Raw genomic sequence first — 144,179 nt, forward strand, 5'->3', positions numbered from 1 at the left:
AAAAAACACAAAGCATACTGTCTCTGTGTACATTTTTTTTTCTCTTTTTCTCAGCATTATCTCTTTCCTGAATCATACTTGGCACGCCGCTTTTCCAGCAACATCTTGTCGTCTTGTCCATACACAACAACAGATAGACATGGGTCGTGTTTCTTTCATTGATTGGGCTTTAAACAGCAGCCAAAGCTACAGCTCCACTGGGAATATAGATAGTCATGTGATCTCGCTCGCTCTGTCTGCTGGAATAAGCACTGTAACTCTCCCGAGGCCAGCCAAGTCATTGATGCTACATTGGATCTATATCCAGAACAGAACACGGGAGGAGGAGGAGGAGGAGGAGGGTGGAATATAGCTGTGGGCTGTACAGAAATATGCTGAATCTTAATATGAATGGAGCAGTTCATGGCTGATCCGCGGTCGGAATTGTAATTAGACTGGAAAATCGTGTGAGTTTCACGTGTGTACACAAGTTGGTGTTTGATGAGAAAGGCATAGATAATACCCCCACCATAACACCTCTCATGGCTCAGGGACTTGGTCTGTCTTTCTGCTCACCAGGGGGCACCAGGTCTCCATTAGGATTTGAGGGGATGTGTCTAGACGTGCCCTCTCTAGGACCCCCTACCACCCCCCCCCGCCCCCCTCCCCTCGATGCACAGACAGGTGAAGGGCCCGGTCGTCGTGGTTACCTCTTGACCCTGGCCGACACCTGTCTGATCTGGTATGTATCAACCCAGCTGCTCGGCAAGAGAACGATTTGTCCAATGGCACAAGCTGGCTCCACTAAACACACCCACATGCACGCACACTCACACGTAGGCACGCACACACACACACACACACACACACACACACACACACACAAACACACAAACATGCACACGCACACACAAGCAAACACACACACACACGCAAACATGCACGCACACACACACACACACACACACACACACACACACACACACACACACACACACACACACACACACACACACACACACACACACACACACCAATCATTCCCAAGGTGTTACATTGGAGTTGAACAGTGTTTCCACTAAGCAGGTGGGGGCCAGGAAGGACAAAAGGTCATGTGTTGCTTACAATATGAGAGTACACACTGAACAAATTCCCTTATTTATTTGGGCTAAGGTTTTGCTTGCGGGTTTTGCAGAAACATTGAGAGTTACACAGTGCATCTGTAGCTCTCTACTGATGGGCTCTGAGGAACTGCAGTCAACAATGGGTTGCTTAAGGAGAAGAATATTTTTATCAGCAAATCCCCTGAAGTTCATATCAATTCAACACATGAAACGAGACAACTCTTCTATGTCTGTAGGCAAAGCTTTAAAACAGAATGTCAAGCTGTGACTACACTGGCTTTCTGTACCCAAACCCAGTGTTGGTTTTGGTTTGTTCCTTTGAGATGTTGATGATAATAAAACTATAAAATTATACTGCTATAACAATGCATCCATGTGTTTTTCTTACTGTTTATGTATCAAGGCAACAACGGAGATGCTGGTCCTTATTGTATTATCTACTATGGGAGGCTGTATTTATCTTTACATGCAAAAATATGGTAATTGGAGATGTGGAGCTGATGCGAATGTCATTACTTTGCAAGTATTTTATCACAAACCAAAGGTTTTGACAAAATCAAACTTTTGACCTGTAAAAATGGAGTTAAGGAATGATTTGGTACAGCAAACGAGACCGTAAGCAAAAACAACCCTATTTTAATAGTGTTATTATTAATGCATTTGCAGGGGTTTGATCTTTCCTGGGAACAATATCCGGCAGGCTGACAGGATCAGGCTGCGTTTCCTGAATGGTACTAAATCAAAGTTGTATCTGCTTCACCATCGTCATATTAGATATAACCATTATTAATTGTACAAAGTCACATATTAATACATAACGCGGCCCAAGTGTGGTCTCTCATAATAGACGTAATCACTCGCTCCTGCCGGCAGCGCATGCCCGCTGGTGGCGTTAAAACAACTACCGCTGTTATCCAAAGGTGCCGCTATAGATTCAAAGTTCCTCATAGCTACTGAAAGGGAAAACATTAGAGCTCAGCAATTAAACAGTTTGATGATGAATGTGTCAATGCAGCTAGAGGTTTGCTCTGTGGCTTGTTTCGATTCCTACGTTTGCTGATAGACACAATCAGCACATGTTGCTTTGGGCCTGACATGCTATAATGCAAGGTGAGTCATTTAAAAGCCCCTCGACACCAACAAGTTGCTTTAACTAATGGCTACTATCGAGCGAGTCACTTATCACTGCACGTCTTTGATAACTGCCAACCGCGGGCGTAATTAAAGGTTTGAGGGGTGGTCTGGAGCAATCTGCTGTAGATGTTTTTTGCTGCTCTTGTCATCCTAGAAGCCTCTAATGATCTGTCCGCGAGTGTGATTGATGAAGCACTTAGCGTCGAATCAGAGCACAAGGAACGCTGGCTGCTTGCTAAGCTGTTTGCAAACTAACAGCCACTCTGTATTTTGCGTGATACGAGTCTATTACAGAGGTGTCCTCGATTGGAATTAACGATCTCCCTGTAGACATTAGCAACATAACCTAACATTAGGAGGCGACTGACACGGCTCTGCTCTACACATAAACTCTAAACAACATAGGTCAGTGAATCGTCTCAAAGCTCAATATGCTGCAGGCGTTGGTTTCTCCATTTATTTATGTTGATTCATTAAAGGTGCAGTCAGCGATCATGGAGACTGCTTGTTGTCAAAATCCACTTTTTGGCAAAAATCATTGAATATCTCCTCAAGGTCCGCTATCTGTCCGTGCAGTGCAACATATCCAGTGTTAATCCATAGCCAGGCTCTGTAACACGCATGTTGCTGTTTGTTTACACACCAGTTTACAGTGTCTAGGCTGTGTATTAACACCTGTTTGTTTTCAGTGCACACACAGCATGGACAGGTATCAGATCAGGAGGATATATTCACTGATTTTGAAAACAAGCATCTCCAGAATCACTGACTACACCTTTAACACTGCAACATCTGCATTGTCTCTAGAGGCAATTAATGAAACGCTCAATGGTTTACTGTTTTGATGATGATATAGTCCTTTTTATTGGATTTCAGAGAACCTTATTACCAACTGATTAAGTATCTTTGTGTTTATCTCTCTATGAAATACACAGCTACTCCACACAGCTGTGCACACAGGTGTGACCATCTGGACCAGGCTCTGAGCTCTCATCACTATGAAGCTATTTCTAAAACATCTAAGATGGCTCCTTTTGCAGGATTAAAAAAAAAAAACTCTTTAATTTCGATAATTGCAGCCAAGACTTTCACCAAGCAGCGATGGGGCGTTTTTTTGGTTCCATTCTGCTGGCTCCGATACAAGAACGCCCGTGGGGTCTGATGCATGCCATATAGCCAACAATGCTGCACACAAAGAACCCACCCTCAGAAGCCTTTTTACATCTTGCTTGATCAGAAAAAGAACAATGAACATAAATCTAATGAGATCAGGGACCAAGAAGCCGACATTGCTTCCCAAAATACATGTTGGATTAGCACGTTATTAACACAAAAGGCTCAGAAACACAGGAACTGTTCAGATAAACCTGTTTTTTTCGCACATAATTGTAAAGGCTTCTAGTTTTATCCCTCCCTGTGTGATTACTTATTCATTTGTTTGTAGATTTATTTTTCATTGCCTCGGGTGCAGAGGGCATGTGTTTGATCTGCTCTCATGGCAGTCTTTACTAAAGGGGAAGGAAGGCTGCTGCTGTATTCAGGTCAAAGGGAGGAGAAAGAGACATGTCTGTTTATTTGCAGCTGCATTATAAAAGCCTCTGATTAATCCTTTGAGGCGCTGAAAAGAAAGAGATACGAAGAAAAAAAAATACGAAGGTGAGATCAGGGCTACAAATGCCAAGCGCATTGTAAAAACTGTCTGGCATAGGTATGTATGCATGCGTGGGTGTCAAGCAAAATGAAGCACAACTTGCCAGCTCACCTTTTGCTGCTCTGTTTGAAACAAACTAATTATGTTAACGATGCAGTACGTGATTTTCTCTGTCTTGAAGAAAGTCATCAAATCCAGCAACCAGACTTCTCATAATCAGATCAGATTACATAGGAAAATTGACTGTGTGGCTCGACCCTTAGCAATGTCAAAGAGAGGATCCACAACTGTTGTCCAGACTGAAATATTGAACTTTGACCTCTAGCGCCATCGGCTGGCCACCAAAGCATTTCACTCAGACCTGAGTGCATACCAAAATGACATTCCCATCAACGTATATTTTAGAAGGAAGTAAAAAAAGTTAAAGAGAAACTGTGTTTATATTTGTTCTCAAATCAGTAGCTTATTTTGTGAAATACTGTGAGCTGTTTTCATTTTCCTCCTGAAATAGAAAGTCTTTGGTCCAACTGCTCAGAGCTCATATGAAACCTACTAGCTGGGTAATGGCCTGCGTACATGGAAACATAAGGGTATAAGCACACCACAACTCCAAACATCCAATCACTGAGCTTAGAATCGCATACTCAAACTCAATTCAATTAAAAACATTCTCTTATGTATTCTGGGACAATTTTGGATGGTTGAGCAACTGTGTTTGTTATTCTCAACTGCAATAACAACACGTTATTAATTTGCTCTGATTTATGCCTCTGATGAACTTGTTCTCCATGGCAACAGTGGCTGAGGCTCATGGGTATTGTAGTATCGCTACATTAACCAGTGGGTCTCATGTTTCTATGTTACATTGGTTCAGGTTTTTTATTAAAAGACAATATGAAAATGGGAATACAGAATTGGGGAAAAACACCACAGGAGGCAGCAAAGCTCTTCCAAGTCGACTGACAAAGATTGGGAACCACTGTTATGCATTACCAAACACAGAAAGGCAGGAAAGCAACTCTGAAAACATTATATTTGTGGTTCTTTACTGGCTAAGTCCTTACAAAACATACATCTTTTTTTCAGTGTCACTTCACACTGATCTCCTTTTGACCGTATGTCTGAGCGCTGAAACTGCATATAGTTTGTGTCTGTTCTTGAGGCTCCAGTCACTTCTCTGCCACAGCCTCTTTTATCCCTCAATCCTCCCCAGCAGCTCCTTGTCTATTCAAATCAAGGGGCAGAGGGAAGAGTGCCAGAAGGCATTTCACTCCGAAATATGAAATCTACTCTCCTTTGGGTTTACAGAGCCCAGAGTCCCCGCTCTGATTCCAACAACAACAACAACAACAGTCGGAGTGCAAAGCCGTGGCAAAAAAAAAAAAAAAAAAAGCATAGCATTTCACTGCTGGCTGATAGCACGGCCCGGACCCACAGGAGCAAAGTGTCGCACCAATGTTATTTCCTGCCATAGCGAGGGAGGGGCACGAGGGACCAGACAAAAGCAAGAAGGTCTGTCTGAGCTTCTTTTGAAGTCTGTCAATCTTCTTTTTTTTTTGCTGTGCTGCTTGCTGCCGTTTCGTTCATTAATTATCTATTTTGTAATACTTGTTTTTAATGGCTGCTTGGCTGCGGCCCTTCAGGGGGCAAGGTGACATTTAGAATCTGCTAATTTTTTCAACGCCGCCCTTCATCAGTGTCTGGTTCTCAGGCTTTACGTGATCCCACTGAAAGGGTGCATACATGAGGCTCTTATTTTTAGAACATTAATTTATGTTACACAAATTAAATACGCTTCACAGGCGACTCTGGCAACTTACTATTGCTAATTCATTTCAAAGCGGCCCCGGTGTGTTGCTCCATTTCGCAGGCGAGTAGAGAGAGATCGGGAGATAATGGGTGTTCAAAGAGATAGCACAGACTTCAGAGGAGAGGATAACATCAGCTCTGTCCCCCTGAAGTCCTCTGTAAAGTTAACAACCCACCCCTTGGGCTGGTTGCTAATCCACTTGCCTGGTGGCAGCTGAGACAGGTAAATAAGGTGAACAGAAGGACAGGCAATAAAGAAAAAAAAGGGAATAAACAACCTTCTAAGCATTGAAAACGAGTCGCAAAACGAGGTTTTTGTGTTGAACACTGGCATCTGTTTATCCGACTTATTGAAAAATATGACTTGAACGCTGTGTGTTTACAGCACACAGAGGACTTCCAACAAGTTGTACGCAGACTCTTCAAATACCTGGAATTGTACCACTGCTTTTTCAGAACAAAGGATTATCCATGCAATATCCACAGTTAATACAAAATGAAAAGCTATTGTAGTGTCATGAAAGCACACAATCATCTGAGTTAGTACCGCAATGGCACCTGAAAGCAACCTGCATGAGGCGAGATACTTAGCCCCGTCTTATCAGACTACACCACAAAGTGGAGCTGCAACAAAGAAAACACTCTCGTCACGCTCCTGTGTGTGGCACACATTCATATTTGTTGCCAAAGTTAGATTTTTTTGAGTCAGTTGTGGTGTGAAATCTTCCCTGCCTGCTTGAAAAGAAAGAGTAAAAACATCACAGTGAAATACAAAATGTCTCCTTACCAGCGGTTGAGCCAGTGATGCATCTACAGCGAGCTGGACTCACTCAGACCTCTTGCCTTTCTGTCCCTTTGGTATCGTTTGACATCATAAAGTGTCACAGACCGGCCAGGCTGTGCTGTGTGCACTTTACTGATTTTACACTGCACCATTTTGGGGGGCTTTGAACTTCAAACAGTTTTATTACTTTTATATATTGAGGCCAAGGAGGGCTACTTATGTGTCACGTTGCACATTTTAGCATTAAAGGTCACCTCTTATGCTAAATGAATTTTTTCATGGTTTTTCAACATAAATATGAGTCCACGGTGTGTCTTAAATCTCCAAAAGTATGAGAAAACACAACCCTCCAGGCCCGATTCTAGACAGTTAGATTAGGGTGGGCCTGTAGAAATGTTAGGTGGGCACACTGGGCAGAGAGACCAAAGATGAAGAAATGTTTTTCCCTTGTAAGATCTCTGCGTCTGCTTTTTGGCACATTTACTGTGAATTGTGTAGAACACAATATGCAAATAAACTTTGAGTGTTGCTGTGTGGGAGATTTGATTCTTGCATGTTTTTTTTTTCAAAATGTTTATGAATATTTTTTTTTTACCCTTTTAAAGTGAAATGCATGAATCTGGTGCACTTTGAGAGGAAAATTAAGAGGCTAAATCTGAGGAATTTTGTGTGAACAGATAATTTGGAGACACTGGGTCGGATGAATTCGAAGCTATTGAAGAAAGACACATGGATTTTCCATAGAAACACAAATTATAATTTTGAACCTAAAAATGATCATAATATGTGACCGTTAATACATGCTATATGTAATGTATATGATGCATATATTAGTATTAACTTAAAGCAAGATTTTAGAGACCCCCCCTCCCCCCTTCCCCCATCTCCTTTGCTATGTACTTGTTTGACAACAACATGCTCAGTCTTCAGATAAATAACCGGTAGTAAAAACTAATCATTTAAGGTATTAACATGTGAATTGGCAGTGTTTATATGAGCATTCGATTGCCTTAGTGGCATAATAAAGTGAGTCTACACGCAGTCAATTCATTCACAGTCACCTGATTCGTTTACTACTCTGACCGCTCAGTGTTTGGTAGATTACCGTTCCAATCACGCTGCTGGTGCTGATTCTCACTTGGACTTAATGACAATGCTTTAAAATAATTTGCTCCAAATCCTTCATCAGTCAGAATACATTATGTAGTTTGACCTCCCCTGATGGAAAGTGAGGGGTCTGCATTATCACATAAACATGTTGTTCATTTACGCTCCTCTGCACATAGCTCGATGATTCAGAAACTGGGAGCATTTTGCCCACACATACACACACAATTTTAATGAGTTTCCCACCTCGGCCAGTGAGAGATGTGTGTGTGTGTGTGTGTGTGTGTGTGTGTATGTGTGTGAGTGGCGGCCGGGAATGAAGGGGGGTAGCTGGTCAACTTGAACACAGCCTTGTTAAAATGTCAATTAAAGAGAAACAAAGAAGGAAGGGCGGGAGGTTGGGGGGAGTTTGGGTTTCTCCTTGAAGCTGTTTTCGCTTGCAAGGCAGCAAGCAGCAGCCTTAGCAAATGAGTGCAAGGATTATTATTTACAGGCAAAAGCTCTGGCTCTGTGAAGGCAGAGAAGTCTGGGTCCAAAAGTGTGACTGTCTTTTCTGTTGAATTCGAACATCAAAACCAGCTGTCGCAATTTACAATTTCACACATGGTCTCCAATCTTCTCCAGTCCTCATGAGAAAAGAGTGTGTAAGAGTCTCAGAATCGCTGCACTGTGGCAGGTCTTTAAACGGTATATGGCTACGGAGAAAATATTAAACAAATATACACTTTAACTGTGTATACAGTGCTTTAACTTAAATCAGCCAGGGGCATACACACACACACACACACACACACACACACACACACTTTCCTATAGTATAAAGGATGACTTTGACAGAGCCAACAAACAAGCTGTACATATAAGTGTCCTCCTCCCATATACAGGTGATGTGTTAGGGATTTTTTTCTAAACGTTTTTTCACCCCATGTAATCTCGCAAACATATGTTTCTAACGATGCAGCAATAATTCTCAATTAAGTTAGCTGGGTAGCCATGTCTCTCCCCACAGAAATCAATATTTGAACCGTGCAGACAATCCGGGTCCCTTGAGGCCGAAACAAAAGTGAATTCATCCCAACTGTGCTGCTGTTTCCTTCTGCCAGCTGTCCACTGCCTGCTCTCTCATCCCCAGTGGTGTCAGGCTCCGGCACTGACACGTCCACAGAGCAGACAGAGACAAGCGGCTAACAGTCAGTCAGAGCTGATGTGAATGCTGGCCTGTGGATGTGTGCGGGGGAGGCAGCTCCTCTTTATGGGGCAATAGAGTGCACTGGCAAAACACTTTTGTTTATCACAGCATTGCGCGGTGCCCTGTCCTCTGTGAGAGTCTTAAGTTATTCCGCTTTGATGTTTTGATGAGATGAAAAACAGTCCCGGGCTTCTTCTGATCTAATGCTGACCCAATTTTAACATAGCAGACCATAAACAATCGCTCGGAAAAGGGTTCAGACACACTTCTTTAAAGCCAACTTCATCTGAACTTTTTACGACAAGGATGAAGGTTATCGCAAGACAATATCCTTGAAAATCCCATAGAACGGAAAATAAATTGAATCTTTTAAGATGCCCATCATCAATGCGTCAAGGTTTTGTATGTGTGTGTGTGTCAGCCGCTGAGTGGTGTTAAAGCTCGCAACAATCATAACAAAGAATGTAATACCTGTGATAACACACTTGCTGTGTACCTTTTCTCTTTTCCAAGTTGCTGTTGTTGCAACCTCTTCCTCTATTTACAGAGCCATGCTAGCACTGAGATTGCAGAAGGCATAGCGGTGTTTTGAGCTTACGGCAACATGCTGATGTATAGCAATACCATTGTTTCCCAACTGAATTAAGCATGTAAGGATGCTAACAATTGCTAATTAACAGTAAACACAAACTACAGTTGAGGCTGGTGAGAAAGTTATTAGTTTTGTGTATATTGGGTCAAAAGGTCAGATGTGATGGATGTACCAATTGTCATCCATCCAACAGCTGTCACGAGGTTTAGCTCAAAACCACAGATTTTACAAACTCATGGTGGCATCAAAAATCAAATGATCACCAATGTAATTAGAATATTTTACCTAGTTACCATGGTGTGTGTACAGAATGTCATGTCAATCCAACCATGTGTTGAGACAGTGTAGTCTACGCCAAGGTATCCAATGGACACACACATGTTGCCTGCCAAGAGCCACATGCAGTCTAAAGATATACTGTTTGAAAAACGTTTAGAACAAATCTTCAGTGTGAACATCAACAGTCAAATGCTGGCTACACTGAAATTCATATCCATTATAAAGAGTAACATGACACCAGGACCTGACCTAAAAACATATTTGGCTTTAGTACGGCGGTGTCCGTTGCTGCACATGGTCTGTAACCTGATTCATTAGTAATTCCATCATGTGATCCAAAGTTTTAAAAAAACAATTTTTTCTTTTACAGTATTTGTAATTTTGCTTACTTTAATGTTCCCTCCAAAGAGCACCTTAGAGAGAAGGTGAGAACTTTTTTCAATTAGATGAGGTGTATAAGGAATGTATAAGGAATATTTAAAAGGCTTTCCTGGCATGATGAAGCTGTACCATTCAGTCTATTAATGAAAAGGAGATAATTAATTCCCCCGTAATCACAAACTGAGATTTTGGCACACAATTTGAATTAATTGAATAGATTAGGACCTAACCTCTTTACCTTGGTGGGAAATGACTTGAAAAGAACGTTAATAAAGGAGGGTGGTGAAAAAAACCCTGCAGGAAATAGATTTGGTATCAGTGCTGAAGATGAGAATGTGCCCAGTGCAATTGAAATACTGATAATGACACGGAGAGAGCTACTTCAATGGCCTCTTCTATTGTAAGCAGTTTACTCTCCACTGGGACCACTGGAGATGTTTGAACTCATCCTCCTGTGAAGGGCTTTGGAATAAATGGCTGAATGAAATGGCATGAGAACTTCCACTTGTGCAGGCTGGTTATAAGGATTAAAGCTTCTCCTTTATTTATAAATCATAGAATGAGTTCACTGTGAAGAGCATCCCAAAGGGTCAGGGTTATGCAACACACTGCACACTCTGCTTGAGTTTTACTGAAATGTGAGTCCATGGGCACATAACTAACTCCTTATCCTCTTTCATTGGACATGATTGAGGGAGATATATATATTTGCAATTGTATTTACATAGATTGTTACATATATTTGTATAATATTAAAAGTTGTTATCCGTGAGATTTCAGAAATGTTTTGGTTTTGGCAACGCTCATGGTTACTGTGGTAACAGCACGTGCAGTTTAAACCTACAGAAAACACTGGTTGAGGAGAATATTTGTCAGAAATACAATTAAGTCCCAACTCAGTTTACAGTGCAGCCGAGCAAACACCTATTGTTTGTAGAAAGAAGTCAGTCAATAGAAAAGACCCCAGTAAAGTGATGTCATGCTTCAGATAGTGCATGCAGTTATTTCACTCAACATAAGGACACAGTATGGTTGCTGTACTGAGGAGGTGGAGGTTTGCAGCCTTGTACCTGTGTATTATGAGAATGAACAGAAAACAATGAGGCAGGTACGCTGTCTTCTGTGATAAAAGCATTCCCAGCTGGATTCTCCAAACACATTGTGCCAAAATAATGAGCAACACAAAAAGGAAAGTCAACTCCAAGTTGGACAGTTTGTCAGCACTGTTATTAAGTGCTACCACTCCACTACCACTCTCTGGTGAACCAGCGTGTTACTTTAGGTTAAACTGGAGTTAATATGAGAGTATGATTATTCCAATTAAATCTTGTGTCATCAAGGATAGAGTGTTGTTGTGTTGACAAGTTCTGCTCTGCTCAGTTTAGTGGGGTGACAGCTGAATAAACGGAGGGTGAAAACAAGATAACATTATTGCATATTGACTGAATGCATCTCCTCAAACTACTGTTGGTGAAGATATAGCGTCAGACTGCTGCCTGTACAGCCCGGAGTCCAACAACAGAAGAGGCGTCATGTTATATCATCATCAATGGACGTGCAGCTGAATATTTGTGTCCGCAGTTTACAATGGGCCATATTCAACATGGCAGCATGACGCCGGGCGTGAATGTTAATGACTTGAGTAAATATAGCTAGTGGCTCCCTTTTGTATTAGTGTCGTACCGTGCATCTGCTTGTCATTTAAGGTGGAGTCAGCGATTCTGAAGAACGCTTGTTGTCAAAATCAGTGAATATCTCCTCACGATCCACTAACTTTTCGTACTGTGTGTGTGTGTGCTGAAAATAATCCAGTGTTAATACAAAGGCTCCGTAACGTGGTAAACAAAGGAACCGACCATAGCAACATGCCCGTTTACAGAGCCTAGGCTGTGAATTAACGATGGGTTTTGCTTTTCAGGGCGCACACACAGTACGTAAAGGTACGGATCGCGAGGACATATTCACTCGAGTAATTCTGGGAAACAATACGAGGGACTTTGAAAGGTCAGTTCAGAGGTTATTAGTCCTGTTTCTTAACTTCTGATTTAATCTTATCATTGTATGTCTTTCATGTACGTGTTTTCTTTTTCATCCTTCAGGTAAGCAACACATGTCTTGGTGATAACAGGTATATTAAATTGTCTAGCCAAGATGATTTACTTTACTCTGTCTTGCAGCTGCACACCCTCCTTCCCTGTATACCTGTCTTCATCACCTTGATATGTCACACAGCTACTGGACAGCAATTAGCTCAAAGTGGCTCCTGAAGATTAGGTTCCACCTCTCCACACGGCAATCTTACACTTCCTCCGTGTAGTGACGATGGGCTGATAAATACATCACATCTGTCCTAGTCCCAGAACTACCTTTGATGTGTGTCTGGGTGTGTATATAAATACAGTGTGTGTGTGTGTGTGTGTGTGTGTGTGTGTGTGTGTGTGTGTGTGTGCACAAGCTTGCAGGTGCCTGTGTGCATGAGGCAGCATCTTGATTGGGGGTGTATGTATGACAGCCCTAGCAACACCTGGCCTCCCTAGCAGGATGCCGTGTTTCTAATAATGAGAGATATTGTCAGGGACACACGGGGTGCACCCAGCAGAGAGAGAGAGAGAGAGAGCGAGAGAGAGAGAGAGAGAGAGCTGGGTACAAAGACAACCACAGAGGCGCTATACCTAACCACACACACACCCATAAATCTGTTTTCCCCTCTTTCCCTACCGTTAACCACATGGGGAGGGGGGGACAGGACGTAACGAGAGGACAGTGTGACATTTTCTGTCAAGCCGAATAAGTGTTGACAGCTCCGAATATAAACAAATAAAAGAACTACGATGATGCAAATACGCCTGTTTGTTTCATTTTCTGTATAGCATAAGCTGTCACCGGGGCTGAGGTCTCGCTGGAGCGCCCACCTCTGCCCTGACTGGAAGCTAGCCATGAATCAAACCCTGCTCATTTGATTGACAGCTCATTAACCCTCCCCCCTTACCACATGGACAACAACCTTGGAAAAAAATGATCTGTAAAGTTGAGTTGTTTTTTTCCTTCAAGCTAGGCTGAGACAAAGAGAGAGAGATGGGCACGGAGGGAAGAACATACCGTATCTGCATGCTTTCACTTCTGGGCTAATTGTGCCGGCTTTTAAGTTCTGTAACTTTAATTTTTCTTGAGATAAGAGATAAGATTAATGAGTAGCCTCCCCCCTGACAGATTCTATATTTTCTTGTTAATAGGACCGTAAAAGGGATCATTGCCAATTTTTTTTCTTTTTCTTTGCAGCTTCCAACGGCCACTCTGTTATTCAAGGGCAAATCCTTGAGGGATAATTCTTGATGATTTATCCCTCACTCTGACTTGAGTAATTACTTTGAGTGTTCCTCGTGTGAAATGTGTCTGATGTAGCCATTCTTTTTCGGCCACAATACATTTCAGTGCTCTTCCCAGAAAAAAAAAAAAAAAAAACTAAGAGCTAAGAGCTACATTGAGACAGTGTCCGAGGCCATTTGTTCTGCTGCAGGGACGGCATGACTGGTGATCTGGTTAACCTGCGTCAGATATCAGGTGTTGTTGTGCCACTGAGAGATTCTCAAGGATGTGGCTGACGGTTTCAGGCTGCCAGTGAAATGATTTTATTTTGGGAGCGCACATTTATTTAATGAAAACTTGCTACGTTAATCTTGAGAAAAAAATATCACAAGCATCCAGGGGGGTACGTGAGAGCAAGCAACAACAAACTAGACTAAAGCTTTCAGACACAAATCACAAATACACACGCAAACACACACACACACACACACCATCGCAACCTTCATCCCCGCTGTTCAACGGTATCAGAGGAGTCTGGGAACTCCCTGTTCCCTGGAGAAGGCCCCAGCACCACCAACCACCCACCAACTATACCTTATCTCCCAAGTTCCCATCACCGGCGTAAAAGGAAGGTCTTTCATTCCAATCTTATCACTAGACCAGAGCACAGTGATGGAGGTGGGAGGGCCAATGATGGGGGAGGTAGGAGTGGAGAGCCCCCGTCGCGCAAGGCCACAGCCCCGCTTTTCCATGCCCCCCCCCCTCCCCATCTGATCAGCAGAATACAGAGAGCTATCCCACCTCACTCGCATGTGAGACATTCACAGGCAGAAAAGAGAGAGAGAGAGAGAGAGAGAGAGAGAGAGAGAGAGAGAGAGAGAGAGAGAGAGAGAGAGAGAGAGAGAGAGAGAGAGAGAGAGAGAGAGAGAGAATACAATAAAAACTCATGTCTCCCATCTGCAACCACAGCACAGCATGGGCACCACATGAGGTTAGATATAGGAAAGGCAGAGCCAGAGCTCCACATTTCCATTCTACATCAGCACCTCTGATGTGCAACTACTGTTTGTGTCTGGCTGGGCTCATTTCTCACACACTTCCATTGAAATAAACATTTCAGATACTGTTTATGTCGCAGCACTACAAGGAATACTGCTTGTGAATGTGTGTAACAGTGTATGATTGGGGGGGGGGGGACACTGGGAGGTACACCCCACTCCTAAAACGAAATATTGTTGACCTGGAGTGTTTCAGTGATGTTAGTTACATTTGAAAAGACATGAAAGACTCTTGTCTCATTTTTGATTATGTTCAAAAATGAAAATGTCTGCATAGAAAAGTTAGAAACATTCCTATGTGTGAAAACCTGCCGTTCTAGTGAGCAGTAGGCCTATAGGTAACACGTGTCCGTTGTAGACTTGTCTGTGTATCTTTGGTTCAATGAGAACATGTTTTTCTCGTCTGATTTGATTGGAAGTCTTGCAGTTAGTGTGCATAAAAACTCTAGGTCCTTTGGAACAAGCAATTCAATCAAGCAAATGTCCTCGTTATGAATGGAAATTATACAATTAAGAATGAGGACTAAACTAATCTGAAAAGTTGTATGTTCTCTGCACAGTGAATCTTAAGTAGCATATTCTTTCAAATATTCCCCAACCGGGTCCTTTTTATGGCAACATGTTCAATACAATGGTTACCAAAGACAGTTATTCTATACTCCAATAACATGATAGGCTGTGTGGTCACATGTGAGGTTAAGGCTTCACTCACACAGCAGCCGAGGGTGGTGAATATTCCAAAGCAATACACTACACTCAGTCAGATAAACATACAGTACATTTGAAAAATATCCACCAAATAGTTGTAGACAACGCATAGAGAACAACTGTAAACACTGAACATTTAATTGTACTTTTTAGTGTAAAAATATACTAAGTGTGTGTACATAAATCTGTCAACATGTCAGGTGTATGATAAATCAGACTATGGGAGGATCTGTCTAGCATTTGGATTACATTTGAATGGCAGCATATGAGTCGTAGTAGTCTATACTATATTTAAAAAACTACCAAACACCAACAACTGGATTACCAACTGGGCCTAGTGGGCGTCTGCCCGGGGGTCTCAGACTCTTGGAGGCCCCACGTTGTTTTTTCTTGTGGCAATTACTTTGTGCCTATTTGAAAGATTAAAAGCTCAGTGCAGCAGACAAGTCAAAGGCCCAGAGACGCAGACCAGGGGAGGCAGGGTTGAATGATAGGCGAACACTAAATATTTCATAAAACAGCGCCGCTTGATCTTTAATTGCCATATTAGTGCACTGTGATCAAAACCAAACAGCGGCACGCCACATTAAACAAAAGCTGGGGATGCGTGGCGAGTGTCAGTCAACCCCTGCAATAGTGCACCTTCACTCTCTGTCAACTCCCTGCTAAGCACTGGAATGGCTGCTTTACTCAGTGCAAGGCTTGTTACTATAATACAAGACTAGCTGTACCTGTGATGAAAGAGGAGTCGTCATTATTGATTTATTCAACAGAAATAAAAAAAAACTTACAAAGTGGAAAGAAAAAAATATGACTTTAGTCTCTGTTAACATAAGTCAATCTTCTCAATGTATTAAGGAAGCTGGTCCTTAAATGAATGTCTTCGTAGTTAGTATAGCTTAAAGCCATGGTGCATAACTTCTGTCGCCCCCCATGAGGAATTCTGAGTAATTACAACAACACTGTCGATGTATCTATATAAGGTAAGCCTTAATCACGCATTAATAGTATTGTATTGATTGTAAGGATTCAGATTCATGGTGGCACAGACTGCAGGACATGTTGTGTTGCTGATTTGTGTTGCATTTTCAACTCTGTTTCATCATCTCAAAAACAACGGGAAATAAATGACATAACTCAACCGAAACGGTTGGCACTGTATCGAATATGTCTTGGCCACAAAACAGACTGCAAAAAGGTAAAGACTTGAAAAAGGTTTTCACTCCACAGTGTAAATGGAAAGCTGGCTATAATAAATAACACATTCAAACATGAACCAGGGGCCTATTGCTCAACACCAAGATAAGGGATTAAGCCGTGATATTTCGGTTATCCTGGCTTGCTTTAACAATGATTTGGTGGCACAAAAGCACGAGGCACATACGTTACCATGGAGATGGAGATGTATATACATAAGCTAGCTTCATGCTTAGCATATTAACATTAGTGAAGAACAAATCTTTTCTTCAATATCATTGAAAAAAAAGAGGACATACTCAAACGTCCCAAAATGTTTGGTGAGCAGCGGGGTGAAAGAGGGAGAGAGAGAGGGGGAGAGGGAGAGAGAGAGCGAGACAGAGACAGAGTGGGGATTGGGAGAGAGAGAGTGGGAGAGGGAGAGGGAAAAATAGAGAGAGATGGGGGAGAGAGCGCACTGGGCCAACCCCACCGGGAGCAACCAGGGGACTCGGAGCCTTTTGAAGTGGTAATGTGCCCCGGACCTGAGGGAGGGTGGCCAAATTGAAATGTCTTTTTGACTACGGCAGACAGCCAGCGATGTCGTCTGATTGAGCCGCCTTCAGGGAGAGAGAGAGAGAGAGAGAGAGAGAGAGAGAGAGAGAGAGAGAGAGAGAGAGAGAGAGAGAGAGAGAGAGAGAGAGAGAGAGAGAGAGAGAGAGAGAGAGAGAGAGAGAAAGACAGAGAGAGAGAGAGAGAGAGAGAGAGAGGGGAACAGATTGAGACATAGGTTTAGAAAGTGGGAGCAGCAACACTGGATTCTGTATTTGATCTCACTTTAATTACCGTTACTGTGAAAAGAGCCACAACAGGCTCAATTCTAACACGGCAGTGAGTTCAAGGGTGCAGCTTTGGTGACATGAGATGAGTTGTCCTTTCTTGGGTATTTCATAGGTCTAATCTCTAGCTAAGTCTATTGATATGGTCTCATTTTCACATTATGTAAAATGTCCAACCTTGGATGGCGATGTCTCCAGGGTTGAATGGGAAAGAACATCCATTGCTATTGAAAAATAAAATGAAAAGAAACATTTGTAGCAACATAACATATTTTGCCTTCAATAATGGAATCAAGGCTTTTTTTCTACTGTTGATCTGTTTGTCAGTAACTCTTGTGTCAGATAGAGTTAATGCCCGCAGTCAAAGGGAAGAAGAAGAAGAAGAAGAAGAAGAGAGGATGGCGGGCGGTGTCGGCGCACAGCCTTGGATGATATGAGCACATGAATTAGAGTCTGGAGAACGCTTCGAGGTCAACGCCGCCCGGTTTCCATTACAGCCGTCTCTGGGCTGCAAATAGGTTTCTGCACATCGCAAGGGAGCGCACAAAGACAATTTACAAACACGCAAGCGTTCCAATTAAGCCCGCAGAAATTCATTTAAATGTAAAACGAGGTTGTGCACTCGAAATGTTCACGCCACACACTAAAGGGCGAAGGCAACGCCGGCTTTTATTGGCTCACATCTAGTTTTGTGTAGCTTAGCCGTTACAGTTGGAAGTTTCAACTGGAATAGCCCCCCTGAGGTCCGAATTCTTACTTGGAAGCTTGGAGAAACCTCGCCAACCCCCGAGTTCAACATAAAACATGGGTGCATAGCACATGGACAGCTGTGAACATTTTGTTAACATAGGGCCGGTTTCACAGACAAGGCCTAGTCTGAGACTAAAATGCCTGTTTGAGCTGGATTAATTCAAAGCTACTTGCACAGACTCAGTTTAAAATAGTCCTAGATTAAAGCTATTCTGGATTAAACAAAGCCAATTGCAAGACGGACGACTAGAGCTACTCTAGGTCTAAATTTGATCTTAAATTAAATTAAAGAGGCAGGTTTAACTTCAGTTTAGTGGTGTTTGTGAGAGAGCATGGACTATTTGGAATATCTAAATGAAGACCAACTCCCACTGCAGAGGCCAGCCAGAAGAGTACTTGTGGATAGGTCTTATCCAAAACATGTATTTGATGAATTTACATTTCGAGACCGCTTCAATATGGAAAATGCACTGGAAATAACAACTTTGCTTGAGTTTATTAAACGGATGCATTCAAATTGAAGATGTATTCAGCATAATAAAATGAGTGTCTAAAACAATTCTGTTTTCAAATGTGGTTGTTGTGATTTAAAATACTGACACACATGAATAACAAAATGACAAAACACAACATGAACACCTTTTTATTTTCTTCATATATCTTCACTGATTAGTAATCACAATTGTCTCAGAACTGTATCTTGTTTGAATCATAGCTCTCTCTTCCAACTTCATGTCCAATTCCACCTGTAGAATTTTCATTTTCATGTCATACTTCCTTCAGATATTGCATTTTCTGTTCATGGAATTCTCAGGCTATCTTTCATGCAACGTCATCTTTTTTTTCTTTTCTTGAAAGGTTGTGGCAAGCTCTTCTTTAAAGCGAGATTCATATTTTTCTACAGTCTATCAGTGCAGATATCATTAAATATAATGTCAAAATTATAAATGAGAAAGATGTGAAATACCGATAATAATGAAGATAACCTGAAGTTGGTGTATTGTTCTCTTAGTAACATTTTCATTAGTATTGAATTTGTTGCAAATTGCGGCCCAACTATTTATTTGCTCAGTCCCAGGAGTATGGCTTTTAGATTCAATAACCGGATGGTTTCAAACTATTTTTTTTAAGAGATTTTTGTCAAATTCATTAAAGTTTATTGACGGGACATTTTTAGCCTCTACCATTGTTTTTTTCTCACAAGCAATGGTGTTTCTGCTCCACTCTTTTATGATCACGGTTGGACCAGCAGCATGTGCTCATGGGCAGGTGTTTTCATTTAGGCTTACTTACCTTACTCCAGGACTTCATAGTCTCAGACTAACTAATGCTGGGCTTACACTACACGACTTTTCACGCGATTTTACAGTCGCAGACAATCTTCCAATGTCGGACTGAAATCACAGAAGTCGTGCTGGAGTTGTGGCGCGCGCACATAATCTCAGTCGTTTGGTGTAAGGCCAGGACACACCGGCCAGATAATCGCCGTCGTAGTGTCGGTAGGGGGTCGGGACACGAATCTGTTTGGTGTGTGCCGTGACGTCGGCCGACGTAGAGGTCGTCGGAACATGTTCAATCGGCGGCCGACTGTCTTTCATTTGGAGCAATTTGATTGGTGGAGGGCTAGCGAATCAGTGAAGCCCGGAAGTGAGGCGGGTAGCACAAACAGCTAACAACAGCTAGCCATCGTTTTAATGTGTTTGTTCGTTTCGTTTTGAGAGTACTCACGTGCATCGACCCTTGTTGACTGCTCGACACCATGCTCGACACTCTCTGCTAAAAATTGTGCTCTTATGGTCCATAAATATAAATACGTATGTCTATCTATGTTTATGCTCTAGAGAGCTGTCCCATCATTTCCGGCTTTCGTATTTTTTCGGGCCACAATACAGATTAGCGCCGCCTGCTGTTGTGGAGACATTACGTCCCGCGCAAGCGCAGAGCGTACGGAAAATAAGCAGTCGTCTCGGTGTGTTTTTTGGCCGCGACGGGAAGACTGGAGCTTCCTGAAACGGCGACTCCATTTTTTGGGTAGTCGGAACGAGTCGGACTGGTGTGTCCTGGCCTTAAGGTGGTCTTCCGACCCGATTTCAGCCAGTCTTCTTCCCGTCTTGACGTTCCGACATTATCAAACATGTATGATATTATAGTTAGTCTTAAGGGGTTGGCTCAAGCAAAATGACGTAAATACTGTCACACTCGCATGAATCAAGCACGACGCAGGAGGAGCGGCATTAGTAGCGACCTGTATCCGCCTGTGCAGGCACTTATTTCGGACACTTTTTCCTTGAAGCGTCGGCGGGAGAACCAGGCTGACAGCCGATCAACCTCAACACTTTACTGTCAAATACAGGGTTAGTAGTTAAAGTTATTGGGGGACGAGATCAACAAATAAAGATGGTCAAATAACTAAAGGAAGTCCCTCGCTCGGAATATTGAATTAACCTTTTTTTAATTAAATAATCACTATCGCGTTTGTGGAAATAATATTAATCTCAAAAGGAATCTAGTTGTAGTCTTGCAATATGAGACCCCCTGTCTTTTCAAAATCTCACTCTGTGACTGAAAACTAATGACTAGTTGTCTTCAGGTGTGAGTTAATTGTCTTTAGATGTAAGAGGGTTTCAGTCTTCAGTCTTTTAAAAGTCCTCGAGTGTAAACCCAGCATAAGCCAAATTTAAGCCATATCCATGAAAGTGACTTAAACGTCCCAGTTTAACTAGTCCACATTAAGGCCTACTCCTTGCTTAATCTAGGCCCTGTCTGTGAAACCGGCCCATAACATTTTAGCTCTCCTGGATTATTTGTGTTAAATCACCTGTGCACATGGTACTGCTCATGTTCTATCTGTAGATATGTTGCTTTGACATTTGAAGGCACAAAATACAGCCTAGAGAGTTATAATCAACTGGTATTGCTAACAATGGCTAACCCGAGGAGATTGATGCTTTCTTTGTTATGTCCCACTTGTGCTACTGGTAAGCAGTCAACTCAGATGACCCTCTGACTCCCAATGTAAATTAAACGCAGCATCTGATAGATCTGACCGTTTTGTAGCTTATTCAATGTTTTACTCAACTGCTTCTCATGCTGCTCTCTCACTCTCTGTTGGTGGCCGTCCTCTCTCAGTCTAAACACAGAGCAGATAAACAGAGCCATAATCACTTAGGAGAACATTTATCTTCAGCGTGCTTAAACTCAGGATGGGCCTATTGGTAGCCAGGTGGCCAGCATGGTGGCAGGACTCCCCAGAGGAGCTGGTTTATAGGTGCTTGTCTCACCTCCCCGTGGCCTTATTCTGTCAGCCCCCCTGCCTGGTGCAGACTGGCCCCTACATGAGGGGCCCGGGGAGCCTCCATCTGTTTTAACTGCATCTCCAGCATCCTGCACCAAAGCACATCACAACACAACAGTCAACACATAGATGGAGTGAGGGAGGGGCAGTTAAGAATCACTATCTGCTGGGAGAAGGAGAAGGATGAGGGAGGCTCACGGTCTTAACAGAGCCGTGCAACAATGCAGCATTTTCAGGTTTGGGAAGAATGCTGTAATAATAGCATCGACAACAGCTAATGAAAGCGTTCTTTGTATATCAATGACCTTGGACCATTGTGGTTCAGAGGGGAGATGAAGCCATTTATCTCTCATCGTCAAGGAGGTTACACTGTAGTGAATGCAACACTTTGTTGAACTGTTGTTGAACAATTCGTCATTTATTTCTGCAACATTTTGACCCGCACATAAATCATTTTGCAAATAAATGAAATAGCTCAGCTCACGTGCTTCTACTCTTGAGTAGGTTTTAAAAGACCCTTGTGTTCCCTCCGCACGCAGTCGTGGTTTTGTATATTTATGTATTACAATAAGGTTATTATAGATGATAAATGACCTGTTTTTTTTATTGCTAATTTATTGTTATTAAATTCTGTATATTATTGAATACAATTAATTTAATCCTTACAAGTTTGCCTCCCTATCCTTCGGTGTTTCCATGGTAACAATCAGTGACACCTGCTCTACCAGTGGCACGGATTGTTATAAAAAAGAGGAGAGGAAAAACATGTCCCATACTTTGTAGTTTTCTAACAATATTGTGGAGTGAGTGGTGTGAAAAAGGGGAAAAGCGTTTTTCAAGAGAGCCCCAGATGGAGATAAACCGCAGACATAACATCATCAGTCATTTCCATTCATCCATAGAAAGCATCCTGAGCCTGAGTTGGCAGCAGCATTAAGAAAGCCACCGCCTGGCAGCTCTGCCACAGCTCTGCGCGGAGATGGGATTTGTGTTTGCTGCTGGGAAGTTTTTTTTTGAATTATTAAACTGATAGCTGCATGCATTTTTTTCCACAGTCAATTGTTGTCAAGTGTTGAATTATTCCAGAAGGCAACAGCATTTTTCTGCCGAAGAGAACCAAGTCAGAGTGATTTGGCACGGTTGCTCCATGTCATGTTTGTGTGTATGAAAGAAAAAAAAAAAAAAAAAGGTTTAATTTACCCAGAATTCCTAGCAAATTTCCTACTACTTGAGATCTTGAGAGAACTAATAAGGGGCATTATGGAGGTGACATTCATGCCAATTAGCAAAGACACAGCTTTGACAGAGCACAACTAGAAAATATTTGCACACTCAATACAACACACACAAGTATTAAAACATCAATAAAAAGAATGTACTTGAATCATGATATCAGTAAAACATCCAAGGCAAAGATGCCTCTCTGGATCTCCATGGCTTCTATGATGGTGTATAAAAGCTAATCATTAATGTACATTTTCAATAGCAGGAGAGTGTGATAGAGCCTCAGGCCAAACGTATGGGTTTGGATTGGATTGATTTCCAAAACTTGGCTGTAGTATGTTATTCTTGTAATAAATCATTTTTTTGATCTGAGTTTCTTACAATCTGAAGGAAAAGTCTAGTACATAGCTCAGAGGCATTCACACAGAAACATACACACGTAACATAAGGAAGAATATCCAAAATCTCCATGCAGAGAGCTTGGAAAATTGGTAGCCCCATAGACAATGACAGTGCACCATTTACTCCACATTTACAACATAAATCTCACTTCACATTTATAGTGGAGTATTTTAAGTCGGGTATTTTATGGATTGTGTCAGAGCATTGTTATGCCCCGGTCTAGGGGAACCCAGAGACCCAACACATACGAAAATGCCCACTCCCCGATCCCCAAACCACCACGCACAGACCTTACAAAAGTAAAATAGATATACATTTATTTCAACTGAACAGTAAACAAAAGAGAGCAACAAAGCTTCAGAGTGAGTACTGCCAAAAACCTAATATGGAAAACAAAAAAACAAGCGAATCCCTAACCTTAACATGAAACAAACAAAGGAAACAAACTCTGGAAAAGAACTGGCAACTCACCCCTACCGGACACAACTGAATATAATAATTAACACATGACAAAATAATACAAGTGGTTCGGGGAAACCGCGAGTAGTAGTGGTGGTGGTGGTGGTGGTGGTGGTGGTGGTGGTGGTGGTGGTGCTGCTGCTGCTGCTGCTGCTGCTGCCGACCATGCCACCGGCTGAGTGAATCCGGCGGAGCTTTTGAATGCCCGGAGGCTGATAATGAGCCAATCAGCTTCTGCCACTTATGGAGCCAATCACTCGCACCTGCACCTGTGTAGAAAAGCTCATTCACACGCAGAGGTCTCACTCCTACTAACCACTCATGAAAACCAAAAGGAAAACAGCAAAGAACATAACAAAACTAACCATATACGGCCAGGGTCGTAACAGCATTGAAGCAGATCCTGTGTTGGTCCTCGGCTGTACTATCAGCATTTATGTCCTCACACCACCCAAGCCTCATATTGTCTGAGAGGGATGAGTGAGTGAGTGACATAATCTAAATCTTAATCATCAAACAGACCGTAAGCCCTTGTCTGCCCAGGTTTTTGAAACCCATATCTCCTGTCCCAGGTGTGAAGATTGGCGTGAGGCGTAAATGGACTGTGTTTCTAGGTTTATACAGGGCTGTCTATCCAAAGCCTCAGACACAAAGTGCTTTACAATTTCTACCACCAAGGCACCACGCAGGGTGCTGGCCCACCGCTGTGAGCAATTTAGGGTTCGGTGTTTTGCCAATAGAATGGGTCTTTTTTATACCTAGATAAGTAGAACGTTTGAGACACCTTTATATGGTGTGTGTGTGTGTGTGTGTGTGTGTGTGTGTGTGTGTGTGTGTGTGTGTGTGTGTGTGTGTGTGTGTGTGTGTGTGTGTGTGTGTAAACAAGCAGGTTTCAAGGTGGGGTCAATTCTGGAGAATGCTTGCCTTTCCTGCTTTCCATGATGACTTTTGTGTTGTTTTAACACAACTTTACAATGTAAAATGAGTTTACAAGAAAATCTGGAGATGCTGGGGATTCATTGAACCCAGGACCTCATACATGCAAAGCACACACTCTACCACTGACAGCCCCGTGGTAGATACACAGATGGAACTGCGTGCACATGTCAGTGTAGTGTTTTATCACACTTACAACAGTCAAGACAATGGCATCATGCACAAAGGGAATGTAAACTAAATGGGCCATCTGTGGCTAGCATAATGTCCATTTACAGAGCCTAGGCTGTGTATAAACACTGGATTTTTTTTCAGCTCACACAGACATCACTACGGTGTACTGGGCATACGATAAATTATTATCTGTGTATCATTTCTCTCTTGAGGGGATGTAGCTCAGTGGTAGAGCGCGTGCTTCGCATGTATGAGGTGCTGGGTTTAATCCCCAGCATCTCCAATACTTCTGGGAAATATTACTACAACCAAATCAATGCAATCATAGAAAGGAATGAACAGAGCAATACCACAGCAATGTTAACAATGCTGTTTCCAAGCAGCTGAATGGCTCAGTAACCTAAAACCAGCTTTACTATTCCCAGTCAGGGCAGAGCAAGTCCAGTGAGCATCTTTAAGTATGACCCTTAAGGTGCTCCCACACCAAACGCGTTGTGTCAAAAATGGTTCTATGCGCGTAACTTGCCGAGTCTCCCTCCCGATAATTTATTTCCCCCTAATCAGCCACGGCTGCGACCCGACCCGGCACAACAGCGTGCATGTCCTCACAAAAACAACAACAACACGGCCAAACAACTGTGCCAAAAGACAAATAAACAGTAACTGAACAGCACGAATAGCCTAGTATTAAAACAGCATTGCATATTCACGCCGCTCGGAAATGCACACAAACAGCAAGGCAGCAACATAACAAACACATTTACAGCAGCATTGTGTGCACGGCGGCACGAAATAAAGGCAAGTAGACAACATTACCCTACCTGGCCGTGACAGGGGGCCGTGACTGGCGTAGATATAAACACCGGTGCTTCGCTGTACTTGTCGTGAAAGTTCCCCGGTTATAGCCGTCATGTTCATAATATTGAGGCGCTAGTTAACTAATGCTATCCGGCGCAATCTTGGTTTATCGGCTTTTGCCAAGCCGCACATATTCACTAAATTAACCAGGAAGTCCTGGCTCACTTTCCACACGTCTTCTATTCCAGGGCGGCTGTCATACAGCACCGGCCGCCCCCAAATACATTTTCCTCCTCTGTGTTTCTCAGCCTCTGTGTTCTCCGACCGTGCCGATGTATGTGACGTTGGGTCATTCTCCAAGCTGATTGGCTAACGCGGCTAAGCGTCACGCGTAGGAGCGTAACAAGTTCAATATTTTGAACTCTGCGCGTAGGCGCGTTAGGTGCGTATATACGCGCCTTATGCTGCGTCCACACCAAACGCGTTTGGGGCGGAAGGGGCGGTCACTTTGCATACAAAGTCAATGTACAGACGCAAATAGATGCAAATTCTTGCACGGCGCAAATGATGCATTTGGCTCATTTGCGTGAGTTGAAAATATTCATCTCACGTGAGCATAACGGGCCTATGTGTTGCTTTAGCGCGTGTAACACATCTACGCGCCTATACCAATGGTTCCCTATGGAAACATTGCCGATTTTATACGCCTCTCGCGTGTAATGCGTTTGGTGTGGGCGCACCTTTACTGCTACATCCTGTTGTCAGTAGCTTTGGATAAAAAGGGTCCACTAAATGACATGTAATAACATGTATTATAACGCCTGTGATAATCTTATTATTCCTAACAGCAATTCCTGAGGGCCCCACTGCAAGCACTAATAGTTGTGGCAAATTGGTGCGGCATTGGCACGTGCTCAACCTGACTTTTAGTTTGTTATAAGCCGTAGTCAAATTATATCTTTGTGAAATCAGGTTGAAAGTCAATACACAAATGTGTGCCGATCCAACCAGTGACTTTCAGTGTGTAGAAAAGTGCATTTTTGAGCTGATGAAGGCATGAAAGGAAAAGGGCAGGCGATCACCAAAGACTTCTGGATTCCTCCTCTTGATACAAAATAAATATCTTAACCAGACAGCATGGCACGCCATCCTATAGTTGTCAAGACCATGCCTGTACAAAATGTCATGGCAATCCATAATAATTACTTGAGACAACTATAAATAAAACTGAAGACTACTAACTATGACAAGAGATATTTGACCAAAGTGGTGGATCAACCAACAGACGTACTAGCGCATTGCTGCCTGCTAGTACGGCTAATAATAACATCTTCACACCCTGGCCTCCATATGATAATGTGTAACTTTTTCTCTTTCCTACAGCTATATAAAACTGCGCAGCATGGCATTTTTCAAGTTGAGTTTTGTGCATACTGAGCGAGATAAGCCTCCGTTTGTTGCTAATGAGCAGAGCAGAATCCTCTACAATGGCCAATTCAGGCATAAGGACTACAACAGGTGTTTGCTATTGTTGTGTGATTCAGGAGCTATCACACCCTCATCCTGTCAAAGTGTCAAACTCCTTAAAGCACGGTGGGCCTCTGATATGTGTGTTGTGCTGAGTGAACTGGCTCCGTGCTCCGTGGCAGATGCAGTTTAGATGAACAAGCAGCTTCTGTTGCCTCCATTCTCTGTGTAGGGAGACGTTTCTGCTTAACTCTGCAAATTCCACCCCGCTCGAATGAAACACTGCAAGACAAAAAAAAAAACAGGCCTGAATTTTAAAAGCTGCATGTTAAAGTACAACTAATTAAAAGTGTTCCCCCGTGAGACGTGGAATAAAATGAGTCCGACATTTTGATGTGTGTGGGGGGAAGGGGAGGGGGGGGGGGTGCTGCAGTTGAGTACACACTTGCTCGACTTTGTTGGTTTTATTTTGAATTTTTTTTTTAGATATATGTCCATAGTAGTACAGAGGGAATGGTGCTATCCCTTGGAACTTACTGTAAGAGTGAGTACACTACATATGGATGACAGTGAACACAGGCTCTCCGGGATGACTGCTGCACGCTCCACCACCTGAGCACACAAATATGCCAGTGCTCAGCAGACCTTGATGAAATAGTTATGTGTTTATCTCACCAAAGGGGCACACACACACCGCTCTAGATACTGTCACTATCTGTTTGACTCCACTGCAGTCACTGTCTCTTCCGCTCATTGTACAGTCCTACCACATCATGCAAACCTTAACTTAATGTTATTCTGAGCACATTAAGACAGATATCTAACATTTACATTATACAAACAGCATTAGACCTGTGTGTGTGTGCTGCCAGCCAGGGCTTGAAACTGCTGCCACCAAGTGGAGCTTTGGAGGATTTGAGGAGCCTGACCTGCTGGTTAAGGTCTGAGCTTGTATATGTGGCAATAACAGATCATTATACTAGTTCATTCTAAATACTGAAAGTGAAGCCTCTCTCTTAAAGGTGGTGGCAGCGATTATGAATGCTTGTTGTCAAAATCACTTTTTTGTCAAAATCAGTGAAAATCTCCTCACGATCCATTTCCTGTCCTGTTTCTATGTATGCGCGCAGAAATCCAATGTTAAAACACAATCTAGGTTCTGTAAACAGGCATGTTGCTAGCTGTGGTGGGCCCCATTTGTTTATATGCCCTTTGTTTACATTCCAGTTAGAGGCTGTGTAGTCACACCAGATAATGTTTTTGTGATTTTGAAAACAAGCAGTGTCCAAAATTGCTGACTCCATCTTTAAAAGGAAAACATTGCATTGCATGAAACAGCTTATACAGTATATGAGTAAATAATGACATTTTCATTTAATTTTGTTTTATAGTGCCATGCATACAGCAATGCCCAGTCTCATGTGGGCTTACAAAACACCACAAATGAATAGAGCCCGGAATACCACATACCCATTTTTAAAAGAGAAGCCAAATGAAAAATGAAAACCAGTTCAAATATTTTTCCCCATTGAGGTTTTTTAAGACCTTCATGTCTACAGGACAATGCATAAATCCCTAACCACACAGGGACTGTGTAATTGCAAATGGTGGATAAATTTGAAAATAAATATTAATCAAATAGCTTGGCCTTCTCTTTTAAGCTGTGGAAATAAGGTTTACCAAGTCATCAAAATGATTGACAACCAAGTAATAATGGATCGGCTTTAGAGGGTTCCAGGTTCCATTCATTCACACACAGTCATACCAGTGGTGGTAAACTACTGTAGTAGCCACAGCTGCCCTGGGGCAGACTGACGGAAGCGTGGCTGCCATTCCGCGCCAACAGCCCCTCCGACCACCACCTCAAACATATAGCAGTCATACACATTCACATGAGGCAAGGTGGGTGAAGTGTCTTGTCCAAGGACACAACAACCATGACATAAGTGGCAGGGCGGGGATCGAACTGCCAACCCTTTGATCATTGGCCGACCCGCTCTACCACCTGAGCCACAGTCGCCCCCTAAATATGTTTATTTTCAATACAGAAATCCTCAAATGCATGCAACTTGAAAGACAATTGTGACACCTTCCAGAGTCAGACACAAGATGTCTTTTTCTCATGAATGTTTTTCATGGTGCAACTAAATATATTCAGCTTTTAGAAAGCATCTCTTGGCAATGCTTTTTTATGATATATGCAATAAGTGCTTGTTTATTTTGGCTTAAACAAGATAGATTTTTGAACCACTACTCTACAGTAGTGTGGTCCAGCCTACATGATAGAGTTTGGGCAGCCCATATTTAGGTTGGATTTGCCAGACGTGACACGCAACACACATCTTAGTAATATCAACTAACTCTTGTGGTGCCCATGGTCCGGCTCTTGATTTACTGATATGTACTGCTGTAATGTCATGTGACATGGCCTCACCTGGGCCGACATGATCATCTTAGATAGATCTCCCTTTACTCTGGTGATATACAACTGCTGACCTTAACGGTGCAAACTCAGAGGCTCAGAGAAAAGAGCACAGTTTCGTCTTCGGCTGGTTGCACTGGCCTTGACATGCCATAACACTCCCTACAATCCCCGGCCTGTGTGTGTGTGTGTGTGTGTGTGTGTGTGTGTGTGTGTGTGTGTGTGTGTGTGTGTGTGTGTGTGTGTGTGTGTGTGTGTGTGTGTGTGTGTGTGTGTGTGTGTGTCTCACTTCAACACACCCTGAGAGTCCTTGTCTGAAGACCTTGAGTGTTAAAAAGCACAGGGGCCCCTCTTCTGGGAGAGAGAATGGGAGCTAAAAAAGAAAACTGATAAAAAAAAAACCCTTGAACAGATAAGACATTTCTCCAACCGGCAGGAACGAGCCGTCCTGAACATTTTGCCTTGGTTCCCTCTGCTGTGCCTCTGACATCTGCAGCATGTGCCAGATAGCAGATAATGACTGCAACAAGTGCACTGTGTTAACCGTGGAGATTTGGACCATAACAGACAATGAACTCTGCATAGGCATCCAAGAGCTCTGCATATCAGTGTAGCGGAACACTTTTGTTTTTTGTTTTTTTGTTCCCCTCTCTCTCTCTATCCAGAGGCATCTGTGTGTGTGTGTGTGTGTGTGTGTGTGTGTGTGTGTGTGTCTGTGTGTGTGTGTGTGTGTGTGTGTGTGTGTGTGTGTGTGTGTGTGTGTGTGTGTGTGTGTCCACAGGTGTGTCGCCATGGCAGGAAACCAAGGAGGGAGGAGAAGTGCTGAGTGGGCACACACACACACACACACACACACACACACACACACACACACACACACACACACACACAACAGCTACTTTGTCTTCCTCAAACATCTTCAAGGTCCCTGTGGAGGCATAAATGGGCCAAGAGGGGTTGCCTTCCCCGGAGAGCCTCATCTGGACTTTAACTGGGTAAGTTGTCTTCCTGCCTCATTGCCTTTGGAAACTGATTCATTTTTAAAAAAGCTTGCTGGAAACTTGTGAATTGTTTTTTCAAGCATTGACTTATGCACTTGTCTTTTAACCGATAGAATAGAGCATTTTTGTTTCAGTCTATATTCAAGCAACCTCCAGCATTCGGACAGCTAAGTAATATTTGATTGGCTACCTCTGTTGTACATGCTGTTTTATATCTAAGCGGCTTTTTCTCAATCTGTCCTCCAGGCTCCAGTGTGCAGCGGCAGGTCGGGGGAGAGCTCTTTGCACTCGCTGTTCCTTTTTCCTATGCATATACCTTTTTCAGATGTAACTTTAAAGAGGCATAGGGCATGGGAAAATGGGGCTGCAGAGGTATTCAACTAGGCACTCGGCCATTTCATCATCCTCTCCGCATGACTGCTGACCCAAGGAGCACGAGAACACACATACACACACACACACACACACACACACACACACACACACACACACACACACACACACACACACACACACACACACACACAACTGGCTCTAGCCTGCCACGAAACCTGTACGGAGGAAGACTGCCATGCGATATTTTTTGACACACCGACCGCAGGGGGATTTTTGTGTCTCTGTGATTTTGTGTTCCGTGTCATATCATGACGTTGCATCAGGTACATTCATGACGACATTGTCTTTTTGGAAAGCTGTGTTATTGCCTATTTGTTCCATTATTGTTCCTTGTGTTTTCCTCTGAATGATTTGTCTGCTGTTGTTTTTGAATAAAGAGATATGTTGGCATGACATCCTGGCTTTGACATTTATGCATTGTGACTTTTTAAGACTGTGAGTAATGGGGACAGTGAAGAGCATGTCAGGCGTTGTTACATTCTTATTTTGACTTGGACATAAATGACTTAGGGGGTTGATACGCTACGCATCTTTTTATAGGTGTGACACTGATGGGCCATAGAGCCCAAACATTTTCTCAGTATCGCAACTTAAAACCCCATAAAACAAGATTTTTTTTACAAGCTCTATCATTTTGTTCATTTACTACCAAAAGTGTTTTACTAAAAATGTATTTACAGCCGACTAAAGCTTCAATTAGTTCTAATATGATTTTCAGTATTACATAATCATATTGTTTTACTCTCAATGAAGAGACCCAAATATAAAGGCAGTGGTGGAAGTACTATTCAGATCCTTAGCTGAAAGTACCAACAATGTCAAAATACTCAATTGACAAGTAATAGATCTGCATTTAAAAAGTTACTTCAGTAAAATCATAACAGTATACGCAGTGAACTGCACCAAAGCATCAAAAAATATAAGTATAATTACATGTCTGTGCATAAATAACATATTACCATTGTAGCTGTTCCAGGGTGGAGTTAGTTCTATGCACACTAGTGTAGTACAGTGGTTCCCAAATATGGAATATTTGCTTATCACACATCTTGGTGCCTCAGGTGGTTATTTAACTGAAGGCATCTGTCAGTGTCTCCTTGGAGGAAGACATTCAACTCATACACATCTGAAATGTGACAATGGGCCCAAGGAGACACTGCTATTGAGTGATTTAGCAACAACGTAAAAACAGTGTCCCCTAGTCTAATCTTTAGCATCGTATATTGTATACAAGTGTCAAGTGTTTGTGCGCATACAATTATAACCTTACCACATCTGTCACGTGAATGCAGTTGAGTTAAAAGTGCAATATTCCCTCTTCAATGTACAGGGGGAGAAGTATAACATGCCATAAAATGGAACTACTCATTATAGATATCTTATCATTAAGCCCATTTCCTGAGTTAGCCTGCTTGGTTACTTCCCTCCACTGCCAAAAGCATATCCAATTCAATTCAAATCACTTAATATGTCCCCAATGGGCAAATAAAAGAAATGTAGAATAGCATAAATACCCAAACAGACAAAACTCACATATATGACACAAACACAATTTGAAAAAAAAGGCATAAAAGTGCTCAAATTCCATGATGTGACTTCTGTGCGTTCTCATTGTATAATGTAATAACACTTTCATGATTGAGCCAACTCAATGGCCCCTAAACTTTACGTATACAGCAGTTGAAAAATAATTTCCCTGGAGGCCACACATTGTAAGCATAATGTCATCCCTTTAATCACCGGTGGAGGCTATTCAATCTGACTGAGTGAACTTGTAATCAAAACTTCCACCTGGTCAAGCCTTGGCTCCAGTCCGTCTGCTGCTGTCCGGGCCCGGCCTCACTGAGACTGATAGCAACTCTTCACCTAGCCACTCACCTCCTATAAAGGGATCAGTCAAACACATTGTCATTCAGGCCAGACACTCTTTGCCCTCTCACAATGGGATCATGTATTGATGCTCATGGTGCCATTAGTGCCAGGAACCATCCTAGATAAAGCTGAAGACTAAGGCCTTGCCCAGTCTTCTGCTTTGTATAGATGCGCTGCATAAATGTATGGTCCAGTAAGCCTTTAAATGAATATTGTTCTTCTCATTATAATAGTTACTGGTGCGTGGGATTGTAATCGTCTGCTTTGATAACTGTGCCTCCTGGTGGGAGGTGTTAGTATTTATTGTTTCTTTTAGTTTACTCTTATGTGCGGTGAGCAGGCCCTGCGATGTGATGGTGTGTGTGTGTGTGTGTGGGGTGGTCCTATTCGGAATCCTAGCTGAACAACAAGGCATATACAGCTGCTTTATGTCAGAGTGACTCAATCAGTTAGCCTACCTATTTAGCTGGTGTAACCTAATGACTTTAACGTGAGGCAATATACACCTTGGGGCAGACTTGAGGGCGCCGTCTCATAGGCGTCTCTCGACTAGGTGCGAATTGTTCAATCGGGACACAATGGAGCTCAATGGATCTCAATGATCAGGCATTTACCTCCGCCTTTGATGTCCCTTTGAAGATGCAAATCTACAACGGGCCGAGAGAGAGAGAGCGAGAGAGAGAGAGCGAGAGAGAGCTTGGTGCCATGCCACCAAATGAAAATATTTGCCTGCAGCAGCTGGAGGCATGAAGCATCGTTTCATCCGCCCTGAGTGACTGACCGCGGGGCACTGTGATCACCCTGGACCGGTCAAACCGAAGCATTCTTAGTGCTTATAAAACATGTCACCTGCTCGTCTTTGATCCTTCGAGGCTACAATTAATGCTATCTAAAGTGGGGAAAAGACAGGAAGAGCGAGAATACGTTATCACAATGTCGTAGCCTAATAACAGGGGCACAGTTTGTTACAGGTAGCCTACAGTTCACATTAATGTTGCGACAGATGGCGACACACTGAATGTCATGTGTTAGTCATGGTGGTGACGGTGTGGCTGTCCTTTCCGACTAAAGCTCATCGTCACCTGTATGTTGTCCCTTCACACTTTAAAAACAGACTAGATCTAATCGTTTATTTCAAAATGTGCAAATGTCTTCATTACTGGTGCGTCGTTTAATTAAAGTATTACTAATGTGATACTGATAATGTATAATGCTCACGTACCTCTTGTTTTTATATTGGTATTGTTAGATTTGTATTGTAAGGCTATTCCTTGTGGCATAAATCACATATTCTTTTAGACTTATAGGCCTATATTTCCTTGTCAATATTAAGTGGGTTTCTATTCTAAATTGGAGCAACTGTAACGAAACCAATTTCCCACGTAATCAATTCAGTGGGCTATTACTGATTCAATACGACAGAGATGACGAGGCAGTTTATTATTTCAATGTGTTTATTTTTGACACAAGACAAATACTTTCACATGATTTTAATTATACATATAAATAACATCACTATACTGTAGTGCTTCATCCATAAAAGGCAATTATATTAACCAATTTTAAAACCCTCTTTAAGAGAGAGCAATGGAAATATATCTATATTCTTGACATACATTTGGTGGTGGTGGTGGTGGTGGGGGGGGGGGGGGGTTGAGCGGGAAAGAGCAGGCAGTGTTCAGTAGAAGTGTGTAGGCATGAGTACATGGGGGCGGGGGCGGTGCTGGAGGAGAGCGGAGGCCGGCGGGGTCGCTCTGTGGAGCGGATGGGACTGAGCGTAGAGTGCGCTGCCTGAGGGGAGCTGTCCACTGAGGGCGTGGTGCTGAAACACTGTCAGCGGCGGCAGCAGAGAGGGCGGGACTGACAGTAAGCGGGGACGCAGATCGTGGACCTCCCGCTTCAGCTTCATCTACTGAGAGGTTTGCCATGTTGTTCATGGAGTGGTCTGTGTGATTGTGCCTGTGTGTGTGTGTGTGTGTGTGTGTGTGTGTGTGTGTGTGTGTGTGTGCGTGTGTGTGTGTGTGTGTGCGCGCGCGCGCGTGTGCGTGTGTGTGTGTGTGTGTGTGTGTGTGTGTGTGTGTGTGTGTGTGTGTGTGTGTGTGTGTGTGTTGGGGGGATTGGGTCTGTCTGTGTGGCTGCCCCTTGGGTGACTCTTTGGCCGCTATATAGGAGGGACACACGTCTTTATTTGCATACGCAAAGGGATCTCGACGGAACGATAGAAACTTGATGGTCGTTGTAATTGAGGATAATAGAGGCCGGGGCTGTGGCTTTTCTCACGTCCACGGCGCCAGTGAGTCTGAGTAGCAGTTACCTGGCAGCTCTTTGCACAAAGTCAATCGGGGACTATATCCGCCGCTGATCACAACATGTCAGAGATATGTGGACAGATTATAGAGCTATTCATAGCATTGGCTTTGATTCCCACTGTGCTATGTGCCACATGCACACTCAATTAAAGTGGTATCTGGTACATTATTTATTTTTTAATTAAAATGTATCTGCCCTGGCTGTCAACTCCGTGATTGGATTGTGTATGTTGCAGGTTGAAGCGCCCAGCTGTCTGAGCATCATGCAGCCCCGGTGAAGGATCCTTTATGATGGGACGCGGTGGGTGTGACCGCGAGAGTCCCAGAGTGAGAAAGTTCCGTTTGATCTCTGGTGATGAACTGTTTGAAATAAGACATTAGCTGAAGTGGCTCTGGGCCTCATCAGATGCCAATCCTGCAAGACTCCACAAGCAGAATGCGGTTAAACTTCAAATGTGCGATATCATCCGCTTTGTTTCCAACAGTTTTTCTTAGCTGCGCATTAATCTAATCAGATACTTTTTGTCCGTGAAAATAATATCCTGAGCCAAAGGACACCAGACACAAAGAGTTACATTACTCACACACCATTGTGTTAAACAATGTGATCATCTTTTGAGCACATTCCAAGAACAGTGATCATTGGCCCATTTCAGTTAACTATATATCACTCACTTTGCAAAATTGCACCTTAAATAACTTATAACTGCCCATTTCTCTTTTTATAATATTTTCATTGTACATTTGTATATAAATATCTATGGCCTATTTAACATTATTCAACTTGCCTCATAGTATTTTCATTGTTATGCTCCATCAGACCAAGGCAAATTCCTTGTGCAAATGTCCCTGGCAAAACAAAAACATGTCTCATTCTGATTCAAAATAAAAAATCATCCAAGTCAATTGTAGATAGCTACAGTCTTTGTACTTACGTTTGCTATCGTCTACCTAATCATATAATTGGGCTTTGATTCAGACTTCAAACCAGAAGTGAGATTGCTTTGGCCACACATACCCCCCCCCCCCTCAGACTCTGTGGAGCCGGGCCTGGGGCTCCTGCTGCTGTATGTGTAAACTCATCAATGAGCGTCTTAATTAGGACAAATTGTTAACCGTGATCTCTCTGTTAGCTGCCATTTGAAGCACAGAGGTGTGTGTGTGTGTGTGTGGGTGGGGGGCGGGGGTGGCGGGCACACACAAACAGCAGCATATGAAAGCAGAGCATATGGCCATGCTTTGCTGACAGGGAATTGGAAACACCCACACTGTCTAAATGTGTATCTTTTCTTTGTCATGTTGTCAACAGGAATGCACAGTCTTAAGTGGTTGTATTTCATGTGATTTGTTTAAGTTTAGGATTATTTGGCCCTCACCAACCAGCTAGGTGTATTATGGCAGAATCAAAGGACCAGATCCATACAATGAGCTGTGATAAGAACCTTTGGCCCCAAACAGACAACACCCATCATTTAAGATAAAAGAAGGGATAATCTATTCATGCTGAACTAATCCTGCAATAAAGATAACATCATCAGCGTTATCTTTAGAGGACCTCAAACAGCCAGGTCTGCAGCTAATGGCATCTTCAAAAGGAAAGTTATGCATAGGCTTTATATGACGCAAAGACAATGCCAGACGAGACCAGTGCTGCAGTATAGAAGATACAACTTTATTCAACGATAAATAGACTCTTCTTTAAAATTATGTACAACAATTAATATCAAATATAATATCAAAAAACTGTTCGATCACATATCAAATAAACTCTGGATTGCACTTTTTTAGTCATTAGATTACTTCTAAGTGTTTCAGGAGGGGGGAAAAGTCTGTGCTTGGTGTCAGTCTGTTCAGTAGAAACGTGGGTTGTGGATCATGCGTTGATGAGGGGGCATCTGCGGCTGTAGGAGCAGCTGATGTGGGACAGTGAGCGGGTAGAAGCCTGGCCGGGGTTGGGCGTAGTGCATGGGCTGCTGTCCTGTCATGCTGTGGTGGTGGTGGTACTGAACCGGTGCATTGTACTGGGGCATTGTCTGGAACACTTGGGGGGAAAGGTAGTCCTGCACCTCCCGCTTAAGCTTCATTCTCCTGTTCTGGAACCAGGTCCTCACCTTTTGAGAGAAAGGGGGAAAAAAAGTTAGTATCAGAGCAAAGAAAGTGCACACAAATGGACTCATGTTCATAATGTTATTAAACGTGCACTATGTAACTTGGGGGTGTGTGTCAGAGAAGTGAAAATATTCTCAAATCTGAATAGAAAGACTTTCCTCACTGGAATTATCCCTGGAACACTGTTTGAAGTTTGACAGCTACTTTAAAAGTTACTGTCGCATTGGTGTTGTTTACAGCAGAAGGGCCCACCGTTTTGTTTTCAAACGTATTTCATTACGTCTTATGTTTGGTTCCAGTTGTCTCACATTCATTTTGTTTTAATTTATTATGATATAATTAATCAATACTAAGAATTACATATCAGTACGTGTGGTAATCTAGCTGCAGACTCTGCACATGTAAACAAATCCCACTCCCGTGAAACTGCATAGTGCACCTTTAAACTGCTAGGTTTGCATCCTCTTCTTACCTGAGTCTCTGTGAGGTTAAGCTTCAGCGCCGTCTTGACTCTCTCGCCGGCGTCCAGGTATTTGTGCTTGTTGAAGATCTTCTCCAGCTTGCTGATCTGCTCCGGGGTGAACTTGGTGCGCACTCGCCTCTGTGCCGCGTCGTTCTCCGCCAGCTCGCTCCCCTCTTCCACGGAGGAGAGGCACTCCGAGGAGGCCGCCTCGCTCTCGTACCCGGAAGAATACCCGCTGACTTCTGAAACTGGAGAGAGGGACAGATTGGGTTAAGCGCGCTGCTATAATGCGTAAAGACTGGAGCTTTTTTATAAACGTTCTTAAAGGTTATTTCCTATAAAGCTGTAGGCTGTAGCTACTTACTTGGTGAGGCACAGATTGTTGTACGCAGAGGTGAGCTCGGGTTGGATTCCTCCTGATGCCCGCTGCTCTCCATGTGTTCCACTGCTTTCAAAGTGATTGGTTTTGGCTGCAGGTAACTCTTGCCAAAAGTAGGAGGACGCGGCTGTACCATGCAGGGGATATGGGGTCTGCAGGTCGGCGTGATATCCGTGCCAGCTGCGTGCTCCTCCTCGGTGTTGCGATGGCTCTGGGCCAGCCAGTCCACGGAAAAGTATTTCACCATGTTGCTGCAGCGACCTGTTAATCCGCCTAATGTCAGAGAGGGAGAGTGTGTGTCGTGGTGTGTCCTCTGGTCCGGGGGTCAGCTCTTTTATAGGGGCCCGGCACTGTTCCCATTTACATATGCAGAGGGCCATGTTAACGCCTGATCGATCCCAATGATTAGGGGTTAATGGCTCGTTATTGAAGTCTTTTCATATCCTGTGAATGTGTGAACGGACCCTGGCGCCGCCGAGTCTGTGAGAACCCGCCTGAGCTCATACATTTGTCCGCCCCGACTGAAACTGTGAGGGGGGGGGGGGGGGGGAATGAAGAAACAGCTGTATCTCCTGCAGAGGTGGAGACCCCGCGTATTACTTTCATGTATGCTGCTGCATACAGTAGCACCGGAGGAAAAGGTGTCACAATGCCGTATTAAACCTTGGCTCTTATTTCTAAACAATACAACTTAATGTGGTCCTGATCGAACATCTCTCAATAGTATAGACATCAAATCACATTAACAGTGAAATGAGAGCACACAGTAGAAAGAGAGAGATATTTGAAATCTGTCCCTTTCTCCTTCTCATTTCTGTAACTTTCTCTTCCTTTGACCTCTCTACTCCTATTTGATTACAGTGCGTCTAGATTGTATCCACGACTTTAAAGCAGAGTGGTAATACAAAGGAATGATAGCCGAAGTGATATTTGGCGGAATGATATTAATTCACGTTCAGGTTTTCAATTCTTCTGTGTTTTTACTTAGGCCTACATAAGTCTAATGAATGCAGGACTTGTAGCATATCATTTCTGTAGTAAATTATGTGAATATTTCTTCCACCACTGGATATTAGGACATACAGTTTATCTTTATTATTCAAAGAGCAGCTCCAAATTTGAGTTCTTATACAAGCGAGAGAAAAACAATTCGGTTCAGCCAAGATACTATCAAATGAGTATATGTAGACATTTAAAAGATATAGTTTCCAATTCCAATTTAGTTTCTCATCACAGTTGTGTCATTCGGCTTCTGAGATAGTGGGACCCCATTTGAATGTATACGCGTGAATCTGAGCTCCAAGCTTAATTACCTGTCTATTCAGATACAAGCATAAACAATATAGGTTTATAAGAGGCATGCCAGTGGTCACACGAACATGAGAATTTAAGATAAATAAAATAATGCCATGCGTAAAACCTTTTAAAGGTAGGCCTATGCGTTTCGTTACATCCTTTCCAAACACGAACGCATCTCTCAATATTGAAAACCCTCAGCTAGAAGTTCCAGTTGAACAGACGACAGAGCAATCAACCTGAATGGTTTCGTGTTGACACGTCGTTGATACCCCGGTGAGCGCTGGCGCCAGCGAGCCCAAGAGCCAGCGTTTGGCACAGGCGCTTCAAACATCGCAGATCAAAGGCATTACAGTAGCAACACAATTACGGCTGATTGTCGACCCGTTCAAATGTAAATATGCTAAAACAGCCCATAGAAAGATGAGGTAATCCCTAAATGGACTGCGTCACACACCATGCGCATTTCATCCATACCATAATAATAATCTATTAGGATAGAAGATCACAATTCACTCACTGAGATCTCCCATAAAAAAATGAGAAACATGCACTTTTTGAATCGAGACATTAGGGCTGGCTTTGAATGGTCATTCCTTCCCCACTGTCTGACAGTATCACATCCATTAGACCTGTGCCACATAAAACGTGAGACACTTTCCAGCAGACAGCGCCTGACTCGAGGGATTTACGGCCCTGCTTTGAGAGTTCTCCGCGTGCAGTCGCTCTGGGACAATGGCACTAAACTGATCGTTTAGTTATACGACAAAGCAGATAACAGGGGCCGGGCCTGGTTGTCTCCTTTTATCGGCGATCTGTCGCAGTGGAGGCAGGAGTCCCTTCAGCCGTTTGGGGCCTCTTTATCTCCGAGGCTTTGAAGATGCGCCCCGATCCCGTTAGATAACAATAAGAAGCGCCCGGGACGTCGCCGTTCACACTGCGCCTATTTCCGCATGTCGTCTGTCCCACAGGACAAGATGGAAGAAGTGACTGTATTCTAATGTCTTATGAAACACTATAGCGCCTGGATGAAGCAAACGAAACTCGTTAGAAAGTGGCACCCGAACCCATCTTTTATAACTCCGATAAAATCAATATGTTTTGGAGTTTTGTGCTGGTTTTATGTGAGCATTTTCAGGTTAAAAATGGAAATATGTATTGTCCTGCAGATTCCAGGTCAGTTGTGGCATAAGTCAGTCCTTCATTGAAGTAAAATAAGCTAAACCACACTGATGAAATACTTGAATGTTGGTCAAAGTAAAGACATTATACTGTAGCCTATGATCCCTGTCAGCATGGCATTATTTTGTATTCAATTATTGGATTTCGATCACGCATAGGCAGCATTTGGATGTTGTAGACGATTTAAGTACAGTACAACATTTGCTGTTTTGAATGTGGCAGTCATTGCATCTTTGATGATCAATGACAGTTTTATTAAAACCCTATTCTAGTCAAAAGGGTGCAACAGTCCCATTTTAAATGCAGAGGAAGTGTGAAATAGCATGACATGTAAAAACCCAACTAAAGTGAAAGTAGCTCCAAATTGTAGACTATAGTAGCCTACTTGAGTATATACTTACAATCCACAACTGTCCTGTGCCCTCTGTAACAGCTCAAAACCATGTTTCTAATTTGAGAATTCCTTATGAACATTATTTTTTAATTGATAGCACATTTTAGATGGCAGCAGTAACACTGAGGCATAACTTGTTTGTGTCTCTGTAGACGTCTGCTGTAAAACATGGTTGAACAAAATGGATGTTCAACTCTTACTGTATATCCGTGCTATATGCTGTATTCTGTGATTTTGAGGGATCGGTTCTGTTTAGGAAGTACTAGCCCCCCCCCCCCCCAACCCCTGAATCAAAAACAAGTACATTTCCATTTATGTTATGGGAGTTTGTCCATAAGATGTCCAACACATACAGATGCCATCAGTAGCTATGGTAAAATGACATTCATTTGTCTGTCCAAAAGTATATTTCTTCACGAACAGTATGTAAAACAGAGAAAACATGATAGTTTTTCTGAGATGGTGTAATAACAATGCTTTAGGATCCTTTTCGATATGCGGCCCTTCATCAAAATAAAAAAGTTCAATTTGAGGGAAAAAAGAAGGAGGCAACCTTGAATGTATACTCAGAATTCTGCGGGACCCCAAACATTGAGGAAATAACAGAATACATTGGATCAATTTGCCCGAAGTACAGTATGCATATGTCCAAATATAAGTACTGCATTAGAAGTGATGCAGCTGTTGCCTTGTGGTCAGGTTTTGTGTACATGGCTTAAAATATCATGCAGCCATTATAACACATGAAAATCCTCCTGGGATAATTAAGAGTAGGAAATGTCAGAAAGCACACCACTATAAGCTCACCATCAAGTCATTACCATTGGCTTTAAATCCTTCCAGGAGTAAGAGGACGAGCCTCAGCTCTTCCCACCAGTAGTGCTCTCTTACCTGCCAACCAGCACCGCTCTGTCACGGCCATTGTCTGACAATAATACGCTTGGGCAAGACAGGGCTTATAAAATCTCATTTATTTTGGCTAAATTAAGCAAATCTTCAGAGCACGTCACATTCCATCTCCACGGTGTGTTTCACGGCAGGAGACCGTGGCGGGCAGTGGGGGGAAATAGAAAAATAGACACTGACTGAACGGCATTCCTTAAAATAAATTTTTTTTTTGCACACTGACATCTCATTATGTTCTATCGTTTTCTCTGTAAGGGTATTGTCATGGCAGAAAAAAAGGCTTCCTCTAGCTTTCCCCTCCTTCACGACACGCCGTTGATAATGCATTTCGCCTATTTAATATTAGATAGTATGTTTTCCAATCTAGCCATATAAATATAATTTGTTAAAGTGTAATTGGTAACCAAATCTACAAGTCAAACACATTTCAGCAACATCAAATGGATTCAATTTGAATGTGTAAAATGGCTGGATTTACCTGCCAAGGGGGCACAGGGTAAAAAGAAAAGAGCTGCTACCTTCACTATCCCCTTTCTGTGCAAAATGTACAGTGTTCCTCTGCTGGAGTCACACACACACACACACACACACACACACACACACACACACACACACACACACACACACACACACACACACACACACACACACACACACACACACACACACACACACACACACACACACACACACACACACACACACACACACACACACACACCCAGGTCGACTATGTGGTGATCTGATTAAATATAACCTAATTTAGGAACATGTCCCCTGCAAGCGCAGTACCCGCTGAAATAATGAAAGTCGTAAAATTAGATCTTGAAACGAGACCCTTCTCCAGGACAAGGGCCTCGAGGTTAGGTAACAAGGCGCTGGTGCAAAGTTGGCTGACAGAGGGTTGCACATGCGTTATGCACAGCAATCCACATATGATTATATAAAACACATTAACAGCTACATTACAATGGGTCAATTCACAAATAATGAAAAAGAAATGTCCGTCCATAAGCTGTGGATAAATCATTGGAAATCAGAAACATCTAACATTACTCTTCTTCGTGGAGGAAAAATGCAAATATCAGAACAGATTTATAAGGGAAAGTATAGGAGGGATCAAAAGACTGTCTAATCTTAAAGCTATAATGTGTAACCTCTGTTTTTTTTTCAACTGAAACATTTCTTGGGCTCTTCTTGGGATTTTATATGAGCTCCTGCACCAGTGTTGGGGGGGTAACAACAGTTTGCAGTTGCTGCCATAATGAGAAATACAGGGAGAGTATTTTGGAGCTGATAGGCTTAATCAACTTTGTGTCAACTCGTTTTGGCGATGGCTTGAATGTTACCCAACATTTATTTACATGAAAAAGTTACGCATTGCAGCTTTAAGTTTGTCTGTGAATCTAAACAGATATTATTGATTTAAATGATGCTGCTGTTGAAAAAAAAACGACAGCAGGAAAAGTTATAGAGTCCACAAGGCTCTGCTGCCAGGGACAACAAAGTCATGTGAGGGTCGTGGCTGTGTGGGCATGGAGGCTGGGTCTGGGCCCCGGACATGTGTGTGTTGACCTGTTGGTTGGTGTGACATGTGACTGGGGCCCAGCAGAGCAGAGCAGGGCAGGGCTTCTTACTGGAAGGTGGCCTTCACCCTCCTCAGCGTGTCCTGGATGCTGCGTGCTTGGCGCTGGTTGCTGGCCTGCTGTTGGTTGGCATCGCTGTCCGAGGCCAAGAGGTGGATGTCGGAGGCGGCCAGCCAGGCCATGCGGTGCTGGATGTAGGCCTGCAGCTCCAGGTCTGGGCTGTAGGGGCACACAGCCTCCTGGAAGGCCTGGACCTGGCTCACTACCTTTCCTATGCTCCTTTAGGCCACAGGTCGTCGGTGTTGTTGGTTGGATGAGAGAATGGAAACATATGCAAAGGGGATATGGAAGAGATAGAGGAAAACAAGTGAAAAACATGAACATAGTTTTCTCAGTGTAGAGATACTTTAAAGGTGGGATCAGCGATTCATGGAGAGCGCTTGCTGTCAAAATGATTTTCTGTAAAAAAAAACATTGACTATCTCCTCCCAATACGCTATCTGTATCTGTGTGTGTGCTGAACATTGTGGTGTTAATACACAGCCTAGACTCTGTAACTGGAATGTAAACTACACCGTAGCTAAAATGCCTGTTTACAGAGCCTAGGCTAGGCTAAAACTGTTCTTTTTCCAGCTCATACACAGTACGGCCAGGTAGCGGATCGTGACAAGATATTCACTGATTTTGACAAAAAGTGATTTTGACAACAAGCATTCTCCAGAATCGCTGACTCTACCTTAATACAAAAGTAAACCAAACCAAAACATGTTGACAATTTTTTTTACATGAAGTGATATATTTGGCTCAGCGGCACCTCTTTTAATAAATCCAGAATCACACAATTACAAATGACTGAATCAACACATTAACACATGGATCTCTATCAGTTGTTTTAGGGAAAGCAGTAATTAAGTATTTATGAAACATTTAAGAACGTCGCATAATGTGAAATCTTTTTCCCCAACATACTGTCATAAGTGTGTTTAGCTCTCACCATACGGTTTGAATACATTTTAGATGACTAATTCTGTTTTCCATCACACCCTGTACATACTGTCTGAATACATCTGTGTTGAATAAAAGGCGACTAATTAAGCCAACGCTTGTTTTATATACAGTATACTGTATATTTTTTTGGAAAAATAATTAGTCTTTTAGCATATTATGCCTGAGCTTTCTTCCTAGCAGCATCCTCAGCCTTGTGTGTGTGTGTGTGACCTGGTTTTGGAGCTAGCAGGGATAACCCCAGGTCCACAGTAACCAGCTGTGTATCTGCTAGATCTCCTGACCCAAGCATCTGGCTACAGCCACTCTCCTCTCAGCATCTGGCCCAAAACCTCTTTTTCCAATCAAACACCATCCCACGGGCGCCATCTGCTGCAACACTGGCACCCCTACCCACAACCCAAATACAACAGCTGTGCCATTACCATCCAATCGCCTCTCGTTGTGACCTCAGCATCTGGTCAGCCATATTGGAGAGAGGGAGAAAGGACACAGGAAAATGTGTCCTCGTAGCAAGTTGGCCGACTTTGTAATAGACCAATACTTGTGGATGTGGGGAGTGAGTGAGCTAATTTCTCAGGTAATGACGCTAGCTGTTCATACATTGTATCACGGCAACAATTGGTATCTGGCTGTCAGTGTGTTTCCCTAGTATCACACTTCTAACTTAATCAAATGATTAGTGCAAAATCCCAGCATACAGTAGAATCCTGTCTGCAATGTTGGAGGGAAGGAGGGAGGGGATTTGGGACTTCCCATCATTGAATTTCATCCACTTTATGGCTGCGTTCCAATGCTCATACTTTCCTGCTATTTAGTATGCAAGAAAAGATTTTAAATTTTAGGATGTCCCAATAGCCTACATGTGCTCAAATGCCGTATGCTGAAAAATACCTGGATGCCCTACTAGAGCTGGGCGTAACTTGTGGAAATCAGTTTGGTTTTCTGGCGATTCTGACCCACAATCCACTCAAACGGAAGTTCGGTGACATCGATTGAGCATATGGGAATGAAAATAACCAGCGATGCATCGGATATATACAGTAGGCAAGAGGCAAGTTCAAGGTATTATGATGAAATAAATACGTAAAAGCATCCCCAATTGTTTGCCTATACTGCGTACAAACTACGCTATTTTTATGGTCAGCTGAATATAGAATAGCAAAAAGAAAAGAGTATGTGATTTTGAAAGCAGGGGTTTGTTTCGCAGCATTAAGGAAGTGCTCTGCAGGGACATTTTGCCATTTAACTTCATGTCTTCACCAGAAAGGCTAAAGTTTCATGTTGTGTAGGTGGATATCTGAATGTTTATGATCCCCTGGCATCTCACACAGATTTGATCAGTTTAACTACACCATGTACATCAGTGAGGACCGTCGCACAACCCTGGCTACTCCTGTTATGAGTTAATAGATGTGGTGATTGCTTAAGAATGCATTAGTACTTGTGTTTTTTTCTAATGCTTGCATATAAAAGTAAGATCTCATAAAAGAAAATCTAGTAATTAAATATGTATTCATCCACAACACAGATAGCAAACTGGGGACTCATTAGGTTTTTTATTGGAGTGACACTGCAGGATTTTTATGTGGACTTCTTTATATTGTCAGCTTTAAAGTTTAAGTTTAGGTTTCTGGGATCCGACCAAACCTTTTCGACGCTTGTTTGATGGAAGGTTCATCTTTCTACCAACACAAGTCTGCACGCTGTTCAATAAATCAGATATAAACGCCATCGGTACAGTGTTCCATGATGTTGTGGACTGATTATTTAAAGATTGATCAATATCCCAAAATGACCTCACTACTAACAAATGATTGAGTAAAATTCCCAAATAAAAGGTAACAATACTGAGTAGGGGAGAGTGGCCTAAGTTGTGCAGGTGGTCAAGTTGTGCCACCCCTTGTTTCTAGAAAACCATAGAAGAAATTGGAAATGTGACCACATATTTAAGAAGAGCCATCCATTAAACTCATCCTGTAAAGAAGGGAGAAACATGGAATAAGATATAAGCACATTTAAGCTAAAAAAAACTGTTTTTTGCCATTCAAAGTAAAATTTCCATGATCAAGGTTTTTTGATTACTGTGTCTGAACAATTATAGACACGTTTTAGTGCTTTAGTATGCTACACTTTGTGTCTATATAGTTAGCACGATGTCAGCCCTAAACTGCTGCATCATGCGTATTATCCAAAATTCTGGGGATGGGGTGAATTGTGCTAGAGGGCCTAGGTGAGTTATAAGTAAGTAAGTAAGTAAAATGTATTTAAAAAAGCACATTTATAACAGTTTGCACTGTCCAAAGTGCTTTACATAGTGCATTCAGTAGGTAAAAAATTAAGGTAAAATACCAATAACCAAAATAAAAGACATAAAGCCCAGACATCCACATATGAACAAAGATAGTAGTGCAGAGGTAAGATAGTTAATTGGGAGGAAAAACCAGGGTGTACAGATGGGTTTTGAGCCTTGATTTAAAGGCAGAAATGGAGAGGGAGTCGCATATGCCAGGTGGCAGTTGGTTCTACAAGGAGCAGCTAGTGCTACATTTCGGAGCAGCTAGTGCAAAGTACATTTCTTAGAGTTGTGCCATTGGCATGGCTGTATACGCTGGTCACCAAAAGAAATTGATTGTCTACAGTAGCTCAAAAGAGACTGACATCTCCATTCCACTTAACAACACCACTGACAAGAGTTCAGATGGCCAGAAAGATGATGATGGTGACTTTGTCATTGTTAGTGTAGTGCCAAATCGTTTCCCCATGGCGACAAAGACAGAGGCATCAGACTGGACTTTATCATCAGTGTTCCAAGTTTATTGCAGGAGTTTCCAGAAGACATACAGAGGATTTCATGGAGCATGGTAGCGTGAGCATGGGGGGCTTTCCCCCGAAGCTACTAGTACACGCTTAGACACAGTCTTATATCTGTGTGTGTGTGGGGGGGGGGGGGGTATCAGGTGTATTAATATCTGCAAATAGACATGTAGTCTCATCATCTGTGCAACAACAAGTCAAACACCCGTCCATCTATGGGTGTTTTCGTTCTTCCCCGTGACCTCAACCTTTAAGATATACACGCTCAGCAAACTCTGGTGAATACAGGCCATTTAAATCCACTACATTAGCTTTGCAGGCAAAACCACCAAGATCTGCTAGGCCTTGTTTAAGAAAATTGACCTTCACTCTTTGTAAAATATTTACTTTATTTACTTTAAATAAACCTTAAATAAGTGATTATCTAATGGATTTGTCTTGCATTACAGTTTATGAGATATATATCAATGGCACAATTTACCCCATGGTATTTTCTCCAATGGCACAACTTACACCACACCAGGGGCAAGTTGTGCCACAAGACAACTTTTTTTCCGAAAGCTATATTTCTTCAACAGTTTATTCCAGATCCAACGTTTTTATTGCCAGGGATGCACAACACCCTGAAATATATGTATATATTTGAGTTGGAGACTTTACTGTCAAGGCCTCACTTTAAAGTCACTTTGAGTAAAAAGTGGCACAACTTAGGCCACTCTCCCCTATACTTTTAATATTATCATTTAAAAATAAGACCAACAAAGCGAAATTAATGATCGTTTGTGAGACCGGGTGATTCAGAATCCATACATTTTCAAAACTTTGAAGAAAATCCCTCTAAGCGTTCATGAGAGAATGTGCTCAGAATACGCAAGGTTACAGTGACATTTATTTTTTAGAAGATTTTTTTATGACATTTTTGCTTCATTAGACAGATTAGGAGAGACATAGTTGAAATGGGGCAGAGAGGACATGCAGAAAACTGACCCGCACGGGATTTGAACCCGGGTCTGCTGCAGGGCCTTGGCCCAGGGGGGTGAAGCTCTACACACTGCGCCACAAGCGCCCCCCAGTTTGTGTCAAACTTGACAAAAATCCTTCAAACCGTTCTTGAAATATTGCTTTCATGGGGTACGGTGACCTTGTCATTTGACCTATGACCTCCAAAATCTAACTGGTTCACCCTTGAGTGAGAGTGGACATTTGTGCAAAGTTCTAAGAATAAATCCCTATCAAAACATTCATGATATATATCGCGTTCACAAGAATGGCCCTGATGGACAAACCGAAAACATAATAATAAGGCATCAGACTGATGCGGTTGTGTGCCCTCTCACCTGAGCTTGTTCCACTTGTAGGCTCCGGTGGTGAGCGTGAAGGCTCCTATCTCCAGCTGCTGGACGTGCATGGCCAGGATGTGGGCACATGGCAGGGTGGGCCTCCTCCTCGAGTGCTCCCCCCCCATCAAACACAGGTCGTCACTCTTCAGAAACACCTGAGGGGAGAGACAATTGTAAGCACGCTGAACAACAAAAGGTTTAACTGGACTAGAACATTTAGAAAACATGTCCAATTAAGCCAGAGTCTAAGGTGCTTGACGCCGGAACAAGCGTGTCTGACGGAGCGGCCGTAATATGACTGAGATGAGAAGATTTTTGACATTTCTGTTTCTTTTACATCTCATAGCCAAGAGAGCATGCATGCTTCCTGTTATTCTAGTTAAATAGAAAAGTTGGTAGGTGAATGGTGTGTGTGTGTGTGTGTGTGTGTTTGATGCATCAGGTTCCTTTGAGGGGAAACGTTCAGAAGCAGAGCCAGGCCCCCTCAGCACACAGGCGCGTTTGCTTGAAGCTGTTTTTCTATTGATCTGTTTGCCCCGCAGCACACAGCTTTCACAATATGTGACCTGCCTAGTCTTCAGTTTCAAACAACATACTGTATGTGTGTGCCTGTTCAAACACACTAACACACAGACACAATAGCACAAACATACACGCACACACACACACACACACACACACATTCACACACACACACAGACACACACACACACACGCACACGTACCTGCACGGCTCGTAGCTCCTCCAGGATCTCGCACACCTTGGAAGGCAGATGTTTCCAGGCCTGTTGGCAAAGAGAGAAGCAAGTTTTATTAAGCAGCTCCGAAATGAAAAAAAAAAAACTAATTATAGCCTGGCTTGGATGCAACACAGGACTCAATGAATATAACCCGCTGTCAAGATGGAAATATGGAAAATACACTTACACTTTCACTCAACACTGGCCACATTTCTCTCCCCGCTGCTCTCACACGTTCTACATCTCATTTGAATTGCATTCATTTCTAATTTCTCATTTGTGAAACTAATTAAACACCAAACCAATTCTATCAAAGCCGGGGGAAAAAAATGTTTCAGTTTCTGGGGCATTGGACTTATTACAGAAGCCCAGGATTTGGTGGGAGGAGTGGGGGGAGGTGTTTATGAGATGCCGCCTCACCGGTAATTGCCTGACAATCACATTCTCCAGACCTCCGAGGACCTGCATGGCCGTGGCAAAGTTCCTCCATTGGTAGCAGTGTTTTCCCACCCACAGGTATTTCGTCAGCAGAGCAGCTTGTGTCTGCGAGGGGGGAAAGAAGGCTCGGTCAAGAAATGAAATAAAAAAATGCTAAACAAGGCCAAATGCCAAACTTTACACAGTTGGGGACGGTGGAAGGTTGCAAAATGAAGCATGTACAAACAAATAAACTGTATGTGGTCGATGTTTCCAATGCGTACTCTTCAATGCAAGTTATGCTGCAAAATTCAAGGGCAAACATTGTGAACTGCAGAGGAGTAATGTAACTAAGGACATTATATACTCAAGCAGTGTATTTACAAGTTTGAGGCACTTCTTTTCATGCTACTTTATAGTTCTACTCCACTACTATTCAGTGGGTAAGATGGTACTTCTTACTCCACTACTTACATGTGATAACTTAAGTTACTAGTGCCTTTGCTCATTAGGATTTTTGCACACAACACATACAAATTTAATAAAAAGATTGTATATTACCCAACAGTATGTAGGGCTACAAGAACAGATGAAATATTAGTTGATTAAGCAAATAAAGTTGATTGACAAATTCAATTTGCTGTTGGCTATTTTGCAAAAAGTTATTTCTAATGCAACTATGTCAAAAACGTCCTGGTTCCCGCTTTTCAAAGTTGAGGATCTGCTGCTTTTCCTTTTGATGCTTTAATTTGTTGTCAAGCAAACAATCCATCTAAACATAAAACATATTTAAATCCACAATTGAAAACAAAATGTATGGTTGTCCCATAGAATGATCTCCATTAGTTTGTATCTGTCTATAACCCATTCAGCCATAGGACAGGAGAAGCAACATAAAGCACATATGGGGGAAAGAGTGTGACTGACAGGACAGTTTTTGTCTGATGAGAAATCACAGTCCAGGCTGTGACAGCGATGGTTGGCCTTTGATTTTTTTTCCATCTGACCCTGTTACTGTGAGGAGTTGCGTCTCCCTCTCACCTTGACAGAGTCACAGATGACTATTTCAGCAGAGATCCAGTTAGTGACGCTGTCAGCATATGTCAGCAGCTGCTGGAGGTAGCTGTCTGATGGAATCACTTCACATTCAAGCACACCACTGCCCTCTACTGGCGGGACGAGCACAGACACGTTTCTGGTGGAAAGGGAAAACACAGATGAAGGTAAAACCTATACCAGAAATCGTTACTGACACAATTATAAATTGATAAGTAATTAGAAGGTTCATTCATATCTCTTGGTGGTTTCAGGAGATTTGTTATTGTAATTGTTATTAGAGTTATGGTGGATGTCTTAAACATCAAGTAACACTTTTAAAAGGGGGTCAAATCATTTTGTCCAGAGTCAGATTTGGACCACGGACCACTATTTCCCCTGTAGCACAGATATGTATTATACTGTATGTACGTATATACACACACATAGACATAGACACAGACACAGACACAGACACAGACACACACACACACACACACACACACACACACACACACACACACACACACACACACACACACACACACACACAATAGCACACACACAATAACTGTGCAGATGTTTCAATATTTGAAAGTCTCACTAAATGACCCGAATCAAATCCTGTGGCCTTGAGAGTCAGCAGAATTCACAGTAGTTTGTCACCTATTGGTATGTAATATTCTGCATGTAAACATTGTGTAAAGCTGGACCACTGTACTCACTTGTTCTGGGTCGAGACCTTGTCCCTTAATCCTTGCATTCTGGAGTTGAGGAAATGCACTGGATGACTTTCTTGGAACATTTCCTGCGTTAAAACGGTATAACTTCAATTTACAACACATGCTGACTGTTTTTATCTGTCTAACTATGCTGTACATGAAGACATGTCTCCCTCTAGAGGTCAAAAGAGACAACTACATGAGTGCAGTGTAACTGAGTGAGTGAGTGAGTGATTGAGTGAGTGCGTGAGTGAGTGAGTGAGTGAGTGAGTGAGTGAGTGAGTGAGTGAGTGAGTGAGTGAGTGAGTGAGTGAGTGAGTGAGTGAGTGAGCGAGTGAGCGAGTGAGCGAGTGAGTGAGTGAGTGAGTGAGTGAGTGAGTGTGTGTGTTTGTGCGTATGTGTTTATGTGTGTGTGTGTGTGTGTGTGTGTGTGTGTGTGTGTGTGTGTGTGTGTGTGTGCGTGCGTGAGTGAGTTTGAGCGTATGTGTTTATGTGTGTGTGTGTGTGTGTGTGTGTGTTTGTGTGTGTGCATGCATGAGTTTGTGCATATGTGTGTGTGTGTGTGTGTGTGTGGGTGTGTGTGTGTGTGTGTGTGTGTGTGTGTGTGTGTGTGTGTGTGTGTACCTGCTGCAGGAGTGTGAGCTGCTGAGCTATGTGCTGTGCGCTGCATTCATTCTGGCTGAATGGCAGCCGCTCCTCGCTGTGCAGACACACGTTGGAGATGTCTTCCACCATGTTGCCATAGCAGGGCATAGGCAGAGCCGCGGCTATGGAGAAGGATTTCTCTCTGGGCAGGGATGCAGAGGGCTCCACCACTCTAGAGAACCTCCACTGAGAAGTTAATAAGAAAAGATACATTGTACACTCAATTTTGTGTATGGATCGATAGGTTATTTTTCCTACTCAACCGCCCCACAATGCATTGCGTCTTTTCAAACGACACAGAGGTTTTTTTTTTAACGGTCTGACGAACCTCGCATACACAATCGATTTTTAAGTATGTAGGAGGGAGGACGTTAGTAGGGCTTTTCGAACACAGCCAATGACAATACAATGAAAGAGGAATAAATGCTGTATTTTTTTGTATACAACATAAATGAGATCTACATTTATCTGGCACAGGTTAAACTTTGATATAGTGCCCTTCCGGCTTTGCCCACCGTAAATTGTTTTGTTAGTTCCGAGGTAAAATCAGACCCGTGCAAAGGCATTACAAATAAATATATATTAAAAAAAAATGTTTATAGCGATTGCTTTTAACAGGTTAGATATGATCATCAGAGGAAAAATGAGACCGTTTCATAAACATTTAAAAAGGGCAGAAGGAGAGTAATAGCAAAAGGCATAGGTATTATACTGACCTTTCTTCTAAGATCCTCAGTAGATGAATGCACACATGTAGAATCATCATGTTCGTCAAAGCTGACCAGGCTTCCCCTTCTTTGGCACCAAGTCACACATGGTGGACTGTGGAGCGCGGAGAGAAGGGCTTCCCCTCTGCTGTCCACAGGAATCACCTGTCCGGGAACACAAAGGAGGAAACTACAGAATGAAGTAGTCAATGCACGTGTCATGAAGAGAAAAATGGCGACGTGATCAGCCCCTGTTAAACTGCTTCACTTTTTATACATTATTGTAGGAGCAAAAATGAGTCCTCATCCTAAAATGTTATTGTTCATATTTACAGCATTCCTACGGATCAGATCTTTATTTTTGTGGGAAAATAATAAAGAGAAAATAAATTGAATGAACTTCCAAAGTGTAGTGTGTTATTGTTCATAAATACAGATACCTATAGAGATTAGCCTGTTGAGACCAGCCTGATCTCGCACAAGCTTCACATGTGTTTCTCTCCTACAGATCAGTCTGGCCTTCCTCCATTCTCCTTGGGGAATCAGAACCCACATTCTGACCTAACGTTCCTCCCATATATTGGAAGGCAGCTTCTGATTCGTTACTGTAGTCGTCAATCTAGCTTCATTGGACAAGCCTATTCTTCGATCAATGTTGGTGTCAAAGACTACATGAACCAATCAGGGGCTGCCTTCACACTAACGCACAGGGCCAGGCTCCTCCCCACTGAGATTGGAGAAAGTTTAGACTGATATGCAAGAGAGAAACAAATGTGAAGTCTGCGCAAGATCAGGCTTGTCTCACTATATACAGATACCATATATTTTATATTGAATACATACAGACACACACATAATACACATATACTGTATACACACGTACATACAAAATAATAATACATTTACAGACAATGCCAGAGTGGCAGTCACAGTGCAGTTAGAGCAGAGAACATGTGATTACCTCAGCGTTAAGGAAGTTCTCTAACGTCTCCACTAGGCTGGCCTTAGGCGTGAAGTCAACACGTCCACAGTCTGTTATCCAGAAGTGGAGCAGGTCCAGGCTGCGATGGAAGATCTTTTCACTCTCTCCGGACATATCTGGACCTTGTCTGGCACAGAGAAACAAACATGATGGTTGTAAAGTCAGTATCCATAACTGTGTGCTATCGTGCATTCATTGTGTCTTGTAGTTTACAGTAGAGGCTGGACTGGAGATTCTCATGGGTTTACTGGCCCCACAGTACCTTGAAGCACTGATGAATTTGTCCATTATGAACCGCAACAACTGCTCAGGAGTGCAGAAGAATCGGTAGGTGTACAGGAACTGCTGGATGTAGCCCTCCAAAGCAGCATTTCTGCAGCAAACGGAAAAAGAACAAAACCACCATTTTTTTTAACAACACTGCTCCATAACACGCATTGTCGAAGGTTCCACTGCAAACTGAGGCAACGCATGATTAACAGAGAATCAGCTGATGCCCCTGGGCCGTGCGTACTGGGTGCTCTGACTTTAAATGGCCTCTTTCAGTGTGAGGGAGCAGTTGCGTCATACCAAAAGTTCTCCCAAATGGCAACACTTTTGGTGCTAGTGGGCCTATGTGAGCTGCCAGACACATGGGAATACATGAAGATTCCCCTATGTAAAGGAGATAAGGCTTGGTTTCAGTGGTTGGGGCACATGACAAAGTACAATTGATAGCAATGTATATGATCTATACACCTTTTTAGAACACTTTCCACCAAGTTCGTCTAATAGTGTCATTGCTTACAGATCTGATTAGAACTATGGATGGTCATTGTAAATGCACTTGTTGTTTAAACTAAAGTTATAACCAACAACATGAATAGTCTCAAGAGAGAGAGAGAGAGAGAGAGAGAGAGAGAGAGAGAGAGCAGGAAAGAAGAGCAAAAGAGTGGGAGTAACCAATTTAAACCCAGATGCATTTGGTACTGTATGGAGGAATAATTGTGACAGACAATGCATTAACTGTACATGCTGTGGTAATGTTAATAGTACCGCTATGGGCGGTGTGTCTAACAACAGTAAATGTGTAGCTTTGAGTTTTGCACTGCACTCAGCTGCACAGGCGCATATAGTGTCAGAATACATTTCATTTGACAAAAAGACCAACAGCCCTGTCATTGATTATTTGAAGGTTTATTTAAGTATTATGTGTCCAAAGTGTGGCCTGTTATATCTTATTACTCCGAGCAACAGAGCTCTTCTTTATGCTTCTTTATCACCATAAACACACACACAATGTTGTTCATATTGAGGTCAATCCAGCTGCTGTAGTAATACTCACGGTCTCAAAAGCAGCAAGAAGGGTTATTTATAAAACAAAGAAACTACAACCCTTTGAGACACTATCCAAGTTCATATGACTTCATGACTTGACTTAAGAAAAGGCTAGCTAGCATATTCCCACTTTAAAACCTCATGGATAATACCTGGCGTAGAGGTAAGCCATGAAGCCCACAGGAGAGCCAGCTATCAGAGTGCTCTTCCCTTTGCTTGTGCCAAAGCTCAGAACGGACGTGTCATCGGAGGACTGGAGGTCCAGAGATCCAGGTCCACACACAGCCAACCCAGGCAGTAGGGAAACCTCCAAACCCCACTGCTCCACTCTGAGAATCTGCACGAATACAAGACATCATAGCAAAGGACAGCTGTCTGTTAGGACATGAAGGAGCAATATTGAAGAATTGTAGTGATTTGCCAGTCACCTCAAGGTATTTCTTCACACAGTCCAAGAAGACCACTTTGGATCTGAGTTCTTCAAACTGGGACTTGAGTTTGGACAGCATCACTTTGCTCTCTGAACCTGTGGGGACACATATATGCTGTTTTTTTTAACCTTTATTTATACAGGTATATCCCATTGAGACCGAAGCAGGAGACCTGTTTTCCTTTCCCACGTTACCATTCACACACACATTCATACACCGATAGCAGGCTAACTATCGACATTCACACAAGGCGAGGTGGGTTAAGTGTCTTGCCCAAGGACACAACAACTATGACACAGGTGGCAGGGCGGGGATCGAACCTCCAACCCTTTGATCATCGGCCAAACCCGCTCTACCAACTGAGCCACAGTCGCAGTCACAGTTTATATACGCCACTGGAAGCTTTGCATGCCACGTTGGTATATATGAGCAGTGTTATCAAGCAGGAGCCCAACCTTTGTTTTTTCTCTCTTGTTGAATCAGCTTCTGGTAGAAATTTCTTGTTTTCTTCAGATTCCTTGATTCAATGACCAGTTGCTGCTGCAGCTCCTGTTCATAGGAGATCAAAAAGAAATCACGCAGAAGAAGGCCCTAAAGTAACACCACATGCCTCTCACGGTAAGAAGCCCTTGGGTGTGTATCCCCCCCCCCACACACACACACACTATTCACCGTGGCAACAGAACGCAGCAGCCCTTTTAAAGTGAAACGAGAGAGAGAGAGAGAGAGAGAGTAATCGCAAGCAGCACGGCTCTTTAAGTTTGTTATTGGCTGCTGCTGAAGGGGCAGTGGTGTCATCAAAGTGTGCAAACACATAGACGAGTCATTAATATTCTTTTATGAAGGATAATAATTTCCTCTGCCAAGGGCTAAGCTCCACACATTAGTATTCAGATCCAGTTGGAAAAGAATAATATAGCAATTATCTTAAGGTCCCCATATATTTACACAAACACAGAAACACACACAGACAGACACACACAGACACACACACACACACACACACACACACACGTTTGTCCTATTTCACCCTAAGCCAGACTATCCCCACTTCATTACAGATAGGGAAATAATTCCTGCACCCAACCAGGTGAAGGGACCGAATGAAGGCTAAGTGAAACTGCTTTCAATAATAAGCGCCTGGATGAACCATAGAAAATGCATTAGGAATGGAAGTCTAGAATAAAATGCAATATTCAATGACACTATTAAATGATGAGCATTTATAATCTGCAGTTTATAAACACACAATTAAGCTCAAAGAATAATATGATGGAAATACAAACATTTAAATGTTCTTAAAAAAAAGAAAAAGATCCACTATTTATAAATAACATCCTTTGCAATTATACCCGGCTCCCCTCTACACACTGCAACATGAATTGAATAAAAGAACCCCATGCTTTATGACATATACGTTTCCTCGCTTCAGTAGTGCAATAGAATCTGATAAATAAATCAGTCGCATGTTGTCTGTCCAAAGACATTGGGGCTAAGGGTCAGCTAGCTCCACAGGTTGTAACCCACCCACCTGTGTTTTCACATCCAGACAGGGGGCTCCTCCTGTGTGCTGGCCCAGAGTCACTGCATACTGGATCACGTCCGGACCGAAACAGTCCTCTCCGTAGAAGGCCAGGGCCCAGGCCGGGCTGGAGCTCATGCCCAGGCCCGGCCCCTCTGCTCTGGATGCGGGCGACAGGAGCAGCAGCCTCTCTGAGTCTCTGTCCTCCATGTTCTCCGAGCACTCGGGGCCCGACAGACACTCTGCCTCAGATGGGCTCTCATCGCTGCCCCCTGCCGAATGATCCCCCCCCTCCTCATCCGCCAACCCCGCGTCCCAACCGTCCGTGCTCATGCCTATCACCAGTAGAGAGAGGAAGCAAGGGTGACAGAAGAGAGAGAGAGAGAGAGAGAGAGAGAGAGAGAGAGAGAGAGAGAGAGAGAGAGAGAGAGAGAGAGAGAGAGAGAGAGAGATTGAATCACATGGACAAAATAAGGAGAAAAAAAAGGAAAGATTACACAGACGAATCATCCAAGGGTGGTACTCGGGGTGTTTTTGTTCGAACCCTGTCATGGCTTGAACAATGCTTCCACTGTTTAACTGATGGGGTTAAATGTAATTTAAGCTCATATCTAAAATTACATTGTAGGAGCCTGAATGTGACCAAGAGCTCATGTGTAGCACACTATAGTAACAAAAGAAATGTAGATGCAAGGTGTGTGTGTGTGTGTGTGTGTGTGTGTGTGTGTGTGTGTGTGTGTGTGTGTGTGTATTTGTTCAAATATTTTTGAAAGAACCAATTTGAGTTTTAAACCTCAGGAGTGAGGACATTTTTGGAAAGTGAGGACATTTCGGCCAATTATCACCTGAGGGCTGGCCTATAAAGGGCTGTTTGAGGGTTAAGACTAGGTTTAAAGGTCCAGGTATGAATATGGTTGAGGTCAGGGTTAGTGTGCGGGTAGGGTTAGGCATGTAGTTTTGATGGTTAGGGTTAGGGTAAGTGGCTTGGGAACGCATTATGTCAATGAGTGTCCTCACAAGTATAGCCGTAACCACGTGTGTTTTGTTTGTGTGTGTGTGTGTGTGTGTGATGAATGCAACTGGCCAGGAATGAGGTCCAGTGGAGAAAACAATCTTTAGAGCTTGCTAGCACGGCTTGGACTCTTATGAATGTACTTTCGTCTTAAGAACAGCATCCAACAGTCACTCATGTTTTCAGTCAGCCGCTTAATAAGGTGAAAAACATCAACACATTATCGAGGCTTCGGGGCCAAATAAAAATATTTCCAATCCGAAAACCTGTATTAAATCTACTTATCAAATGTTTTTCATTGTACTCAGTCGAGCAGTGGTGGGATGAATAAGTATATCTACTGTAAATACAAATTGTGAGTATCTTTGCTTGTCGTAAGTGGAACTATAAAGGAGCATGGCATGGAAACACACCACTGCAGTTAGATTACAGTTGATAGAGGGATATTGTACATTTTACTGCAATATATTTTTGAACAGCTTCCAGTTACTAGCTATTTCAAACAATCACATTTCACATACAACACAACATATGACCAACAAATATGATGCAGTGTTAAACTGCCCATCAGTGTATTAAATAGTTAAATTAAGCTCCACATTGACCGACTACAATAGGGAAAATGCCACCTGAATTAATCATCAGTATTCATAATAAAGTCGTGTAGTGTGCACTTGTATTGGAGTATTTTCATATTGCCCTATGCTACTATAATATAATATCTAAAAATGGCTCCACACCTGCAGTGCAGTTAGAAAAACTGCTTTCAATAATTTCACCTTACAAAAGGATCAAGATAGAACCAGTAGTGTTTAGTTCTTAAATATCAGCATTCAAAGAAGTAGTTTTGCCACAAAGACGGCTTGTTTTTTAATCTACTCTAGGCTTGACAATGACATTTGTGCATTTTGAACTGGCTGTCAGAATTAATCTCAAAAGATGTATGACCATCATTTTTAAATGTATGATTACAGTTGGATGGGTCTGTATAAACAACAATAATATTCAGTATATTTCCTCCTTACCTTGACAGATACAGTGTTGACTCTTCTCCAATTTTAATGTGAAATCTTCCTGTGCCGCCTGGTTTCCTCCATGACAGGACCTAGCCTCTGTGCCTTCCCAAGGATCAACAGCTGCAGGGCTGGACGTGTGAATGTTACCGTTCACGTCCAGACAACCAGCCAGGCAAACTTCCTTCTTCCCTGCCCAGACCGTGGCTATCAAGGGTGGGGTAAGGGCTGCCCTTTTCACAGCCTTTGATGGAGGCTTCTCATTAGAGCCGCTGCAGGAGGCGCATTAGGAGAGTGAAAAAAAAACACACACACACACACACAAACACACACACACACACACACACACACAAACAATGGCTTCAAAGCTATTGTCAATGATCGCATATGCCAAGAACCTTTGCATTTAATTATATAGAAGATAATTGGAAGGAAACAGACATAACGGAATAGTCGACAAACAGTGAGAATGGGCCATCCTTTTCAGTAGAGAGGCTACAGTCCTTCCTCTATAACCTAAGCAAAACTGGAACAGTGCAAAACAATAATAATAGCCGGGCCCTGTGCATAAGGCCATTGCCAGAGTCTATCTGTCCATCTCTTTGTCTTCTTACCATAGCAGATTAAAGGCTCTCTCCACATATTGCCCTGAGCATGAGAGCATGGCAAACGCATGGATGAAAAGGTACCGGCGAGAACTGACAGGCTCCGTATCGTCTCTAGCTTACATTTAAATGAAGTGGAGAGGTGCAAAGCATAGAAATGGTTTGCCTTCAATCATGTATATATTCATACACTTAAGCCCCCCCACCCCACCCCACACACACACACACACACACAGGGCTACTTGTCAGCATATCAGTAACAATGCAGACAAGGCTTTACATGTATCTTCCACTTTGCCAGAAATTCTCCCCAGCACTTGCAAACATCATGGCAAACATACTGCAAAAGCTGGTACCATTGGGGCTGTTTCAGCTGCAGGCTGAAGTTTATATGTCATGTGCCTCTTGTATTAATGCTCTATTGGATGCAGTGTATGGGTGTGATATGTAAAGTGTGCAGAGGAGTAGAAGGTCAGGCTTAGTGAGGACTGGATCCTTATTTGTGCCTCTTCTTCAACACCCACACAAGAATTCATTTCAAATTGGACTTGAATAAGACAAATTTAGGCATAGAAGGAGGAATCATTGTCCAGGCTCATCATTTAGTGGATTCCATTCATCAGACAAACCTACCCACTGCAAAACAGTCATTTATTTTAAGGATTAAAACTACAAGGCCTACTATTAAGCCCACTAAAACATTTTTTTTTAGAATTGGGACTGTGGTTGTAATCAGAAGATGATACTGGAAATGCATCCACATTTTTTTCTGTGGAGTGTTGTAAAGAAGCTTTTCAATACTTTAAATGACTCAATGCACTGTATTGCTAGCCTGGTCCAACCAGACCATCGTACTTCATTTCATTTGTACAGAAGGTCTGGAAGTGCTGTAATTGGCAAACGTTCACTCACTTGGAGGCGGGTGTCTGTCGAAGTTTAAAACTATTGGATCTGCCCAGTGCCACTCTGGATTAGCCAACCAAACGCATCACGTTTGGTCATCACGTGTGTCATGAGCCGGCTTTTGATGGTGCGTTCCAGTTGGACAGGGAACTCGGAAATTTCCGACTTCACTACATATTGTAGTCTATGAATCTACTGGTACCTGGCAACAGTAACTTGTTAGAGCCTAACGTTTAGTTATTTGGACGAGAAAGGTTTTAGGCGTCCATACTTTCGCGAGCAGATGCACTGGAACACAGACAGGTCGGAACTCGGAACTACCAAGTCGGAAATCTCCTTCTTCCGAGTATATAGGAACGCAGCATTCAACTGAAACTGGAGCGTTCTCAGCCACTCGCTCTGTTCGCTGATTGGACGATCGTAGATTCTCCGGAGAATCTGGGAAATGCGCTGTACACCCAGACTGACTACTGAAGGGAAAATGAAATTTGTCCGGAAGTAGGCGGGCGGGCGGAGCCAGGCTACTGTATTGCCACTGTTCTAGCCAAATGCGCTGCGACTGAGTTAATATTCATTTTTGATGTGATAAGATAAGATAAGATAGTCTTTATTGTCATTGTACAGTCACCTATACAACGAAATTGGGATTGCCAACTGGAAGTGCATTACACACACAGAAAAAACAGACAAGCAATTTAAGTTAAAAACAGTATAAAAACAAGACACCGAAACAACAAAAGAAACAAGACAAGGACAGGCAATGTCATAATAAATAAATAAATCTAAAAGGCAGAAAGCATATTGCACTTGTGGAAAGTGAGGTAGCCTATGTGTATGTCTGTTTAATGTTTTATGAGAGTTAAGGGTCCTGATTGCCCAAGGAAAGAAGCTGTTTGCCAGTCTGTTGGTTCTGCTCTTCAGGCTCCTGTACCTCCTACCAGAGGGCGGTAGGCTGAGCATGTGGTGGCTGGGATGGAGGTGGTCACGGATGATCTTCTTTGCTCTTGAGAGGCATCGAGAACTGGCAATGTTATCTAAGGAGGGCAAAGGAGAGCCAATGGTCTTTTCAGCTGACCTTATCACCCTCTGAAGCCTTTTTCTTTCAGCCACTGTGCAGCCAGCATACCACACAGTGATGGAGAAGGCCAGCACACTCTCAATGGTTGAGCGGTAGAAAGTCACCAGCAGCTTCTCCTCCAGTCTGTTCCTCTTGAGTACCCTCAGAAAGTGGAGCCGTTGTTGGGCCTTCTTCACCACCGCTTTCGTGTTGGCTGACCAGGATATGTCCTCAGAGATGTGAGTTCCCAGGAACTTAAAGGTGGAGACTCTCTCCACACAGTCACCATTTATGTGGAGAGGAGTGGGGTCAGCTCTGTGTCTCCTGAAATCCATTATGACCTCCTTTGTTTTTGTGGTGTTAAGGGTCAGGTTGTTTGCAGCACACCACTCCACCAGCCGCTGCACCTCATCCCTGTAGGCCGACTCGTCTCCTCCGGTTATGAGCCCCACCACAGTCGTATCATCCGAAAATTTGACTATTGTGTTGGTGGGGTGGGTGGGAGTACAGTCATGTGTGTAGATGGCATACAGGAGTGGGCTCAGCACACAGCCTTGTGGAGAACCCAAGTGTGGACATATTATGTGAGACATGCCTACGCTGTTGCAGTGGCACTGTTTTGTAAGGAATGTCCTGGTGTCTTCAGGTTCTGGTAGACTGAGACTCAGTGAACTACATTCTCATTTTCATTGTATTGATTTTTTAATCTCTTAAAGAAGATATGAGATAACTGATTCATGTCTGAAACCAGGCTAATTATCAGGTGCTCTCTGTAATCCTCCACACGGATGGATATATAACCAATGATTGTTTTAGGGATGCAATGCAAAGCCTATCAACTCTCAATATCATCATATTATCTTTTACATGCCTAAATGTCAAAATAGTATGCAGTCATTTGTAGCATCTTCGCTCAATAAACAAATTGAATATAATTGTTGGCGATTAGTTTTCTCAGCCAATCGACTTATCAATTATTCAACCAATCATTTAAAGAGGACCTATTATACTACTTTACTGGTCTTAATTTCTTGTTTTACACTGCTATAGAGCAACCTGACACGAATCACATCACAAAAAACTATGTAGATTTCCGGGAAGCTCTTTCTCTTATTTTGGCGATCCAGCACATCCTGTCAACACTTGAGTGTGTGTGCTTCGGCAATCTCCGCTCCCTCCGCCTGTGATCGGCCATCTCCGCTCCCCTCCCCCCCTCCTGCAAACCCCACTCCGTTGTGATTGGTTACCTTCCTTCCGGAACACTTTCAGTGGCGGGAAGCGCGAGCATGGACCTATAAGGGCGCGAGGCAGACGCGAACAGGGAAGTGACAGCATTACCATACATGGAAACATCCGCGTGGTGACTTCACAAAGTTACATGCAACGTCACAAAGTTACGGAAGGGTAGACCGCTTTGAACACGTGACTTCTCGACTGGCTAGAATAGTGTTTAGTGCTCTGCACAGACACCCCAGACGGTCAGCAGGGAATACGTCGAAATGCATGTAAGTCATTATTTGATAATTTAGTATGGTTAAGCATGACTATGAATCATCATAACAACATTTATAGGTCATAAAAGTCAAAAAGCATCATAGGTCCGCTTTAAGTGTTCATGGTTAACACATGCTAAAGTAAGTCATGTCTTATGATGCTATGATGTTCAGCTACACTACTCAATGCTCAGCTTAAATGGGTCTGTCCTGCATCCTCCCCTGGCTCCCCATCTCAAACTGCTAGATGTTTTTTTTTGTGTGTTTTAAGTGCACTCGCGCTACCCTCCCACTTCTTTCAACAATAACAAAACATATTCATCATCCACAAATATCTCATGTTCCAGTCTATTTTGGGAACTTGGCATTTACGACCAAGAGTGTTGACCATGGAGTGGTTTCATCTGACTATACCAGTTTAATCAGGACAGCTCATATTTTTCCACAATACCTGGTCCTGTTCTGCTTCCAGAGAGGCTAATCAAAAACAGGGGTCTTAAAATAATAAATAAATAAAGTAACATCCATTAACTGATAGTATAAAGTGTTTATTATAAACTCAGCGTGAGATCGCTGATAAAAAATTAATTTGCCATAGCTTACTTCCTGCAAATGATCAGGGTTTTTTCATATGTTAAATAAGCATTAAGCGTTCTGTACCCTTGTATATGAAGTTTTAACCATTGATGTCATATTTCATCATGATGTACAGCTACAGGCACAGCTACCCATTTCAGCCTGCTCTCTTGAGCAGTTACTGAAGAGAGCAGTGGATCATAGCAACAAGCCTGGCTACATTGACAACATGTCCTTTGTTTGTCTGTAACTATTTTAATTAGACTATGTTCTGCTTCACCCATTTGATTTGAATGTTTTAATACTGTTGTCTCTTTGTCATCTTGTTGTATATTTGCATTGTGTTTGTTATTTTACTCAACGTCATTGTAAATGAGGGTCACCCCTCAATTGATCATTCGAGGATAAATAAAGGAAAAATGAAAAGTGGCACCCACGAAAGGGAAAGTGTTTGATGTCCTATACTCACAGTGTGGATGGGCTGTAGTTAACCAGGCAGTGCAACACCCCCAGCAGGTCTTCTTCCCAGTACAGAGCCCTGAACCGCTCCTTCACAACACTGGCAAACGTGTGGAACTGGAGGTCCTTCAAAGAGAAGATATACTCCCCTCGGAAAAGAGAGAAAATAATGGTTTTTTTTATATGAAAACGAGTTATCACTTTGTGGTTTCATCCAGCAATGCATGCAGTGAAGGATTGTTGGTGCTAACACTCAATTGGAACACTGCAGGTTCCAATTGAGAGTGTATGAAAACTAATAAACAAGCAAATAAAAACTGTTGAAGTAAGCTAAAGGTAATGCATTCAAGTTTACTAGTAAACTGAAGGTGAAAATAGTTTGGTAAAGGTGGTGGTTAAAACGTAGAAAATCTTGAAAAAAAATATAGTTCGCTAAATGCAATGATAAAAGGTTGAAGTAGTTAGCTAAGTGTAATACATACAGAAGTTTAAATAGTTAGCTTAGCGTAGCTAGCCAAATGAATAACATGTTGAACTAGTTAGATTGATGTTAATGGTTTAATCCTCCAGCTTCTGCAACGTCCATACTGTTCCACTAACACACATTTCTCTGTAGGCCTACCTGGCTGCTGCTGTGGACTTGAACTATGTTTTAATGTTCACTGCACATAGTAGGCCCTACACACTTATGTCACGCTCCACAACATTTAATAATGCCAGGGCAACAGAAGTAAACTAGACAGCTGCAGTGTAAGAGAGAACAGACATGCCTTTGTCTAAGAAAGTATGTCTGTATAATGTTCCTTTAGGCCTATCGTCGATTCAATACTTGAATAATATTTTATCTACTGTATAACCTTGCAATCTTCAACATGGCTGTGTAAAACAAATGAAGTGATAATGTAATACAATGATATAACAGCAAACTATAAATAAATACCCATCGCAATGTCCTTGTGTCCGTTGTCCAGACACTCATGTAGTGAAAACTCTCCCTTGAGCAGGTCAATCACCTCCTGTAAGGCGGGGTGGACTTCAGGGGACATGGACTCTGAAGGGGACTGGGTCTCACCTCCTGTTCCTGGATCAGTTTGTCCATGATAAGCGCTCTTGACACAGTGCTGCAGGGGGCTGTCTGAAGTGAAGCAACCTCCATTCAAATGAAATGATGATAGGCCACAACAATCCTGGGCATCAGTCCTCACGGGTACATGCGGGCAGTTCATAAATTGCCCATTGTCGCTCCCTGGAACTGGGATTAGCCCGCGCAAAGGCTGTGGTACAAGGGAGAGATTTATATCCAACCCGAGGACAGACTCTGGAGCCCTGACCTGCACGGGCACTATGGAGAGATGTCCCGTTGTGGGATCCTGACGGAAAAGGTAATTGTTGAAAACGCCACAACCGTTTAGGCCAGTGGACCATGACGGTGAAAGAGACACTTCAAGACAGGAACTATCGGGGAGAGAAGCAGCAGTGTTGGCCAGCATCTTGTCACTGGAGGTTGTGGGATGTTTTGTTACCACCGCCCGATTAAGAGGCAAATCCTGTGAGTGCAGATTGGGCTCAGCTGGTGTAGGATGTGGGCACTCAGGTTGTGAAATGAGAATGAGGCCCCTTTCCTCGATGTATTCGCTGCTTTTGGTGAATCCATCAACAGTCCTGAAAAAATAAATAAATAACAGTGGTTCAACATTTCGGGCAATACGAATATTCCCTTTCTTGTTGAGATTTATAAGAGAAGATTAATAGCACTTTCATATCTGCCTGTTACATGCGTAGTAACTTGTGTTACTAAGTGTATAAACAACAATTTGCGGTTTTAACAGGGGGGAAGGTTATGCGCTGGACTATTTCTTGGCCGGGGGTAATGACTTCAAAGAGTTGTGTTGTTTCAGTTGAGACCTTAGTAGCCCAAGCTCTTGTGACACACACTGTGTACTAGGGGTGGTGAAAAAAATCGATTAATGTAAAAATTGTGATTCCTATCTCAGTGATTTAAAAATAAATATACTGTATATACATGTAACCCTTTGAATAGTTGAAATTACTTTGGCCTGGAAAATTAATTTTTATAACTGCTTTTTGAAATATCCTACCCTTCAGCGGCAGCTCTAAGGCCTTGGCTCTCCTCATCTGGCTCCCCATCGTTGGTCAGGACAATGGGGGTGAAGTGTGTGGCAGTGGAAGTGAAGGCTTCTGGGAGTTGGAGTCCCTTGTCAACTGAATAGCTGTGGGGAACAGGGCCAGGCACAGGAGCCAGTCGGCTCTCAGTGGCCATGGGCACAAAGCCTACACACAGTTACAACAGTGCCAGATACAATATCAGCGATATTGTCTCATGCAATGCACATCGGTAAAGTGCTTGATGTTAGGAAGATATGCAGCTACGTATGGCACAATCACAGTTAAATGCCATGCTCCTTCCCTAACTGGTTTTGCTTTTGTCACGAGTATTACATTTACTATTTTATTTTAAAATAGAAAATGCCTATTTACAATGTAATGGTCTTCCTAGTATTTGGTACAATTGGTGCACAACTTACTGTACATTTCAAAGTAAACAAAATCGCATGAGGGTCAACCCATACTAAATTGAAGCTGTCCTACCGTTGTTGTTTTGTAGAGACTCATCAGATGAGCTTTGAGTTTCCGTTGCACTCAAATCGTCTGCGTCACTGGATTTCGTGGCCGGCTAAAAATAAATTGAACTCATTACAATAGAGAGAGAGAGATCTTGTTTTTCAATGTGAATCATCTTGACAAAAATGAAATAGAAAAAGTGACCCTGACAATAAGATTTAAATAATTTACAATAAATAATCAGAGAGAGAGAGAGATACACAGGTGTTAATTTATCCCTGGTGGAAAAACAAAGGAAAGTTTACCGGGTGAACTCTGCTGATGAGGTTGTTCCACACAGTCTCGGCATTTGTCCCTTGACGAGATAAGTTGTCACGACAGCTCTGGATCAGTTGAGCATACAAAAACAGGTCACAGGTGTGATAACAATAGAGGACACTTCACACTCTGTCACACACAATCACCAAATGATGTCAGAATGTATTCTGCACTGAAATAGCTGAAGTGTTTGATAAAAATAAACCATCCAGTATTCAGAAAGTTAACAGCTGCTTTTACAGTGACTGACAACTAGGGTTGCAAAATTTCAGGAATTTTCAAAGTTGGAAACTTTCCATGGGAATTAACGGGAATAAACGGGAATTAACGGGAATTTTGGGAATTAACGGGAATAAACGGGAATTTACTAAATTTGAAGCAAACCAAATGCACTAAATCCATCTAACTATGTTATTTCAGTCCTGGCAAACGTTCTAGACTGTAAAAAGCAGTTTTTTCAACTACACTTTATAATATTTATGAACATTTAACTTCAAATCAGATTTTTTTTAAAGCTTATTGAGACACCCAACTTGATGTCATATATTGCTTTTTACTAGACCAGGTTTACAGAGGCTTAAACAGTGATTTTAAATATAGTTGGGGAAAATATATTTTAGCATAATCTTGACTAAAACAACCAGATTTCTTGCAAGTACACTTGGCAAGTTGCACATAGCACTACTACAGGGGTACTGAGGCCACGCCCCCTACATGCACTGTGCATTCCTCAATCACATGGGGGGCAATTTACTTAATTTATTGAATGGGTTGGGTCAGACAGTAATATTTTACTCAACATTCATCTTTTTGTTGTTCAGTGAAATTATTGATTGTTCATAAAATAATCAAAACTTGATAAAGTTCTACTTACAAATAAATCTGTTCAAATGTAATGTTTTTTTATTGTATTAGTTTGCATGGATGTCTCACAATGACAAAACATAATGTTTATATGTTTAGATTAATGTGTGGATATAAAAAATAATAATTTAAATGACCGCCATTCAGTTAAGTCCTATAATTCCCAATTTTGAATATTCCCAAAATTCCCGAGCGAAAGTTACCGTGGAAAGTTTCAGGAAACTTTCCACCCCTTTGCAACCCTACTGACAACACAACACTCGAGGTAAATGATTGTATTCTTTAGAGGAGTCCTTCGTTGGCAAAATGATAAAGCACTTTTACAATTTGGATTCACTATATGTAAATCACAAGTGGTTTTCTTTGACAAAAGGATATGTCTACTTGTAAAATGACCTCCTCTCTACAGTTGATATCTGCGCATTGAAATGCAAATTTCAGAGCAGAACTTTTCTCTGTAAATATAAAGGAGAAGCCATTATAGCTTTTTAAAGACAAGGACACAATAGAGTTATTAGGACCCCAAATGAGTCCTTACTTTTAATGTGAAAGCCTATATATAGGAACTGATTAATAAACAATACCCTCCTCACACAAATGAACTACATTACATTTTAACATGCTGACATCAACCAGGCTTCATTTTTCAAAACACACAACCCGGTTTTTGTTTTGTCATAAAACCATCAATAAAGAATGCATAAAATATTAATCAAAGCCACTCTTAAAGTCATCAACTGTAATTTTTTCTTCTTTTAAATGTGACACAGTTGTGTTTAGCTACATTTGAATAGAAGCACTGCTATGGCTGTATTATAACAGGGAGCTGTGACATGCTAAAATAATAATATGAATTGTACTTTTTTAGCCATGACGATGGTGGGTCTCTCAATGGCCGTCCTCTTTGCCATCTCCAGCAGCAGTCTCTTCAGTCTGCGAGGCATTGCCAGCTTTTGATGAGGTGATAAACTGAACTTGGCCGTAGCCCAGAGAATAGCCGCGACCCCGTACACACACACCTGAGCCAAGAGAGAAAAAGAATAGAGGGAGGGGCAATGAGACAATATAGCAGACAATGTTAGTTCTTATGACATGGGTTTACAAGCAGTCCAGACAAGCAGACCTTCTCAGTCACAATTCCATGTTCTTGGTACTCAGGAGCAAGGTAGAATTCATCTCGGGATCCTGCAAACAACACAAGAGAGTCAGTTAATGAAGTCAACCAAAAGCCTTCAGACACATTATGCTTCAGCATCAAACTTAATTCTGACATCTGTTTCTTTAGTAAAAAATAAAAATAGCGTATTAGGGACACTGTGAAATAAAAGGAGCCTCAGGATGGAGCTATTTAAAAGAAATTAAGTTTGCTGCGACCATCACTGAGTTTGTTGTGACTTTACCCCGCAGCTACGACTGAAGAAAGCCTCTAAAAAGCGTGTCCGTTTAGCCTACAGTGTAAAGCACAAATACTCCACTCTTTCTTCAGTCGGAGCCGCAGCTTAAAGTGACAACACATTTAGAGTTGGTTGCAGTAAACTTTGAGTTTAATCTCAGAGAAGCGCCCAGTTAAATGTGAAAAATAACAAAAACATATATTTTTTTTATCCCTTTTTTTCATAGTTGCCCTAATACGCAGTAGTAGGACTACAGTACACACGTACCTATGTTCTTAGGTTTCAAGAAAAGTACTTCTCCCTCGCAGCCCACATGCACTGTGTCCAGGCATAAATAGGCTATAGTGGAAAAGAGAGACATCGGTTGCACAGAACAATTGTGGCCAACAAATTGGTTTCACGCAACAATGGGTTATTATAATCACCTGGAAAATCAATGTAAGTCTGCAGTGAGGACAGGCAGGTGTAACACAGAGCCCAAAGCTCATTCACCGTTAGCCTCCGTCCACAGCGAGTTAGTAACTCCCTTAGAGAGATCCACTGGACAGAAGAGAAAGACAAAACTAAGTTTGAAAAAAGAAAGGAGTTACAGAGGACTTTGGAGCTTCAGCCTATCCCTCAGTGGGCCTAATTAACTTACACTGGAGCAATAGGCATTACTTGACTTTTATCCACATCTAGTTTTGAATGTTCCGACTTTGATCAATTATTTGTCGTAAGGCAGTGTTCATTAGTCCAATTTGTCTCTAAAAATGTTACATAAGTCAGTTTAATCTTTTGAGTTCAGAGAAGCTGTAATGACAGAGAGACGTTACTGGGTATGTTTCAAATAAAGGCTATAAAATCAGGCTTTAATGGGCACAGTTCATTTTTGTTAATTAAAAACGCTAAGCAAAACCTCAGCATCATATCTCATGGCAAACAAAATAGTAAAGTGTATCCTGAAAAAAGTTAGCTTAACTTACTGACTGATATTAGCAATATGTTGCCTAGCTAACATTAGCTAATTTGCTTGCTCACTGCCTAGCGAGTTTAAATACTAAACAAATCCGTTAAGAAACAGCAGTTAGATTCAAGGCCAACAGAGCATTTCAGACAGAGGCTTGACAGAGGAGCTTTAGCAATGGCTCTGTGAGAATTATAAAGGGTTTCTTTGGACACTACATCATGAAAACAGTTTCTAGTGGAAAACGCAGATTACAATTTTGAACCTGAAAATGAGCATTATATGTGACCTTTCATTTATTTCTTGTCAAGCTCCTACTCATAGTATTTTAGAGAAGATACCATGTACAAATCTAACTGAATCCACCTGTTTAATTTCTGAACCAACTTACAGCACACACTGAAATAAACTTCACTCTTTCTTAACATAGGCCTACAGCTAACTCTATAGTGGACCTCGAGAGCAGTACCAGACGGGAGTACAAGAAAACAGTCAAAGAAGAACAGAGTTTGGGAGCCACTTGGCACTGACTACAGTACTAACCTCATCCTGAGATTCTTCATTGAGGCACAGCATGCTTTTGGTCATGTGGTTATTGGTAATGTAGAGGAGGCTGTGGTTCAATGAGCCCAGGTCCCCACAAGAGTCCTGCTCCATATCCAGCTCTTGGCAGGAGGTGCAGGAAGACACGGTGTCCTTGGTGCAGTCCTTAGATTCACATTCATGGAACCATGGACTATCTGTTTCTCCAGTGCACAGTTCGTCTGCAGCGCTGTCATTTCCCTGTGACATCTGATTGTCCACAGCCGAGCTCCCATAATCCTCTGATCTGCTGTGGGGGTAAGACTCACAGGACTGGCCCCGGTTGAGTCGCTGAAGTCGGTCACTCCACACAGGCACGCATCCCGTTCGTTCGTCGGCTCCTATCTCGGTGAGGTCGGACACATGGATGCTGATGTCTCCGTGAGGCGGAGGGGAGAGACAGGGGGGGTTGTTGGAGTCTGGGACAGAGCAGGAGCGGTTCAGAGCCCCCCTCACCCTGGCCGGCCTCTGCTGGGTCCCCCTCCTCACCGGGGAGCTGTTATAGGACCTGCAGTCCAACTCATCAGCCCTGATCCCGGAGTCTCCGTCCTCACTGCCGTCCCTATCCTCCGCCCAGAGAGAGGAATCCCAGCCCCGGCACACCTGCAAGGTTGAGTATTTAGTGTAGTCATTTGTTTCAACAGTTCTGAAAGCGTGCAATGACCTTCATTTGTACATAAATGGGTGTGAAAACAGGTGTTTCATGGTTTTTCAACTGTAATATGGGGCCCCGGTGTGACTAGGGACTCCCAAATTATTTCTATTTTTCTCCACCTCCACCTCTCTAGAAACCTGTGTTCCATAAACCCCAGTCAGATTTCTCTCCCTTTTTTATGGGTGACTTTGCGTGGGGTAAACAGTGGGAATGTCACACATGCTAGTATTACATTTTGGGACACTGTGCTCTTCTGTGCTGCTCATTGTTAGTTTGGGATCAGTCATTTTCCAATGTCTATACAAGCTCACTCTGTGTAAACTTGGTTAGTATAATAATTGCTACTTGCCATTCCTCAATGTAAATCTATGTGTCATGTATGCTAGCCAGAGCCGAAAAACATGTTGGCAGTGAAAAAAAAGTGCCACAAACATATTTAGCTCTGATTTCACTGGTTTCTATCAAGTTGCTTTATTTCTGTAAACTAAAAATATCCTCAGGGTTAATTATCCTGACATTGTGGCATCACTTGAACAAGCATTGATCTTGGGGTGGCAAGCGAGGGTAACTAGCACCAGTCTTGTTTGCTACTCATTCTGGTGTACTTCAATTGTATCCTTCTCCCCGGCAGCTTCTTCTTTAAAAATTTGTATATTTACACTCCTGTCAAATACCTGCTGTCTGGACAGACCATTTGCTTTAACAGAACTGTCAGCACACAGGTCTTTGCCATTATCATCTGAGCTCAGTCTTTTAAACAGACACCGGGGTTTGGGATGCTGCCATCTTGCCTCCCACGACCCTTCCTGTCCATCTGTGGGTACACAAAGAGAGCCATTAGTACCAGGAGAAGTAGCCGCAGAGACCCAACCGTGTGACAGTGTGTCCAAATAGAGATGATAAAACAACCTTGAAGGGCTGATACCGATTCAATGGAGAGCACCCGTCGCCCCACAGCAGACAGTTTGCGGCACACAGCTGCAGAGGAGGTATGAGAAAGCCTTGCTTCAGCCAGACAGAGCACGTCCTGTGGGAGTATGATACGTGCAGGTTTGCAAAATTCAAAATAAAACTGATATCATGATTGTTTTGCACCAATTAAAATACATTTCTGTTTTGTTTAAAAGAAAATTGCGTAGACATTTGGACGACAACTACAGCTGATTTCATTCCCTTTTAATTTGGAAATACGACAAGGACAGTACATTTGAAAAGGAATGTTTCCAACAAATAAACGTTGTCAGCCATTGCATCACATATTGTGCTGTATAGATGTTCACTGGATTATTGACCCATTTATTGTCATAGAGATAATGTATTAATTTCTTCACATAATGTGTGGGTTCCAGTGCATTACTTCACTTTAAACATTTTGGTTATTGTTGTTGTTGTTGTTATTTTTGTATATGCATGTATCTATGTAATGCAATAATAATTAATTGAGAGTTTATAGTATGCTTATGATCTAATTCAGATATTTTTCTTTTTTTTTCTTTTGTATTTGACTTTTTCCTTGCTGAAATGAGTGTTGTGACAGAGACACTCACACTGTGTGAGCTGCACAGACACAGCATTTCCACTTGGTGCTGCTCAAGAGCCCTGACTCACTATATGCAGTGTCACTTCAGTTCATCTAAGGAGAAAATAGACTTAAATGAATGCTACAGCCATAATTACTGTAAACACATTTAGTTATCCTCGAGGAGCCATGTGATAAGGACATTATCAGGCTTGGCCACAATCATGCTGCAGTGCAATTACCATCCATCTCCTTAGATCATTATGAGTCTTATATTACAATAATGTAATTCTCTATGGCTTTATCTCAACATGTTTTATATCCATCTTAGTTTTTTAGTTGAGGTATTTTAAGATGTCCTCAGTTGTTGGTAAAATAACGTGCATTTAACTGAAAGGGCAGTTATCATCAATACAATTATATTTTACTATTCTCATTGTCATTTACTCAATATATATGCCGTACTTTACCTGTAAGTCACAAATTTGATTTGAGATTGTATGGCTTTTTTAACTATCGTTAACAGATAACATCTCAACATTATTTTTTTTCTAATAACCTGAACCTAAAATCACAACTTCTAAAGCACTTACTTCAACTAAACTTTCCATAATCATTCTTAGCACTATTCTGTAAATACATATCTTAACTCTGATATTTGTTTTTTTAAAGAAAAGCAAATTTACCCATCATTCGTAGATATTGGCAATTGCCATTGATGATATCTAGAAGTTAAAAATGTTACCCTATATTACCCTATCTAAGTTGTGTTAAAACCAAGCAGCTTCCTCTTTTCTAGCAGTGAAAACAGTGTGTGTTGTACCTGCAGGAGCGGCCTTTCCTCAGGCTTCTCCTCCTGCATCTGCTCCAGCAGCCTCTGGATCTCTTCCCCCAGCTCTGCCTCCAGCTCTGGCTCGATGACAAAGGTCAGAGCGGCAGAAAGCGTGGAGCCCAGAGAGTAAACATGGCCCTGCAGGAGGAGAAAACACTATCATCATCTGGAACCAGCTGGGAATGCACCGTAAGTACTGAGATCTGATTCAAAGAAACATCACGAAAAAGGTTAACAAATACACAGGATCTTCTCACCATTTCGGGGACACATATTGTTATGCATTGTTCACATTTATTGACAGAGCTTTTGGTTTTACTTTGCTGCACTGACAGTGGATATTATGGTCAGCTCTGAGGCAGCGGCGGATTGGAACCAGGTGCTTCTGGGTTCTCGTCTCAGACTTAACGATCACTCTAAACAATTGCAGTGGACTGTACCCGTACTTATGTGGTGAATGCATGTGCAAGGCAGACCCTGGTGCGGTTCACCAAAAAATAATAATAAAGACTCTGCTCGAGGCCTTAACTCCTCGCTTTGCTCATGCCATTTCTTTGGCCATTGCCTGATATCTCGCTCAAGAAAAACACGAGTCAAGTGAAGAGGAGGTTGTGAGTTGTTTGTTTGTTTTTGCAATTAGAATTCACTGCTTATTTTGACATGTGGTTACATAAGTCTCGCTGTAAATGTATTGATGTTTTGGGGAGAAGGGTGACACCCCGTTTTCCCTTTTTTCCTACACAGGGAGCCTGAAGCGTTATAATCCTGTCACATCAGATGCATTGCTCTGTTTCAAAAAGATTTATCTCAGCACTGCGCCTATAGCCCAGTAGACACTGATGGATAGGGAAGTAACTTAAGATGAATATATAGGTCACAGAGATTCATTAAGTAATACCAAAAGAGCATAAACAATTTATTTTAAAAATGTATTAAACCCAAAGTAGTCACTAAGAATAATGTAAACGCACTGTATTAAAAAAGAACAAGTGCAGGAATTGCAGCAGAAGGGATGATACATAAACAGTAGACACATTCTGCACAGCTCTACTAATGGGGTTCATGTTTAAAGGAATACTAAACCTGGTGAGAACAGTGTTAGGACAGATGGCCACAAAAATATAAAAAAAAATATCCAAGTTGCATTAAAAACCAATTCTTGTCTCCTTGACTATGTGCCTCTGTGGCCAGACCACAATTCACTGACATTTGGCAGCGCTCACCTCAAACGTGCTGCCTGTGTTGTCGAACTCGGGAGGCACGAAGGAGCCTTCTGGATCATCTGCGGAAGAGGAACACAAACGTACCAGTTAGCTGCAGCATGAAGCATGTCTGAAAAAAGCATACAGTCATCAGCATATAGGACACAACGGGTGCACTTGTCGCTTGCTGTCAAAACTATGATGCATGGCCCTGTCATTTCTATACGGTAACCTACTTGCTAAGCCTTAATGAGATGCAGATCAGAGGAATATGTTTCCCGCATGCTAAACCACAGCAGTCCAGTGAGATAGTGCAGCTGTTTCCCCTTCATTTGCATAAGTCATGTGTCAGAGATAATCCCTGACAAACAAAGACTGGTGCTGTCGGTGAAGAGCGGGGCTGCATACTTCTTCTGAACTAGGCCACTGCTTGGACTGGATACAAGCAGGACACACACACACACATACATGACAACACACCACCACGAACATGCAGCCCCCTCAGCTGAACTTTGGATGAGAAAGGTAGAGAGGCCCATGGAGACAGAGGGGAGAGAGAGAGAGAGAGAGAGAGAGAGAGAGAGAGAGAGAGGTTATAGCCAGAGTTGGAGGAGGAGCAGAAGAAAGGAGGAAAGTGGGCCAAGACAGATCTGGTTTTGTCCACTGCAGGAATGGTGTCCCCTCCCCCAGGTGTAGAGGGGGAGAGTTTTTTCCTCTCCCCCTTTGAGCCCCTTTCCGTCTCCTCTTCTTTTTCCTTTTCTCTACTTTAACATCCTTTTTTTCATTTGGCTTTTCATCCCCTCTTCAACCCTTTAGCTTCCTTGTTTCTGTAGCTTTAAAAATAAATCCAATTTCCTCTTTTTCCATTCGACCCTTCCCCTCTCATTTTCTTTTCCTCGCCTCTTCTTTCCTCATTTGTTCATCCTCTTTTTCTATTTCCTTCCTTGTATTACACTTGAGCCCTGTTCTCCTCATACTTTTGTAGATAAAAACTGTAGATGGATGGATGGATGGATGGATGGATGGATGGTGGAGTAGACAGACAGACAGACAGACAGACAGGCAGGCAGACAGACAGACAGACAGACAGACAGACAGACAGACAGACAGACAGACAGACAGACAGACAGACAGACAGACAGACAGACAGACAGACAGACAGACAGACAGACAGACAGACAGACAGACAGACAGACAGACAGACAGACAGACAGACAGACAGACAGACAGACAGACAGACAGACAGACAGACAGACAGACAGACAGACAGACAGATTAGATAGATAGATAGATAGATAGATAGATAGATAGATAGATAGATAGATAGATAGATAGATAGATAGATAGATAGATAGATAGATAGATAGATAGATAGATAGATAGATAGATAGATAGATAGATAGATAGATAGATAGATAGATAGATAGATAGATAGATAGATAGATAGATAGATAGATAGATAGATAGATAGATAGATAGATAGATAGATAGATAGATAGATAGATAGATAGATAGATAGATAGATAGATAGATAGATAGATAGATAGATAGATAGATAGATAGATGGATAGATAGATTCACGATACAGTATATGGTGGTTTAGTGATTTTGCTGCAGAAGGACTTCAGAGTAAAGCCTCAGAAAGCTTCAAGTACCTGAACTGCCAGACAAGCTCTGTACACTATTGAAACAACATTGCCAATGTTTGTTAGACTTGCCAACAGGTGTGGTTCCCTTGGGGGTTGCTCTTTTTCCATTAGTGTTGTTTTCTTTTCCATTATCTCACCAACACCTTTTTCTTTTTCCATCTCCTCTCGTGTCAGAGACAGTTTAAAAACAACAACAACAACAACAAGGAGCAAAGGAGGGCAAGACCTCACTGTCGCGCAGGTCTGTAACTCAGGGAGACAGGCAGTGGTGATAAGAGAAGAAAAGAAAAGACAGCCGTCAAAGGGTGAGAGCTTGGTGAGTCATGTAACACATCATTTCAGCACAACGGGTAGCATGAGATGAGCAATGTGACTGATTCAACAAGCCTTTCAAACGGGGGTTGATGAGGTTCCCCGCAAAGCACAGCAGGCCCCGTATTTCTAAGAAATTGAACAGCTTTCGCAACACTAAACATGGTGGGAGAATCGGCTATTTTTCTCTTAGTCATCATCTTATGAAACCCATTGAAGGACATTCTGCATTCTCTGGCCTGGTACTTTGGTGATGCCAGCGCTGCCACATCACCCGCAGTCTCCTACAAATACCTCACTGACTGTTGCCACTGCAGTAAGCGATTAGCCCAAAATGAACCCTACACTACAGATGAGCCTTTGTAGCGACAGCTCCTCTCAATGAGATTCGTCATCCTGTTGCCCACCAAGGTCACTCTATTGTAGAGAGAGAGTCTGTTGGTGTGTGTGTGTGTGTGTGTGTGCGTGTGAGAGCGTGGGATTGGCTGTGGAGGTGTGCGTCAGCTGGAAATTTCATCACTACCGTACAAAGACTTCAAATGAATGGAATCATTAGGAAACTGGGCAGCAACTAGTGGCGAGAGCGTAGGGTTATGATGAATGAAAAATGTGCACGTGTCGAGAGTGAACAGCATGAACAGCACGACGCAGGATGGGGTACTGTTTCCACTGCTGCTGCTACCTGTATCCACGAGAGGAAACACAGCGGAAAGGATGCAACACAATCCAATAAAGTGTGACAACAAATGAGGCCGCCTGAGGATCCCAGCTGACAGATATCTTCAAAATGTCTCTATTACTGACTGAAGATGTGTGCAGAGGTAAATGGGTACAACACTTAAAAAGGGTGGCATGCTGGCTGGCTGGCTGTGTGTGTGTGTGTGTGTGTGTGTGTGTGTGTGTGTGTGTGTGTGTGTGTGTGTGTGTGTGTGTGTGTGTGTGTGTGTGTGCATGCTTGTGTGTGCGCGTGTGTGTGTGTGTGAGTATAAGTCGACTTCTGATATGCTAACCGAGCTGTTACCACAACAATGCCCCCCCCCCCCCAACAGTGTTTGTTGCTCTAATCAATGCTTATTAATTTCTGACATCTGGCATCAGGACATGGGACAAGTGTGTGGCACAGCAAGCGTATGCACACGTGCACAAGTGCTATAGTGTAGGTGATTGGATAGAGATTGATAGAGGAAGGATACGATAAAGGAAATGTGCAATTTCGGAGAGAAAGGAATGACAAAAAGAGAAGAGAGAAGAATAGAAGAGGTGATTATTCCTGATAGGATTTTTCTTTTTCATTCAACAGCACTGTGTAGGAGAGAGAGAGAGATGTGGTCCGTGCAAATCAGAGCAGACCTCTGCCAAAGCCTGACAGATCCAGTGAGACACTGATTGAGTATTTTCAATCAGGAATTTGCTAATTGAAACTGATGCAGATTAGGGCAACACATCACTGAAGAGAATAAAGATGCCCTCTCTCTGAGTCAAACAGAGCTTAGACTGCAGTTAAGGACAACACGTATTTAAAACTGCAATGCTGTTCTGATATAGTATGAATGTTTCCTTCTCAAATTCAGTTGAGAGAAGATTAAGCCAGTCAGTATGGTATCCCATTTAGTTAGTAGTTTTTTTATTTTCTATTTGACTTTTTTTTAAACACTTAAGTCCTTGTTATTAATTTGCTGTACCGCAGTGTCAAATCCGTGTGTACTTCTGCACATTTTGCTAAACAAAAAAAAAACGATTCTAATCTCATCTGAAGATTAACAATAATAAAGAATATCTTAAAGAGTGTAAATCCAGCCATTGGTTACATTGATCAGCCCAAGGCTTGGCTTGAAGGCAACACCAAATAACATGCCAAGAAAAGTGTCCATAAATAGTGTTTAAATCAAAAAATGCAAAAAACATTTCCTGGAAGCAGTTGAATTAATACACAGTGCACTGATAAAATGGAGCGTCCATCCATCCATGCTGTAGTGTAGACTCACCACTGAGCTGCTCCATGAAGCAGACGTTCCCGTGGGCGTTGAAGGCCAGCGTGTCGGGTGTGATGCAGAGGGTGTGGAAGAGGCTGGATGGTCTGATGCTCTGCAGTGCCACAGCGCACTCTGCACACACCGACCACACCTCCTCCTCACACAGGCAGCGGTCCCGCAAAGACAGGATGTCAGCCAGAGACACGTTCTCCTGTACACAGTGATATACAGTATACTTTATTGTCATGGCATTGATTAAAACAATACAACAGCACTTAGTTCAGCAAACAGGTAGCAGCATCGTAATCGTTTTAAAAATATTATATATAATATGTTTGTTCCAGCGGAATTTTGATAGTTTGTTCAAAGTTTTTAGAAGCAGGCCTGACCTTACACATATATAGAAACTAAAAACTCCCAATGACTCTTGGCAGAGAGAATATTATACATTTTAACGTCAGGCAATAGAGTTTTCCTTCCATTTCATCAGCACTTGAAGGCACCATCAAAAGGAGAGTTTAAAAAAAAAAAAAGGTCCCAGCAGCATTTCAGTCAGGTAACTCATGTGGAAAGGATTCATTAAAATGTAAATACAGAGCGACTGCTATTAAGGCTCTGACCTGGTCACTCCCTGCAGCACAGAGAGGATGCTGGAGAGTGAGACACAAAGGTCTACCTAAACCCTGGAGAAACTACATCCTACACAGGTGGATGTTGGTATGGAGATGGGTTCAACACAGTGAGTATGCAATGTTGGAGCATCAGCTTGGGAGATAAAACACAGGGCCTTGGTCCAATTAAACAGATGGCGAGATGAGGTAATATCTTGTATATACGGTCTATGGGTAAGATACAGAACAGGTAACCTAATGGAACCTTTAAGCAAGGCAATGGTGCCTTTTTGGAGTTTTCTTGTAAATAAACAAAAGTTGTGTGTGCATGTGTTTTAAGTCACTCACCAAACACATTTAAGTGTATCCCTGAGGTCTAATGAACAGGTTCAATTGTTTCCTTGCCTAATAAAACATGTGCAAAGCCAATTCAATGTTATACATCCAGCATTGTTTACATGCACATTAACTAGCAAGCAGTCTTCTTCCTCTCTACCTATGCTGGTAAATTTCTGCTTATCTTGGCGCATTACTGCCACCTGTGGAGGAGTGGAATAGTGTGATGACATAACATCACAAACATCTGGTGAATACACATTTGCATTGCATTGTGATCTACGTCCTTTGCAATGGTCAAACACATTGGCATCAAACTTTGAATTGCCTGGCAGGCAGCTACTGGCCAGGTTCCAAACACAATATTCTGTTCAGCAACAGTTCCAAAACTATATACACTCTAGGGCTGATTAACTAACCTTTCCTTTATCACTGTTCCTATCATACTGCTCTGTATGTTTAGTAAGGCTGCTTCCTTTTGGGTTCACAAAGTATATAAAAAAATATGAAGTCAGGTGTACATCACTGTGACAAATCACTGTTGTTTGGGCACAGCTTGCTGAACGGTGAATGTAAAATAAAAATGCTTTTTGGCTCTGATTTTGCAGCCTTGCCACAGAATATAATAACCATTGATATAAAAGGATGGGGAAGGGGGGGGAGGGAATTGAGTTAGAAAACAAATAAAAAGTCAATTTCAAGGCTGTATTAAACAATAAATCCTAATACATGTTGGATAGCTACAGAGAATGTGTGTCACAGGCCGGTAAGAGCAGATATATAAAAGAGAGGGCTATCTCTGTATATAAACTGTATTTCAAATGTTACCTCACGTCCATTGTCTCACAGTATATATATATATATATATATATATCATCAAATGACTTGAATGCCTGCAGAATGCACAGAATTTATGCAATTTGTTTTTACAGAACGTAATTTTTTGCAGGTTGATTCTTATGAGGGGAACGAAGGGCTGACAGGATGGAAACACATTCAAAGTCCTAAAAACTATAGTCTGCTACTTTAGATACTTAGCTGGCCCTTTCTTGTGTTTTACTTAAAAATGTAAAAGTGATTGCAAACTATAGGCTTTTCTTGGGACGGTTATCCCTTTTTCAAGACAACCTGTGAAAAGCTCTGCTATAAGAGACAGCATAAACGGTAATCTAATGATTAGCTGAAGGCATCACACGATACCTTTAAGTTGGATTCAATTCAGCACCTTGAACAGTGCATGGCCCCCGATTCTGACACAAGCAGAATCAGTCATTTCTCTCAGTCATAAACACAACATACATGACATGACATGCTGCACAGAAAACACACAGTCTTTTTGTGCCGTGACTCTACACACCCACATGTACACCCCTACATCATCTGTGATTCACTGTTACTAAATGGCTCCAATTTATTCTGGCAGTGATCTCAGAGATTCCATGTAGCACACACAGCACAATACTGCAGCCATGATTATTACAGGGCCTTCTGTTCTGGTCTGCGAGCTGACACAAAAGCCGGCTTTGAGTCGGACCGAGGGGTGGAAGTGGAGAATCACAAAGCTGCAACTGTCAAACACCATATTCCAGTGCTTCCATTACCAGCGACTTTTTCCTTCCATGATATTATTTATAACACAACAGAGTTTTTTTGTTTTTTTTAACTGTGAAAGACAAAAAAGACTTAAACCATTGATTCTGAAGAACGCCAAAATCACTTCATCTCAAAATCAGTGACTATCTCCTCACTATCAGCTATATATACTTACTGTGTGTGTGCGCTGAAAATAATAATCCAGTGTTGATAGACAGCAAAGGCTATATGGTGCTTACGACGGTGGCCCCCCTTTGTTACACTTTGTTTACATACCAGTTTACTGCGCCTAGGCTGTGTATTAACACTGATTTATTTTCTCCCAGCACACAGACAGTATAGGGACAGGTAGCACAGATCGTGTGGACATATTCACTGATTTAAACTAAAGTTGATTTATGACAACAAACTTTCTCTAGAACCGCTGACTGCACCTTTAATGCACCATTTCAGATATTCAACAACTGCATTATCTGTGTGACTGACTGCAGGAGAAATGTCTATGATTGCTTCACAAATCTATTATACAGTAGTAGGTTCAGGAGAGTTGAGAGAACTGTTGGTATAGAGCACAATTACAGGGCAGAGAAGTACCAATTGAAGCAGCAGCAGCAGCAGTAGCAATGGCCCCATATTTATAGACAGTTTCCCATGAGAACAGTGCAGTCTCTCTCACCCCCCTCAAGTTAAATATGCTGTGTCCTACATAAGTTTGCCTCTGAGCTCCCAGGTTCAGATGAGACATGGTGCTGTATGTCTGAGGAGAGCCGTACAAGAATGGATTGAGGTTTGTTTGACGTTTTCAAAAAGAGTGACTGTTTTTTTGTGGTTAAAGATATTAACCGACAATCAAAACATGCATTGTAGGCTATTCAATACGTCACTACTACTTTATACTTAGACTCCACGACTATAGTTTCAAAGGCTAGATGTTGCACAGACATTGCTTCATGTGTATGAGAGCTGCATGGAGTTCCCATTCAAATTAATATTTTAAAATTTGATGAGCATGTAAAAAAAATCCGATTACAATTAATGTGCTTGCTTGTGGTTTGGGGCACTTTAAAAAAAACGATAGAATAGTACTTTCACCTTTAGATACACTGTCCTGCTTTCACTTCTGTGCTTTTTGCTTGAGTAGATTTATTTTAGATTGTTGCTACTTTTACTCAAATGAAGGATCTGAATACTGATGGGTTACAGTGAAAGTTGATAGCAGTCTATTGGTAGGTCACACACACACACACACACACACACACACACACACACACACACACACACACACACACACACACACACACACACACACACACAAACAAACATATTTGTGTATAAATAAATATGAAGACAGTTTCATTGCCATCTGGTGCAAAATTCGACAAGATCTGACAGCCAGTTCTTATAGTCTAAAAACCCATGTCCTTAAAAAACCTTTGGATGTGACTTACAACTCAGTACAACAGTTTGAATATGTGTTTTTAATAAATATGAAAATGCTCTCAGTGGTCTATTTATGAATATCATGTGATCTAACCAACTTGAACTCAATATGACAGGTTGAGGAAGATCTGCAAGTATAGGCTACATTGGAGACACCAGTTAAAAGCTGTTTTTTTCTTCTGTAAACTGAAACATGTTCCCTTTAATGCAAGCTTACACAACCCAATGAATAATCTGTTTACACACATTTTAGAATCGTACAGTCTTCCTATGGAGCGCCCTGTCTCACCTCATCCTCCAGTAGCGGAGGCAGATGCTCCAGATCATAATAGTCGTCTCTCTCCTCAGTTTCCCCACAGCGTATGACAGCCACTGCATCGCTATCTGAAGAAGTCTCCATTGCAGTAACTTTGATTTCCCTTCGAGTATAGCGAAGCGAATTTCAGCACCAGTCAACCACAGTGCAGTGTTTCCCAGCCGAGACAGATGGCATGCCCGGGCTCACTCTGAGTCTCAGAACGGTGGGGTCGACTAGTTGTTGCTGCAGTCTAACAGTCAGGCATTCATTCAGTCACTGGTCACTGCGGGACAAAAACAAAACGCCGGAGATGAGCAGCAATGCGCCGTCTCGAGCGCGCTATGGACGGGATGAGGTGGTGTTGGTGGTAGTGGGGAGAGGGGATGCTGGCCAGTGAACCAGGCTGTCATAACTACTACACTACCTCCACGCAAACATGGCGACACGCTTTAGGCGGTCATGTGCATCCTCCCCTAGTCCCCCAGTGCTGGCAAAGGCGAGAGAGCTGCTGCCTGCCTGCCTGCTACAGTTGGCTTCACGCCTCCGTGCACAGTCTGTGTGACTCATTTTCACCACTTGGTCCTGATTAAATACTGTTAATTTATATTGGCTGCAAATGTATTTATTATTTGCAAGTGGGAATTGGGAAGTATATTCACTCAAGTAGGCTATTGAGTACAATACTGGGTGCTAGTGATCCCTTTACTCTATACACAATTTTCAGCTTTAGTTCATTTGGCAGAGTAGGTTGGCACTTTCCCCTCTCTGCCTTCTTTCTCTGGCACCATTTATGTAACCATCAAAAACAATGAAAGGTTAAAGGACTCTGCCATAAATCATGTTGTTGTATTGTACACAAATGTTTTGTAAAATAAGATGAATGATATGGGGTTGGTTGCCACAATGTTAAAATGTAATAGTTACAAAAATGTAGATAACAAATGTTCAATCATTTAAAGCAAACAAGAAACAGAAAACATGAACAAGTAAACAAAATGGTCCCATTTTTAAAACCAAACAACTGTTTCAAGTATCATATCAGATAGCATATCCTAGTCCACAATAGGTCACAACCATAGTCCCTCATACATAACTTAGGACCCAGGTCTACATACACAAACACACACACACATACAAGTGCAGGTATAAAGAAAGTGGACATTTTGATAGGATTGTGCCAACCCCGGTCTCCCCTTATATTTATGCATAAAGAATATGACAAGCTTATAGTGTTATAAATTAAACCACCCAACAGCATGTACAAGTTTATAGTTATTTAACAATGTCACCGTGTCGGCATTTCTGATTTGTAAAATAAACACATCTTTTCTTTCACGGCAGACATTTGTAACGAATAGCATAGACAATGGCTTAGTTCCAAATGAAGTGTCAAGTAAAGTGTCTAACAGTTCGATGTCCAAACCCCACTGGAATACTAAACGTGTTTTGGTCATCCTGTGTGAAAGTTAGTTGTTTGTCCACTGACAATACTAAACCGTATCTATCAATTTGGAGTTAAAGATACGGTACCCTGTTGGTTTGTGTCTGGGGACTTCCTTATGGACCTTTTGACTTGTCACAGGAAGCACAGGGGGAAATCATTTCCTCATGGATGGCCCAGCTCCAACAAGTGTGCCAGCTATAGCCAGGACCTTAATGTAACACAATCCTGTTACAGTATCCATTGGACCTGTGCTATTCCTGCTGGCACCAGTCAAATTGTCTGCTGTCAACAAGGTCCATTATACAAACTACAAGTCCGATACATTAGAGTTTTTTCTAAAAGTCCAACCTTCTCAGTTGATGAAGAGAACAATTTTCGAAGATATTTTCCACCATAGAATTTGAGACCCTGGAAGCATGCTGGCAGCGTTTAACTGTGGACTGGATGTGCACAAACACAATTGTGTTATTGTTGTTGCGGCAGAAATATAGCTAATCAACGGTCAGGCAGTGATCTATTAAAACTACACAGTTTTCTTTACTTCACTTATGTTTGTTTAGGTTGTGTAGACTCTCTCACTTTTGCCATACACCAGAAATGAAACATAGTCCTGAGCTTTTAAACTTGATGACCTACTTTGGAGGCAAAAGTTTTTACCTACTATAAATGGTCCATGGCTGAGCAACACCACCCCGACAATATCTGGTAACATAGAGTCGATTTAGTTTATTTCCCTGGCATGTTATAAAGCATGTCAACTCTTTTCATATAACTGAATCAGTCCAACTCTGGTACACTTGTTCCAGATCAATTGCAAACATCCTAATTGCCTAGTCCATTTTGAATATCACCCAGTGTTGCGTGGTCCTAGTGATGATGGAAAGCCTGTGTGTGTGCCAGCTGAGCCCAGGGTGTTCAGGGAATGAGATTGTTATTATGCCGTTGATGCCCCGTGGCTGCTAAGCGGCGATAGAGAGGCGTCTCTGGCCGCGATCTGATTTGTCGACTGCTATTAGCCGTGCTGTCATGTCCAGATGATAGAAGGAAACGCTTTTACTTTCAGCAGCTATAGGCAATTAATGTGATCATACTTTACATACTCTGGCATGTCCCCGTCAATGACTTACTGCTTGTGAACAAGGCCGTCTGTTTGATCTTCATTGGTATGGTACAATAGCCGACGGATAGATACATTGAAAGGTACTTCATCTTCAAAAGGATTAGCTCCCACAGTGTAAAGGCTCTGAATCATTCATTGTGAGGCAGCACTTGGCGAGGATGAGCCTGGCAGTAAAACCTGAATACATCTAATGGTGTTAAAGGTCACATATTATGCTCCCTTTCAGGTTCAAAATTGTAATTTGGATTTCTATTGAAAACTGATTTCATGGCGTAGTGTCCTAAAGACCCTTTATAATGTATTTCTCACCGTGCCATTGCTAAATCTCCTCTTTTCAGCATCTGTCTGAAATGTTGCGTTTTAGAGCCTGTCACTTTAAGCCCCGCCTTCCAAAAAGCCCATTCTGCTCTGATTGACCCTGCATCTAACTGTTGGTTTGAATCTACACTAAACTAATTACTGGACTTATGATGAAACAGCTCCCAAGACAGATGGATGGATAACAGCCAACTCATATTTGTTCAGAAAAAGAAAAAAAACGCAGTCACATTGTCTTCCTTGCTGACACATTAAAAGTAAAAAAAATAAATAACTGCACAGTTTTTTCATGGCACAAGATCATTTTACTTTTCTAGTGGGTTATGGGCAACAACAAACAGATCTTTATTTTTTATCACAATAAAATCCTGTTCCATACAGCAGAGTAGTTCAATTCATAAATAATGTTGCCCAAGTAAAAGTGTTTTCCCCCTGGTACATAAAAAAAGAATGTGCCACAGAAAATAACCTTTTCACAGACTCAAAACACCCACACAATTAGAAAAAACGAGGGCCATGTGACCTATGTGTGTGACCCATAATTGGGATCCTGTGTGTATCCTGGCTGTCCTATGCACTCCGGATCGCATTGTTACAGAGCAGAACCGTGATCTAGCTGAAAGGTCAGGCGCGTGGAGTTGTCAGCCTTCAGGGAATAGTGATGGCAGAGGTTCCTAATAGAAGAAAAATATATAAAAATAAAGTTGTGAGTTGTGTCAAAAGTTCCCCGAGTCGACAGTTCCAGTATGATGCTTTTCAAAGTGTAGCTCGGAGTTGTGTCTCAGTGGGGGGAGCTCCTGTGAGAATATCTGACATAGATAAGGCAGAAAAGGCTTTGGGATGTGGAGCTATGCAGGGAGTCCACTGAACCATGTTTAAATGAGCAAGAGAAAAGTCTGGAACCACATGTATCCACAGCTAGTAGTGTGAAGTAGGCCCATTGAGGTAACACTTTACAATAAGGGTACATTAATTAATGGTTAGTTAATGCTTAATAAGGTTTAACTAACCATTAGTTAACTGTTAACTAATGTGTCTAGTAAGCATTTACTAATGGTATTCATGTTAACTAAGGTATTAATTACTACATTATGTAATGCTTATAAATATCCTATATTAACCTTAGTTAACCCATTAATTAAGCATGAACCAACAGTTGATTAATATAATAATAAGCATTAATTAACTGCTAACAAATGTCATTTTTGTAACATTACTTAAGCATAATTAACCATTTATTAATGCTCTGTGACCCTTATTGTAAAGTGGGAACCATTTATCCATTAAGTAACACTTAATAAATGCACACCAGTGCTGAATAGGCAATACTGAAGCATAATCAACCATAATAGGCATTACTTAAGTGTATTTAACCATTTATTAATGGACTTTGTGACCCTTATTGTAAAGTGTGAACCATTTCTCATGAATTAACACCTAATAAAGGCATACTAGTGCTGATTAAGCATCACTTGAGCATAATTAACCATTTCTCAATGTTATGTGACCCTTATTGTAAAGTGGGAACCATTCATCACTTGTTACACTTAATAAATGCAAAATAGTGCTGAATAAGGATTACCTAAGTACAATCCATCAATCAACAATGCTCTTTGTGACCCGTGTACATTCTCTACAATAACAATATTAAACATACTAAAATATTTCCAACTGGAAATCAATTCATGACAACAATCTGTTATCAACACAATTCAGTCACAATTTAAAAAAGAGAGAATTTTATTTTATTTAGAATCTTTAGTTTTATTTGGAAACACGGCTCTCACATTTGACATGAATACCGTCAAAGAACTCCAAAATAGTTTCTTCAACAAATTATATCCAGTTTAATGATTTTCTCTGACAGTAACAAACAGGAGGAAATGGATTACTAACAGCAATGGTGAAACACACTGACTCAACAGTTAGGTTTAACAGGTAAATATTTATTTTCTACTCTCTCTTCCTTGAAGTGTATATCATTGTTGCAACATAAACAAAAATAAAATGCACAAATCTGCTGCTAAAATCAATGGTGGCTGGCTAAAAATCGGCTAAATCACTACTTTTGTCTACTCTTGTCTCAGGTCAAAGACTTAATCCACTTAATGAGTAAGATTTAATTTGGCCGCTGTGCTGTGCGAGAACAGACAAAAGCTTCATGCTGAGCCACAGAAAACCCATGGCTCTGTAAAACTTAACTGCCCAAATAGATACAGTATAAACACGTTATGTTGTAAGAAGAAAGTGATAGTGTTTTGAAGTGACCCTTTAATTCTCAAAAAAAAATTTAAAATCAGAAAAAGTAAATACATTATATCATATGTAGGGGAGAACGGGGGAATCTGAGGCATCGGGTAATGTGAGCCAACCCCTGTATCTAGGCAACGGAAATTTTTGGTCATGTGAGATATATGTTTTCAAGCCCCTCTCATTTCCCCATGGCCCTGAAAGAGAGGACCTCATGGTGCTGTGGTAAGCATGTTTTTTCACCAAAAGAGGTATTTTGCATGTAAAAGTAAATTTTCTTGCTGTCAACTTAATCAACTGTTGTGCCAAAGCAAATGTATTCACGTAGAACAACTTCTATCATACGTGTTGATGAACTACCAACATATAAAAACCATGTGATGATATTAGCTAAAGATTAGCCTGAAAGGCTAAGAGAGGTAGTTTTTTCTCAAATTGTGGTGGTGGTGTAAAGTGAGCCAAATGCTGTGGGGGAAAGTGAGGCACTGTCTCACTTTCCCCCACCATGAGGCACAAGTTAAGTTTAGTCTTAAACATATTTTAATTATATATTACATGCCATATGTTTTATTTTAATGTCATACACATTGTAGAAAAGCCATCATGCCAAGGAAATACACCAGGAAGACGACCTGGGGCAACCACATGGAAAGAGCACCTTCTTATCTTTCCCTGTAACCTTCAGGGCTGGAATGTAGAGTAGGCCTAGTTGTAGAGTATGACAGGCTGATGTTATAATCCAGTTGGGTCTTCTCCTGTGTTCTGAGTCCCAGGCTGTTCTTGCTGGTTCTGATTTTCCTATGCTTTGACCCCCAGACACTAGCTGGCTCTAAGGGTCCTGTGTTCTGACCCCCAGACTGTGTTCTAATCTAACTGGTTCTATCTTTCATTTGAATCTTATTAAAACCTTTTGAATTATAATATGTTGTATTTGATTTTGTTCAGAGTTACTTTCAAGTGTTTAGAAAATTTGCTTTGCTTAATTGACCAAACCCCATCATTATTTTACTAGTCTGACATTAGTTCTGGGATGTGTGGCTAGCTTTCAGGATTCTATCTGTTACAATATGTGTTGTTATGGTAGTTTCAGAGTGGAAAAAGTGAGTGGATCAGTTTACCCCCAGCTGGTTCACTTTACCCCCTTGATTTTTCTGGTCTGTCTCAGTTTACCCCACAGCTGGGGTAAAGTGAGCCACATGACAACTTTTTTTAAAACAATCATATTTTGACTGCCCTTTGTCTTGAAAAAAATCTGCTAATGTCCATTTCTAGGAAACATCCTGAATTAATGGGAAATGTGTACATTTGAGTGATACATAATTTTAGCTCGCTTAGAGGGGAGCAAATGTAAAAAGTGGCTCAGATTACCCCGTTCTCCCCTATATATAACACTTATGGATCTGAGATGATGCTAGATAACTCGCTGCTTGAAGACCGCAGTGCATTAATGTGGTGACGTATAGGGACGAGCGAGGGGACTGCTAACTGCAGTAACTGACAGGAAGTTAGCTAAAAGAACCATTCCGCTTACAGCACCTTTAAAGTAACATTTAAAAAAAAGATGCTTGTTCTCGCCGTGACTCTGCAATGATGATGACACAACGCAGGAAATCAGGTTGTAATGATTATTTTTAATTCAGTAATGTGGTTAAAATATCTCTTCCATTCAAGGTTAATAGGTCAAATCATATTAAAGAGTAAAGTATTCTGATTTTCACTGATTAACTCATAGCAGAAAGGGTGCAGTCGACTTAGGGACAGATTGTGTGAAACTACAACTCCCACATGCCCCACAGAGAGGACAGGAGGGCGGCGCAGAGTGCCACTGTCAGAGGGAGCTGAATAGAAGTGGCTCCGTTGCACAGAGTTGTATTACAACAGGTGAAACTGCTGGTGTAGCCAGCACTGAAGATGGTGCTGGTCTGCGTCTTACACAGGTCGAAGTCCAGGCAGCCGCGGGTGTGCAGGGTGACCACGCCAGTAGCATTGAACTCTGGAGGGGAATTGGAAACAGAGAGTCAAAACAGACATGAAATTCAAGCTGAGCCAATTTGTATCATTTTGATGGGGTCATCTCCTATGTTGCCTCTGCCCCTCGGCTGGTTTGTAAACTATGTAAAGTTTCAAGTACACCACATTTAGTTCATTTCTCAAAGGAAGGTTTATTGGTTTCATTTTATGACACATTTTCTCTATGTTGTAGTAGTTACATTTCAGCCTGTCTAGTGTATGTACAGTATTGTAGAGGTTTTCCTTACGTGCTTCTCCAGTGTAGCAGCTCTGAGTTGCATAGTTACATGTTACGTCACTTCCGAACAGGCACTTCCCAAATACTCCTACAGGGCACTGATGACAGGTCAGGCATTGTGCTGTCCAATGAAAAGAGGGAAGAAAAAAAATAATTTGTTTTATCAGATTGAGTTATCAGTAACTCACTCAACAACATTGTCTTCTTGTGTTCCGACTTCAAAATAAGAAGTGAATACCTAAATAGTTGTCTTAATCATAAGTATTGCTGCGTTTTAGATCCAATGGCACCCTTTAAAGACAAGAACAAATTATGAAAACTCTAAATTTTTGCGTTTCCACCATACTAACTCGTCTTATAGGAACCTACAGGTGTTGTCTGTAGGATGCAATGTGAGTTCTTCAAGCTGACTCCATCTGATGGCTAAAAGCCTGATGAGCAAACTTCTGTCTTCTTTCTAATTCTCATATTTATACCTTTCCTTTCATTTCTAGAGACCTTTTGCATTGATGTATTTCAGGCAAATAAATAGATACATATGGTTTTACGTTGCGGTTATATACATACACTTGTACCAGACTGCATTTCATTAGGCTATGGCGCATTAAAATGGCCTAAGGCTAAATCATGAATCGATGATCCTTTGTTTTGTCCAGTCTCTAAATGAGCCTGTACTGTTTATTTTGACCACACTACTTCTCCAACTACAGTGTAACAATGTGCTTAACAAAGACATTCCACAACAGGAAGAATGATAAAGAATAAAATGCATTTGTACATACATTCTCCTAATCCACCCAACATTATTGTCAACATACCTGCAGCAATGAAGGCACAAAGGACGGTCACGGCTTTCAAAAGGTTATTCATCCTCCTTGGGGTTTACTAGGTCAAAATCAAACGTGTTCGTCTTCTACAGTCTTAATACCTGTCTCGAGTGAGCTCCAGGTAAGGCAAATGACAAGTCTTCAAGTTACACTCAATGATAGCACAATGCCCAAGAATGAGGTCCATCAGGTTTTGCGTTCCAGCAAGATAAAGAGGGGGAGGTTTTCTGGTCGTTACCCAAACATTCCCAGTCTAGAAAGTCACAGACACAACCAACTTTTATTATTTGCTCACTTAAATGATGAATGTACATGAAGGACGTTCATGTAGGTTGAAGTTCCCTTGGTTGGGAGTTGAAGAGGCATTGTTCAAATGTGAGCGTTTACTGCATCTTCATACTCTTACAACCTAATCAAACAGGTTACAACAACGTGAATAGTGTGTTGGTGGTTCATCACTTATAGACTACACCCAGCCATAATAAAGGTTCTATTTATTCTTGTTTTATATTGTGCTCCAAATTGCCGTTGGGGCGGCGCCCACAGCTAGCAGTGAGATGGAGCCTCATGGACTTGCATGTTGAAGGCCGAAGAGGAGACCAGCAGCGACAGAAAATAATAATTTTACGTCCCAAGTCAATGTGTCACTGGTGGAAGGTGCCATATGTACATCATAAAAAGTTGAAACACCTGAAATTCTATCTATTTGTCCATCAATCACCAATTAATAATGAATGATTGAGAAATATCAGTGGTGAAAGACATGCAAAAGGGCTTCTCTCATCCTTTCTTCTTAATATGAGCAGGGCCACCCATAAGGGGTAGAAAGTGGGAAGGCTTTCTAGGGCCCAGCCACTTGGGGGGCCCATGTTCTTTGGAAGCCAAGAACTTAACTAAGCTAAACTTTGTTTTTAGATTTTTAGATATTTATGTCAATATCTATTCAAAGTTGGGTGTTTACACAGAGCCGCGGCTCCGCTTACGGCCATTTAAAAAGCAGTAGAAAAGCAGTAATGTTCAAAATGTTTCAGATTGAGCACAGCGGAGTGTAACTGTTTCAAACATAATCCATCCTATAAACTCTTTGTGTGCCAAATGGTGACAAGATTGGGTTTTGATATTAAACAGTTTTGGCTGGATTATATTTCCTGAGTTGTTCCACATGTACCTGCTACTTGTGTCTGGGTGTGGCTGTGAAAAGTATTTGGAGCCCATGAAAAAACAGGTTGGGTACCTTTTGTAGTTCTTCTACATTCTTATAAACAGGACAGGCTAGTTACTCTGTCATTGTCCTGAGTCTACAAATAGGTTTAAAGTATCTCTCCCCATAAAGTAAATTTTTGTGATAAAGAATTTCCCTTTGGGGACAATAACTTCTAAAGGCTTTGACATAAGTCTTCAGGATGACCCGGCCAGCCAGGTCTGACCAGTTTTTCAGAAACCTGGCCAATCGACCAACCAGCCGGGTCCTACCACAATGAAGCTGACGAGCAGCATCATCCTGTTTTAATTATTGCCGTAACCACCAAGGTCCTGCTTTCTGTATTAATTCTAAAGATAAAAAATAAAAATAGACCTAAAAAGTTCTTAATGCAAAGAAAGACACAAGACACAAAGAAGTTGGAAATAATTGAAGGAACAGATTTGAGTTCAAAGATTAAGAACTTTTTTTGTAATGATTTTAGTGCTTTTGCAGTGATGAGAGCAGAATGAACTAAGCCTAAATGTTGCAACCAAACATAGGCCAACTTTATAGTTTTGAGGGTAGATTGGTTTGGTTATTCATGTAGAGAAGCGCCTTTTTTAATTGTTGTGTGAAGAATGTGTTGTTGATGTGTTTTTTACGTGTTATTTATTTCAACAATACCACCAAAAGATTTTAAATGATTTAATGTCATGTGCAGAAATACAAAATAGTGCAATATTTGGTGCAGTCAATTAGTGTAAATGTATCTTACCAGAAACTAGTAGCATAGAAAACGTGCAAATTGTGAAAAAACTGTTTGCTTTAGTGAATACTAAAGAAGAACAATGTCTCTGTGTGAACTGATTATTTTGTAGAGATCTGTTGATCTGTTAAACAATTGTGTGAGTGGGAATCAAAATAAATTGGTAGGTATGCTGGGCTAAGTCAGAAATGTGCTACTATTGTAACATAATAATGAGCCCTTGCTCTCCCAACTGTCCCTGCAAGTCCCTGGTTGATAAGATAGTTATTCTCTCTACAAATACATGTATTTGTTTATTGAGGGATGAGCGCACTCACACTCATTGTTGATAGGAGTAATGGGTAAGGGGGGCCCATTGACTGGAGGTTTTTAGGGGCCCAGCCATTTGTGTGGGCAGGCCTGTGTGTGTGTGTCTATCACTATGAGTAGGGGAGAACGGGGGAATCTGAGGCATCGGGTAATGTGAGCCACCCCCTGTATCTAGGCAACGGTAAACATTTGTGGTCATGCGAGATATATGTTTTCAAGCCCCTCTCATTTCCCCATGGCCCTGAAAGAGTGGACCTCATGGTGCTGTGGTAAGCATGTTTTTTTCACCAAAAGAGGTATTTTGCATGTAAAAGTACATTTTCTTGCTGTCAACTTAATCAACTGTTGTGCCAAAGCAAATGTATTCACATAGAAAAACTTCTATCATACGTGTTGATGAACTACCAATATATGAAACCATGTGATGCTGATAACTGAAGATTAGCCTGAAATGCTAAGAGAGGTTAGCCTGGAAATCCAGACCCTGATATCTTGAACGATAGAGGGTCTGGCCACGATCAATAGTAATTTCCAACTCAAGGGGCGGCTCCTACTCGTGCATTTCAAATGCCACTGCACGCAGTTGGATAGCACTACAACCAATCAGAGCGATGCACAAGGTGACGTAAGCCCCTTTCGTTTAGCGAACAGCTGTTAAACTGTTAAATTAAACGTTTGCCGTTGTCGGTCGGCAAAACAGAACATTCCACTTACTTGCTAATGAAAGATTTGAGTGCCGTCTTCCAAATCGTTAAGGGTCGAGGCCAAAGCAGTCTCAAACTCACACAACATATCCGCAGCCATCTTTGATGTTTACTATCACGGCTTTGACGTCGCATGCACGTCACTGTTGTCATCCGGTTACGTCCTCCCCAGAATACCATATAAAGGGCTCTGGCGCGCCCATATTAGATAGAACCAATTGAAACCATAGCCAGATTTCTGGTTTTCTTGATAAAGCTTCAACGGAGCGTGTCCAGACCAACACGCGCAGCAAATTTAATTTGCCAGCGCCTAGTGGCAGGTCTGGGAATGCCAGGCTAAAGAGAGGTAGTTTTTTCTCAAATTGTGGTGGTGGGGTAAAGTGAGCCAAATGCTGTGGGGGAAAGTGAGCCACTGTCTCACTTTCCCCCACCATGAGGCACAAGTTAAGTTTAGTCTTAAACATATTTTAATGTAATATTACATGACATATGTTTTATTTTAATGTCATACACATTGTAGAAAAGCCATCATGCCAAGGAAATACACCAGGAAGACGACCTGGGGCAACCACACAGAAAGAGCACCTTCTCGTCTTTCCCTGTAACCTTCAGGGCTGGAATGTAGAGTAGGCCTAGTTGTAGAGTATGACAGGCTGATGTTATAATCCAGTTGGGTCTTCTCCTGTGTTCTGAGTCCCAGGCTGTTCTCGCTGGTTCTGATTTTCCTATGCTTTGACCCCCAGACACTAGCTGGCTCTAAGGGTCCTGTGTTCTGACCCCCAGACTGTGTTCTAATCTAACTAGTTCTATCTTTCATTTGAATCTTATTAAAACCTTTTGAATTGTAATATGTTGTATTTGATTTTGTTCAGAGTTACTTTCAAGTGTTTAGAAAATTTGCTTTGCTTAATTGACCAAACCCCATCATTCTTTTACTAGTCCGACATTAGTTCTGGAATGTGTGGCTAGCTTTCAGGATTCTTACTGTTACAATATGTGTTGTTATGGTAGTTTCAGAGTGGAAAAAGTAAGTAGATCAGTTTACCCCACAGCTGGGGTAAAGTGTTAGGATTTTAATTTTTTAAACATTAATGATGTTATAGTCCCCATCATTAATTTGCATTTACTCTTATATAATCAACTAACAATCATACAATTATAATGTGATCTAAATGTTCTCATTTCAGTACAGAGCAGGGAGTGGAGAAGGGAGGGAAGGTTCGTGCCTTAGAAGAAAGTTTGGAGAATGGTACAAACCTGACTCATCTCAACTTTTATAGATAAGAAGTAATATCCAAGGTTAGGAACATAGTTTTACTTTTCAGGAGAAGACAACGAGAAGAGGATGGACTCCGAAAACTGCCTGACAAAGAGATCAACCAATCAATAGACATTTTCAAGATATGTTAAGAGACTCTGCTGTAGAGAGAGAGCTCACTTTTTTTGTCCTGTCAGAAACTGCCTGCATCACCTGTCCTGTGATCTCACTTAATTAAACAACAACTGAGAACTTTGAACCTTTTTCCAGTCATCTTTTATCTTTTTTCTTCCATGTATCCGAATAAATGAACACGAGATATTATAGTTTTTAATAAAGTGAGCCACATGACAACTTTTTTTTAAACAATCATATTTTCACTGCCCTTTGTCTTGAAAAAAATCTGCTAATGCCCATTTCTAGGAAACATCCTGAATTAATGGGAGATTTGTAAATTTGAGTGATTTAGCTCGCTTAGAGGGGAGCACATGTAAAAAGATTACCCCGTTCTCCCCTACTCTTGAGTTGCTCCTCCATTCCCTCCTTGGCTTTAGAGCAGACACACAACAGTTGAAGCCGATGTACCGATAAGTTGTACCTCTTTCAGTTGTCCTGGTAGGATTTTGTTGTAGTGAGCAGTGACTTGAAGTCGTAGCTTTACACTTTCACTCACAAAGGTGTATCCCCGCCCTCTTGCATTTCTGCTCTCAACTTCTCTCATTGCAAATGTGTGTCAAGGGTTCAGACATCCACTGAGAGAGACGTGTCTGACACAAGCTATGACACCTGTCTTCCCCGGTACCTTGTAAAAACAAAACAAACAAGAAGAAGAACAAACACACAAACACACACACACACACACACACACACACACACACACACACGGCACACAGCACTGGCAGTAAAGCCAGCCTTGTAACTCGACAAAAATGAACTAGATTTAAACACGACAAAAATTCAAAGGAAACTAATGGAAACAGCCTTGATTGCTGTAGTTAATGCATGAGTGTGAAAGCTGTTCCCATGGACAGGACTCTGACCTGTGGAGGAGATGCTCTTTATGTCACCTCTGGAACAGTGGATGGAGCTGAAGGTGCAGTACAATATGGAAACATTTGATTGAGCTTTAGTTCTAGCACACACCTACAAGTGTGTATCGCCATTTGATATGTGCTAGGTCTTTAGAGACCCTGGAGAACCATTTATAATAAGAAACATGTATGCAATATTAATTTTTTCTACAAACACTTTTTAATGCCAACAGTGTTGTTTTATATATTTTAACGCAGCCTGTTTTTTTGTTTTTTGTTTCTTTGCCTAGATATTGTACTGGGTTATACTGTGAATGCCCAATGACTGGCACTTATCTAATTAAATAAGTCAGTAGGTCTAATAATCACACACTCCTGTCCTCATTGCAACATGGCAGTGTTTATATGTTTGGTCACAGTCCCGTTTTTCTATCAAGCTTTTTTAAATCAAGAGTCAGAACTCACAAATATCATAAAACAATATTACCCGCTAACCCCATAATAACTCTTTATTCAAACACATCATATAGTGCCTGAGGTAAAAATGGCACTCATTCTTGAATCATTAGTCAGTCCGAGGATATAAGTATCTCCTAAGTCCGTCACCAAAACATCCATAAGGAGGGAAGAGCTCCTTATGATTGCAGAATATCATATGCAGAAAAATTCACGTTATTAGGTTTTCTTCCGTGTCAATGTAGTTCAGTGAAAGTTGTATGTACAAATGAAGGTGCATGGCAAACGGGAACTACTTATAGCATATTCAGCATACTTTAATTGGTGCCAATGTGCCGAAGTGTAAAGAAAAATAGACTAAATCCAGCCAACTCGCTGACTCCATGGCTGTGTTCGGAAAGCCATACTACCTATACACCTACTCATACTCATTTTGACTTCAATTTGAGTATGTGACGGCAGGGTATGCGAGAAATTCCCGGAAGAGTACTAACTTCCGGGAAGATTTTGGGTATGGATCGATCATGGGATCGATTGGATACTTTTCCTACTCAACCGCCCCACAATGCACTGGGTCAATTCTACCAGCACAGGAAAATGAAATATTTTCAAGCAAGTTGCTAGGCAACGACATTGTTTGGGGTCCACGATCTGACAATTGTACGTGCAGTCGTTCATAAACTCTTACAATAGATAAGAGATGAAGATAAATACCAACAACATTAGAGTTACTAAGTGAAATGAGTGATGCCAGTCTGATAGTGGAGAGAGATCAGAACTGAAGGCTGTGTTCCACACACCGCAGCTCGCCCAGCTCAACTGATGAGCCGGACAGAGAGCGTCGGAGGGATCCTCCGCCTCAAAACATAAACATGTGAAAAGATTAATGAATAATCAATAGAGCTTCCCTAAAAATAAGTGTGCCATGTTACTGTTTATTTAGGATTATAGGCCAAAAAAGTGCCAAGAACACACCGAGCCGACTACTGACTTCCCGTACGCTCTGCGCTTGCGCGGGACGTAATGTCTCCATAACAACAGGCGGCGCTAATCTGTATTGTGGCCCAAAAAAATACAGAAGCCGGAAATGATGGGACAGCTCTCTAGACCATAAACATAGATAGAAATATGTATTTATATTTATGGATCATAAAGGGCACCATTTTTAGCAGAGAGTGTCGAGCATGGTGTCGAGCAGTCAACAAGGGTTAATGCATGTGAGTACTCGCTGAACGAAACAAACAAACACATTAAAACAATGGCTAACTGTTGTTAGCTGTTTGTGCTACCCGCCTCACTTCCGGGCTTCACTGATTCGCTAACCTTCCACCAATCAAATTGCTCCAACTGAAAGACTGCCCGCAAGAAGCCCTACGACATCTACGACGACCGACGTCACGGCACACACCAAACAGATTAGTGTCCCCGCCCCTTCCAGACTCTCCGACGGCGATTATCGGGCCGGTGTGTCCGGGCCTAAAAGGCCTAAAAGGCCCGGACACACCGGCCCGATGATCGCCTACTTAGATTAGGCCTACTTAGATTATAAAACAAGCGGTCTAAAGCACAGATGATGAACACAGGACTGTAAAAATCTAGTTCAATATCTAACCTGTGGAGGGCGGTAATACGCTAAACAGCGTCTAAACGGCCTGAATCTTATAAGAAGAAGAAGAAATTATTTACTGCTTGAGTAGCCTATACTTCACTGAAAACGTTTCGACGCACCTCGCATACACAATCGATCTTTGAGTAGACAGTATGTAGTATATAGATGTTGAGTATGTAGGATGTAGGACGCTAATATGGCTTTCCGAACACAGCCCATGGCAACATTGTTGCCTACTTCCTGTTGACAAGGAAGTGGCCTAAAGTGGACCAACCATAGGATAATATATTTTCTCCATGTTTCTTTAATTCTACCCTATTATATATTTCCTTTACTTGACTTTTCCTTCTTTCTTCTTTGATTTCTACATGTGATTTGGTACTGTGGTTCATTGTTTCTGCATTTTCCCCATTAGCATATTGCTGCATTTCTGTGTTATCTGTGATGTCTTTCCCATGTCAGCAGCTTGCACTTTGCAGTCTTGAGAATATTGGTCCGAGGTTGATTTCAGAGACTCAATATTACAATTATGATTACAATATTTTCATCGTTGACAGAGATCTAACATAATCATTAAAAACTTGTTAAAAAGAGCAAGCAAATTAGTATATCAGACAAAACCATATTACTGCAATGCGTGGCAATAAAGTCAAACATAATGACAAATGTTCCTACAGTAATGTTGATTACTGAATGCATTACAATTCTGCCATAGCTATATGCAAACAGCTTTGTATGCATGCGGATTGGAGTTGATGCCAAGAGCGTCCTTCAGCATTTTTGATTTTGTGTGTGTGTGTGTGTGTGTGTGTATTTTTGTGTGTGTGTGTGTGTGTGTGTGTGTGTGTGTGTGTGTGTGTGTGTGTGTGTGTGTGTGTGTGCTAGGGAGCAATCGGGCTGGGAAAAAAAAGAGGGAATAGGGAACACAAATACATATTCATCAGGCCTTGCAGACAAAACAATACAGTGGCAAAATCTTCGCAACGAGTTTGGAATGCATAGCTGCAGTAAGACGTACAGTAGGGGGCAGATTTATGAAGTCAGCCCATGGATGTGTCACATGATAACACTCCACAGGAAAACACAGAGAGAGAGAGAGAGAGAGAGAGAGAGAGAGAGAGAGAGAGAGAGAGAGAGAGAGAGAGAGAGGGGGAGAGAGAGAGAGGATCCCTGCATATGTTTGCATTTGGCTGGCGGGGGCTGGGGTTCACCAGGGGACCCCGATTTTGCACCTCCCTCTGAACACTTAATTACTTCAGCTGGCACATTTTTTACTCAATAAAAGTCGACAAATTAGGCCTGTCTGAGTATAATCTGGATCAGGCCACATAAAGGGGCCTGGATCAATGGCCAAGAGAACATTATGTGCATGGCAGATGTGTCTTGCAATTACTCGTCCATACATGTTGACATTTTAAATTGACCCATGTATTGACCTCGACTGTTGGCTTCATCTGTTTTTCCTTTTTTTCTTGTGTGACAAATGCAATAGAAAGGTCAAAAAGGAACCCCGCCTATGCTATGATTGAACCTGTCTGTTGACCTCTGCGTCAGACTCTCAGATGCTGTGTAAATAAAGTTTATATTCACTGGGGTCATGACTGGGGTCCACTGCACTGCCTCAAGTTACACATGTTAACCACTAGATGGCATTCCTGTATAGGGAGCAGAACAAGAGCAGAAAGGGAAAACCAAAGGCAGGGTTGGCTAATCAGATGTTACAATGCGTTCGCAAAGGTGACAGTTGATGCCAGTGCCAGAGCGACGTTACGTTACATCAACGTCTGTTTGTATACAAGGTGTTTCTTCCTTATATAGCATCTATTTTAGTGAGCAGCTTGATTTCTCTCTCATTTAGAGGATAAACCTGTGGAGATCTCCGAAGGCTTCTCCAATTCAAAACTCACATTTGCACATTTGGCCACTAGTTTAAAGACCCTAACAGTCAAGTGTACAAAAGCAATCTGAGATTCCCAGAGCTCATCTGCTGAAAACAAATCCATCAAGACTGAGAAGCATTTATTTATATTTTTTTTACATCATTTTGATTTCCTTTCGGATTTGTGTTTGTTTTTTAGACTGTATCAGATCAGGGATGTCAGGAAATTAGAGGAGAGAGAGATGGGTAGTGGATGCACACTGGGGAGGTTTCAGGTCATGGCTGGTGCCACAAGGGAGGTGTCACATACTCTCTCCATTATTCATGTTTGAGTTATTTACCGGACTTTGCAATTGATATTTTCTGCAAATTAGATTTTCCAAAATGAGGGGTCTAAATAGTTTAAGGCCTTTGCTCTGGACACACTTGGACACGCCAATCTCATTATCATAGTCAGCCGTAAGGGAAATGATCAAATAACTAAGACAACAACAAAGAAAGGAGATTAAAAGAAGAAATATTAAGAGAAAGACTAAGGAGTCGTATAATACAAATATAGATAGAATAATACATTGAAATGCGTTAAAATAGTTTCCTCAATTGATTGAAATTTAAAGGGATCAACTGGTTGAAAAGAATATACATTTATTTTTACAGCAGATTTAAATAATTTAAACAATATCCTTTATTCATAGTATCTTTCTCTGCCATTTCATTTATTTTTATTTATTTTTATTTCTTCACCACATTGTCGGAAATTACTTTGGCCCGAAAGTAGTCTCAGCAGGCTTACCAAAACCTCCAAATTCACAATAGTGTAACATTGTATACACTATGTCATGTTTGATTTCAAGCAGCCCCTTTGCATAGCTGTTATAGTATTGTTAACTTAAATCATTGCAGTTCCCTTTACAAACTTTTTCAAATACATCTTCCTTTAAGAGGATAGACTTTCTTTTATTGAGTGGTTGCACACCCGTTAGTGGTGGCTTTATGGGATTTAACACACAGCCATAACAAACAGCTACTGTGGCGTAATCTCCTGGCTTCACTCCTCCCCATCCTCTCGATTCCCACGTCCTTTGCCCACCATGCCGTGCCCAGCTGTGTCCCTGCTCTCTCTCCCACTGAAGGAGGGATAGAGGAGGGGGGAGGGATCTGGCCGGCTTGGGCCCTCCCCTGGCTGCCTGGCTTTAGTGTTGGAGCCTTGATGTTTTTAGACTGCAGACTCTGCCTCTTAGGCCCCCATATAATCCAGTGGCTTGTTGCTATTCAAACCATCCTATGATTCTCTGCTCCCTTCCAGTTGTAACGTGTTGCGTCACCATTAGAAGGATGAAGCTATAAATAACAAAGAAAGGCTTGCGGGGGAGGGAGGGGGAGAGAGACAGGGCTATCAGCCACATAGAACAACGCAGATTGGCAGCTCTACTGGCTCCATCAGCAACCCCAACACTGCAGCTTTGAGTTACGGAGCGCAGTAATGTTCACACTTAACTGACTTAGTCTTTGGCATGCATCACAATATAATAGTCGCAACAGGATTTGATGCATTCAGAAAAATTCAGCACACCAGCAGGGGGCCCAATGGCTGTGACACCAAAACAAGTTACAGGGAATATGCAGACATGTCACTCACCACCGAGACCTCAGAGTGTTGTTTTTTTTTATTATCTGGAATGAGCTACCAAGAATTGTCACTTCATAGACGGAGAACCAGGTGCGGCTGTGTTGACAGTGTAAGCCACTGTGAGATAAGCAGAACGCGGGGTTGAGTTTGGTAAACTACGATGGGGCTTTCTGTTCATTACTTTCATGTGCTTTGACGAGTGATGCAAGTCTTCAGAGGGGGGAGCTGAGAGATAGTGATTGGCTGCGAGGCAACCTCTACAGAGGCAAAAAACACAGAGCATGACAACCCAAGTAAACCAACGGAGTGCTGTTTTTGTTTTCCAATGTCTGCAGCTCCAGTGTGCTGCATTAGCATATATCCTATCCTTTTGCCCGCCAAGCAACCAACTACAATGCAAGTCTGTGTAAGGAAAAGCAGGCTATTTTGCCCAAGTGAATAATGACAACGCAACATGATTCAAAGGCATGTACATCACTATCATTTGTAACTTTGGCTGCACCTTCACTAATGTTTCCCTGGTCGTTGTTTTTGGTTGTGGTTATTTGTGTGCACTTACTTGTTGTCTTGTACATTATTACCAATAACATAAAAATTTTAATAATCTGTCTCTTGATACACTGTTTGTGTATATAGCTGCTCTAATCAATGTTTCTTATACAACAGATACAATAACAATGGGTACTGCTGAAATTGGGGACCCATAGTGACAAATCCACGGAGAGCAGGGGTGGATTATTGTCATGGTTTGAGGCAGCTGTTTACTCTTCGCTGAATGTCATTGAGCACCTGGCACGTTGGAGAGGCAGATGGAGACCCAAACAGAACTAAATCAAGACGGAACATTTGATAAGACTTTAGTCAGGTGTCCACTAACACAACTCCATATTTGCTAATGTTGGACAATTGGACAGGTGTAAGTGACCACTTTCACCACAGCAAGTGTTACAGTCACTGGTGCTTTCTATTGCAATAGTAGTGAAGGCACAGGGTGTTATGATCCTGCCTGGGCCTCTAGCCCTTGTGTGTTTTTTCCCCCTTTCCCCTGTCTGTCTGGTCTGATTGCAGGGGTGGAGTCAGGTGTGTAGGAGTCAGGCACCAGCATCCACAGCTGCCACCAATCAACAATCTACTGTTCTACAAATACCCGGTTCAACCGTCCAGACAATGCCAGGTTGTAGTCTCTGTTTTACCCAGTCAGTCATTCTCCAGCCATCTTGATTTTTGACAGTTTCCATTGTATTTTTTCCGTCGCCTAATTTCTGTCTCTTTTTGCCTCAGTTCTTCCGGCCTGACTCCTGCCACCAGCTCCAGCCCTCGTCAGCCAGCTCTCCACCCCAGACCCCCCTGCCTGCCTGCCAGCTCTTGCTCGTCTCCCTGGACTTTCCCCTTTGCTCTCCCCCTGGAGCCCCGTGCTAGCCAGCTCCCACCGGATCACGGTCCAAACCCCCAGCTTTTCCAGCAAATAAAACATCTTAAACTGGTATTGTCTCCGCGCCTGTGTCCTCTCTGCCCAGCCATAACACAGGGGTTGCTAAGAGCATTAGAGATGGCTAGTGTTCTGCTAAGCCTCGACAGTGAGTCAGCATAAAACAATGCCTGGACCTTGACACTGGAAATGGAATTCAGCCATTAGTAATTGTATTATATAAACCTTTTTCTACAGAGGAATGTCCAATAGGGCGACTGTGGCTCAGGTGGTAGAGCGGGTCGGCCAGTGATCGAATGGTTGGAGGTTTGATTCCCACCCTTGTGGGTCACTTGTGTCATGGTTGTTGTGAAATTGGGCAAGACACTTCACCCACCTTGCCTCGTGTGAATTTCGATAGTTGGCCTGCTATCGGTGTATGAATGTGTGTGTGAATGGTAACGTGTAAATGGGAACAGGTCTCCCTTGCAAAAGAGTCTCTGCTCTCAATGGAATTTACCTGTATAAATAAAGGTTAAGAAAAAAAAAACTGAGGCATGTCCAAATGTCAATTTAGAGAAAGGCCTGTGTACAATTATCCACTAAAGGTAGGATGGCATTCAAAAATGGTGTAATAAGAAGTGTTTTACTTTCATGTTGTAAATAAAATAGGTTTGGAAATATATAGTCTTTATACATATATAAAGTATAGCTTTGTGTTAAACATTAAAACGGTATATGCAATTCATCATAACATTTAGATGCATCATATATTAATAGTATATTTATTTTTGCCTATGGCTGGCTCAGATAGTGCCATACAAAGGTCAATATTTCCCTCTGACATTTAGTGGGCTGGAATTTAAAAAGCCTCATAAAATGGAAAGTATCTAAAACATTGTGAGTTAGTATCGAACTCTGTAAATATTAAGAACTTGGAAAAATTGTTGGGAAATTCGTGCAAAAGAGCCCAAAAGTCCTCACTATTTGTACCTAGAATGAGTGGAGCTTAAAAAAAAGAAGCCAGATCCTACATTTCCCTAGCCTGGCATTCCCAGACCTGCCACTAGGCGCTGGCAAATTAAATTTGCTGCGCGTGTTGGTCTGGACACGCTCCGTTGAAGTTTTATCAAGAAGACCAGAAATCTGGCTATGGTTTCAATTGGTTATATCTAATATGGGCGCGCCAGAGCCCTTTATATGGTACTCTGGGGAGGACGTAACCGGATGGCGACAGTGACGTGCATGCGACGTCGAAGCCGTGATAGTAAACATCAAAGATGGCTGCGGATATGTTGTGTGAGTTTGAGACTGCTTTGGCCTCGACCCTTAACGATTTGGAAGACGGCACTCAAATCTTTCATTAGCAAGTAAGTGGAATGTTCTGTTTTGCCGACCGATAACGGCAAACGTTTAATTTAACAGTTTAACTCTGTTCGCTAAACGAAAGGGGCTTACGTCACCTTGTGCATCGCTCTGATTGGTTGTAGTGCTATCCAACTGCGTGCAGTGGCATTTGAAATGCACGAGTAGGAGCCGCCCCTTGAGTTGGAAATTACTATTGATCGTGGCCAGACCCTCTATCGTTCAAGATATCAGGGTCTGGATTTCCAGGCTAACATTTCCCCATAATACACCCCAAATGTGTTTAACATTAGACCCTCTCAGCCTCATAAATGTACACATATTTTCAAACTCCCAGTCTGTAACATAGGCAAATGTGTAAAACTGTGGAGCATGCGCAGAACACCTAGGCCAATTAAGGTCCAATTGACCGTATACATCGAGTATCTCCACTCCCAATCCCATTATCAGGATGTGTTTGGATTTAGTACGATCTCAGTGGGACTCACATGTTTACATGTATTTTAAAAGTCTGGTTTCAGTCAGAATAACACAACAAATTGATTTTTAAAACATGTATACGCGCATTGTGTCTCATGTGTCTTAATGTGTGTTCCAACACAGCAGTAGCCTCATACACCCACCCACCCACACCCCCCTCCCCACCCCACACACACACACACACACATACACCTATCATGGACACACATACACATTACACAGCCCATAAGAAATGGAACTTCCAAAAAAACAAGTGATGATATCTAATAAGAAGTTTTGCCCACCTCTTTGTGTATTCCCTTCCCCTTTGATCTCTCCAACCCATCTTCCTCGTCTCCCTTTCTTCCCAAAAGCCTCGAGCTATCCATCCTAATCCCCCCCCCCCCCCCCCCCCCACACACACACACACATACACCACCTTGTCTGCCAGTCCCGAGCATGTTGCTTAAGTCAAGGACAGCATTAGCATGATGATCACAACCTTCTATCGGGAGTCTGGAGCTGGCTTTGTTATTAGCGGTGGAGAGAGAACTGCTAAACATGCCTGTAAAGAGAGAGAGAGGGAGCGATAGAGAGAGCTAGAGATAGAGAGATAGAGAGAGTGTAGGAAAGCATGTAGAGACAGGCTGACTCGGCCTTCAGGATATTGAAGATGATGCATGATTACGTAAGACAAAGGCAAACATGTGTCGACATTAAAGGAAAACCATAATCAATTTGCGTGGTCAAATGGATTATGTTGTTCGGAATAGATGTGCAGACTTTCCAAGAAAGCCCTCTGTTCCAGTCTGTCAACGGAAGACAAAAGGCGTTTTCCACAAGCGTCAAGAGATGGGCCCTCAGAAGAGATTCAAACAGCATGTGTTGCACCGGAACATAGTGTACACACAGCTCCTCCATCATTAATATGAAAGCCCTCAGTGAAATCAAATCAAACTGAATGAATTCATGCTTGTTATTCCAGATCTGATTGCTCATGGATGCCCGTAGGTGGGAGAGGGGGGGGGGGGGGGAGAAAGTGGGACAACAAAAACAATTGCATCAAAGCAATAGGGCGTAACTACTTCATATAAACACATGCCGGTTATATTCAAGCCATCGCCAAATGACTTGACACAAATTTATTTTAAACCTACAGCTCCACAAAATTCTGTCTGTATTTCTCAGTATGGCAGCGTTTACAAACTGATGTCGCCCCCCGACACTGGCGAAGGAGCTGAGAAAAAACCCCAGGACGCGCCAAAGAAACGTTACAGTTGTTGAGTCTAATGCTAAGAAACATACAGCAGAAGGAATACAATCTATGCACGATCACTGAAGGCTTACCTCATGTAGGTGCGCTGACAGTGTTGTTGTAATTACTTTGAATTCCTCAGGGGGGGGGGGGGGGGGGGCGACATAAGTTACGCACTATAGCTTTAACTCATCATATCATCACAGAGGCACACACTCACTCCATATGATCATGCTCTCTATTTACAAACCTATTTTCTTTACAGCGGAGACATTAAAACACAACTAATTGCATCATAAACAGGCATCTGTGTTACTAAAATCGGATTAATTTTTAATGAAACAGATGCCATCCTGGGCCAACTTCTCTCCACCTCGCCAGCCACCGCGGCCCCTCAGTCCAAGAAGCACATGGCGAGGCATCGTCTTGTTTTACTGACTCCCTGTGGTACGCTGAACAGCACACTTTCTGCTTTATTGGTTCAAAGGCTTCTCCCCCCCCCACCAACCTCCTGGTAATTAAAGCCATCATAGCCTTATACTAATTATCTATGTAATCACCACTGCAGCTCATTTGGCGCTACAGCTACTACTCTGTTTTCTAAAGATACGTCCATGACTCACCTTTTTTTTATTTCCCTGACACCCTGCAGTATACTCGTGTTCAGTCTGGCTCTTCTATACAGCAGACGCACGAGGAAGAGATGGGCTCTGACATTGCACATGGCTTTCAGTCAGACAAAACTAATCTGATCGTCGGGATGTGGGGAGGATGTGTGTGTGTGTGTGTGTGTGTGTGTGTGTGTGTGTGGGGGTGGGGGGGGTGTAAGTGTGCGTGTGTGGCCTTGTAAAAAAAAAGAAAAAAAACTCCAGCTGCATATTAAATGTGCCGAGGCGTTTCATGGCCTGTCAAACCTGGGTGTGTGATTCACGACACTTGAAAGACACACCATCTCATTTCCTGGGTGATGTGTGCGCAGATGTGGACGCCTTGTGCATGTATGTGGACAAGATGTGTGCATGCACAACACAGACACAGACACAGACACACATAGACACACACACACACACACAATCCCACAGTGGCAGTCAAGCCTGCTATCATTTGAATCCCTCCCCTGTGGTGGCTCCTAGAGGCATCTCAATCTCCATCACGCTGTCAAAAGAAATAAACACATAACGGGGAGAAGTGAGAAATAAAAACAGGCTTTTTTCTTTTGCTCCCGTTCATCATCATAACAGTTAAATGCACTCTCTCTGCTCATGCGGCACACAGGGCGGGCAACACCCACACACACACACACACACACACACACACACACACACACACACACACACACACACACACACACACACACACACACACACACACACACACACACACACACACACACACACACACACACACACACACACGCTTAAGCCAAAGACGCTATCATCCGTTGCATGGTGAAAAAATACATTTATTGGAATCTGTGTCAATGTAGAAAAAAGTGAAAACTGGCTTGAGGTTTTTGTCACAGTACCACAGGTGAATGTCCCAGCAGCCGTCTGGTGAGCCGAACCTAAGTCAGCAAAGCTTGTTTAGGGCAGCAACATCTGCTACGGATGACAACATAGAAGTTGGCCTACTGTGGCCTAGGATGATACCACACACATTGTGTCACAGACTCTGACAAGCTCAGGCTGCTCCAAAAGACACACCGTCAGCAAATACACATGTTGTACAGCGATTAGCCTAGACCAAATGTTCTCTCAGCTTAATGTAGCTTTTAGCAGGAGAGGCTGTTTTTTTTTCAAATGTTTTGTTGTGATACTGTTACAAATCCCTTTCCAATAACAATAAAGCCGGGGCCACTGACTGCCATCAAGTAAGGTGGCTCAAAGCAGCCTGTGTCGTTTCATCAATTGTGGGGCAACTGTCTTAGAACTCATAAGCTTGGCCCATCATATCTCATTTTGTTCCAAATAACTTCAGTGGCCCCTGCGCAAAGCTATGAGATTGGTGCATCATCTTTGATGTCAACCAGGGCCTCCTTTCACTATTCAAAGCCTGCCGTCCAAATAAAGGGAGTATCATCATTAATATTTCTCTTTTTTTTTTCTACCACAGAAGCAGCTTTTATAAATAAAAAAAAAATCTGTCTGAATGAACATTTATATCAAAGACATACTGTTAAGTGACAACTTATATTCTGGCAGACCAAACCTTATGATGGATAGTTCATGTCTATCTCTGATATGACAGGATACGGCTCACAACACATGGCGAGTCTGCATACTTTATGGAGTGAAATAAAATTGCAACAGAAGAAAAAAAAGGCATTTGAAAACAAAAAAAAAGGACATTTCTAAACTCAGATACTGAGCATTAACATTGAGGGGTCAGTTTTTTTTACCCCCCATACAACTTTCTGTACATATAGACTTATTTAATTCTTAAATATCTTAAATCTCATATAAAATAATTCATCAGGAACTGATTCTATATACACAGAGAAGAGTGCCCACGATGGATAAAGAGATTGTGTGTGTGCATGCCGAGGTGGTTTCACAGGAGCAGGGGTTTTTAACTGTGAGACTATATGAGCTGCTTGGGTCTGTACTATTATTTTTTTTGTTTTAATGTTTGTCTTTTTCTGATGAAATGTGAAGCTGGTTTGGTCTTGAGTATTGAACTCAATACCACCACTGATAAAACAAGTGCTTCTCCATCCATACAAAGCGTCTTTTGACTTCTCCCTTGAGTGACAATTCCTCAAAGAGAATGTGGCCTTCATGGTAACAAAAAGAAAGAAAGAAAGAAAAAAAGATCCCTACTTCAACCTTGGCCTCACCTGACACAAGTTATCTACTAAAGCAGAGCCAAGAGCATTAACGATTTTCCAAGGACTGTACTGTAGGATAAACCTCATGTTAACATCTTGTTCAATAGAGATTTCCAGTACCAAATACTAACAATACTGCATTTGTAAGGAACAAGGATTAAGTTGCGAGTGTGACAGACATTCTGCATGGCAAAGCTGTGGCAGTCAAATGGGGTCGAGGCAAATAATCTGTTGGGTGGCTGGATGAGCGTTCATTTACACTGTTCAAACACAGCCCATGGCTACAAACAACTAAACATGCATGCTTTGGGGCTTTAAAACAAATGACATATAAATGGCATTGCATCGGCTCTACAGTGTGCCATGTTGTATTCTGTGGTCTTCAGCTTAAAACTGGTTGAGGTTGGCAAAGGGGTTTTGTTATTAGGAAGAAATAATACTACTTCCCAAAGCAGCTTGTTGTTTCTGTTATAATCTCATTCACACTTTTAATTTCCTAAAATGTCTGAGTGTTTGATTTTACAAAGAATCATATGCTGATATTATGTTAGAGAGCGTGTGTGTGTGTGTGTGTGTGTGTGTGTGTGTGTGTGTTGAGCTGAAGATAATTTAAAAAAAAAACTGCACACTGGTTTTGGCAATGAACTCGCTGTATGGACCTGGTTCTAAATGTGGCACAGTGTTCATCAACATGGATCCAATGGAATCCATGGCACCAACCTCTTTCATTTCACAATGGCCCATGCTGTTGCTGTCCACGGCTGCCGTTATTTACTTCTCCCCAGAAAATAATGAAACACAACTGTGAAGAACTTGTACAGACAGCACGATCAATACCAACCAGATAAGAGTATGCTTCATTTCACTTCTCGTTGACTGTTGCTTTGCGTTTTTCCCAACATCACTGGCATCCAAACATCTCTGGCAAAGCGACGGTTTTCTTTGTATATCACTTAGAAAATATCTAGCAGATATTCACAGTTGCTGGACTGAATGTCAAAGAAAAAATACCCACGGAGTCTAAAATTGCTGGTTTAGTTTTCTAAAACATAAATGCCAAGAGTTCCTGGAGGTTCACTGTCATCAAGGACTATTTGATGGATTCAGATTCCTTGCCGCGTGTTGCCTTGCCGCGAGCACTAACACACATATTCATACACACAACCATTCATTTTCTTGTATATATATATATATAGAGAGAGAGAGATCTGTAATAGTATGGAACAATGGAAATACCTTCAATTACATTTGACGGAATATGATGTGACACAAATTTCACAAATTCTCAAATTCTGATTGGCAGAAGATATTCTATTCTCATTTGACATGAGATCTGATTTCTGTACAGTAAAACGGCACACATAAAAACATGAGGACATTCAAATAAAAATATCCCACGCTGATTGTGATGTTTAAAATGTTATTCAATTCATTATTCTTTTTTTTTAATTCTAGAAAGGGAGGCAAGTGGTTTAACTTTTGGGTGGGACAAGGCAGAGGGGGGGTTGCTGCCTCTCTCCCACATTACACAGTAGTTTCGTTCTTCCAAGGTCCGGTGCGTATATTCCCCGTGCTGTCTGAGGCGTACAGGAGTCCTTCGTGCAGGCCCCCCTTTAGGATCCCGTTCTGATTGGGCGGGGGGTTCTGGGGGTAGGATTGTCTGCGCGGGGCATTGTGCATCTCCAGGTGATGATGCGTCGCTGCTATCGGCTCCTGCTCCGCCACTTTGCCGCAGCCGCACAAGAAAATGCCCGTGTCGCCGCCTGTCTCTGCCGGGCACAGGGAGGGGAACAGGTCCGCCTTGGAGCAGCAGATATGCCTGTGGCAGGGATTATGGCAGGCCAGGGCCTCATGCGCGGCAGCAGCAGCGTGGCACGTGTGATGCCCGTCGTGGTGGCACTCTTGGGCCAGGTGCGGACAGATGTGGGCGTGGCGCTCGTGTGTGCTGTGCGGGCTGTCCGTGTGTGAGCTGTGCACGCTGCCTCCGTCTGCGCTGGAGGGGATGTGATAGGCGTACTCCCTCTCACAAGCACCGGTCGTGGCCCGCCTACCCAAGGGCCGGCTCTTAGTCCTGGTGCTGCTGCTCTTTAGACAGGGGTGCAGCTGTATGCCCGGCCGGTAGCCCTCGGGGTCGGCGTGCAGCAGGACGTGTGTGGCGGCGTGTGGCTCCTCCTCCATCAGCTGCTGGCTGTGCAGCGCCGCGCAGCACGGCGTCACCGGCCCCAGACAGGCCACATGGTTCTGTGTGGACGGGAGGGCAGCGTGTTTACAGAGGCCCAGGCTGCCGTGACTGCAGCTCATCAAGGCGTTGCCCTGACACTCAGAGGAGTCGTGGTGGCAGTGGCTGTGACCGTGGCCGTGCCCGGGCGTATCTCCGTTCACGTTGACTTTGGGCCTCTGCACCTGTGCGGCTCCCTGGGCATTTCCGTTGGCATTTGCGCGTCTCCCGGGGCAACATGAGCACCAGCAGTGCCACACGTCGTCGCGCTTGGCACAGTGATGGATGAGCACGAAGAGGCCGAGCGTGACGGAGAAGGCACCGTAGAGGCAGCTGAAGATCATGTCCAGGAAGTGGCCCTGTGTCACGGCCAGCGCCCCAAAGCTCCACGTGGCCAGGAAGAGGAAGAGGGTGAAGGCGGCCGTCCGGAGCTGGGCCTTGAAGGAGTGCTCGTTGGCCAGCAGCGCGGGGTTGATGGGGATGCCGGGGCAGCCTGCGGGGCAGCCTCCAGCACCATGTGGGGCCTGTAGCGCTCCGGGCTCTGCCGCCCCCTGCTGGTGGCAGTGTGCCGGCACGTCGATGGCAGCCAGTCTCTGCTGCTCCTCGGGCAGCTGCTTAAGCTCGTATTTCTTCTCTGGACGGCGCCGCAGCTGGACGAAGGTACAGAGGAAGTAGACGCACGTCACCAGGACGATGAAGGCCACAGGGCCGAAGAAGGCTCCCAGGCTGGGCTCCCACGCCATCCAGCAGCTGCAACAAACACACAAGAGAATAGAAATTAATATTTAGATTTATGCTCACATATTATTTTTACTCATCAGCAGAACTGAAACACTCAACGATAAAGAGTCTAGAAATGTTTCCAGAAATCAAGGACTTACTAAGGCGCTTGCTCCCCGCTGCCATAGTTGTCTATATTCACAGCTGCCGTGACGCCGCAGATGACCAGGGGCACTCCACCACCGACTAAATAAAACCTGTGAGGTGACAGAGGGACAAACAGAAGGCAGAGAGAATCAGAGTATGAGAATGTTTGCAGTGAAAGTGGAATCTACAAATCCAATAAGTCACATCTGGATTAAAAGAGCACACAGAGAGTAGTTTTAGAGAAAGAAGATAACCAAAACTAAAAGATCCAAACAGATAAAGTGACATATGTTTTACTTTTCAGCTCATCACTGTGTTTGTGATATCACACTCCATGGGTGATATCACACCCACCGTTAGTTTTCTTTGCTGCAAACCTAAAGTGTAAATTTTACAGCAAACAAATCTGTTTGCTGTCGTTCTAAGCATGATTAACGCGTCGGCACGCATTACTGATATTTAAGGCATATGCCGTTCATAACAGCTCATGGGAAGTGAAGAGAAACCTGGATTTGAGCAGAAGGTGACAGTGAATTTAGATTCTACGTTTACTCAGCATTAGGCATTCGACAAACAGATGTCAACATGAATAAACAACATGTTGAAAGCCATAAACCATTTCATTCCATCATTCTAGGTTTGACCTTGTAGTTATTTTGGATTAGTTTGCCTGGTTGGTTTACAGCGGATCTACCCTTTCTCAACTGAAACAGAGATCCCCTCCAACAATGATAACAATTTTTATGAAATATAATCTCTGAAATATAATATTAGTTTTTATTTGACATCAGAGGAAATGAGAGCAGTGGCGCTACACTGTACCGTAGTAGAGGCCATATCTAATGAGTTTGGTGGGTGTTTATCTAATTGATAACACAAATAGATGTTAGCATCAGCTGAATGATTGACCGATCACGTTGTATGTTGTCTGTGCAGTAAAAAGGAAAAAGGCTGTTCTTGGTTTATGTTGGGGGAAAAATAAACCTTTTTAGGGTTTAGTTTTTAGGGAAACTCACTGCAGCACTGAGCGTCAGACCCGGGGCTGAAGGGAGTTTCTTACATTGGAAGCTTATCTGTTATGTGGTACTGACAAGTGAGTGGCATCTAGAATGCTTCATAGAGGCAGAGCTGAGTGTCTTTATACTTTCCAACTACACACTGCACTCTTCATTGCGGCTCAGCATACAATGCATTCCTTCAGAGCGTTTGTTGTCAGCGTCCTCAAACAAATGAACAAGGCAACTCCGCAAGATGCAATTAAACACATGCACAGTGCAGACAGTGTAACAGAATGTGACATATCGTTAGCAGCAGCCTGTGAACAAATGACAATACCGAGGGCGGAACGTTGTGAAGAGAAAATAACATGTTGCCGTTTTTCTCTGCCATGTTGTAAACATTAACACCATGGTAACCACCTCGGGGATCGCCCATGTTGGAAGTTCTCAAGTTAGGGAGTCTGATGTCCGCTTGGGATGATTCAGCTCTCACCCGCCGTCAAGTAGTTATCTTGAAATATCTGAGCAATGCATTGCATCACAATTCAAAGCCCTGGAAGAAGGCTGCAGCATGTGCAGAACTCAGCTTGCCTCAAGCCCTGGTAGCACATCACCCCCACCCTCATCTACCTTCACTTTCTCCCGGTTTAGTCCCGCACCGCATCCCCTTACAACATCCTTCTCCGCATCTGCAGACCTCTCCATGCCATTGCTCCTCAGTACCTGTCAGACCTCCTCCACCACCATTTTGTTGATGGGTTCCACGCTTGTGTGTTGTTACAGTGAGGTATCAACCTTCATTGTGCTGACACTGTAGAATTCTTCTCACAACACACTCTTTAAACAGTAGATGTGGATCGGCAAAATGCACATGCATGCACCACAAGACTAGGGCAGGCCGTCCAGGGCTGTATGAATGAAACTGCAAGTCCACGCCTGCATAGGGCCCTTAAGGGTCTTGCCAAAGGACCCTCACTGGACTTGCCCTGTCCTGACAGGGAATGGAACTCCTGTAGTCAGTGGTGTAAACCTTCTGAGCTATCCAGCCTGTGGTCTCTTGGGGACAGAGCTTTCAGTGTGGCAGCCCCCACCCTCTGGAACTCTCTCCGCAATGCTGCATCTTTGAAAAAAAAAAAAAAAACTTCACCTGTTCACTAAGACCTATGGAAGTCTATTTCTTCCATCATTCCAGGCAATCATTGCTATGATTGCTTTTCGTAATTGTCTTATGTATTTCTCTTTCTCACGATGTGTAGAGTGTCCTTGGGTCTTGGGCGCTATAAAAAATGCGTTACTATTTGTTATTGTTATTATCATTATAACAGATACTGTATCATGAGCCTTATGAGTTCACTGCAGAAATAAAGCTAATCCCCCTGCGGCTCCCCCCTCTGCACTGTCCTTGTCCTCTCTCTGTCTGCTGCACTGTCATCCACTTTCCTCCATAACACTATGCTATTTCCTCTTCGTTCCTGTTCAATCCCAACCTCTGTCACTGCTCTAACCTTTCCACCACTCCATCTTCATCCTCTGTTTCCTGCCTTCTATCGTCTCTCTCGCTCTCTCTTTATCCTCCCTCTCTCTCTCTCTCTCGCTCTCTCTCACCCAATCTATCCACCGCCACACAGCGCCCGTCCCAAAATTCAATTACAATCAAGATGTTTGTCTGAGCTGGTGGGTGAAGGTGGGTTGTGTGGGGAGGGCTGGCTGCATGGCTTTAACGGCCTGTCACTGTCTGTGCGAGTGGAGCGGTTCCCCCGGGGGACTCTCCTTCAACAGAAAGCCATTTACACACCCGTCAGCCAGATAAGCATAAATGAGAAGAACTAGTGGATGCTAAAGCACCGGGCCACTTTATAACCCTCATTGCCTTTTTCTCTTCTTCATACCTCTCTAGAAAAGCCCGATTGTGTTTCTTAAAGGTTCACGGCCAGTAAAACACATGTAACCTACATGCAAAAAAGTGTACAGCATGTGCGATTGAATTGCAGTCTACATGTTGCCCTGTTTTCATGCATAAAGTTGCTACTTTACGTACAAATTATTGCCAGTGCACTCACTCCTGAGCGAACACAGACACAAATACTTGCCCACACACATGCCCTGCCCATATAATACTCTTGGGTTGGTGGTCCTTCTATTACAAAAAGCCTTTCAAACTCAGACAAAATGGCTGTGTATGCATAGATGTGCTTTTGAGTGAGTTTGGGAACAGCAATCATCTGATATAAATAGACCCTGAAGTGCCTCTTAGCCAGCAGCTACACAGTGACTCCCCTCTACCCCCCTCTTCCCTTGCACTGTCCTCTATTCTGTGACTCTAAACTGTCTTCTCTTTGGACCGGAGCCAGGATATACATAGCACAGCTTGGGGCAACTGATGGTCGTATAGGTGAAGCACAGAGCATATGCTGATGGGTTAGGTTGGACTCAATGTATGAACTTGCTTTAAACAAGAATCATGCACGTCTGGATGCCAATATGTTTTTTTGACAAGAGTTAAACAAGAACATCAATAGTAGTAGCTAGCTAGTTGAAGATAGCTAACCCGTGCATACAGACTGGAAACAGGTAGCATGGCTAACTAACATTAAGCTAACTTAAGCTAAGCTAACCTGTGACCTTTAGTTTAATAGACAGTTATGATTGTCAGTCCTCTCATCTGAAGAATGCAAATGAGAGCAACTAGCAACAGTCTAGTATATTTTTTCCATGTGATGTATCATTTTGTCATTGTAGAGGGATGTTCTGCTTCACTAGATTCATTTGAATGCACACATCTCATTGTTCATGCATCGCCCGCCACCAATAGCCATTTCCCTTTTTGAAAGCTTAAGTCTAAAAATAGCCCTTCCAGGACATCCCCAACAAGAGAATAGCAGATATTTGATAGTTCATTTTAGTCTCTGTCTCAAAATGTGCTTTTAAGGATCTGAATATGCCACTTTGCAATAACAAATATTGACAGCAGGGGAGAAATGTTGGTGGCGACATTCAACAGATGGGGAAATGTTCTTTCATATGAAGTGTTGCTTCAGAGGAATGATCTGCAAACATCACACCAGACGACTGTCAGTATTAATATTATGGTTTTTTTGGTTTCTATTTTAATTTCTGCTTTTGAAATATAGGCTAGTATTGGGGACATTTTGACGCCCAGTCGAAAAACATCCAATTCCGCCTGTATAGTTTTATTTATTGAGTATATCTTTCCAAAGTGTCTAGTTTCTAAATCAAAGAAACACACACCACCAGGGAGATTAGGAGAGCTCTTAAACACTTACAGTATATTTCCATTTTTTCAGAATGAGCAAATCAACTTTACCTCAGCTAAAATGATAATAATATGTTGTTATTCTCTCAAATGGCATTATTTACATAACTAATAATGTTTATAGAAGACAAATTATTTATTTATTTCTTGGATGGAGGTTTCTTCCAGTATTTTGTGCCTGGGATCTCTGTGACCCCAGTCGGTATAGTGCATGTATGTTAAATATGTGGGTAGGAGGGTTAAGGTGTGCGCTCCAACACAGTGCAGCAGATTTGTGACAGAGGTCGGCTTGATATGCCATCAGACGCTGGCAGGAGAGCAGGGGACGGATAGAGGGGTTGTTGGGAGGGAGGGGCGGGGTGGATGCTAGGAGGAGAAATTGATTTGTCTCTAGCTGCTAAGTCTCATTGCATGAGCCTGTCCGACAGGGAGCATTACAGTCAATCACTGTGGATCAACTCGCCCTGCCACGCCACACCATCCCTCCGCCTGCCCCCCCCCCTCCCCCAGACAAATGATCTCATTCGCAAGCACTGCATGATGGGAGAGCCTTCTTCCAGAACGTTCCATATTAAAAACCACCCAGTCACGCAGGTGTCTGAGGATTTGCTATGCAAGGAAAGTGTTGGCTTATAAGGTTGAGCGGGATCCTAATCTGGCGCGGCCCTTATCCTCACTGACTTTCAGAGACTCTCTGGGAATACATTATTGAGCAGATTCCAGTTTTTAATAATGTCAGACGTATGAATATTCTCATGTATTGATTTTTACAGATATTAGTTTTGGGTGATAAAACCAGTCCATGTGGGTGTTTAATTTGTCACAATAATCCTCTAAAAAAAATTGACATTTTGAAAGAAAGAATGAAGCATGCGAGTAAGGTATTTCAGTATAGGGTTCATATCCAGTGCAACTCCACGTTTAAATAATATTCTTGTCTGGGGGTCATCCACTAAATCTTCTTCAAAATATTTCATAAAGTTCAAGAAAAATTCATGCGACTCAAAAAGGCACTTGATATTTTGCAACTGGATATTTTCCCAGCAGCAGCCTTATGAAGATGACACGCCTGAACTGGATCCGTGATTAAAATGACAAACAGCCATTTGTTGCGGCGCACCCTCTGTTTGCCTCCGTATCCCATGCTCCCAAAAAAACCTTCCCTTAAAAGGATTTCTTGAGTCGAAGCTTCTGGAGTTCAGCTTGCACGGTTTTGCTATGTGCAGAAGATCTCATGCAGCACCTTCTCGGCCGCAGAGGAAGAGCACCCCATGTGTCAGAGAGCTGATCCTCTTAAACACGCCGCATGTTGTGAGTAAGCAGAAAAAGGAATGAAATGGAGAAAGGGAGGAGGACGGAGGAGGGAGGTCAAATAAAGCAGAGATTTAATCTGATACACACATCTGAGCGAATAGGAATTGGATGGGTCAAAAGGCTAAATACATTTAGATTCATGATGACGTTGCTAAAGCTGCTGGGGCGATAGAGGCAATTAGTTATAGCACTGAGGTGTAGCCATAGTAACAGTTTTTTTTTAATTATAAGTTGTTCGCTTCCTAGCCCTCCTCCTGACATTCATCTGCCCTCCATTCTTTCAACCTTACAGTGTAGTAGGAAGTCTCAAACAGAATAACTGAGACAACACATTTATACTTCACACCAAAATCAACTATTCCAGACACTTTCCTCAAACAAATGCCTACAACAATGTGTATCCATACCCAGAGAAAAAAAACAACAGAATCTAAAAGGATTAACAAAAAAATGTAAGACTACAAAAAAAATGTATTTTCCGGCTACAGCCCACATCCACATAAAGTGGGTGTTCAGCATTCTAGAAGGGTGCCACTTGCTGTTAGCAGAAGCGGGATCTTCCAATCATTCTCCCATTACATTTAGTCACGGACGTGTTTAGAGAGCTGGATACGGCGCTATACCACTCAGGCCATTTTCTCCACAAGGCTGTAAATGTCTTAACCTTTCTGGACGCTAAGGTCTCAGAACGTGCTGCTAAACAATGAGGAAGGAAACCCACAAGATAGAAAGAAACAACGTCTTTGCCATCTTGCAGTATCCAGTTCCGATAATAAATGCATGTGATTAGCTAAACATTCTTATGGTAAGGCAAGTTTATTTATATAGAACAATTCAGACACAAGGCCACTCAAAGTGCTTTACAGGGGCAAGATTAAAATACACAACACACATCAGAAAAGCGAATGAATAAAACATTTAAAAGCGAATGAATAACATTTATATAAAATTAAAATTACAGGTTAAAATGGAAACAGAAAAGTCTTCAGACTTGATTTAAAACCTTGTCTTCAGACAAAAGATTTAAAAGAGCTGAGAGTTGCAGCAGACCTCAAGTTCTCTGGGAGTTTGTTCCAGAGATTTGGTGCACAAAAACTAAAATCTGCTTCTCCTTGTTTAGTAAATGTTTATCCATATTTGTTTGCTATCTCCAGTGTTTATTCAAAAATCTTAAGTCAATACTTCAGCCATTTGTCCATTTATTTCAAATAGCAACTGTGTATCTATTACTTTAACTGATTATTTTACTGGTTTAGTGATTCATTCTACAGCCAAGTCATTTTTTGAGGCCTTCGCTACTTATTTTCTTTTCAGTTGTCATGCATCTCTCAGCCTTAAGGTTGTACAGCTGACCCATGTTGGTGCTGTGCATCACAGCATGTAGCTTGGTTGGTTGTGGTGACAGTCATTGTACTAAAGAGCAGTAACACTCTAATTCATCATCCAATTTGGATGTTTATTCTCCTCCTCAACACAGATATGGATTTTTCAGTTTTTTTAAAAATCATATCATATTTTGTATTATCTTAAAATAAATACAATAATGACTACACGGACACCTGATTGGGAATCAATGGGCCGAAACATTAAACTCCACAGATAACGCTGATGGCAATGCTTATGGTAATGAGGCTGCAACAGCTGCTAGTCAGACCTGTAAAGGTCTCCCGACACCAACTGCTACATTTAAACTGCTTTGAATAAACAGTGTTTGAACTTCATGAATCCCAAAATGAGTTGAACGATACTGCAGTTATTCACATGAACTTAACTGAGGCTTTGGAGACCCTAGACTGTTTGATTGTCACCCATCTGTCAGTTAGTGTTGCTAAGCAACAGTTTGCACTTTTAATGTCACCACTAAAACACAGCTGAGCTAAACAAAATAAATGTGACTGATTAAGGAATTCACTTGACTCATCCATACTCTGGCTTTTATTGGCCTCGTTTTCACAATAAGTTAATCATTAGCGTTCAAAACCTAAGCTTCTTCCCTCGTGGCGGACAGTGGCTTATAGATTAAAAATGTGACTTCTTAACATGAACAAACGTGGGAGAAATCCACAAAGAGAGCCACGTGGTATAAATAGGACGACATGACAGCTATGTCACCACAGAGTGAACAAAGCCAGAGGCTTTAAAGAATGCAAACTGGCTGTGAATGTCTCTGCAGATAAACAATGCAATAACTCATCTGTGTAAAGCTATTGTTGCCCTCTAAAGGAAACATGAGCCAGCAAACACCTGAAATAAACATACATAAACTAGCATAAATCAACAGAGACACAAGTTTGCATGCGCTCCAATGCACAGTCGAGTACATACGCCTCTCCACAGGCGAGAGAAGGCGAAAGTTAACAAAGAAAAACATAACAATATGACTCATAATCAGTGCTCGGAAGTAAGTAAGTAAATCCACTACTTTTGAGGTCCTTGCAACTTACTTGAATATTCCTTTGTAATGCTTGTTCATAGTTCTTTCAGATATGTACATGAGCAGGGGGCTAGCAGTTATTTTTCACATTAAGTTTTACATAGCCTAAATAGTAAATACGATGAGTTTTTTGAAATGCAATGCATTGTTCAAGACAATTGGCCACACATGGTTCCCAATCTTTTTGGCTTGTCTTGAAAGCTCATGTTTCAGATCTCCAGAACATGCTAGCAGTTTCAACAAAGAGTGATTTTCCCTTAAAAGCTCTCTGATGGACCGTTTGAGGCTCCAAGGTGCTAAGAAAGTACATTTTGTGTAGCAGAACAGTATTTTTCTTTCCAACCCCCTCAATGATTATTTTCCCCTGCAGATTTCTTTTTAAAGGGACCTGAACCATAGACACCACTCAATAAGACTGGACTTTACACTACATAGAAGGTGTGCATTATTAGTTTGTGAGGCACACCATGGAGGCAAAGAAACACCCGACGTAAAGTGCCTTACAACTGTATGACACACACCTACAAGTAGATTATTCCTCTTATACCATGGTCAACAGTATGATATGAATGTATCACATCCGCTTTAACAAACACAACATTTTGAATGGAAAATGATTATGGTTATGTTCATTGATGGTGCAATTTGTCAAATGTAGTCCTATAACCACCTTTAGGCCTTTCACACCGCTGCAAAATCAGCGCTAGTTCTGGGCTAGTTCGGAGTTAGAGCCAGTGTTTTGGTTTCACACCGCCAGAAAGCCTAGCCTGGCTGCGCCCGCCTACCTACTTCCGGCCAAATTTCATTTTCCCTTGAGTAGTCAGTCTGGTGACGGAGCGTATTAGTGGGATTCTGCTCGAACAAATTTCTGTGTCCAATCAGCGAAGAGAGCGAGCGAGTGGCTGAGAACGATGACGTCGAAGTCGCGCTCCAGTTTCAGTTGCCAGAAGCCGGCTCATGACACACGTGACGACCAAACGTTATGCGATTGGTTGGCTAATCCAGAGTGGCACTGGGCAGATCCAATAGTTTTAAACTTTAACAGACACCCGCCTCCAAGTGAGTGAACGTTTGCCAATTACAGCACTGCCAGACCTTCTGTACAAATGAAATGAAGTATGATGGTCTGGTAGCACCAGGCTACAGAAAGCCTGCTCCGGGTCGTAAAAACCGGTTCAACTCATACCCCAGGATTGAGCAGGGTTTGAAGTGAACTGCTTGCGCCAGCGGCCGGGGGAGGGATTATCCTGACCAACCAGACCAACTAAAACCTCATGCCCGCCATGTTTAAAAACACCGCTACTACGAGACGTAAACATAACATAATTACCGAACCTAGCGATCAAATTGACCGACGAGAATACTCTGTATGGGTCCTGTTTGGTTAAGAAAGCAAAGCGAGAGCTAACACGTGTAAGAATAAGACGTATTCGCTGCTGTTGTTGTGCTTAAAGCTAGCGGTAGCTTTAGCGTTAGCCACAAGAGCAGCGGCGTCGGGCGACGTACACACACGTTTACAGTGACGTCATGACGTTGCTCTCTTGCCGGCTCCATGGCTGTCTCCGGTCGATGTGAAACCAACCGGTTCATAACTGGGATAAGGCTGTAACCAGTTTTGAACTGACCCCAACACCAGCCTGGAACTGACTCTTGGTTCATTTTGGTGTGAAAGGCCTACTTGTAACCATAGCAACTGAAAACATATTGTAGCTCAGCTGCCATAGAAGGCGATCACTTGGGCTCATGGGAAAGATCACCTATTTTGCAAAATGCCCATTTTCCAGTTTTTTTAGACATTTATGTTATGGGTCCTCGGTGTGACTAGAGACTCCCCAAGTGTGAGAATAAACAACTCTCTCTTTTCTTCTCTTTTTTTACACTCCTTGTAAGTGTGAATTTATTCCATTATTCTCCTCCACGTCTTGCCTTACAACGGTTAGCAGAGTCATTTTGAGGTGATTATACTTGAGCTGAAGTGTGCACCACAGGGCTATAACGCACCCCTGCCAGCCAATCAGAAAAGACCAGGCCGTGGTAAAACAATCTAATAATGTTCTGCAGGATTTTGGCTGCAGAACCTGTACTTGTAAAGGAGTATTTGATAGTAAGATGACTTGTCCTCACATCTCACAGTCTCCGTCAGGCCATGTACTGACAAAAAAATTACATTAGAAATCAGATAATTGTGCAGTGAACCAGTTCTTGGCCTCTGACAACACACACACACACAGCCAGCAGCAGTTGCATAGAAAGCAAAGGAAAAAATAATCTGAAATACTGGTCCGACACACACACACACACACACACACACACACACACACACACACACACACACACACACACACACACACACACACACACACACACACACACACACACACACACACACTTATGCCTATGTGCTTTACCCTCTACTGTGGGTTAAAGAAGGGGTCGGGATGACATTTTGGGCTTACCTCAACAGTGGGGGCTGTCGAGGGGTTGGAGGCGGGTCACCATCTTGGCTCTGCGGAGGCTTCTTGATCACCTGCTTGTAAATGTTCCTGGCTGTCACCCCGAGCCACAGCATGGTGGACAGCGACGAGTAATGCAGCACAACCCCGACCTAATGCAGGGATGGAAGAGGGCACATCCAGTTATGTATCAGACTCTTCTGAATTATTGCTGCTCCTATGTAGTGTACAGCATGTCTCTCTCTCTCTCTCTCTGAAAAATATCCCTCTTGTTTCTATTCCGGTAACTCAGAGAAAAGTATGTTCAGTAGGAGCTTCCATTCCTTACTTAAAGCATCATCAATGTCACTCCAAGGGTGTCTACTACACACACCCTCCTTTGAGACGTCCCTGCTTTGTGTAATCCTTCAGTAAAAGGCACTCATGTAAGAATGGGAAAGACAGGTTCTAAAAGTGCCATTGAATCGTCAAGGTTTTCTCCAGCATTGTGCTGAGGTCAAACTGTTGGATTTCTGAGCAGCTCCTTATCAGCTGAGTTAGAGGACTCGAGGTGTGTGAGCTATGAATAACAAATGTGAATATAAATGATAGTCACGTTGACAACTTTCAGCGCGTGATTGTTTTCCGAAATTCACTGTATATACATATTTTCGCCTGTCCTCCTTTTAATATTCATGAATGACGTTTGAATGGGGGAACCGATCTGGCTTTGTTTAAAGGCTTTGCAGCAGGCTCAAAGAAGAGAACGGTGAGATGAGGGTTACAGAAAAGAGAGAGGGAGCGTAGAAAATTTTTGAAATGCGCTTAGCCCATTCCTCCACCTCAGTCTTCATGATGTACTGACAATCTAGACATCCAATCAAATGGCTGCTGTCCAGCCTGATAGGCCTAGGGACTGAAGCTAGTGTAGTGTACCACAGTCCGGATGCTAATTGGAAGTGTCCTTGATCGGGTTATAGAGAGAAGAGAGCGGGGGGTAAGTCAATCACTGCTGCTCACTTCAGGACTTCATTAGTGCCCAGAACAGACATACAGGCACTGTGCATGACATGCACTGCATGTAGTAACATGTTTAAGTTAGGATTTATCATAAGTGGCTTATTAAAGGAGTCAGCAATTCTGGAGAATGCTTACTGTCAAAACCAGTGAATGTCTCCTCGCGATGCACTACTTGTCCTTACTTTGTGTGAGACAGAAAAAGAGCACGCTATTTAATATCAGAATCAAAAATACAAGACGTAAACATGCCGCAGTTAGCAACTAACTTACATCCGTAGTCCCGAGGCAGGTAACAAAAACAGAACAATTACAAAGTGACAATACAAATATACACATGCACAAGTAGAAAATACTTGGTACAACATGTCAGGTGAAAAGTGAAATAACAGTTGTGGTCTGCCGTGAGCCATTGTTTGTGAAGGTTCATAGAAGGATGAATACATAGGGTTCTCTCTTATTAACAAGTGGGTATTCCAGTTATGACTTCCCTTTACTGGCAGCACAGTTTGGCCAAATGTGGTCTGGCTAACCGGATATAGAAAGTTGAGATAGGACCAATAGCCAATAATAGGGCTGCTGACAACCAATCAACAATCTTCTTGAACTTAGTGCCGCTCCTGAATAAAAAAACACTGGATGTGGGCAGGGCTGGACCTTCCAAACCGGATGTGGGTGAGGTTGGACCTGGACCTTACGTCCATTTCCGCCTTCCCGCGGGCCGCAGCCGTTAGTACTTGAAGGAAGCAGAGGGAAGATAATTGTTTGTCATAGGGACTAAACATATCTACATACATTTCTGTGACCTATGAGTTCCCTTCATTATATTTGATTGACAGCCCCATTCTCCCAGGATAAAAGTTACAGTGACATCGTGACTGGCAATTAATCAGCCAGTCCTCCCAATTCACCAGCTGACATGTTTGATTTTCAATGGACCAGAAGGTTATGGATGAAAATCTTATTTTGATTAAAACATGAGAGCCCTCCTTTCCCCCTTCCTTCCCTGCATGATCTAACTGTACTTCAAAATCCCATAAGGAAGGCACACACTTATCTCAGCCTAGTGAGCAACCAAATAATGATGCCAACTCCAAATCCACATCATCCAGAACAGCACGACAGCAAATGGGAAATGTAATGAGAAGAAGCATCCTGCCATGTCAGACGACTGACCTATAATGACCAATGAGACACCGGGTTCTTCAGAAACAATTACCACATGGGAGGTGTGTTCATGTGTTGAAAGCAACCAAGACCACTGTTCACAATCTGCCTCCCAGCAACAGTCAGTAATTCATTTAAAGGTAACTTATCATCACTGTTTTCATAGTGTGTGTGTATGTGTGTGTGTGTGTGTGTGTGTGTGTGTGTGTGTGAGGGGGGGACATGGTTTCTCCCTTTATTATTTCATATGGGAGGAGAAATCTGACTAAACATAGGTTTCAGATCAGGAAAAAAAAGAGGTTAAGTATGTTTAGATAAGACAGATCTTTTTATCATATATATTTCATACTTATAATTGGACATTTTTCTATATACAGTGTAGTGTGAAAGTTTGTGAACCCCTTGAGCCTTTTGGAATTTTATTTATTTTAACCATTATTAATTCATTTTTATCAATACCAGTATTTTTTATATGAAATAACAGATGTTTGTTTATCAATTCAACATTTTTATTTTCCAGAAATCAACTGTTAAAACAGATAAAACAAATTATTTGACAAATGTATATGCAAAAGTGTGTGAACCCTGAGCTGCATTGCTTAAATGGAGCAAGGTAAACAACACAATCAGGTGGGCCAAATTGATTGATGAAATAGACCAATGTAATGAGAGATCTTCAGGGAAGAAATTTGGCGGCACTAGATAAAACAAAGATAAAACCAGGTCAGTTTAGGCTCACCAAACTGAACCCATACAGGTCAGACATGCTCAAAGGGGAAAAAATCTCAGAGGATCTCAGGAATAGAGTTTTGATGTTGCACATCTGTCTGGGGACAGCTATAAATTCATAGAAAAAAGTTTGAGCTCCATCGGTCGACCGTGAGGCAAATCATCTACAAATGGAGAGCTTTAAGAGTGACTTAACATCTGCCTAGAAGTGGACTCCTTCAACACTATCCTCAAGCGCCACAAGAAAAGGGATTTTTCAGGTAAAAGCCAACCCAAACATTACTATTGGTAGTTGATGTTTGCTTTCATCTAAATGTGCCTTTAATAGTAGGAAATTTAGAGTTAAAAGATCATTTGAGTCAGTGATCAGATCAGCGAACAGTCAGTAAACTGGACAGGAGCTGGACACGGCCCCAGAAAACACTATAAACAAGTCCCCATTAAAAAGCCACTGCTCCTGTCACATCAGACGCCCTCTTTAAACATTTAAGATGACTGTCAATGAAGCATAAATAAATGAAACGGCACACCCATAAAAAAAGTCCTTTGATTTAGACTTTTTTTTTAATTTATTTTTTTAACCTTTATTTATACAGGTATATCCCATTGAGACCGAAGACTCTTTTGCAAGGGAGACCTGTTCCCCTTTCCCACGTTACCATTCACACACACATTCATGCACCGATAGCAGGCTATCTATCGACATTCACTCGAGGCAAGGTCGGTGAAGTGTCTTGCCCAAGGACACAACAACCTTGACACAGGTGGCAGGGCGGGGATCGAACCTCCACTTGAGAATTGTTACAGCCAGACGGGAAGTCTGTTCACCTTGCGTACGTGCGAGGTCACTGAAACATCAACAGTCTAAAGGTAGCACTCGGTGATACTAATGTGTCTCTGAAGCATCGATACAGCGTTTGCAGCCTTAAATCACTCACATTATCACAACATGCAGTCAACCTTGTTAGCCGTAATTAGCTTGTTAGCTTCGCAGTGCCAAGGTGCCCTTTCATGGTAATTTTTTTGTAAAGGACAAGGATTTCCAGTTTAATGCAAATGGGACAGGTTTCTGTCATGATAAAAAACAAGGTAAATCCATAAACTTGATATTAGATATTTGTATCACAAATTTCTAACATAGGCAGTTATGTGAGAAAACTATCATGTAACGTAATTAAGTAAATACATAAATAAATCATTTGGAAGGTTGCAGGTATGAAAACAAGCTGGAAATAAAGGGGGGAAACTAATGCTCCGTGCACCTAACTAATGGCGCTTTTCCACCGCATGGTATCAGCTCGACTCGACTTGACTCGCATTTTTGGCTTTTCCACCGCAATTTCATGGTACCTGGTACCACGTAGCGGCTGCTTTTTTGGTATCGCCTCGCTCTAGGTTCCAAGCGAGCTGAGCCGATGCTAAAAGGTGACGTCGGCAGACGGCCGGCCACTGATTGGCCAGAGACTATTGTTTGGCCAATCAGTGGCCAGAGACTACCGGCTTCATTCTGTTGTTTATTCTCCCCAACTCTCCGGGACTTTTGAGTGTATTTACGCCGCGTGCAGCCTTCTCTGGCTCTCTTTCATTTGATTTGCATCACAGATCCGAATTTATTTTCCATATATTCGCTAAGCTCACCCAGTGTTGGTTGTTGGGGAAGTTACTTAACATACGAGAGGAGACATGTAGGGCAGCTAGCAGCTAGGCTAAATAGTAGCCAGCTGGGACAGACATGATAGCGAGCGATTACATTACAAGCCTCGGACTGAACTGATTACCCCAATAAAATATTCAGGCTGAGACACGGCTTGCATTTGAAAACACGTATCCTGAAACAAGCACTAAACAGTCAACTTTATCATGCCCGTGTTTACGTAGGGATGTACGTGACGCATCCCTACAGCTGACTGTGTGGCACACATCGGGACAACAACCATCCCTTTTAATGGCCCGTAGCAATATTCTTCTACTTCTTTTAGCAGATACAAGGGGGGTATTTCTTAAACATTTTTCATCCGTGTTTTTGGCGGTTGGTTCAGTTAATAGTGCAACAACTGCTCGTAATTTCTGCTTTGCTACTTTGCTCCGGAGTAGGCTTTCAGCCCCTTACGACAACCCCGCCCACGTTCAGCAGGTACTATTTGCGGTGGAAAACGACCCGTGCTGCTACCAAACCAAGTTGAGTCGAGTCGAGTTGAGTCGAGTCGAGCTACATGTGCGGTGGAAAAGCGCCATAAAGGCTCATTTAGCTCAGCTGACTTTAGAGTTTTGTACTTTCGATTGTGGTGACAGACGCTGATACTGAACGTGTGCATAAGGCTACGGAGACGTTGTGCTGCACAAGCAACTGAGTCTTTGGTTAACATTTGATATTTGTTAAAAGAATACTTCTGTGTGATGTCACACATGGGAAAATGAAGGGTTAGACAGTGAGACCATAAAACACTCTTTCTGCCTTTTCTCAGGCTAAGATGAACCGTTTTGTAAAATGTTTGCACATTTATACTGTATAGGATCTCAGAGTTCAAAGCACCTTCATATTTCCCCTGGTGAAGTAGGCCTTTAACTGACACAATATGGCAAGAACAATTGTACCGTTTTTAATGTCAGAATAAAATAAACATTATTAGTGTAACTTTTGGGAGAAGAAAAAAAAGTGAATTTAAGTATAAGGTTCAGACATAGCTCACTGTTGGTTGGGATCCAATGTTTACATGTCGATGCACAGCATGGCACACCATTAACTATGAGTTGTTCCATGACAATTTAATTGTAGAAAGTAGAAGATACAGAGTGTACAGTAGTTACCACACATCATAAAATATAAATGAAAAAATATAAAAATAGAAGAGTCTACCAACAGAGTAAAGCGAGCATATTGATAACCACTCAAAACAAAAATACTGTGGGGGCGCCCTTAGCTCAGTTGGTAGGGCGTCCCCCTCATGGGCCTCGGCCAGCAGCGGACCCAGGTTCGATTCCAGCCCGCAGTCGTTCTCTGCATGTCACTCCCCTCTCTGCCCCATTTCAACTCTGTCTCTACACTATCAATAAAGCATAACAAATGCCAAAAAAATATCTTAAAAAAAATAAAAAATAGCCTACTGTGTTCACCGGTACAAAACCAGTTAAATAACAGCACCTGACAGTGAATAGGGACAAAACAGAACACAGCCTAAGTATGTAATATGGGTATGACTGTATTCTACACTCTAACAGGATTAACATGTCCCGGATTGTTTATTCTGGACCTACGTCAGTTTCCAATGATATTAATACTTTTCTGCAAACCACAGTTATTCGAGTGGCATCTTTTAGCCTGAGTGTGGTGTAGCATTTCTTTAACACGGTCAGATGAAATATTTGAACAATTTCACCATATGCTAACAGTGCTACACTTAAAAAGTCCCCTTTAGCTGTCCTCCATGGGCATCTTAATTATATGGGCTCCCTGCTGTTTTTGATGCATAAGTAACCAGTCAACTTGCAAGCCTCTTTACATGCGGGTGAAATCAGCTCAGGAACTCTCAAATTGGACCCAATGGAAGCACAAAGAAAATCTCTGAAGATACTCTAATGTCTTTTTTTTTTGCCAGTGCATGCCGTCACAACTAATTTCACAGTGGCCCGCTAATGAGAAAATCCTCTGTAAAGCATCTTTAAGCTGACAGTTGGACGTGACATCACATCTAGGTCACATCCTTGGCCAAGTTCTCTGCTAAAGTACTAGGTTCTTTAACTCCGGTCACACTCACTGAACAATCTACGGAGCTGTCTCATTGAAATGTCTATAACCGTAAGCTTAGGTGATGCTGGGGGAAACAAGGTTACAGCAGTGTACTTTGATCTGCAGCCTAATGCGGGCAAACACAAGTTGTGTGTTGCGTGACAGCTGCTGGGGTGCTGCTCGTAGCAATGACAAAACGAGCCTTGTTGGAAGGAAAAAGATAGAAATAGATCTCAGAGATGACTTTGACTTTGAGGCCGTAGAAAAGACATGTGTGATGCTGCATAGCGACCGTGCCACAGGGGGCCGGTATGGTGGTGGTGCAAGACTGGATGAGTGTCATAGAGAGAGGGAAAGGGAGAGAGAGCATTATATCTTGCAGGATGGCAATGGAGGAGGGAGAGGGGCGGAAGGCTGGGTGGGTGGGTGGGTGGGAAGCGCATGCTTGATGTGCTTGCGATAGCTGCCAAAGCTAGTTTCAGGGCTCCTTGAAGTTCCTGCTGTCAGCGGGAGAGCATGTACTTATGTGTCCCCCTGGGAGGAAGGAGGAAGGAGGAGGGGTGTGTGTGTGTGTGTGTGTGTGTGTGTGTGTGTGTGTGTGTGTGTGTGTGTGTGTGTGTGTGTATGTAGTAGAGAGTGGAGGTGGGATGACTGGTGGGATTTGAATGTGTGCATGTGTCTGCCTGTGTGGTGTGTTCACAGGTCTCCTCAAGCAGTTCTGTAATTATCCCACATTTTGTCTGGTGGGGCCTGCCTGGATCCCCGTGGACCAGCAGACAATCTGGGCTCCCGCCAGAATCCACAGAGAGTGGTCCTGTTAGCGCTGATTGGGTAAAGGAGGAGCAGCAAGAAGCATGCAGCGGCCGCGGGATACAATTAGATAAAAGCATGAATGTTTAATATGTTAAGGAGCCACAGAAGGGCAACTAAGCTATGTGGCTTTGTCAACAACACCTGCACTGACACATCTGGCGTGCTTCATGGCTATACTTCAGTAACATTTACGTTTACAAGTACCACTTTAATAAATCATACTCCATGGGGCTTATACAATGCAACTTATGGATTAATTTATTGTTAATGAATAATGCATCAAGGCTTTATAGATCATACAAGTAGGCAAATAAAAAAATTAAAAAAGCTTTGGGGTTGCCATGTTGTGAAACCTCGTTCAGGATTGTCCCCTTTAACTGGATATTTAATCCATCATAACTGAAATGAACAGTTCAGCAATTAACCCTCTGAGAAAGAGTAGATCCAAAGCAAACTCAATTTGATTAACAACTGATTAAAAATGTACAACCGTAATTGATAGATTATCGTAGCCGAGCATTTGATGGCTTATTATAAAGTGAAAAATGAGATAGCCTTGAATAATGACTTATTTGCTTTTGGAATAGCAATCAACTTCAATTATACATGTAAGTAAGTGAGGGTGTATTCACACTGGGAAAGACCGCTAGTTCACTTACTTCACCGTTGCTGAAAAAGATGGTTCAATAAAATTGAAAGGGTGCCTCGACTGATGTAAAACATTGTTGAAAACTTGATGGGAAAAGCTCATTTGTATATGTTTCATGTAGAATTATCGTCTTCTGCTTTTTTCTATATTTGGTATAGATAGCCTATTAGATTTTTTTATTCCTCAGGGGTCGTCAAAGACGCATGCGTCATGTACATCATGATGTATTTGTCTGTTCCTGTGGCATTTTGCTTTGATCAAAACAGACTTTAGCTGGGCGAAGAGGCAAATTGTTACTATATAATATAGGTATGGTAAGGTTATTAATGAGAAACGTGAAGCAGGTAGCAGGTGAGTGACAGAAGATGCCTTTTACACACACCAGCCGTTCTGTGTCCATTTCAGTTGTAGAGGAAGACTTGACAGCTGGGCCACGAGCTGACATTTAAAATATGGCTGGCATTAAAAAATCACGCTCTGCATTTCAGCATGTAAAGGTAAAGCATTTCCACCACGGAATAAGGGACCCCCTAAATTGCTTGTGACACTAAAAAGAGGCAGCTGAGTCCCACATGTGCCGTGTCTCACAACATGAACAGGGATCATTAATAGGAAAACAGGGAATGACACATGAAACTGTGAGTGAAGAGTGGAAAAGCAGTGTACATCAATCTCTCGCCGCGGCTACATACAATAAATGCCCCACTGCTGAGGTGAGCTGTCGGAAGAGGATGCTCTCCACTAGCTGATGTTTCATGCTCACAACCTGAACATGTCCAGCTATCAATCACCTGGATAGGAAATCCACAAGGACCATATGGATCCCCAACCATATGAAAAAAATAAAAATAAAATAAACATTCCTTTTTTATATCCATTTTTATCTCTTTTTGACACCGACTTATCTCAAAGCAGATTTCAACTCCCACAAACATACGTGCCGTCTCTCAGCTGTCACTTCAAAATGGTTTAGCTGTTTCCATCAACATTACATTCCAATTAAAACCATGGCCCACTTAGCAAATAATCCTTTAGGAGGAATATACACCCCTCCTTGTTACATCTTTATTCTTCCTCTATGCCAACCTAATGTAGTGAGGTACCATCAGACAAGGAAGGCATTTCTCTGGCCTGTTCCCAAATCTATTCTGACATCCCATATCTCCATGTCCCTCCACTAGTCTTGCTTACTCATTTATAACTGTGGGCTGCAGAGACGGAGGCACCACCCGCACGAGACCACACAGAGATTACAAAAAAGGGCCAGAAAGTCCAAATGTAGGGGCACGCTGCTGCATCCAAAGATGTGGCCTAGCTTCCCCTTCCATATCCATTATCTTAAGCCGCAGTAGAGGGTCCTGTTTGTCAGAATTACAATCTGATGATGCAGGGAGTCTGTAAAAATGTATTTCCGTTTGTCTATTCATATTCATCAAGGTCGAGCCTTCTGCATTACACAACATGCAGTGGGGGGAGGGGAGGGGGGGGGGTCTCATGCCTTTATGTATGGAGACAGATGAAGCTTGACGGGGGAGTTAGAGTTAAAACTAATCTTGAACCAAATGAAAGAAAATAGATAAAACATGCGAACCTTTCCACTACATGGTACGAGCTCTATTATACTGTACTAGTTTCTCTTTGGTTTTCCACTATGAAAAAGTCCCTGGTACCCTTTTTTTGGTACCTACTCTGTCAAGTTCTTTCATGTGAGGTACAGCCGTTCCTCGTTACAGCCGCTAACTACACAATGACGACCAGCTACAGAGAGGCTGTATCATCGTGGGTAGCGTACTATCTTAAAATGGAAAAGGACCCAACGAAAAAGACCCTTGGGGAGCTCCGTGGCATTGTTGGTAGAGCATGTACCACATTGGCTTAATCCTTTGCGCAGTGGTCTTGGGTTTGAATCCAGCCCAGGCCATTTACTGCATGCCACCCCCTCTCTGCCACCTAAAAATTATCTTTGAAAAAATTAAAAGGACCCGATACCAAAGGCGAGGTGAGTAGTGTAGTGTAGAGCTGGTACCATGTAATGGAAAATGCCATTAGTCAGTGACAATGCTAACATGCTGATGTTTAGCAGGTATGTTCACCATCTTAGTTGACCATGTATGCATGCATCACCTTTACATTCTAGACATTAAATCAAAGTAGAAATTAGGCTGATGGGAATATCAACAGTTATGAAAGTATTAAGTCATAAGTGTTGGGTTAACATAATGTTTTCATCTGGAAAGAGAGGGGCTCACCACACTCAGGATTTATCTTGTGGTGGATCATGTATGTCATAGTGATCCATGGATGATATAGATATATATATAGATATAGATATGATATAGAGATATCTCAGATAAAGTGAGTGACAGGCTGACATCTGTAGAGCCATGCTGCTGATGTGGCTAAACTGGTGGACTGTGGACAGGAGGATGCTTGTGGCACAGAGGTAAGAGCGTCCCCCTAGGGGCTCAGGCCTGGCAGCAGACCCGGGTCAGTTATCTGCATGTATTCCCCTCTTTGCCCCATTTCAACTCTGTCTCTTCAAAATATGTCTAGTAAAGAAAACATGCCAAAAAAATTATCTTAAAAAAAATATATTGTGGACAGGGTTTGGTGAGGAAACTCAAAACACTGAAACTATCATTTGCTAGCTTTTGTCACACCACGTTTTTTTTCCGGTCTTTGACCCTTTGTTGACAACCTACAATCAAAACATGAGTGCTACCATTTCCCACCGGTGATATGGAAACTGCAAATTTGAACTTCCATAAAGGAAAACATTTGTACAAAAGTCTAATGGCCGGACATTCTTTTCTTGACTGCCACTTTTCAAAATGTCCACAGAAAGGATGTGAATCCACCCCCGAGGCAACACAAGTGGACACGGACTGACAATAAAGAGACAGTGAGTGATGCATTCATGACGGTAGAGCCTCATCAGGACTCATTGTGTCAGCACTCTACTTAAAGACCCCACCGGGCCATATGTGCAACCGTAGCATGAAAGATCCACCACTCTTGGGTTATATACGTCTACACGCTGCATTAAGGGCACACTGCTGCTTGCCAACACCTGAATAGACATTCATAATACATTTCCTGAAAAAAGAGAGTGGAATGAATGAATGAAAGGGGAATGCACTTACTGCTTGACAGATGATGGGGTATTTGATTCGATTGATGCCGCCGGCAAACACAGCAAAGGTCAGCGCCGTGTGGAAACAGAAGTTGAGCAGCATATGCCATCCCTTTCGACTGATGCGGATTGCGCTGCCAAAAGAGACCAAAAAAATCAAAAGAATTAGAAGGCACATATCATTATCAAGGTGTGATTTATCATAAAGTCAAATCCCCATTGAGATTCAGTTTTTCAAGGTGCATCCTCGCCCATCAGTCACTTCAAGTATGATTTAAGCAAGTCCTGCACAAAGGCTGCATAAATTGCCCTTTTCTTTTACCTTGCTACTGTCATATAGATTAACAACCACAGCAGAGCCCCGGGGGAAATGCTGCTCATGGGAGTTTTTCAGTAGTGCAAACAAGCCATTACATACTCCACTGCAACTCCATGTACTGAATAATAGAATATAAGTAGACTGAAAACGTTCTAACCTTGCTTCGTCTTGAGAAAGTAAGGTAATGTATCACGCTAAATGTTTTCATGTTAAGTCGACATAATTCTATTCATCTAAATAAAAGTGATTGTCGTAAAATAATTGAGCAGATGACTTTTTTTTTAAAACCGGAAAAGGCTATTTAAGGTTGTTAGTGCATCATAAGTAAGTACTTAAACCATTTTCTATCAAGATCATTTTGCTTTTTAAGAGCAACATGGGGCCCTTTGTCAGGCTGAGGCTAAAAGTCTTGCCGCCATCTCGCAAAGTACGGTACCTTCTCATCAATCATGCACCCAACATCACTCATGGCCTAACCACATTCACTATTCATGGCCAACCACAGTGAATTGTAGAACACATTGTAAAACACAATAGCCCCAGAAACACTTGAGGAACACACACAAACAATTTGATTTTTGAGCCTGTTGCCCAGGTGCATGCTGGGAGGTTTTACTACATCTATCTTGAGACATAACAATTTAAACCCTTATACACTTTAAGATGAACTATTATACTCTTTCTCTCTCTCTCTGTATCTCTCTCTATATGTATCTCAATTGCTCTTTAATTTAGGCCTCAATAACATTTTGGTCTGAGTATAAAATGTATACAAATACATTATAAATAAGAATGGCAAATGTCAATAGTTAACCTTTAATTACGTTGTATTGCATTTATACTATCTGATTTTCATAACTGCACCAAATCACAATCCTGTATTTCATGAGCTTCTGTACTTGTGTGTGGCTATTGTCTAAAACAAAAACTATGACAGGAACACATTTGAAGAAGATCTATGATATTAAGTGTCACAGGCAATTTCCATTGAATGATATACAGTAGCTTTGATAAGGGTAAGATGTTGACAACAATGGAAACACTTCCAACAAGCTGTACATAATTTATGTAAGATTCTAAGTCATGAAAACAACTATTCCAAGTGTGCTATTCAGTGTACGACATTCCTTCACACATTTCAAACCACTTTCAACACATAGAGTATAGGAGAGATGCATACAAACAGGAGGCACTCTGCTGGTTTAATTAAAAGAGATTGCTTCCAGTTGACTGAGCCAATTGAAGTTGTCACAATGTAGAACTGTGCCCTCATTTCCCATATGTGATATACGGCCTCGGCCGGGGGGTTAAGACGCCTTGGACAGGGCACTTAACCCACATTGGCTTTTTCTATCCAGCTGTTGGAGAAATAGGCGAAATAGGTCAGACAATACTAACACATTTGTCGCACTGTGTGAATTAACAGACCATCGATTCCGTTAATTACTTTCCTGTGTCAGCTCCCCTCCTTCGGAATCCACACAATAACCGTCACCATTTGAAATTATATAATCGTGTATAGCTGGAAATCTCCACTCACCAAAATGGAGGAGCGGAGCCCCGGCTGCACGTGAGCCAACTATAGATGAAGCAGTGGCTCAGCAGTGAGCTATGAGGCGTGTCTGGGGCCGGGCTCCACTGCTCTTCACTCTGTGTGTGTGTGTGTGTGTGTGTGTGTGTGTGTGTGTGTGTGTGTGTGTGTGTGTGTGTGTGTGTGTGTGTGTGTGTGTGTGTGTGTGTGTGAGGGGAGGGGAGGGAGAGTTAGAGCTGCTGTTGACGGTGCCTCTGCCATGGCCCAAGCACCGAACTCCATCCAGCAAAGAGGCCATAAATCAGGCCGGCTCCTGGCCTCCCTGGAAGGGGGTTTTCATAGGCTCCACTTTGGGCTTACATTGGGTCAAGTATATTAACCTAGCATCCCTCCACATCCCCATCTTCCACGAGGGTGGGGGGGAGGGGGGTGGGGCAGGGAAACTGCATCTGCTCTCTTACATTGCTGAGCCCAATGTAAAAGGACAATAAACCTATGGACACTATAATATGACATCATAGTTTCAGCCAAGCCATATCATCGGTGGAAGAAACGTTCCAAACATGCTGATTAGAGCCATAAACCAAAGGTGGCAGTGCTGTTCAATGGAGAAATGAAAGTGCTTTCCTGCTAATTATGATGGGGAAACAGAAGGGAACCTGGCAACAGGGCTGGGCTGTATTGTGAAAATCAATAACACAATATAAAAAAAACATACACATATACAGCATGTATTAAACTATGGCAAGTCACATATCAAATATTATAGTTTATGTCCGGTGCAATGAGCTGTGTTCCACGGTATATATTTTTCCAATCACTTGGAGCTGTAAACACAACAATGACAAATCATTACCTTGTAATGTCTGGGAAATGAGCATTGGTTCAAAGTCATGTTTCTTCCTATACGTGATCCATGTGAAACCAATTAATTGAACTCTGTTTTGGTCTCCACCCACTCCTGAATGAAATGGCTCTTCAGCTGCTGATTGCTCCACTGTGTTCACACAGGTAGTGTACGGTGGGTTTATCAGAACTTTTCCACCACAAACAGTGTCATTTTAATTACACTTAAAGCTGATAAATGATGTAACCATGACCCGGCTATACAGTATATGACAGTGATCACTGTCTTTTCTCTTTGGGTTCTACTTTTAACTAAATATAATCAGACGACAAACATGTAGGTAATTGTGACTAAGCACATTAACCATGTCCTGTTTTTGCTCCTTTTACAGGCATAAGATAATGAATTCATTATTACTGTCACACAATGCGGAGAGTGGAATAGAGGACGAGGAGGTGTTGGACTTTGTTAATGTGAGCAGCATTGAAATAAAACGCTGTAACCTTCCCCAGTGTTTTATGACGCCACAGAAGCTCTGGTTGCATATCGTATATATGGGCTTGTTCTCACCCTAGTTTGGACTGGAATTTATGTATTTTGCTCTGAGGAACACTTTGTGATGAATGAGTACGTTAACATGCACAGATGTATCCTGGTTACAATCAGATTTTTGGAGTATTTCAGTTATGGTTTCAGAAACATTGACGAGCCTCCATCCCCGGTTTGGATAAACTTTGATATACTAGCTGGCGCACTCTGATATACTGCTGCATGTTAACACCTCAACTCACAAAGACGTCTGTTAAAAATACAAATTAAAAATTATTCTAAAGAAGTTCAACACAGTGAAATAATGGGAAGCTAAATCCAGCACTGTGGTGAATGCATCAGTAACTGAGTGGAAGACACACTTGCTGATTAGAAAAGCTATGTTTATGTATACAGGGATATGAATAACCATGTTTCTCACATACAAATATAATGTTGCAATAATTAACAAAACCAGTCAAAGGCCTTTACCATAGCCTTCGGATTAATGTGAAATGCAGCATTCATTTTGGGGGAAATTGGTAATCTCTTGTTTTCTTTCAGAATGAATATCATACCGACCTCAAGTTCTGCCTCCTGTCTAAATCAGCTATCTTCTCCTCTACTGGCCTCTGTCCTTCATGAACAAGGGACTAAGGCCAGTACATCAGGAGGTTACCATTATGTGGGGCAAGACATGGGTTCTTATGGCCACCTCATTGTAACATCATAGGGTTAACTCCCGGCACTCTGGTTTCCCGAAAAACCAAACAGCAAGGGTTTTTTGATTGTTAAATAACCAATACACTCTCAAGAGCGTATTGCTAACCCTAACCCAAATATAATGGCTTTATTTTCTTTAAATATATATAAATGTGTTTAAAAAAATAGTCCTTTAAAACCCATTGATGACTATGGCAATCTAGGATGCATGTCCTTAATGCCTGAGGGTTTTCTGAAAAAATAGTACGAATTGTCAAGTCTACCAAAACCTTAATATCTAAGCCTGTGTAGCACATAGAAACATGAAATAAAATACATTTAAAAGTTAAGGTTCACAGGTTTTATTTAAACATGCTCCCCTAGCGCTTACAAACCAACAAATATTTCTAAAAATCGTCAAAATTAGATGAATTAGAAAATTATTAAATATTGTTAATAAATAGATGCAATGTGTTGTGTGATTTTCGTCAGTAGTAATAGTAGACCTTGATTCTGCGCACCAAACGCCACTAACTGTTCTGTCGCCGACATAGCTGGCGTATTTTTTTAATTATTTTGTTTTATTTTTTTATTTTTATTTTTTTTGATTGACATGATTTTCGGCAAACCACACAACTTTTGGGTGGTCACGTGGTCTTAAAAAAATCAACAAAACCCACCTCATGTGTATTTGAACCAATGACAGTGCATTCTATGCTGGGAATGCCATGAAAATTAGATAAAGTAATAATGCTGCGCGACGCAGCATCAGGCAGGAGAGCCAATGTGGCATCGCGCAGCAGCCGTCATCAATGGGTTAACAATCTGGAGATATTAGTAATTACTGTGGAAGAACACTCAAACTTAGTTACCTATATAGTTTGGCTTAGTAGCATTACCGTATCATAAAGGGGGGACAAGGTTTTTAGCAATCTTCTTCATCTCATTCTTCAAATCATGTCTTTAAACACTGTGGATCATACCTGTTTACTTTGAAAATAAAATAATTAATCAAAACCTGTTCTGTAGCCCACTGATTCTGCACTAATCATCCAACTATCCAATGGTGTTTGGAAACTGAGTACATTTCACTCAAATCCCAAGTCTTAGACTCCTGCAATTGTGAATGTCCTCCTGTCCGTGTTGCAGTTTTCATTATTGCTCCTCAGTCAATGCTGCATCGCTAGACGACAGTAAGGGATGCAGCTGCGTGGAGCTCCACATGCTGTCATCACCGTCTGACTGCAGAAGGACGCACCCTGTCTCCGTCCCAGGTGACACCGATGGATGCACACTGCAAATGCTGCAGCGCGTTGGTTCACACACTTTCATAAATGCTACAAATAGCACTGATACAGTGATACGCTTTAGTCACAAACAGTACGGGGGGAAGAATAAAAGCAAGTATTCTTCTCCGAGAAAATATCAGTAAACTGTGTTATCCTGAAAGAGGATAAATATTTTTTGGGAAAATAAGACCGTGTTTCCTTTATATTATATACAATGGATGGTGAGCTATTACAGTAATACCACATGAATGCCACGGACGCGGTAGAGTGACTGACGCCCTGCAGAAACAACAGATGACAGCAGGCCTGTTTGAATTAATAAAATAATACGCCAGTCGGGCTCTCCGTTGCTTTCATAACGCCATCGACTGCAGATGAACCCGAGAGGAGCAGACAGATGCCACAGTGTGGAGCCGCAAGAGCCACACTGTGCCGTCTCTGGAACAAAGGCGGCTTAAGCACCCCTCAGAAATCCATTAAAAGCATACATTTCTCCTATAATACAACACACACACACATGCACACACACACGCTAACACACACACGCACGCACGCACACACACACACACACACACACACACACACACACACACACACACACACACACACACACACACACACGCTAACACACACACGCACGCACGCACACACACACACACACACACACACACACACACACACACAGAAATACACGCATCTGTGTGTTTTAGATCCTCTTAGTCAGACAGTGCTGCAGTGCTTTATGCCAGCCTCAAGCATCTGACTCACACTACAGCCAGTTCACGATCTGTGACTAACAACTCATAAACAAACAATACACCTGTAAACCATGAAGGTAACAAAAGGCGAGAAATGGAGCGATTACTTCAAGGTCGGTCTGAGTGTCCAGTTGAGTTAATGGCTCTGATTTTCAATTGAGGTGCGACAGGCTGGAGAGGCTTAAAGCTATAGTGTGAAACTTCTCTCGCCTCCTCCAGGAATTCTGAGTAATCACATCACAACACTGTCAGCGCATCTATATGAGGAAAGCCTTCGGTGATCGTAGAATCAACAACTGAAACAATTTGTGGGCCGCTCTTTGAGCTCCTGACCCAGTTTGTAAATGCCATACTGAGAAATACGGAGAGAGTTTTGTGGAGATGCTTGGTCTCATCAACGTTGCGTCAACTCATTTGGCGATGGCTTGAATGTAACCGACATTCATTTATATTAGACACGTACACAGTCTAGCTTTAACGTTTAAATGTGTACTTAAACATGCCTGAGTGTGGTGCTGTGCTTTCTTCTTACCTGTGGTGCACTATGTAGGTGATGATGGAGGCGAAGAGGCAGAGCAACATGACCGCCGTGCAGGCATACACGACCGGGTGCAGAAACTCCCCAGGGTACGGGGGGAAAGACAGCACCTTCTTCAGATCCTAAGGCAGACCAAGAGAGAGAGAGAAAAACACAGGGTAGGTTTAGACATATTATATATTATCATAATAAACACAGTATCACAAGCATCTTCAGTAAGCAAGAACTATAGGCCTGCTTGTGAGAGTATTTCAGACAATCCATCCTAAGCGGAATAAGTTCTGCACAGTAGACTGGGCCGATGAGATACAGTATGTGAGCAAAATACAAACGACAGGCAATGAAACATCTTCGAGTTAGAACGCTGTCGAAATTAATATCGAAGAGTAACATCCCCTGTTGAGCGAATCTTCAACCCCCCGCGCGTTTACATTTTGCATTTCAGGCATTTAGCCGACACTCTCTTAGCCTGAGCCACTGACTGCGTGCAACAATGGCATACGCTCCCTTGTCTGCCAACATTAAAAGTCAAACACAAAATGGATAGCAGCCAGGCATGGAGAAAATGAGAAAAAATTGAAAGCAAACTTCAGTGGCATTGTGTGACACAGTGTTAACAGACGCTCATTAAGCCCTTATCAACATCACAGTCGATGGGCTTGGTAATTCATTCTCGGAAGATGAAGTTCTTCGACTTCTATTAATCTCACATCGTGACAGCTCACGGCCAAAGCACAACAGCTTAGTACTTGAATGTATCTTTGTATCTGGACGCTTTGGATCTGTTGTATTAAAAGACAAAAAAACACCCGTTGCACACACAGTCGCCTCCTCTCTCGCTCCGTAGAACAGCCAGCGCTGACGTCACACTATAGCCTCTGTCGTGTTGACGTTTGCTAAATAAAGCGCACCTTATCTCCATAACCCCCCCGCCCCCCCTCCCCAGCTCACTGTGGCTTTCTCTCTTAGAGGGGGCACACTGTCTGTCTCCATCATTGTCTCTGTGAGTACATCGCCGAGTGAGATATTCTCTTTCCATGTTTATCCAGAAGGTTGATGGGCTTGTCGGGCCTGTGAGGAGAGTCGTGACCTCTTTAACTGAGCATGCATAAGCACGGCTGTAAAGCAGTGGCCCTGAGATGGACTAAAAGCTTTTTTTTTTAAGGACAAGACGCCGGGGAGATGTACAGCAGGAGAGCGAGCGGTACAGACACTCAGTCCAAACCTTCTTCACTGAGTCTAATTAAGCATTTCCTCTGTCTGTAGGGAGGTGAAGGGAGAAAGAGAAGTGTTTGGAAGATTTCTATTCAAATCGTAATCAAATGTTTTTTCGATTTGTTCTGGCTTTTTGTAGGCATTCATCGCTCTGATGTTGTTGTGCCACTTTAAAGGCAGTAATATATGTAACTTACAGCAATTCCTTCTCAAAAGCGATGCCGGTGGTGGGAAAGTGAACTGCAGTGACCAGCGTAAGCATGTGATTGAGCAGTTAAAATGAGAGATGAGGTCAATGTTGGTGCACTGTTCGGTTCATTTTAGTTCGACTAACATTACGAGCCACTGAGCCAAAACAGTTACAGTTGAGCTCACATTCTTTGGATTTTTGCAGAAAAAAATACCTGACCCGATGCCTTTTAAAAGAAATAAGAGTACTACATGTTTTAGGCAACGCCTGGGAAAGTCTCCTTCTTTAAGTTACATTACTACCCATTCACCCCTATAGAATATATATTATTTTTGTAAATGTTACATATCTTTAAAACCTGTACAGTGATCACTTGGTCTTTCTTCGGACTGTCAGTTGCTGACAATTGAGTCTTTGTAGATGTATAAATAAACTGCGAACATGAATTCATCACTTCTGAGGCACCTAAATGCATTCCATCCATCCATCCATCATCCACAGCCTAGTTACTCTCTGCAGGGCTCTGGTGGGCTGCAGCCTGTTTCCAGATTGGGAAGTGTGCCTGTGTCCACCTGAGGAATCAAAGTCCAATATTCATCCTCTCTCTACTTCTATCTTGTTCTCTACCAACTCCTGAGGGAAATATCTAACTCTTAAACTTCTGAATGCTTCCGTCTCTTCACCATATATGCTAACTGTATGTGTCTGTTGTTTAGTGCTCACATGTAGTGTACAGTGGGTTTACTATAGATTGTTGCTGATAAAGGGCTGCCGGCTGCCTTAAAGAGATCCTATTATACTACTTTTCTGGTCTTAATTTCTTGTTAAAAACTGCTATAGAGCAACCTGACACGAATCACATCACAAAAAACTATGTAGATTTTTGGGAAGCTCTTTCTCTTATTTTGGCGATCCAGCAGGCCCTGTAAACACTTTGCTTCTGCCATCTCTGCCCCCTCCCCCCCTTCCTGCAAACCCAACTCCGTTGTGATTGGTTACCTTGCGAAGGGAAGTCGTGATTCTAAATGTCTGCAAAGAATCAGCCCGGGCGGGACGCGAACGCGGGTCTACTGCTTCGTAAACGATCTCTCTACTAGCTGAGCTAAGCGAGCACTGGTCTAGTGTTGTCACCCCCTGCTATATATAGCAACCTGGGAGCTTGCCTGACCATATATGGCAAAAATATCTGGTGACACACATACCGGAAATTTGAACAAGTTCGGCTCGACTGGCTGCCATAGTTTTTAGTGCTCTGCACAGCCACCCCAGACGGTCAGCAGGGAATACGTCGAAATGCATGTACGTAATTACTTGATACTCTAGTATGGTTAAACATGACTATAAATCATTATAACAACGTTTATAGGTCATAAAAGTCGAAAAGTATCATAGGTCCTCTTTAACAAGACCAATACGAGTGATTACATTTAATCGAAAGAGTAAAGTTGGGGGGCCACTACCTAAGATGGGAGACACTAAGGGGGGACACTCACAGTATGCAATGTGTACTGTTCCCAAGCATGCTTGATGTCTAAAGTCCAGTTCATTTGACCAGTTTGAGTGTTCCGTACCATATGGTACACTTTGTTGGACCTGGTTGGAAGAGGTGTCTTTTCCCATAGACGGACATTCATAAAAATGCTTTTGCGTTTGCATTGGTCTGATGCAGAGGTGTACTGTTTAGTGCAGATATGTCTGGATGAAAATAAAATAAAAATACAACCAAAGACTCTATAAGTATACAATGCACAACAACCCAAACCCAAAACCGTGAGCTATTAAAACGAGAAGACACTAGCCATGTCAATCAATGCTTTGTCGTAAGGTCTGACATACAACAAAGTGTCCGGTAAAAGTGTGTAAGAGGTGAGCAGTGTGAGTGTGCCTTAAACACTGAGGAACTTAATATGTACTAAATAATATCCTTAAAAATACAGACAAAACAAGCCGGAGGAGTAGGCCTACTGTAATTAGACATGATAAATAAAATGAACCATTATACGGGAGCACAGCAGCACTTAGACAAACAGAGGAAGTAAAACAAAAATGCTTAAGAAAAAACAATAAGAGAGTGGCCCTTTCTGGGGAAAACTTCACATAATTCACATAGCTTCACATCATTTCTTAAGTACAGATTGAGAGGGAATTACCCAGTTTGTATTTGTCCCGGAGCGATGTTGTGGAAGGACAATGAAAACTGCTGGTAATTACAGCTCAATTAATGTATGTTGCTGGGAGAGACTAAAAAAGATCATTATGCCTGCAGCATCAGAAAGAAATCCTATACTGAAATCAAGCTTTTA

The 144,179-nt window shown here is 42.3% G+C and overlaps 4 protein-coding genes across 4 annotated transcripts in view; all 4 read right to left on the minus strand.

Annotated features, from left to right (window-relative positions):
- Window positions 1-36,471: 36,471 nt before the first annotated feature.
- Window positions 36,472-37,819, minus strand: LOC307257896 (homeobox protein vent1B-like; the record flags this gene model as incomplete). The annotated part of the gene is made up of 3 exons (XM_080037258.1): window positions 36,472-36,732; window positions 37,203-37,441; window positions 37,558-37,819. The coding sequence occupies 3 exons, from the start codon at window positions 37,817-37,819 to the stop codon at window positions 36,472-36,474; spliced, it is 762 nt and encodes a 253-aa protein (XP_079893384.1).
- Window positions 37,820-42,027: 4,208 nt separating this feature from the next.
- On the minus strand, window positions 42,028-82,966 carry kndc1 (kinase non-catalytic C-lobe domain containing 1). Its single transcript, XM_080037260.1, has 31 exons — window positions 82,833-82,966; window positions 78,576-78,774; window positions 74,651-74,709; window positions 73,419-73,565; window positions 71,986-72,103; window positions 71,751-71,890; window positions 70,383-71,024; window positions 69,319-69,433; window positions 69,161-69,232; window positions 68,623-68,684; window positions 68,360-68,518; window positions 66,623-66,700; window positions 66,345-66,429; window positions 65,834-66,026; window positions 64,675-65,396; window positions 63,745-63,883; window positions 58,654-58,913; window positions 56,626-56,951; window positions 55,550-55,643; window positions 55,092-55,189; window positions 54,816-55,000; window positions 53,609-53,719; window positions 53,326-53,473; window positions 52,374-52,529; window positions 51,637-51,843; window positions 51,016-51,098; window positions 50,297-50,450; window positions 49,259-49,381; window positions 48,824-48,883; window positions 48,096-48,253; window positions 42,028-43,215 (listed from the first exon to the last, which is right to left on the minus strand). Exons 1-31 carry the CDS (start codon window positions 82,941-82,943, stop codon window positions 42,984-42,986), a joined length of 5,436 nt encoding a protein of 1,811 aa, XP_079893386.1. The 5' UTR covers window positions 82,944-82,966; the 3' UTR covers window positions 42,028-42,983.
- A 3,349-nt stretch (window positions 82,967-86,315) lies between these two features.
- On the minus strand, window positions 86,316-91,091 carry LOC307257899 (uncharacterized protein; the record flags this gene model as incomplete). The annotated part of the gene is made up of 3 exons (XM_080037261.1): window positions 86,316-86,397; window positions 89,759-89,966; window positions 91,040-91,091. 3 exons carry the CDS (start codon window positions 91,089-91,091, stop codon window positions 86,316-86,318), a joined length of 342 nt encoding a protein of 113 aa, XP_079893387.1.
- Window positions 91,092-110,711: 19,620 nt separating this feature from the next.
- adgra1b (adhesion G protein-coupled receptor A1b) overlaps window positions 110,712-144,179 on the minus strand; it is a gene marked incomplete at both ends in the record, with an annotated part of 187,318 nt that continues 153,850 nt past the window's right edge. The window contains 5 exons of the mRNA XM_080036365.1: window positions 110,712-112,155; window positions 112,287-112,382; window positions 122,749-122,897; window positions 133,970-134,093; window positions 140,466-140,593. Coding sequence (XP_079892491.1) covers window positions 110,712-112,155; window positions 112,287-112,382; window positions 122,749-122,897; window positions 133,970-134,093; window positions 140,466-140,593 — 1,941 coding nt within the window. The remainder of the gene's footprint in view (window positions 112,156-112,286; window positions 112,383-122,748; window positions 122,898-133,969; window positions 134,094-140,465; window positions 140,594-144,179) is intronic.

This window comes from Ammodytes marinus, assembly GCF_949987685.1.
Source record: "Ammodytes marinus genome assembly, chromosome: 11".
Taxonomy (NCBI): domain Eukaryota; kingdom Metazoa; phylum Chordata; class Actinopteri; order Uranoscopiformes; family Ammodytidae; genus Ammodytes; species Ammodytes marinus.

What these genes read in the sequence shown, in the direction of transcription:
- kndc1 (XM_080037260.1), bottom strand. Translation starts at nt 82,943, where the DNA reads ATGGAGACTTCTTCAGATAGCGATGCAGTGGCTGTCATACGCTGTGGG. An exon ending in CTTCATGGAGCAGCTCAGTG is followed by an intron (nt 74,710 to 78,575) that starts GTGAGTCTACAC and finishes CCTCTTCCGCAG; the next exon opens with ATGATCCAGAAGGCTCCTTC. An exon ending in CCATCGTCATGGCTAAAAAA is followed by an intron (nt 66,701 to 68,359) that starts GTACAATTCATA and finishes CAACTGATCCAG; the next exon opens with AGCTGTCGTGACAACTTATC.